The following is a 124696-nucleotide window of genomic DNA, read 5'->3' as shown; positions in this document are numbered from 1 at the left end:
CCCCAGGTCCTGAATTATCTGATGACACTTAGGTACAGAGAGATGCACCAGTAGGGAGCATGATGGGGGAACAGGAACTTTGATGTCTAAGAGATTCTCAGGTATTTATTTAGAAATAGACTTTTCCCAGCAAATCTATCAGTTTCTCTAAGTAGAAGAAAATGTTTGCTGCACTATCAGTTGTGTAGTATAATTTACAGGCCTCTGTCAGCAGCTTCTTTGCAAGTGCAGCAGAGGAATGGAGCATGACTTTTCCCACCCCTTTCTTGGGAGCCCTCAGCGAGAATGTGTGATGCGCATGAAGACATCCATATTGCCAAGCAGGGCCTCAGAGCACTTTCAAGTAGCTGGCACGGTGTAGGGACTAAGATGGTCTAAATGCCATTTAAATCTCTTAGATGAAGTTTGTTCGACACAAGGAGCAGTAGAACAGAGATGGATGTGGAAGCATGCTTCATACAAACTAGACATTTGTTTCTGTAACTTCCTTGCAAAAACAGTACTTTTTTATTTATTTCCATCTACATGGAATAAGATAGAGGGCTTGCCCATTAAGTCGACAAGTCAATAACCTGGGCTGGGTCCTAATGCTGTGGACGCGTCTCCATAAAACATAAACACCAGAAGACAGCAATCAGAATCCAGCCCTAGATAAAGCTCCATTAATGAATGTCACATATCATGACATGTCAGCAAAAAGTAAGGATATATTCCCAACAGTTCTAGCACATACAAAGTTTTACCATGGGTCATTCTGATTATGAAAGGGTGTCACTAAATGAGACACCATTTCAGCTGTTGTCATGGTAGCTTGTGCATCGTTACTGCTTTTGATACAATTCAGTCAAAGTATTCATAGGATTTATGGGTGGCATTATAGAATGCAAGTTCAGCAGCAGAGGGTGGGACAGATATCTTTTATTAATCAAATATAAGACAAATGACCTACTAAAAAGTGTGTTTTAATTCATTAACTTCTTTTAAAAATGAAGAAAGACAAAGACACACTGCATTATTTATTTTGTATATTAAAGCACCAGAGACCCAAAAAAGCATTGCACACCACTCTGTTCTTAAGGTTTTGAATCTGGAAACCCTGCAATCAAGGATTTTAAAATGGCAACTTCAACATATTTTCAATCACCCACAAATAAACTCATTCCAAGAACTTATTTTATTCCTTTCTTTTCTTAGTCATTCTTTACCTAATCCTTAGTCTTCCATTTATCATCTTAAATCTTCAACCAGAAGAAGTAATGGCACTTATCCCCGTCATAGTACATGACTAATGCAACTGAAGTTGCTTAAAAAACTCATATCTCAGACACGCCACATTCATGTTCCTGGAAGAAAATCAGACTAAGCACAGCAAAGTACTTGTGATATGCCAAAATAATTTTTAAAACAGAAGTTCTTTGGCTGGAGATGGCAGAAGACCTGCAATTCAGGCATCCAGCTATTCTAACAGTCCAGGCATTCAGCAGTACAAGTGACCATGAATTTGAAAAATCTGTAATTAAGTTAGAAATTAACAGATGAAAATGGAGTTGGATGTATGTGGAAGTATGCCAACAGTTCATGGATTGATTTAGCCCAGTTCTGTGACTAATGGGGCAGGGGGACACATGGACCCATGCCCTGGAAAAGGGCAAAAGGGTAGGGAGATGGTCTTATAAAAAATAATAGCAGCAATGATCTGAGGAGGAAAGCTAATATGCCAAATAAGGTATCAGAATGCCAAGTAACACAATATAATATAACTTGAATTTAAGTTAATAAACCAAATAAAATGAGAGAGAGAGAGAGAATCCAAATACCAAAGGCCTTACTCTAATGCTGAAGTTGACACAACTAGGGAATGCATGCATGCTGCTGGGTCAAGCAGAAAAGGGAAAAGAGAAGGATCTTGTGAGCTACCAATAGTTTTATCTTTGTACAGAAAACAGAAAAATGTAAAGTAACACAATGTCCACTGGGGTACGTGGTTCTTCTCTTCTGAAACAGGTATACCCAGAAATATCAACGATCCATGGAACTGGAACATTAACTCTTGAAATCCCAGTGCCCATCTCCATGATGTCATGATGTGGAATACCGATAAAAATCATCAAATGGTGACATTCTACCCCTTACTGCACATCACTACATCATGCTTATACATACATATATATATACAAATAATGATTAACAAGTATTAAACACACATACATATATACATAAGCACACAAACATATATACATATGCATACATGTAATTCACAGAATTGTAGGGGTTGAAAGGGACCTCTCAAGAGATCATGGAGTCCAACCCCCTGCCAAAGCAGCTCCCTAGCCCAGGTTGCACAGGTAGGTGTCCAGGCGGGTCATGAACATCTCCAGAGGAGACTCCACCACCTATCTGGGCAGCTGTGCCACTGCTCTGTCACCCTCACTGTGAAGAAGTTCCCACACACATTTGTGTGGAACTTCCTATGCCTTAGTTTGTGAATTACTGACTGCATTCCCACGACATCAAGTTCCCTTGTGTTACACATTGAACATCCCATTCTTATCATTCACTCACCATGTGGAGTCAGATCCCTCAGCAAAAACAGTTCAATGGAGAGGTTTGCCCTTGTGGAAAGACCCAAACTACTTTTCCCAACATACATTTTACATGTACTACAGGGACCTTGTCTCCCTCTACAGTATGTAGGGAGCTGGATTGGGCAGGACCATCTTGATTGATAGATCCCTGAGGGTTGACCAACAAGGTGGCTTCTGAGAAATACTTCTCCCAGTTCCACCATCCTTTGCTTTCAACATAGTTTTTAACAATGTATTGTTTGTATTGTTCAGTTTTACCAAAAGTTGGTGCACGATAGGGAACATGACAAATTCACTCAATGCCATGATCTTTGGCCCAAGTATTTATGACTTGACTCAATCCTTTCTGGAGTGCCATATCACCACAGGACTTGTTTCTCAAGACCCAACATGGTGTTTCAGACAGTAGCATGGGGCCATTTTCTCTCTCCAGTCTGGTGCTCCCCTCCTCTGCATTCTCCAAGTGTTGAATTTTGTACTTCCTCTTTCCACCAGGTTTTTCACTTTTCGTTCTGTCTGTCTCTCCAGAAGGGCTCCTTGATGTGGTACTTGATTGACTCCTTCATCTGCATCATTCATAACAGTAGTCCTGTCTCACATGGATTCCTGGCTGGCTATGCAGATCTGTCCTTTTTGGTGAAGGACTGGATCCTGAATTCTGGGCCAGCAGTCTTCCTTGAATAGTGAGCTTGAGACTAAGTCCTCTTCCTGCAGGAGATACCTTTCTCCAACTGCCTTATGACTATGTAAAAGGTATTTGCTTTGGTAACAGGCTCTTCTATTAATAACAATCACTGCCTCAGCTGCCTGGCCTCCTTTGGACATGGCCTTTAGTCTACTACTACTGTGTTTGCTCTCTATAACTACCTGAAGGGAGGTTGTAGTGAGCTGGGGGTTGGCCTCTTCTCTCTTGTAACTAGCAATAGGATGAGAAGGAATGGCTTCCTGTCAAGCTAAACAAAGAATATAAAAGAAAGCAGAGAACTTTATTCACTTACAGACAGGCACCAGGAAGAAGGAAAAAAAAAAAACTTTCTTACCCATGCAAGGAATAATTGTGATATTTCACTGTTGTATGTCAGTGTTTAAACTGACTACAACAGATCTCTCCATATGTATAAATAATCTGATTGAATTGTTTAAAAACAAATTTGAGTTAAAGCCAATAGGATACAGAATGATTAACAATTTATACCCCCAAAAAAATTCTGATATTAAATAAAAAAATAAATACCAACACTATAATCATGTTTGCTAAAGAGACAAAACTATATGTAAAAACTCAAGATTACTAAAAGAAAGGAAGCATAGAGAGATGATATTTAAGCAAACTATTACATAGTGATTGCCAATAGAAGATCTCTGAAGTTTCCAGGAGATGAGGGGAAGAATCTTAAATGTCTCCAAAGCTTGACTTTTCTTGTAGCATTTATAAAACACAGTCAGAGAATAAAGAAGTCAATATGAATTCTGTGGCTGGTTTTAGTTGCCCTTGAAAGCAACTGCCATAAACCTTGGATGAAACCAAATAAGACTGATGATTTTGATCTTTAATTCATTATTACCTATGCTTCAAAGATAAATGATCCTGATGTAACTGGAAATAAGCAGAATGGCTTTCATTTGTAATCTGAATATCTAAATATCTATACATCAACTTTAGTGAAGTCAGGCCATTTCCTTCCCTGTACTTCTGAAGAGACAGTTTTGTTCTGTGTGTATATACACGTTGGTACATACCTACTTTCATGTGTGAACAGCTGAAAACTAGAGTCTGATAGGAAGGAAAAAATCAAATGAAAAACACTTTTGGTACCTTTACTTCTTTCCTCTGTATCAGTAATGTTGAATGAACCAATGACTGAAAATGAAAAGGGTATCAAAACAACAGATTTTAGGAAAAATAGCACAAGCTTCATACTTATTCGTAATATTTTTCACTGATGTCCCACAGAGTTTTCAAACTCCAGGGATGGAAAAACAAATGTTACTCCTCCTTCCCTGTGAAGACAGTCCTGAGCAGTGGGCCCCAGGAGAACCTCCTCAGGTTCAGCAAATCTAAGTTCAACATCTCACATTTATTTCATAAGTTTCAGAAACTATTTCTGCTTCCTTGTTGCAGGGATGTTTGGGAAGTGAATATTTAACATCATGTCACAAGCAAGTAACACAGCAGTGATACAGATTTTGTTTCACACTCTTCTAGCCTTATTCAAAGTCATGAGTGGTTTGTAAATTTATGCTGTACTGTATATGCATCCTGACCTTGTTAATATCTTATGTTTTCAAAGAAATCTGTTTGCCACTAGCTCTACAGAACTGTTTTCTTCACCCTAAATGTGAAATTAAGCCTTGTCCTTACAATGCTGTTCTTGGGCAACACTGATACATTAATAGGATTCAATTCTTATGGAGGAAGGAGGAGGCATGAGGGCGAGGGAGGTGATCCTGCCCCTCTGCTCTGCACTGGTGAGGCCTCACCTGGAGTAGTGTCCAGATGGGGAGCCCTCAGTACAGGAGAGATGAAGAGCTGCTGGACTATGTCCAGAGGAGAGCCACAAAAATGATCCAAGGGATGGAACATCTTCCTTACATGGACAGGCTGAAAGAGCTGGGGCTGTTCTGTATGGAGAGGAAAAGGCTCTGGGAAGACCTCAGAGCACTCTTTCAGTATCTAAAGTGGGAGATGGGGGTGGGGAGAGAATAATAATAAAAAAAAATAGAATCTTTAGCATGGCCTGTTGTGACAGAACAAGGGAAAAGACAAACTGAAAAAGAGGAAATTCAAATTGGATATACAGAAAAATTTTATAAGGGTGGTGAGGCACTGGGACAGATTGCCCAGAGAGTTTGTGGATGCTCCATCCCTGGAGATATTCAAGGGAAGGCTAGACAGAGCTCTATGCACCTGATGAAGCCACTAGTGTCCCTGTTCATTGCAGAGGAGTAGGACTACTAGATTGCCCTTGAAGGTCCTTTCCAACTCAAATGATTCCATAAAAAATTCTCTTCCTGTAGGTTTCCAGTAGAAGCATACAGTTTTTACCATAAAAACACTGCCTCTTTTCAGAGGCCTGGTATTGTTCTCAAAAAGCTCATGTAAGGAAGCCATGCACTGCCATTGAGAGGCTGCAGTAAGTGAAGTATTGTGAATGAGCAACTTTACATCGACTGCACAAGACAAATCCTGTTGCATGACAACATTTCTATCTATCACATACCAGGTATCTATCTATCAGCTACTTTGACTATTAAGAAGCAACTCCAGAGCTTTTCAACATGTGATAACAGAAAACCTGAAGGATTTTGGCTCAGCGAACATCAACATTGCAACACTCTGCCTGACTAAAAATGTTCTTCAAATAATAGAGGTAATATATTATGACCTAAGGCACAGATCTGCAAGAAGCTGAAAGGGAACAGCAAGAATGAGGAAAGAAAAGGAGAGTCCTGAGAATGCATGGCACAGTCATTCATTGTATCTGGGAGGAATTACTGAAGAAAATTTGTAAGTGACTGGTCTCAGAAAAGGGCTTCTGTGGGTTCTTCTGTTACACTGCGAAGAAAAATAGAGGAAAAAAAAGAAAGTCTGATAGCGTTATACCCAAAAAACTTTACTTCAGAAAAAAAACAAACTTTACTTCAAAATCATTACTTCTTGATGAATGCAAACACAGCACCACATCACACCACCACTCAAATCACACATGCCTGCCCCACTGATGACTCAATCCCAGAAAACTCTAACAAATGAACAACACACAAGAGCTGCTGAGCTAATTTGAGCAAGCAGACACTGCATTTACTAGCTGGTTACCTACTTTGTCAGGGGAAAAATAAATTCACTGGAGAGCATTCAAAGCCACGTCTGTCCAACGGAAAAAATATTCTCTCTAGCCATTACTTTGTCACTGATGCATGTTGTTATCATAAAAATAAAATAAAATAAAAATTAAATGACTTCAAAACACAGCACATTGCAGTTTATTTATCATGAAATTTATCTTTCCTATTTTTTCCCGTGTTCTACTTTATTAAACACCATCAGAAATATTTCATATTAAAGTGACTTAATGTAATGAAAAAAAAAGTATGAATTATATCACAGAAATCATGCATATTCCAATACTCTTGTAGCTTTTGTCCTGTTCACTTATCTTTATTTGGCTTTTAGACCAAAGAGATAATGATAACCATTTCTGAAATGCTAGAATTTACCACAGGGGTGAAGCTTGATTTCCACACCAGTTTTAGCAAGGAAAGACTTTTAAAAATGGATTAATTCAATAACCCTGTAACTACTTTCTAGCAATTATTGCTGCCCAGAAGGGTTTCTCACCTCCCAGAACCTCCAGACTTATGATTTATGATTTATTTATTTATTTATTTTTGAGGAAGGGGTTGCGGGACTAACAGGTCCTCCTTCCTTGGAAATTCGCTTGCTTGATTAAATTTAAACAATAAAATCTGGACTGGAGATAAACTAACAGTTCTTGCAGGTCATTTCCAGATTTAATATAATTCCAGATTCTAGGTCTGTGATTCTAGAAGTATAGCAATTCACAGGTTAGAAAAAAAATGACCTTTTAAACTATAAGTAATGTGCTCTGTACTATTGCAAACTCAGTAGTTTCACAATAGCTTCAGCTATGCTAAAACTCACTTTCCACCAAGATTAGGCTGTGTTCCTTCTCAACCTTTTCTTGGAAATTGGCCTTAAATATTCCATACCTAATAAATAACATGTTCCTGCAAATTGTGTCATTACACAGAATTTCTGTCTCTTCTGACATGTTTTGTGACTCAGACCAACATTATTTCATAGCCAAACATAGGTTTCTTTAGAAGCATTTATAGCCAGAAACAAAATAACAATTAAACTTAATGCAATCCAAGTCTGATACCAACCCTTAGGTCCTCATGTTATTTACTCTATGAATGCTTATAAAATATCTCAGCTATGCTATGCTTCCATCAGTTTTCTCGTTGTTCTCTTTTTTTGGTAAAAGGAATGATTGACTCTTTAACTGAAAATTAGTATTTACTCTGTTCCTTTGGTACCAATGTGCTAAAGGGAACTGTACATGTGCAGTAAGATCAGAAATACATCTTACTAGGATGCATCATACAATCACCTGCATTGCTCATTGTAGAGGCAAGAGCCACTGATCCTTTCAGGTGTGCAGTAAGACACAAGGATAGAAGTTTTTGCAACTCTTAAGCAGGTTAGAAGTATATTATCTGCTCAAGCCAACCAGTTGACAAGAGAGTAAATGGTTTAGTCTCAAGTAAAGTAAGCAAAAGTATTTCATGGGTCAGGAAGTTCTGAAATCAAGCAGATTTAATCCAGTTTATTTTCAGTGTTCCAACTTTTGACTTTATAGCAGCATGGATAATTCTGAAAATAAATACATTTTGAATAAAACACATTTTTCAATTCATAAAAATAGTATTGGGGAAGATAATCAAAATATGGCATAGATTACAGAAGTAAAAGGAAAGATGGTTCAAAGGGGAAAAAAAAGTCTTCACGTAGGGGAAAGCACTCTTTTGTTTATTTCTGGTCTTTGCTTCATCAGAGAACACTTGGAGCACTTGTGAGCTGTTTCTTTGTCTCTTTACACATCCAAAAATAAACATAGGAAGTACTGATGGCACTCTGACTAAACTTTTGACAGCAGGCCAACCAACACATCTGTTTATCCAGTCTGAAACTTCTGTCTGTCAAAACAGGGAAAAGAGAAGTTAGACAATTAATTCTTTCCAAGTGGTCAACACAACACCACCTCAGGTCTTCCTTAGGCTCTCCCCAACAAGAAACTGCTCAATCCTTCCCAAGGGCTGATTGGGAAGAACAGGAAAAAGCTGGCTTCAAAGCTGCTCTACAGGAGTGACACTCCAGGAAACAAGAAATCACATCTCTTGGGCTAAGTGAACACTCACGCTCTTTTTTTCCTCAGCCCCGTGAAAAGACAGGTGCCCATACATGTGGCAAATGTTGCCAAAGACCACTGGAAAAAGGCTCACCCTAAAGAAGGGAGGACTCAGACCCTTTGTAGGGCATGGCTTTATGATGTTCAGGAAATGAAACTTGTTTGCTCATCAGCCAGCCAACTGCAGCTTCTGTGTGGATGCAGCACCCTGAAGTGCTTACTGCTGTTGGAAGACCTCAAGGTGACACTGCCAGGTCTTCTCCTAACCTGGATGGCTAACCTGTCATCTGATGGCTGTGAGAAATGAACCATCTCCCAGTGAATCTGTATCTAATTTTCAGCTTTTCAAATTATATCACTTGCTATTCTAAGCTCTCCTCTTCTCAGTTTTTTTTCCAGTCCCCAGCAATATTCACACACTTGCTGAGGCCATTGGAGAGCGCTGCTTTTAAGTCAGAAAAAAAGATTCTTTTCAAAACCTCTCTTCATAGCAAAATCTCTTGCAACCTAGGTGCACACCTATATGCTTCCTTCACACTCCCTTCAACTTGAACCCACCTTCCCACTGATTAGATAGCTTGAGCTTCATACAGCACACAAGGTTAGGTCTAGTTATTCTGGTAGCATGGGGACAGAATACTAAAAAGCCTGAAAATGTATGCAGTCCTGAGGCATTAAAAAGTGTCTGCAACAAAACCAGTGGTGATACAAAACTCAGGAGGTTTGAGGTTTTGTCACAAGCACTGAACACTCATAAAAGAGAGCTCTGATCTTTCAAAAAGCTTGCTGAAGTAAAAGCAACTCCCGAGCCACCTCTGGCTCCATCTCAGCAGAAAAAATCCAAGCTCTATTTTGAAACTAGCTGAAGTTCATTTACACAAACAGCAGGTTTAACTGCTTTTATGTCTGAAGTGCAAAGCTGATAGTTTAGGCATTATTTGAGTAGCTGGAGCTAAGGAGAATACTCACACTAAGAAGTAAAGCATTCAACCTAGCATCAATGCATTGAAAAATTTCCAGAGACATACAGCCACTGGCGCAGGGCAAAATATTTGAGGCTGGGTTTTTATTGTACTGGCATGGAAATCAACTCTGTTATGAACCAGAAGTCTGTTCTAAAAAGTTTAAGAAAAAACTTTTAGGAGTTTCTTCCTTTTTAACATAAACAAAAATAAAAAAAGTTCAAAAATGTTTTCATTTAAGGAATTAGTGTTCTCTGGGTCAACAATAGTAGCTGAAGGGAAGGTGGAAGGAGACAAACAAAACAAAACAAAAAATATGCATTGACTGCACCACTCAGCTTGGTGTCATCTGCAAACTTGATGAAGTTGATTGATCCCATCATCTACGTCACTGATAACAATGTTAAGGAGTACCAGTTCCAAGACAGAACCCTGAGGGACACCACACATTAAATCACTCCTCTTGAACCAAGACCTGAAATTGCATTCATGTATATTGCTATCATTGTCAGGTCAGGAAGGTGAAAATCAAACCCTACCTAGAGTCCTTACAGGCACAGATAGTTCCTCAAAGTATCCTTATTTTCTCACATAGAGCAAAGGTATAATACATAACTGGTTAACAAATGCATTATAACTCTCAGGCAATTCCTCTATTCTTGTTATATGTGTACAAGATACTCACATTTTCCAAACACTTTTCTTCTTCACTGGTCACAAAGGAATTTTAGATAGTCTTTTCCAGTCACCTGTACATACCTGGACTACAAACATTTGATAAAATATTGTAAATTGTATCTGTTTTATTGAAACTCACTGAACCAAACCACCTTCTAGCAATATCCACCACACACAGAAAAGCAACAAACTGATTTGTTGCAACACACATTTTTTGGATGCACTCTCCCTCAATGGGAAAAGAGCACAAAAGTGGAAAATAGCACAGTAACACAAAGAAAACAATGGAAAAGCACTGTTCAAATTGGGTCAAGTCATTTATCCTCCCATTTTACCTCCGCACATGCTTTCAAGTAAAGGAAAAAGGCTTAAATAAATCATAATTCTAATTTCCCACCTGATTCCTTCTGTCAGCAGTGTCCATAAACTCCCCTTACCCCAATTCTTCTGCTTCATTAGTCATATTCCTGCATGGAAGAATGTTATTATAATCAATCATCTCTTCCACAGTTACATATTTTATCTTTACGTTTTTGTTTTTTTTTTATGTTGGGTTTTCTCTGAATTGTTGGCTGACAAGTCTGTAAGTATTAAATGTCATGCAGTTTGGATACAGAAATTATTTAACATGAAGATAACAATTATATTACCAATTCCATTGTCTCTTGAATGCTTAGTCGTGTAGTTGAGTGAGAACTCTTCACAAAAGTCTGTCCACTACCTCTTTACCATAGGTAAATGGACATCAGGAAATTAGTATTTGACCTTTATAACCTCCTTTCAAGCTGCTCACTATCATTCATAAATCATGAGCCAAATAGAAAGAAACTTCATCAGCTTACAGGGCTAGATTAAGTTTTACCCTTACAGGGTTAGCAGACAAGTTGGATAAACTTGATCAATACTGCAGGGTCTTTCCACTTATTCCCTCTGGAGATAATCTGTTTCCTCATCTCAAGTACACGAAATTAGAGCAACCTTCTGTCTAGCTCACCACATCAAATCTTGGCCAACTGATCCTTGACAGCCTGCTTAGCACAATGCAGTTTGCTTAAGGTAAAGTACTCCATGCAAGTAGTATATACTAAATTCGCCACTAGCACGGGTGGGCATGGCCCTATGATTTGAGCTTAGTGAGTTCTATCAAGAGCAGTTTGATACTGGTCTGTTCCAGTATAGTCCAGTGCCTGGCAAATTCCCCCCTAGCCTAAAGCGTGTGTGCAGAGGAACTCAGATGATGTAGTGCCTGCCTGTCTGGAAGTACCAGGACAGAGCAAAGGGCAGAGCAGGTCCTGCAGAAAGCATGCATGAACTGAGCTCAGGGCCAAATGAAAGTGGATAACAATTTTCTTCTTAACCGTTTTGCTAGTGACCAGAAGAATAAACAGAATGTTCACTCTCTAACAAACTGTCTCTCTCCAGCACTTCATTCAAACTAGTCTTTTTGGGCTATCCAGCAGAAAGCAAGAGCAAAAATGGATTGGAGCTAGAATTAAGTTTGGAGTACTAGTAATAAAAACACAAATACATTTTTTTCACAGATACGAGGAATTCACATCATCCACACTGCGCTGTAACACTGTTTTTAAAAGCGATAGCAAACATAAGGAGCTAACTGAGAAAGTAGCAAAAATTTTAATTTAAATTTATTACCTGATAATTGATGTAAGAATGTACTTCTAGAAAACAACAACAAAAAATGCATCTATTATAAGTAAGCTATTTTATCTAAAACTTACTGCTAATTGAAGTATCTCAAAGCATGAGAAATTTACCCCATTTGTTCAAGAAATGGAATGCTGCACTCCCACAACGACATAGCTTGTTCACAAGTTGGCCACGCAGATGCAACAATTAACCCAGTGAATAGTTCAGTAATTAAATCCTACCAGTTGAAGGTGATGCCATTTCATTGGGCTTTTTTTTTTTTTTTATTTTGTGACAACTTCTGCTAATAAGGTCACTTTGTCAGAAATGTCTGAGATAATTTTTAGGAGACAGGATTTCTGGTGAAGAAACTTTTAATTTGTGATTGCAATGTTGGGCATCCTGCCTACAGGATCACATCTGTGGGAACACTATCAAGCACTACTAAAGTTTTTGACCTTGCCTTCCCTATCCACGCCCCTTGCCCTGTTTCCCAATTGGCTGGGTACTCCAGGTTCACAATCTCACCAGGTTTACATGCATTAATTACATTCTGACACTTGTTAATATTTATTCTATCTTACCACCAGCCAGTCGCCATCCTCCTGTTTCCAAGATGTCTCAGAACTCTTCTTACTGTATTGACACGGTGATTCTCTCCAAAACACATACAGAAACCTGGTTTTGAAAGTTTCCTCTTGCCTGGAACTGAATGCTAGGGGTTGCCACAAATTTTAAATCGATTCATTAATGCAAGACAGAGAAACTTCACATAAACTACTCAGGGAATTTGGATTATTTCAATAACAGATATTTTCAGGTTTTGGAAGACTAAACTAAGAGTTGACCTTTCTTTTTCATTTTGAGAGACTTTAGCGAAACTTGTGTGGGCTTATCAGAAGTGAGCTGAAGGTGGCACTAGTTTGACCAAATACTGCTGCCTTTCCTTCTGCTTTGAGGTGGAGAGAAATGGTGGACTCCAGCACAACTGGAAGGCAGCAGCCCTCTGGGCCCCACAGCACTGATTCTAGAAGGAGCGGGGGAAGGTATACTGATCAAGAAGACTGGATTGAGCAGGAAGACGTGCTGCGAAGACATTGCTTGTTAGCTGCCAGCTATTCTGGCTGTGGGCATTTCTTACAGCATGCACAATTTTACCATGCAGACAGGCTCTGTTTAAATGGTCCCAGACAGACTCAAGATGCAGCATGTAATTCTGCTAAGTGAACAACTGATTCAAACACTGGATATTCCATCTTAATGGAATGGACACTGGATTCTCCATCTTAAAGTAGATAGACAGACATATTGATAGATAGATAGGTAGGTAGACCGATAGATAAAATAACCCTCCCCCATTCCCCCACCCCCCCCCAAAAAAAAAAAAAAAAAAAAAGACCAGAACTGCAATAAAATTGAAGAAGAACAGCTGTTACATTTTGTCAGCACATCAAAAAGATTTATATTCTAGAAAGGCAGGAAGGCTGGGAGTGGAAGTGTCTTCCTGTCATGGAACAAGGAGGGAAGAACCTGGGGTCTCCTAAAGTATGTTCATGAATTTGCAGCCAGCCTGATATATCCTTAGAGTCAAGATGGAATTCAGAGCAGGTGTGGTTTTATTTTCTTTCAACAGTGATGAAAAAAAAACACCTTGAAAGATTTGCAGATGGATAAGACTGCCTTTCAAGGTATCCCTTACTTTGTGCTGTGACAGTGACTGAGCGCTGGAATCAGTCACTCAGAAAGGATGTGGAGCCTTCCTCCTTGGAGATCTTCAGTCATTTTTCTTGTTCATCTCCTGTACCACTCCCAGATCACATCCAATGTCTTTTCTTTTTTTTTCAGCATACACATGACCTCAGTTACATGGGTTTCGGTTTCTTTCCTAGACAGCATGTACAGAAACTGTTCCTTGCTCTTTGATGAGTACCACGTTCCAGTTCACTGCCCTTGTACACTGAATGGCTTTAAAAATTTTCCCTTTCTTAAGAACTCCTCTTGGCTCTAGACAGTGTCTCTATCCTAGAATCATAAATATTGGAAAAGACCACTAAGATCATGTAGTCCAACCATCAAATCCATCACCATCACGTCCACTAAGCCATCTCACTGCCACATCTACATATTTCTTGAACACCTCCAGGGATGGTGACTTCACAACTTCCCTGGGCAGCCTGTGTCAATGCCTCACCACCCTTTCTGACAAGAAATTCTTCCTAATATTCAACCTGAATGTCTTCTGGCACAACTTGAGCACATTACCTCTGGTCCTTTTGCTACATACATAGGAGAAGAGGATGACTCCCACCTCACCACAGCTTCCTTTCAGGGAGTTGTAGAGGGTGATAAAGTCTTCCCTGAGCCTCCTTTTTCTCCAGCCTAAAAAATCCCAGCTCCCTCAACCACTCCCTATAGACTTTTGCTCTTGACACTTCCCCAGCTTTGGAGCCCTTCTCTGGACACACTCCAGGCTCCAATGTCCTTCCTGTAGTGAGAGGCCCAATACTGAACACAATATCCAAGGTGCAGACTCACTAGTGCTGAAAGCAGTGGGAAGCCCACTTCCCTACATTGATTACACAAGCCAGGATGCTGTTAGCATTCTTGACTACCTGGGCACACTGCTGGCTCATGTTCAGCTGGCTGTTGACTAACATCCTAAGATCCTTTGTGCAGTTTTCCAACCTCTCTGCCCCAAACCTGTAGTGCTGTGTGGGATTGTTGTGACTGTAGCGCAGGACTTGGTAGCTAATCTTGTTGAAACACAACCTATCTTTCAGCATTTACCATTTCTTCTTTATGGCTCTTACAAGTATCTATACTCTCCAGATCCTTGAAAATGCTCCAGGACAAACTCAGGGAAAAGGAGATTAATTTTGCAGTCTCAGGCAGGAGCACTTTGAAATGGTTCCTTAATCTGATGCCTCCTTCCCTTTTGTCTCTGAGTGTTACTTCATGAGTTCAACTCTACCTGCTCTAACTGCAAGCTTGCAATTTAACTGATTTAAGTGAGAATTTTTATCATGCAAAACACTAACAATAATTAATTAACTAATGATCTAAGTAAGAAATACAACAGTGATACAGATATATAACTTTATCCTTTTGCACACTTACTACATAGAATTACAAACCTGTTAATTTTCTCAATGTGTACTTGGTACACAACTATTTTAACTGTCCTTCCCTTTCACACACAAATATTACTAGCATACACTGCTGTCCTTTCATCTTGGACATGACTTGAAGGAGAATCCTATGGTTCCTGAAGATAATTCACTCTTTAGCCTATCCCAACTTGCAGACCTCCTTTCTTCTTCTCCCCAGCTCCTTCCTCTGTATCCTAAATAACCTTTTAACTAACTTTTCCCTCATTGGTCCCAGTTTGGCTATATTCCCTCGTAAACAGCATCCTGAAAACAAGGCTTTAGGAAGATTTGATAGCAGCCTTCAATAACTAAAGGGGGCCTATTAGAAAGAAGGGGACAGACTCTTAACAGGGTCTGTTGTGAATAGGACAAGAGAAAACAGTTTCAAACTAAAATAGGAGTGATTCAGATTGGATATAAGGAAGAAGCTGTTTACAAGGAGAGTGATAAGGTTGTGGCACAGATTGACCAGAGAGGTGGTGGAAGACCCTTCCCTGGAGGTCAGGCTGGATGGGGCTCTGAGCAGCCTGTTCTAACTGTGGGTATCCCTGCTCATTACAGGGCAGCTAGACTAAATGCCCTTCCAAGCTCAAATGATTCTACAGGTCTGTGTCTTAAAAGATGCAGCCATAGTATTTGTGGAGTATTACAGGTGTGACTGCTGAGCCTCAGGCGGCCTCACAGCATCGGCACGCCAATCCTCCCCAGCACATCCTGGTTCATACAGCTGACACGTTGCTTCCTTTTAAAAGTTCTGACAAGCCACTGCATCCACAGGCCAGCTGCCAGTACCACGAGTACAAGCATCTCGCAGCACTCACCCGCGCTCCCCAGCCCGGCTCCCCAAGCAACGAGGCACACGGAAAGAGTAACAAACCTCAGAGGTGCCCCTTTAAGGAGCGCGACACTTCCCCCTCGGCCTGGCTCTCTTATCCCCCAGCCAATGGGCAACAGCCTGATGTGGCGCGGACCAATCGAAAGCCTCTCCGCAGCTGAGCCTGCCAATGAGCGATCGTCTCGCCTCAGAGTGAGCGTCCTGCTTGCCTCCCGCCAACGGGAGCGCTTTGCGGGGCGCGCACTGGCGGGAGGGTAGTGTGTTAGGGAAAATGGCGGTGCAGGCGCGGTTGCGTGTGGACGGGTCTCAGCTCCGCCTCTGTGAGGCTGGGCACGCCGCGAAGCCGCGCTTCGTGGAGGGCTCCATCGTCAGGATCTACATGGAGAACTTCCTGTGAGTCCGCGAACGGGCGGCGGGGCTTCCTTGCGCCGGGCGGTAGCTCAGAAGCTGGCCGCGGGTCGCTGGGGACGAAGGTCGGCGGCTGGAGCGGGGCGCAGGGCAGCCCCCAATGGCTGGCGGATGAGCGCGGCCTTTGCGGGTCGGGCTGTCGGCCGCTCTCGGCGCGATGTGGCTTCCGCGGCCTTGGTTGCGCGTTCCCGTTGTTAGGATCGGTTCCAGTATCGCTGTTTTTGCAAGCCGCGGTGGGGGTGGTGGTGGTGGTGGTTGTGGGGCGGGTGAGCGGGGGAAAGGAGCGCTGAACGGGTCCGGATCGGCGAGGATGAGGTTTGAGAGCGCCTGGAGTAGAGCGTCTGTGGCGTTGCGCATTGTGCGTGGCTTCTGTGAGTTGTGCGTGCTGGGAGCGTGGTTGTGTTTGGAGCCAGCTGTCGGGAAAGCTTTCAGCTGCGTTTCTGCGGTGTGTCGTGTGTTCTGATGAGCCTTGAGAAGCTCTGTGCTGAGCGTAAGTCGTGGGTACACGATGGCTGGCAGAGCATAAAGTGTCTTCAGGTCTTAGGACTAAGTATGTTCTTATCCAGAAGTATTACAGGGCGTTACTGTCGTGTTGTTAGATTTCTGTTACTTTTTTGGAGCTACCACCTTGTTTCCTTTCTGCATCTGGTTCACGGTATGAACAGGACTACAAATGCTACCGCTTACTATAGATGTAGGATGTTACTGATCGCATTATCCTACCTTGAATTTGCATGTTGGGGCCTGGTCTTCTGTTCTTGCAGTAAGTGAAAGCCACTGGGTGATGTCCATCCTTCAGGGTGAAGTACCACAGAACCCAAAGACTCGAAGAACTGAAAAGCCATGATGTGTTGTGCAGCTTAGGCTTTCATTGCCTTGTGTGACTGCAATGAGAGGCAGCTGGGTGGATGATGTGAACACCTAGTAAAGTTAATGTTGTCACTTTTTTGGGCTGGATTTCATTCATTACAGGCATTTGAAGGATGTTATAAATGCTCCAACAGGTAGGAATTCCTTCTACTGTGTTTTAATGGAGCATCAGTGTTCACTCTGAGGTTTAATTACACAATAACATTTGAACAATGAGTCTATCTGATAAAGTCATGATCTGCCATGTGCAATATAATCAAAATGGTTTTGAGCAAGTAATTCTTTTAAGCTGTCATATTGTTTATGTGGAAAATGTTGTGCTTTCCAGAACATATGACACCTGTGAAGTACATCCAGGACCCAACTTGAACATGATTATAGGCGCTAATGGAACAGGAAAGTCAAGCATTGTTTGTGCCATCTGTCTGGGGTTGGCTGGAAAACCTTCTTTCTTAGGGCGAGCTGAAAAGGTGACTATGAATGTTTTTAATTTTCATGTTTAATATGAACTTCATCAAGAGCATTGTCCAGCAGTGAGGGGAAAGCATTGAATGAAATGTTTTGCTTTGTTTTTGTAAAAAATAAAAATATTTTGGTTAAATGAAATGTATTTCAGTAGTTCTTTGACTCAATTTGGTCACTTAAATGATTGTGCCTATTACGTGATAACAGCTCTATCTTGATCTAAGGTAAATATGGAATTGCCTATATGGCAGTGCTGTGCTGACGTTTTTATGATTATATACTTTTATACTACTAGTATTAACATGTGCCAGTGTTTTTGGTTTGAATTGCTTTTGTTCACAGAAATTGTTCATCTCTGTGGATTTGCTGGCTGTGATTTGTTCAGTTCTGTAGGTTGAAATTTATCAATTTCATATTGATATGAATATAACCTGTGGAACAATTTCTAAAGCTGTTATTTGAAGAGGAAGTTAATAACAACTTCCTTTATTTTTGGGTAATAACCAGCCAGAAGAAAAGTAAGGTTTTCTATAATGTACACCATTGCAGCAATTCTCTAGTACAAACATTTTTGTAAGGTACTACAATTTAAAAGTGTTAATTTGCAATAGTAATTTTTGTAATTCATTTTGTAGGTTGGTCTCTTTGTAAAGCAGGGGTGCTTGAAAGGTCTAGTGGAGATTGAGCTGTAAGTAGTAAAATAATATTTTCTCATACACTTTCTTAAAAATCTGTGGAAAAAAAATGTACAGAGACCTTTAAGCTGATGTAGGCTTCCATTTATTTGTTTGTTTGTTTGTTTTTCCCCTTAAGCCTTAACATTTTAAGCTTGAAAACATGTAACTCAAAAGTAGGCAGTGATGGCTGGGCTTAATTTTGCTTTCTGAAGCATTTTACCTTGTCTTAGTGTACAAAGAGTACGTAGAAAAAGAACTGATGTATATAGTGTATTCAGTTTTTGGTGGTATTGAAAGCTGAAGTGATTCACAGTACTATTGTCATGATGTAGTGATTGAGAGTGATTTAAGTATGAAAGAAAAAAAAATAATGTGGTCTATATTGTAAAATGAAGTATTTTGCCTTGTACTGATAATACTGACATGAGGGGTTCTTCTTACTGGAAATGTTACTTTCTGAAACAAAACAGAAGGCAAAAATTAGGTTGTGGTAATACAGTCTTCTAGGTGACCTTACGCAAGATAAAGGAAATACAATCAAGAGTTAAATTAGGTCATTAACCAATGTTTATTGACAATTACAGGGTCATAGCACATGCTGCCTGTATTTAGTGGCGAGCTAAAAGTAAACAAAGAGAATCTATCCTAACAGTTCCTCAGTGGCTGCTCTGTGGTGATTAACTTGAATCACCAATTGCAACGTTTTTTGTTGGTTTTTTTTTTTTTTAATCCTTTGGTCAATATGTTTGTCTCGCTGAATTTAGAACTAATCAACTGATTCCAATCCATAGTTAATTTGTATAAGAAATTGGCTGTCCTGATTAAATTGTATAAAATGTGAATTATGTTAAAAAAAAAAAAAAGACATGCTGGAACAGGTCAGAAAAATATCCATTGACTTTTTTTTCTTGTGGGAGTTGTCAAACTGATCTTTCTTTGGAGACATAGTGATGGGTCAGGAGGTAAGATATCTTCTCTGTTAGTGTATGACTTCTTTCAGCATAAGTACTAGATTGTTATATGTAGTATGTTAAGACATAACAAGGATATTGGACATGCTGAAATCAAGGTACCCAACGTCCACTGCTCTCCCCACCTCTACCCAGCCAGTGATGACATCTCAGAAAGGTAACAAATTGGTCAAATGTGATTTCCCCTTGGTGAATCCACATTGGCTACTCCTGATAACCTTCTTCACTTCCAATTGCTTGGAGTTGTCATCCAGAACAAGTTGTTTCATCACCTTTCCAGGGAACAAGGTAATGCTGACTGGCCTGTAGTTCCCCAGATCTCCTTCTTGCCCTTTTTTGAAAACTGTAGCTTCATTGGCTAACTCTTGAGGGACTTCTCCCATTCTCCAAGATCTTTCAAAGATTATAGAGAGGGGTTCAACAGTCACCTCTGCAAGCTCCTTCAGCATGCATGTGTGAATGCCACATAGGCCCATGTGTTTGTGTGCATTGATTTTGGCTAGGTGCTCTCTGATCATCTCCTATTCAACCCTAGGGAAGCCCTCAATTTCTGTCTCTGTGTCTCAGATTCCCAAGGGACAGTCTCTGTAGCAAAGAAGGCATTCAGTATCGCCACCTTTTCATTGTCCCATTACCAGGGTACCCACCTCATTTAGTAGGGCACCCATATTTTCTCTAGTCTTCTTTTTACTGTTGGCATACTTGAACAACCCTTTCTTGTTGTCCTTTACCTTTTTTGCAAGGCTTAATTCCAAGACAGCTTTAGCCTTCCTTCTTTCATCCCTACAGATCCTGACAACTTTGCCATATTCTTCCCAAGTGGACGGGTCCTCTTTCCACATTTCATGAACCTTCTTTCCTTTTAGTTTATCCACGAGTTCATTGCTTATCCATCTTTCTTCTGTTTCTTATTCTTAGGGTTGCACCAATCTTAAGCTCAGAAGAGATTGTGCTTAATGTCAGCCAGCTCTCACAGACCCCTTTACCTTATAAAATTCTGGGATACCTCTGTGTACCTCTTGGAACAGGTCAGAGTCGGCTCTCCTGAAGTCTGGGGCAGCAGTCCTACTTACTGCTTTGGTTCTTCTGCACAAGATCTTGAACTCCACCATCTTGTGATAAGCTGCGCAATCAACCTTCACATCCACAACCAACCGTTTCATGTTAGTAAGAACAGGTTGACATGGCACTCCCCTCCTCATCTGCTCTTTCACTACCTGTTTCAGAAAGTTATCTTCAGCACATCATAGGAATGTGTGTGCCTGGCTGTGTTGCTTATCCAACTAATATTAGGGTAATTAATAGTCTCTTCGACTTCTTCCTTCTGATTACGCCATCTGTAATACGCACCCACAGCAGTGTCACCTATATGGTCCTGCCCCTTAATTCTTACCCACTCACTCATCATTCACCCCTGGGTGAATGTTTTGGCAGGAATTCTAAAATTCGAGTTCAAAATATTAGTTAAATTTAGTTTTTGAATGGTAACTGAAGTCAGGAGCTCTCTTAGACTTTTCATTTGATAAAAGGAGGGAGCATGGATCTGTAGACTTCTTGAAGAAGACTGGTATATTAAAATGTGGAAAAAAATAGTTTTGAGGAAATAACTATTCATATAATTCTCAAAAAGTAGATTCCTGTTGTTACTGCACTTAACTTTGCTTGTTAAATTACTCACTTTGTCATCTCTATTCCTAAAATCTCCAGAAGTGTTTATTCTTAAGAGTATATGGACTGAATGGGTACTGGGTCATTTCCAAACTTGAAATGTTGACCAAGATTTTGGAGTATTGACTGTTTTGTTGCTCTTTTGTTTCTGATGTTAACCTGACTAAATTTTTTTAAGTGTGGAAGTAGAGAATTAAATGGGCGATTGGTGCCTGCCAAATGAGCAATTGGTGCATCGTTGCAGTTCTTTAAAAGCAAAAAAATGAAAATGGATTGGTATTTTCAGTATTATGTGATTTTTATTTCCAGATGGAATGCATATATGCACAGCTTATTGATGGAGTTCTGTACACAAATATTTTTAACTAAAGACATAGTGATTTTACACCTCCTGACTACCAATTTTAATGCTTACCCTTTCAAATAAAAATTGTTTTTATATAAACCATTCCATATGTAACAGTTTTTAAATTGTTCATACATTCAACAAGAATATGTCATTTATGTAAGTAACTATTTCTGAGCTGAGATTTGCATATATTTGTGCTGTTTTCCATACTGGAAATGAGATGGGATTAATTCATCATTAAAAATATTGGGTGTTATCTGAACGAAATCTTGTCTACCACTGCTGTTCAGTTACTAAGTATTTAAGTATCAGATAAGTTTTTAATGTGCTAACTGGCATACTTCATTAGCTTTGCATACTCTCAAAAGTATAAATTCTTTCTTCTAATGATCAGATTTAAGGTACCTGAGAATATCGTTATCACACGTGAGATTCAAGTAGTGACCAACACATCAACATGGCATATCAACAAGAAACTAACAACCCTGAAATCAGTAGAGGAACAGGTTGCAGCTTTAAATATCCAGGTGGACAATTTGTGCCAGTTTCTTCCTCAGGTATGCAATACACTGAAATATGGAGGGTGCCTGGAGTGTTATCAGAGTGTTTTGTAGCTTCTTATTTATTCTTCTTAGAGCATTTCAGCAATTTAATAAGACCATACTAGAAGGGAGAATGGGGAGATACTAATATACGTGGTGGTGACAGAAAGGCGATATGTGACATTTAACGCTCACTAACTGAGCAGTCTTTACCTTCTGTCTTTGTCTTTTGAGACCTAAGGGAAAGCAGCTGACATTTCCCATGCACTTGATTTTTTCTTTTTGTGTTCCATTTTTGTTTTATTTGTTGTTTTGTGTGTGTGTGTGTGTGTAACAGTACTAGTAGCATTGTTGCCTCCTTGTCCTCTAACTATAAAACATTTAGCAAAGCTGTAGAGAAGGGTTGTGTAAAAGTCGAGGTCTAGCACTGCCTCTGTGCCCTTACCCTTATGATTCCAGCAGTCTCTGCCTTATCGTGACAACCTCTGTGTGTTTTCTCTCTTTATAACTAGTCACCACCTCAGTATTAGATTCTATAGTTGGTAAGTGAAGGGGGGAAGAGTTGTCTGGATTTTTTTTTCTCCAAAATCAAGAAAGCATCCCTGTTAAGTGACCTTGTAGTTGCAACAGAAACTGCTAATACAGCCTTTTTGTAAATATCTGTGTCTCAGCAGTTTCTTGAGCATAGGGTAGGTCTTAAGGGTATTCAGAATCAATGTTTATAAGAATAAAATTTTCCTGATGGAAGATTGTCTTCCTTTCTTAGAAGCTACAGACCGCTTTGGTATGCAAATCCATGAAGATCAAAGTTTCTTTATAGACAGCTATGTTGTTCAGAGTTTCTGTGCAGATAGTTCTTTCCCTTCCCGATTTATGAGAGTCTTTATGGATGGTAGTAAAAGGGAGCCTTGTCAGAACCTAGGCAGTCTTGCTTATTTATCTCTTTAAGGAGGCGTGTATTCAAGACAGACTGTCAAACATAAATTTTCTGTAGGGAACTCTTCCATTCATCCATGAGCCGAGCATTGTCCTCACTAGCCATCTTCAACTGCAGAATAACAGCCAGGAGGTTAAGGTTTAAACTTAAATGATACCAGAACAGCTTAGAGAAAATCATGTATGAAATCTCAGAAGTATAAAGGAGGTTTAGGTTGCCTTTCAATCACATAGTTGTTCTATACTTAACTTTACCTGGACTGTAAGTTAGTTGATGTTCATGTGAAGTAGGTTGCTGTATTTAAATAATGTATTACTGTACTATTTCAACCGTTGCTGTACTTGTATTATTTTTTTGGTTTTATTTTGTAGGACAAAGTTGGAGAATTTGCAAGAATGAGTAAGATTGAATTGCTTGAAGCCACTGAAAAATCCATTGGTCCTCCAGAAATGTATCAATTTCACTGTGAACTGAAAAACTTAAAAGAAAAGGAAAGAGAACTAGAGGTAAACGTGCTTGTTGTACAGACAGAGATGAATGACTGTAGGGAAGATCACATAATAAAATTTAATGTGAGATCTGACAGATCTTTTGCAGGTTGTTTGTAGTAAGTTGATTTTAACCAGCAGTGTTAACCAGCATGTTTTTTCACGTCTCATTCACTCTTAAGCTTGCAAGCACTAAGACACATGAACAGAAGTCACATGGAAACACAGACAGAGAACTGGGGATACCTGCTTTCATGTCCTCATGATTTTTGGGGGGGTCCTTGACTGAGAGTAACTGATATCTGGACATAGCTTTTATGCTGTTCAAGAGCCAGGGGCTGTCAAGAAGTGTTCATTTGCTTTAAGCTTGGTTTCCATAGATGACGGGTGAGATTGTTGCCTGTTACCCCTTTTTTTCCTTGTTCAAAATTGTAACAAACTAAAGGAAAAGATCAGCATATGTGATGTCCTGCAACCTTGTTGTCCTTTTGTTAGCATGTAGGGTCTTTCCCTGACACTCATCTGTGCTGTGAATTTCCCACAGCTCAGGTTTTATAATCTTTACAGAAGTAATGTGTTTTCTAGTGCTGGGAATGGCATCTTGGGAGCCATGTTCTAGAAACAGTGGCTGTTGACATCAGTACAGGTGATTCTCTTAATCCTTGTTCCACTCCTAATATATATATATGCACATATATGCACACACATATGCACTTCCATTCGTACATAGTACTTTAAAATACCAATCTTAGTATTCTGTTACAGATCTCTGCAAGATCTTTCCTAAGTATTTTTGCTACTTTTGTTTATTGGAATCAGCCTGAGCTGCAGGGATGAAATCCATCAAGAAACTTCAAAACCTGTAGAAGGTTTTCTTCAGATTTAACTTAAATTTGTTTTCACAGGAAGCGTATGATTAATTAAGCTGAAAAAGCTGGACTACTATTCCAGTTGTATTGTTCCCCTATAATTACTGCTGTACAGAATTGTCCTCTGATGTTAAATTTTAGCATAGTTAATGTTTGGGTGAGGTTTAGATGACTTCTGAACTGTGTTTTCATGAGTAGATACTACAAAATATGAAAATGTCTATTCATACAGAATGTGTGCAAAGACAAAGTTAACTCTCTGGAAAAAATGAAACAGAGGGCTGAACGATACAAACAAGATGTTGATAGATATCATGAATGCAAGCGACATCTAGACCTAATTGATATGCTTCAGAGAAAAAGACCTTGGGTGGTAAGTTCTAATTTTCTACTCAGTGGTAGAAACTCTCTCTTACCTAACCTAATTTTCCTAATATGGCAGTACCAGAACTATGCTGTGTTAAAGGAATTAGTGTTAGATTTGGATGTAGCAACTTTCTTCAAATATTTTTCAATACTATAGAAACAGGTATTGTGAAGAAGATATTTTGACTGAATAGCACAAATACATTTTTATTCTATTAAAACATTAGATTTTAATGTTTACAGGTAGATTAATTAAATAACTAAGAAAAAGTGATGGCTGTGGTATTTTCACACTGATGGGCAGCTAAGCTTGATCATGTGGTTCTCTCATTTCTCCTCAGAAAAGTTGAGATAAGGACAGAGGTCACTCAGCAGTTACTGGCAAAAAAAAAATCAGCATAAGGGAGTTTCACATAATGTACTGCCTTTTGCTAACAGACTACAGCAGTGAAAAGCCAAAAGCAAGCCAAAATTGCCTTTTCTTCCCTTCCCCTAAGCAGCACAGAGGACTGGGGAGTAGGGGCTCATAACTCTTCATCTCTGCTGTTCCTCGTCTGTCACTCCCTTCCCCTATTCCATGTGGGATCCATTCCACAGAGTGGCATCCTTCTCAAACTCATCCTTTGTGGGTTTTCCACAGGATGCAGCTCTCCAAGCACTGCTCCAACATGGCACCCTACCATGGGGCCCAAACTTCAGGACTGCACTTCTACACCACGAGTCACCATGGGCACCAGCTCCCCCTATACCTCCTGCTCTACTATGTTTTCCTTTCCAGGGGCTGTAGCTCCATCCCCCTGAAGGCCAGCTTCTATTGGGTCTCTCCATGTGCTGCAGCCTCCTTCAGGCCACATTCACTGCTGCACTGTGGGCTCTTTCACAGGTTGCACGTGGAGGTCTGCATCACCCTGCAGAGGGGACAGCCTGCTGCTCCTCCATGGACCTCTCCTGAACTGCAGGAAACTCCCTGCCCTCCTTGTGCATTGACCTTGGAGGTTGCATGGCTGTTTCTCTCCTAGTTCATTCCACCAGTGGTGGATGATGTTGGTTCATATAGATGGAGCTTGTATCTATTTTTTGTTTTGTTTCAAAGCTTAGAATAATACGGGCTTACGCAGTTGACCAGAGGTTTTCTTCCATGCCTCTCAAATCCAACACACTTTTTTCCTCCTCTGTACTCCCCCGTGTATGTATCTCTTCCTTCTCCTTTTGCTCCTCTGAGTAGCTCTTTTTTTTTCTTGTGAATGTATAACAATCATTGGACCTCATTTTTTTTTTCCTTTCTTTTCTCCAGATGATATAACATGAAAAAATAAACTGTTTACAGTAATGATTCAAGCTTAACTTCTTTCCCAGAATTTGCAGCTTCTTGGTAGTAGCATTTTTTGATAGCTGGACTGCTTTTCATTTCTTCTCTGGAATGCTTCTCCAGTTGGACACCCCATATGTTCATTTCTTTTGATATTTGTAATTGATGGTGGATGTTTTCTTTGTGGATTTTTTTTTCCGTGTCTGTTTTGTGAAGTTCTCTCTCTCCCTAACTCTCTTTCCCCCTGCCTTACTTCAAGTTACTGCAGTGTTACATGATACTAGTTCTGACCTGTCTAGCTAGCCCCATCCTTTTCTTTCTCCAAAAGTTTTCTATGGTTATTTGCTTCTTTGGTAATTAATGAAAATACAGATGGGCTAAGTAATTATTTCTTCTGTGTTTATCTTGGATGGATTTAGAGGAAGCGTTGCTTCAGACAGATTGGTCATTTCTTCTGCTATTGTCACCTGAGAGTCATTAAAGATGCATGTTATTCATAGAAGGCTAAATGATCTCTGTATCTTTTGGTCATAGTGACCAATAACAAGGAGGATTACTAACATAGTCACTCTAATTGTAGCTTTGGAATGAGATTGTACTCTTAAAACTTTTTTTCAATTAAATAAAATGTTCTGTGAAATAAAGTGGTGTGAGGCATCATTGGAATGGAAGACGAAAGTCTTTAATTATGTTACTTGTAACTCCTCCAAGGAATATGAAACTGTTCGTCAGCAGCATGAGGATGTAAAACAAAGGAGAGACCAGGCCAAGGAAGAACTGAAGGTTCTGAAGGAAATGCACTCTCCTCTGCCAAAGAAAATGGAAGAATGTGAAGAATTTTATAATAGTCTGAATATGAAGATCAGAAGTATTGTAAGTATTTCAAGCTCTCAGTTGAAGTATTCAGATGTTCTTTGTTATGCTTTGTAAAGTGCAAGACAGTAGCGTCTTTCTTCCTAATGTGCCATAATACGTTTTAGAATAATTTTTTGAAGTATTCTTGTCATTGGTTCTGTCTCCTGCACTTCTTTGTTCCACTAGAGCAGGAAAGATTAAGGGATGCATTTTGTGATACACCTTAAGCATCCTCTCTGAAAGTCCACTCCTAGCATTGTAAGAATAGACACGCTTTTTATTTTTCTGTCAGAATCTTCAGGGATATTGTGTTAGCAGCTTCCTTAAGTTAGATAACTAAATTTGTTGTATGTTTTCATCTTATCTGTACTTTGCTTGTGAGTGCTCTTTATATCTTCTAAAAATTTGGCCAATTTGGTGGGTAATTTAGGTTACATTGCAACTTTCCTGGTCTTCCAGCTTTTCTCCAATGTTTAGCTTTTATTGCTTAAGTAAGGTATAATATTTGTAGTAGACAATAATCCTTTATCATTTGTGGAAATTATTATGTAAAGAATTTAAACAATTAGCCTGCCTATGCTTTACAGTTTTTACTAGCTTTTGGATAGCTTTTCTTTCTAGGGATGTGAAAAATTATATTTTTTGTATGACAAGTAGTAAGGTACTGTAATTTGTAGCAGGACTTAACTATCAAGTACCCAGTCAGTGCAGAAGTGATTATATGTGTAGGCTGTAAAAATCTTTAATGGATGACCAGAGTTAACTAATAGTATGAGACTGTTTGCTGTTAGTTATATTTGAAGATCACTGGTCTAATTAAAGAACTTGGTGTGAGGACGTCTGTGGCATCTGCTGTCATGAGACAGCACATAGAATAAGAATCTGAAATTCAGTGTCATTTTACAAAGATACAGAATTGTAGGAGTTGGAAGGGACCTCTGCAGATAATCTGTTCCAACTGCCTGGTAAAGCAGATTTCCTACAATAGGTTGGCAATACAATATTTCCCAAATACAATAGTTCCTACAACAGGTTTCCTGCAACCAGGGCAGAGTAGAGAGTGAGGATCATCACCATCAACTTGCTGACCACAGTCTTTGTAATGCATCCTAGAGTACTGTTGGCCCCTTCTTGGCCACAGTGGCATGCTGTTAACTCATGGCTGACCTGTTGTCCAACAGGACTACTAAGTCCTTCTCTACTGAGCTCCTTTCTAGCAGGTCAGGTCAGCCCTTAACCTGGTCTCATGCATGCGGCTGTTCCTCCTCAGGTGTCACAGTCTATACCTGCTCTTGTTGTCAGTATTTTTTTTAATTGGTTTGTGTGTTTGTTGTCTTTGTTACTGGACTTCATTATTTTTATTTATTTTTAAAGAGTAAGTGCTTTTTTTTTTAGAGGAAATGGAACTGCTGAAAGTCAAGATTCTTTTCATAACACTGTAAGGACTTTCATTCCTGTGAAGTGATAAGCTTTGCTTGCATGACCTGCTTTTATCTTACTATGTTTTAGTCATATCTGTATTAATATTTTTAATTAATGTTATGCTGATCCTTAAGAGTCTGTTTTAAACAAGATCTATGTAGAGATGATACTCTGTATATCATTATGATACAGCATTTCCAAAACAGAAATTTTTATCTGATAATAAGTGGTGCACCCAGGTCTATCTTGATGATTAGTTTGCTGTCTTCTAACTTGAAGATTACTGTGCCACCTTCAGAACCTCTGTAGTGTCCATTATTGTGCAGAGAGGCTTCAGGGAATCTGCTGTATGTCTGGTTGTGACTTCAGCTGTATGGCAACAGGCAGGTTAACAGGAGGTTTTGTTTAGCTGTGCGTCCTTATATGATACTGTTCAGTTAAGAGATGCCTTTAAGATAAATAGCTGCCCATTAATCTAGGTAGACATGGTTTTTGATGTTATTAGAAGTTGTGTTAAAATTATGTAGTGATACTTCTTGGACTTATGCACCAGTCTTTCTTGTCTGCTGAAACTCCCACATATCTTTTTTGTTTGTTTGTGGAAATGAACTTTGAAAGTATGGTCTTTGCTCTCTGCACTGTTAGGAGTTAATTTCAGTATTTCAGAGATAGTCATGCTGTAGGTCTGAATGGATTGATTAGTGATTGATTTTTATTATAGAAGTAGTTTAATTTTGCCTAAAAATCTTTCAGATGGGCATTAAAGGAAGATTTAAAAAGTTTAACATTTGAAGTTTCTTCTATTTCAGACACAGAACTGTAGGTAACATGATGGTTTTTAGGCCCTTTGGTCCTGGCTTTTATCTCTTATCAAATACCTTTAATCCTGACTGCTTGTGGAGAGCTTATTCTTGATTTGAGAATATATAACCAAGATAAACTGCCTCTTCATTATGTTGCTTGCATTTTGTTGGCAAAAAGCCAGACCCAGTGTTATGAATTTTTGCCCGGAAGAAGGGATATGAAAGTGAAGGTGGAGCTAAATCTTGAAATAAATTACTGTACATGAATAGCATGGCTATTTCTGTTGTCTGCGTGTTAAAACCTTTGCAGTAATTTGGTTAGATTGTAAAATGTGTCACGTTTTCTGCTTTGGTCTTGTTAGTTGGCTAGGTTCTGAAGAAACATTCATTTTTCCATTTTGGAGGAAGAGGATGATAAAACTGAGAGAATAATCGACTAGTATTGGCACCAAGCTTTCCAACTTTTGAAAAGAATGGATTATGCTCTGCAGTTTTTGACAGTACTTGGCAGTATAAGCCAGAGTATTATGCTTGTACCATAAAAATCATAAACATGATTACAGTTGTTAATCTATTCTATCAAGTTGGTCTATATAAGTATATAATAACTGAAACTATAATGATAATCTAAAAAAGTTAATTCTGTCGTTCCTTGAATAGTGCACTGACTTCTAGAGGCTTCAGAATTGGTGTAAGAATGTTTTCTATCAGTTTCCTGAAAGGGGCTTTCATCTTCAGAGTGCTGCTTGAGATCTTTAGACTAGAGAGCACTGTGAAATCAATACTGTACCTTAGTGAATCGCAAGTCCAAAGTGTGTTCTATCTTGTGTCCATGCAGACAGTGGCAGAGTGCAGGCCTGTAAGTTATATGCATCTTCTAGCATGTGAGAGGGAAAAGATTCTGCACAATTTTTGCTATTTGCATTGAAACTTTCCAGTATGACTTGATCTGTAGGAAAAAATTCCTTCCAGGGGGAATACTGTGTTCATTTCTATGCCTGCGCTGGGATTTACTCAGGCTTTCCATTGTGCCTTTCTGGTTCAGGAAAGAAGTTAAATTTGTAGAGAAAGCGTAGCATGTGTGATTATAATTGTTTGGGTTTTTTGTTGTTGTTTCTTTTTTAATACAACCTGCAATTAGTAGCTTTTTCTAGACACTTTTTCCAAGTGATAATGTTTTAAACCTGTTAATTTAAGTGACAACTGAAGTCTTGTTACGACACTGAACTACTGTGTCTGAAGGTTTCCAAGTCCCTTCCTTGCCCTCTTGTATGCTTCTGAGGTAGCATTTTGAGACAAAAGGCTTATGGGCTTTCTCCTACTCTTCTTGCTACAAGTAACAGACCCATTGTGGGATGCAAGAAGTTCTGTTTAGGTGTTGAGAAAGGTGGAATTGCCATGTGGGTTTTTTAATGCTGAAATAAATCTATAAATATATATAAATGTAAATGTATTATGAATGTAATCTCGTACTGGAGACTTTCAGGACTCAGCTAGGCAAGTGTCATAATAACCTGACCAAATGAGATATCTTGGAGCAAGAGCTGAGACTAGTTGACTCCCAGAAGTTCCCACCAACCTGTATTGTTCCACAGCTCTTTGCAGTGGTTCTACCTCAGATGAATGTTCCTAAGTCTGTGGAACCTAACAGGATTTGCTCCAGACTACTGGTGGAGTTTGTGAAAGTTACAGCTGGACCTCTCTGAACTATTTACCAGAGGTCTTAGGAATCTGGGGAGGTCCTCAATGGCTGGAAGCTATCCCATTTTGACCCATTTACTATGTAAATAGATCTGGGAAACTGTTCACCTGCTTGTTTAATTTTGGTACCTGGCAAAGTTCCAGAGATTATCCTGGATGCCATTAAAAGGCACTTAAATAACAAAGCACTTACCAGACATAGTCAACATAGGCTCATGAAGGGGAAGTCCAGGCTTAAAAATTTGATTCCCTTCTACAATAAGGTCACCTGACTAGTGGATGAAAGGATAGAAGTGACTGTAATCTTCCAGTATTTTAGTAAGGTCTGTGATATTGTCATTTATGGCATCCTTCTGGGCAGATTGTTGAACTGAGTTGAACAGATTCATGTTAGATGAATGGTAACTGGTTGAACAGTAGAACTCACAAGTCCTTGGTGAACGAAGCTACATTGTACTGGCAGCCAGTCATTTAGCTGTTTTCCCTGGGGCTTAATTCTAGGGCCAGTCCTCTTCCAACAGTTTTATCAATGGTCTGGATGCAGAAGTAGAATGCATCTTTGGGAAGTTTGCTGTTGATCCTAAACTGAGTGGTGCTTTTGACTTTCTGGAGGTACAAGAGACCTTGCAAAGGAACATTGGAGCTCTGGGTAATCAGCAGGGGCATTAAAATATAACAAAGGAAAATCCCAGGTTTTGCACCTGGTATGGACTGTGCCAGGCAGAGGTACAGAAGGTGGCTGGAGAGCAGCCCACTAGAAAGGCATCCATGCATATTGGTGACAGCAGGCTCAGCATGAGCCAGCAGCATAGCCTAACAGTCCAGAGGGCAAACCTCACTTTGGGGTGCCTTAAATACAGCATGGCCAGCTGGTTAAAAGAGGTGATTCCTCTGCATAGGTGTGGCCTCACTTTGAGGTACTTTGTGCAGTTCTGGGCTCCACAATATAAAAAAAGAGGTCCTTAAAAGCCTTCAGAGGACATCAAAGCTGGTAACAGATCTAGAAGGCTTGGCCTTTAAGGACAGGCTGAAGGCACTTAGATTTCTTTACTGGTCAGATGTTAAAACAGGCTTCTTAAATAAGTGATTATGTCTCAGGCCTGTCAGTGTTCAATGAGGGCATTTAAATAATTATTAATTTGTTTTAACTTCTGTTTATCTCTGAACTTGACAGTATTTTCTGGTCCCTGTAACTGTCTTGTCTTGTTCTGTCCATTAGTCATCAATTTGTAATGCTCAGCTTTATAGAATATAGCATTAGCACAGTGCGCTTCAGAGTCAGGATGATTTTGACAAACTGTTTAGGCTGTCCTGAGCTTATATCTGTCTTTCCAACTCTTCTCTGATTTGGTTCAAAGTATGAACTTTCCTTGATAAAGTTGACTTGGAAAAAGAGTCTAGTTCTTGCAGTTTAAGGTTATGAATGTTAATTTCTTTTTGTTTAAGTCGAAGATGGAATTCTTTAGGTTAAGAGGCTTATTCTGTCATGCTTGAATTTGAAGATTGTAGCTGATTCTGCATAGTTATGAGCAGATTGTATGCCAGTGCTCAGTTCTGTACGAATTGCAGAAAGTACAGATATAGGTACAAGTAAGAATGAGAAACTGATGAGTTTGCCCTTCTCAGTCATAAAAATTCATATGCAGTTTTGTTTTCAAAAGTGAATCAAATTTAAACAAACATTATATATATAGACAACTAAGCATTTATTCTTCATTTTACTACTGTCTTATTTAAATATCTTGTGTACAGGCTGATGAAATCAGAGATGTTTCTCAAAAATGTAAGGAAAAGCAAGATGCGTTGGAGATGAAAGATAAGCAAGTAAGAGTCTCGATGTTTGTTGCCTTAAATTTGGTGCTTTTTGCTTATTTATTAATTCAATATTGGCTATGATGCTTGCTGTATTCAGGTAGAATGTTAGTCCTTAAATATAGCAGTAAGACATGTATTTTGTCTGATCTCCTGTCAGCAGTAAGAGAAATTTATCTGAAAACTCTGCAAGTGGCTGTATGCTTTTCCCCTTTCCCCTCATTCCCCCACAGTGAATCGTTGCTGCTTCTAAGCAGAGCAAAAATCTCCTGAGTATTGGACACCTATTAATCAAGTAGTTATAAATATGAAACAGGCGTATACGAAATAAAATCAGTTACTTTGAGCTAAGAACTGTCAGAATGGATGGTATGCATATACTTCACGCATTACAGGTTTTTTCTTGAAAATCTAGAGCCTCTGTAATGTGGTAATGCATACAGCATTAAATAGTCCCTCAAATATTCATTGCTGAGAATCTAGTTAGTCCTTCTGTTAAGTGCATCCAGTATTTTCAAAAAATAGGAATTAAAAATCTTTTGCAAAGAAGAACTATTGTTCTTCATCTAAGCACTCAGGTAGCAACTGTGTAAGATACACTTGAGGAGTTCAAGCTGCACGTTGTATTTTGTGCTGTAGGCTTTAGGTTCGTAGGTTCATCTAGTCCAACCATCCTCCTATCACTATCCCTACCCAACTACTAAATCAAATCCCTTTGCACCTCATCTAAACGCTTCTTGAACAGCGCTAGGGATGGTGCCTCAACCACCTCCCTAGGCAGGCCATTCCAGTGCCTGACCACTCTTTCAGAGAAAAAATGTTTCCTCAGGTCTAATCTAAATCTTCCCTGGCACAGCTCGTGGCCATTCCCTCTCGTCCTGTCATTATTTATCAGGGAGAAGAGGCCTACCCCCTCCTCACCACAACCCCCCTTCAGGAAGTGGTAGAGTGCAATAAGGTCTCCTCTGAGCCTCCTCTTCTCCAGACTAAACAATCCCAGCTCCCTCAGCCGCTCCTCATAAGACTTGTGCTCCAGACCCCTCACCAGTTTTGTTGCCCTTCTCTGAACACGCTCCAGGGCCTCAATGTCCTTCTTGTAGTGAGGGGCCCAAAACTGAACACAGTACTCGAGGTGCAGCCGCATCAGAGCTGAGTACAGGGGGATGATCACCTCCCTGCTCCTGCTGGCTACACTATTTCTAATACAGGCCAGGATGCTGTTGGCCTTCTTGGCCACCTGGGCACACTGCCGGCTCATGTTGAGCCGAGCATCAACCAACACCCCCAGGTCCTTTTCCTCTCTACATTCTTCAAGCCATTCTGCCCCAAGCCTATAGCATTGCATGGGGTTATTGTGGCCAAAGTGCAGGACCCGGCACTTGGCCTTATTGACCTATATATAACCTTGTATAACCTCATCCCTCAATGGGATGAGGTTCAACTCATCCCATTGAGCTCAACCCAGCTATTCAGCCTATCCAGATACCTCTGAAGGGCCTCCCTGCCCTCAGGCAGATTGACACATCCTCCCAATTTGGTGTCATCTGCAAACTTACTGAGGGTACACTCAATCCCCTCGTCTAGGTCATCAATAAAGATATTAAACAAGATGGGCCCCAATACCGACCCTTGTGGGACACCACTCATAATGGGACAACAGCTGGACTTAACTCCATTAACCACTACCCTCTGGGCACGGCCCTCCAGCCAGTTCTCCACCCAGAGAAGAGTGAACCTGTCCACACCACAGGCTGCCAGTTTCCCCAGGAGAATACTGTGGGATTTTTTTTTATGCAAATTTTTTTTTTACTTTATGCAATCTAGGCTAACTTTCAAATACATTAAGGAAGGTGTTATGCTTTAATCTTCCACTTTTGTACAATTGAAGGGACTTAAATTATTAAAAGTTCTTACTTTGTTTTTGCTCAAGCATTGCCATATACTAGCAAAATCTCATCAGCTTTTAAACTGCCATAGGGCTATTGGAACTAGAATGTATTCTTACAGTTTTAATGTGTGGTTACAGCTGCATTTAATAACTATCTCACTGGTAGATGAGTTGTCATACTGTTTGTCATATTTGTACACTGAGTTCTCTCAATGTTGAAAATATGTTAAATTCTTAGATTTCAGAAATTAATCAAGCTCTCAGAATGAAGAAAGATGAAGAAATGGACAGAAAAAAGAAAATATCAAGTGCTTATAAGATGATAGATGAATGGAACAATGAGCTTAATACAGTGACAGACTGTGAGAATCTTCAGCCACAAATTGATGCTGTTAATAATGAGCTGAAACATGTACAAGAAGAAAGGGCAAATATTGACAGTGATATTGGTGATGTAACAACAGAAAAAATAAACCAAGAGAGAGAGAATGAAAGTAAGTTATATGCTGTTATTTTTCTGTTGATGTATTTTAATTGTTTTAAAAACTCAAATCTGCTTGTTCTGCTGTAGTAATTTGAGACATTAAACTAAGCCTTCATTGTTGTTGATCAGCTTATGTGAGTAGTCCTCTTGTCTCTTATTTTAAAAATGCTTCTGTGGCTTTTAAAAACTGGAAGAACTAATGGATTCAAAAGTGGCAGTTGTTCTTAGAACTATACTCTTATACAAAGTTAGTTTTCCTTGATTTCTGAGAAAGGAAATTGGTTTGCCAGGTACATTTGTTTGTAAGTGAAAGTGAGTACTTATGAGATGAAAAAAATAACAGTTTGCTTTGAGGATGTGATCCTTAAAATTATATACTTGATAGTGTCTATTAGCACTTGATGCTGGTTTGTCCTTTTTAGATAAATTTGAACTAATCTTAATTATAGTAAACTTATAAATTGGCTAGCGAAGGAGAGACAGTATATTTTACTTCTAGGGGCAGAGACAGCATTTAATCTCATTGTCCTCAATAGCAAATGCTTTTTTAGTCTACTGTGACACGTTCATTTCTCTGCGAATATGAAATAATACTCAGAAATTTCATGTTGTTAGTCCCATTACCTCTTTCCTCTTGGGTATTACTGTTGCTAAATATAAGAGTAAAACATTAAGGACATAAAATTATTAGCGTCCAAATAAATGTTACACAGATGATGAAGGATCTAGAAGGCAAGATGTATGAAGAGTCACTTGCTTTGTGCAGCCCATAGAAGACGAGACTGAGAGAAGACCTTACCTCAGCCTACAGCTTCCTCACAAGGAGAGCTGAGGAGCACACACTGACTTCTCTCTGGTGTCAGTGACAGGACCCAAGGGAATGGCCCAGGGAAGGGTCATAGCTGGGTATTAGGAGGAGGTTCTTCACTGTAGAGTGATCAGGCACTGGAAAAGGCTCTTCGGGGAAATCGTTGTGGCACTGAACTTACTGGAGATTGAGAAAAAATTGGACAGTGCATTCAGACATAAGGTTTAAATTTTGAGTGGTCCTTTGGGAGACTGGAACTGAAATCCTGTGTTCTTGAAGTAAAAATAGTGTTCTGCCACACCTATGGATAAGTCATTTTATTTTGGAATTTAAGGTTGATTAGTTCTTCAGATTCCTTTAGAATAAATGGGAAGTTAAACTATTAATTCTTACGATCTCCTAACGCCCTTATTGCTGTAGTAATGTGGTCAAGAAATATTGGATAATTGTAATTGTAATGTCTGCTAGCTATGGACTCCATTTAAGAACTGTTTTACGTTACAGGAATAATTGATCGCATTGGACAACTAAATAATATAATGAAAATGAAGGAAGAGGCTCTTCAAGGAAGATTCCGAGACACGCACTCTGCTCTTATCTGGCTAAGAAAGAACAAAGACAAGTTCAAAAAAGATGTTTGTGAACCTATGATGCTTACAGTAAGAAAATTTGTGTATATCACCGAACGATGTTTAATTTCTATAATATCTGTTTCTTTATGTTGTCAAGGCTTTAAGAATGACTTCAGAACTTTCAAAATGCCTTCAAGTTAGCGCCAGTTACATGCAGTGTACATTAGTACTGTGAAGTACTTTAATGCTGATTCTATAATGTAATAATTGTCAAGTTTTGAGTAGAGTAAGTCGATTCCTTCCCCTCCCCCACTCCTCTCCTCATAAGAAGTCCTCTCCTAATATGCCCATTGTGGATTTCTTTTAATGTATGTCCAAATACTTAGGTTTTAGTGTCTTCTTAAAAGGGTAGTAGTAGTCTTCTTATGGGACATCCTGCTCAGCAAATGTTAAAAGATGTAATTACACTGCTCAGCTATTTTGTCTTGCTAAACCAGCTACAGGCAGAGGAAATACTTGATCTTATTCCTAGTTTAGTGTTTTGTTCTGACAGATCTTGTATTAGTTAAGAATGGAAGGACTAAGTTATGAAATACCCTAGTGGTTTTCTTGTACATTCCCTTACCTGTTTACTAGCAAACTTGAATTTCTTGAAATGTCAAGAAGAGGAACTCAGTGCATTCTTCCTCTCTGTATTTTAATTCCAAACTTATTCTAATAGTTTATTGTGACAGTTCGAACTGATTGAATGTTGAATATTTGTATGCCTGTAGTAGAGCTGTTCAAAATGATTTTTACTTAGTAGAAAAAGAAATCCACAATCATTGATACAAGATCTTCTAACTCTTTCTTTAAGATCATGTCAAATTAATTTTGTAGATAACTTTATTACATAGCCCTTGCTTTTACTTAAAGGCCTCATCAACCTGTTTAATATCCAGTAATGTCTGAACATGTGTTCTGTGATGCAATGTAGTCTCATTTGCTTATATATTCTAGTTTTTGAATTGCTGGTAAGTTTGCCTAGCCTTTGGCCATATTGAAATCATTAAGTTGTGTGGGTCTGTGTAGTTTTGACTCAGCCTTACTTAGTTATGTAAGTCTGTGTAATTTTGTCTTAATTTATCACAGATTTAAAACCTAAATACTCATGAGTTACTGCAGAATTGCAGTATTAACATTTAGATATAAAATGCTTTGCAGCCTGCCCTTGAGCACCTACAGGGATGGGATGTCCATGGGGTTACCTGTGGGCAACCTGTTCAGTGCCTCTTCACTCTGAGTTAAAAACTTCCTCCTAACATCTAACCTGAAGTTTCCCTTCTTTAAAAACTGTTCCCTTTTGGTCTCTTGCTATCAGACCATAAAAAGTGTCATTCTCTATTTTATAACCTCACTTTTAGTGATGGAAGGTCTCTGTGAGGTACCTCTGGAGGCTTGTCTTCTCCTGGTTAAACAAGGCCGGATACCTCAGCCTTTCTTAGTAGGGAAGGTGCTTATGCTGATCATGTTCATGGCCCTCCTCTGGACCTGTTCCACCAGCTCCACATCTGCATTGTGCCAGGGCCCCACACCTGAATATGCTGCTCTGGGTGTGGAGCCTCAGGAGAGCAGAAGAGATGAGGTAATCACCTCTCTTGCATTGCTGGCCACCCCTCCTTTGATTCGGGCAAGGGTTCAGTTGATCTTAGGGGCTTCAAGTGCATACTACTAGCTCATGTCCAGCTTTTTGTCCACCAGAACCACCAAGTCCTTCTCTGCAGGGCTGCTTACAGTTTATTTTCCCAGTCTGTACACATACCTGGGATGACTGTGACTCAGTTGAAGCACCTTGTACTTGGCTTGGTTGAACCATGTTAGATTCACATAAGCCCACTTCTCAAGCTTGTCAAGCTCCTCCCTGAGGATGGCATCACTTCATTCTGTTGCAGCAGCTCCACCAGTCAGCTTAGTGTTGTCTGCAAACTTTCTGAGAGTGCACTTGATTCCATTGTGTCAATCAATCCACACTAATTAAGGTGTTTAGGACCACTGGTCTCAAGAGAGACCCCTGAGGGACACCGCTTGTGATCAGCTTCCATCTAGTCTTAGAGCCATTTGGCAACAACATTATGACTTTAACCATTTAACTAATTCCTTATCCACGTAAAAGTCAAGCCTTAAAATCCATATCTCTCTGATTTAGAAATAAGAATATGAGGTGGAACTGTGTCATAGGCATTGCAGAAGTCTGGGAAGGTGGCATCAGTTGGCTTCATCGATGCCATAATCCCTCTATAGAAAGCTGCCATCAGATTGATGAGGCATGTGGTGAAGACATGCTGCTTGTCCCATATCGCCTCAGTTTCTTCAATATATCTTAGTATAGCTTCCAGGATTATCCTCTCCGCGATCTTCCCCAGCACAGAAGTGAAGCTAACAGGTTGAAAGTTCTTTGGATGATTCTTTCTACCCTTTTTAAAAATGGATGTGATACTGCCTTTTTCCAGTCACCCGGAGCTTCCTCTGGCTGCCATGACATTTTCAGATATCATTAAGAATGGCTTGGTGGCTGTATCAACCAATTTGCTCAGAACTCTGCTATGCATCTCATCAGAACCCATAGATTTATGGATATTCAGGTTCCCCAAATGGCCAAGAACATGATCATTGCTTGCAGTGGGAGGGGCTTGTTGTCACTAGCCTCCCTGTATTATGCATGAGGGTGGTATGCTCTCCTGCACTTTCCAGTTGAATTACCTATAGAAGCCTTTCTTATACTTCTTTGATCTCCTTGCCAAGTTCATTTCCAGTTGGGCCTTGGCTTTCCTGACCATGCCTAGCAGCATCCTTATAATCTTCCCAGATTACCTGTTCCTGCGTCCATTGCTTGTACATTTGTTACAGTGTAAATTCCCTCCAGAGAGATCTGGCTGCATGAAGATTTGGAATAGGCCTTTGACTTTATTTTTGTTAACAATCATATCATTGAATATGATCTGATTGTGGGGTACAGGGAAAGTAAGTTTAATTGTACTAAATCAGTGTCATTATTACTTTTCTTTTTTTTCACATGAGCAGATAAATATGAAAGACAGTAAGCATGCCAAATATGTTGAAAACCACATTTCGACCAATGACATGAAGGCTTTCGTTTTTGAGAGTCAAGAAGATATGGAACTATTTCTTGTGGAGGCAAGTAGGCATTAATTTTAAAAATTGATGAAATATTGGTTTAGGAGCCATATACGTTAGAGTCTGCTGCCATTTTAGTTAATAGCTGTATAAAAGAACAGTCTGTATTTTTTGCACTGGAAGCACCCTTGATGGCATCTGGACACTTCATCTGGTTTGGAATGTGATGAAAAGAGAGGCATGAGACTGCACTTGCATTTCCCAGCATGATTAAACTCAGGATCTGGAGCCTTTTGCTGAAAATACGTCATCTTTCCTCTGTGTTCGTACCATGCTGGCTAGTAAAATCCACCTCTTTTGCTTCTTTGATTAGCATCCTTCAACAAACTTCTGTCTGGATGCTGTCAAAGTATAACGTAGATTTATTTGATTAGACTCTTCTCAAATTGATAGAGCGATGTAAGACTGCAGGGATGTACTGATAAGGCTGTATTTATTTATTTTTGTTTGGTTAGATCAGCAGAATAGCTTAAACAGAGTACTCAGAAGCTTCTGCGTAGAATAAGTACTATTTTTTTCAAAGCCTAGACCAGCTGTAGGGTTCCAGGAATATTAAAAAAATATTTCTTGTTAGAAGAAGCTTTTGTCTTCTTCTGGAGTACAAGGAAATGGCAAGAGCAGAAAACTGCTAATATGCAGTACCAAGGATTTCCAGTCTCTCCTGACTGTAAGCGTGGGAGTGTATCTTTCTTGAGAAGGTGGTGGTCCCAGGTAACATATCAGGCTTGTTTTTCTAATGCTGGTCATTCCTGGACCCATGGGGAAATTGCTCCTGTTGAGAGCCAGACAAAATAGAAAAAAGCCAGAAGACAGAATGTTAATTATCATACTACTTCCCAGCTGCTTCTCCACAGGGTAATTTGATTAATGATAAACGATTTAACAGTTTTGAAGACCTGTATGTCCTTCTCAGAAGGTAGTCATTTTTCTGTAAGTGAGCTGTTGTTTGAGGTTCTGGGTTGCTTTAACCAGCTGAGCTGGTCTTTCTTGTGTGTACTCAATCTTTTCTGCCCCATTAAGATCAACCTTTAAACAGCTTCAAGCCAGTGATCTGCCGTTGTCTGTGCAAAATGGATGTACAGCCTGAAAGAGAGGGCTTCCTTATTACATTTATACAGACTAGCACCCAGCTTAGCTATTAAGATTGAGCACCTGACTCTAAATTTGTATACTTCCATTATTACTCATGCATAGTGTATTTATGTGTAGAAAGATAAGCTTTTGGTGATCTCAATCCTGCCTGACCTAAAGTAGATTTCTGTGAGTCATTCCAGAAGGTAAGTCAATTTAAAATAATTCAGTTAGTTAAAATAAGTCAGTTAATAAAGTCCTTCTTCAGAATAATTTGTATTCTTCATATAGTAATTTTTTCTACTCTTTTTAACCAAATAATATAATCTGTATTTAGTTGCGTGATCGTCAGAAACTAAGAGTGAATGCTGTGTGTGCACCTGATAAATCGTCTGCTGAAACCTTACCGTCAAGACCTATTGAAGAATTACAGTATGTATCAGATTGTATCAGTGGGAAAGGTTTTAAATATAATGTTTCCACATCATTGCTATGCATTATCCTCTCCTATGAAGAAAGGCTGAGGAAGCTTGGTGTTATTGCAGCCTTTATTCAGCCTTTATTGCAGCCTTCATGCAGTATCTGAAGAGAGCCTATAAAGAGATGGAGAATTACTTCTTACACTGTCTGATAGTAATAGGACAAAGGGTACCAGTTTCAAACTAAAAGAAAGGAGATTTAGGTTTAGGTGTTATGAGGAAAATCTTTACTGAAGGTTGTGGAGCAGGTTGCCCAGAAAACCTGTGGGTGACCCCATTCCTGGAGGTATTCAAGGCCAGGTTTGTTGAGGCCCTAGGAAACCAAATACAGCAGATGGCGGTCCTGCCCAGGATAATGTGATTGGGTATTTGTTAGGGGCCCTTCCAGCCAAAGCCATTCTATAATTCTTTGATATTGGTATTTTCCATACAAAACAAATCCTTACCAATTCAATTCAGGATTAGTGAGACTTTTCTGACCCTTCTCTAACTTTATCCTACCTGTCTTCTAGATTTTGTGATGCTTTTTCTTTTTCTATCTTCAGCAAATACGGATTTTTCTCATATTTACGAGAGTTGTTTGATGCTCCTCTTCCTGTGATGAGTTATCTTTGCTCCCAGTATCACGTTCATGAAGTCCCTGTGGGAACAGAGAAGACCAGAAACATGATTGAAAGGGTGAGATGCACTGCATAGCACAAAAACCCTTGCCAGCTGCAGACTTACTTCTAACATTCTTTGGCCAGATGATGTGGAGAGAACAATAAAAATGGAATTTCCTTCCATTTGGTGTTCCGAAGTGAGAACTGTTTGTGATAAACGTACTGCAGGACCTTGTAACAAATCAAGACAGTACTTTACAGAAAGTTAAATGAATTTCAGCCGAGTCCTGTTCCACGTCACCTTGCCCCTTGAAATGTTGAAAGTAATGATTAGGAAGCTGCTGCTTAATTTTTCTATGTCAGATGTTCAGATTATGGCCACTGCTGTTTTATAATTTGCATTACAATTGACATGATGAATATCATAAAAAGCTTTTGGATTCTTAGATACAGGCTGAGAGTTCCTACTGAGAGTCCTTTCCCTACCTTACTCTTTCATATAGTATTCCAAGCTCATCATTAATGGATTATAATGGGTAACATATGTGACTATTTTCAGTTTTAGTCCTTATTCACTTACCTGTTCATACTTAATGTCTGTTTTACAACCTTTACAAAGAATTAACTTTCTAAGTAGAATAGAGCTTCTTTGATATTCTGAGAACAGCGAGAGTTGCATTTTTGAGAATCTCAAGGAATAAACTTTCTAAATGAGTAACAAATATTTTTATTGTTGAGATAGCTGTGGGTCCTACTTTTTTCTGTTTCTCGTGCTCTGAGAATGAGGAAGAAGGTAAACCTGTGGAAAGTCTTAAGTGAAAACCTTTCCACTTAATGTTTTTTCTGAGCATTGTGTTTTTTTTCTAAGATCACCAATTCTTCCGTCTTTCTGTTTATTACCTGATGAAGCAGATACCTGTGTTATGTCAGTGAATTACATTTTATAGACCACTCAGATTTACTCTGTAGATTCTCTGTCCTTTGTAGAGCTCTCAGGACAGCAAGTAAGAAAATCACAGGGGAAAGATAAGCCAGTATTCGTGATGTGTCGCACTTGGCATTTTCTGTCAAGCTGTGGGGAGTCCCTCTTTCTGCTTTTATTAATTTTAATTTTGTTTCACGTGTCTTGGATAAAGTTTTAGTTTAAAAGCAGACTATTTTAAATAGAGCTAAGCACATAGAAAAAGTGTAGGAAGAGAAATACTGTAAACTGTGTTGTAAATGTAAAGCAAAAAAACAGTTTTCTGCATCTAGGAACCAAATAAGCAATGTTACAGGTGCTTTCTCATATAGTCAGAATAAAAACAGTGGAGGTCAAATTTATCTTGTCTCATGGAGTCTTTGCTGTTCCTGATTTTCTAAATACTTCATGCTATTTAAGCACTGCATTACTTTGCATTATGATAAATATTTGTTTATTTGTAATATCCTGTTCGATGTGACTAATTTAAGATCAATAATTCAAATACTTTAATACTTCTCACTTTTTCATGCAGATACTTTCTTAAGTTTATGCTTTACAGCTCACCTTTTCCTCTGTTTCTTAAATGCTTTTGGTTTTCATGTATACCAGCTAAATTTTCATGCATTTACACTCAGAACAAGCCTTGTTTATGATGCAATGAACAGATATACGAGTACACAAATTTTAACAGGCTTTACCAAAGTTTCTTATATACTATCACTAGAGAAATCCATAAAAACATGTAATGTGGTTAGATGTAATCTATGGATCAGAATGATTAGATACTGTTTAGTTTTTAATGGTAACATAGGCTATGCAATGGTATCTTATCACTTTGCTGACTGTTTCAAAATTGTAATTATGATGATGACTTGTTTACAAACTTGCTAACAAATCAGAATTTTGCATGAGTTGATCTTTATATTTTAGTGAGTTCATTCCTTGCTCTGAAACGCATTGCCTTAGATAACACTTTTGTATGATTAAAGTTTGGTTTTTTTTTAGGTCATAGAAGAAACCAAACTTAAACAAGTTTACACAGGAGAAGAAAAATATACCATTAAAGTATCCGCGTATACAAAATTAACCTTCTCTACTAGTGCATGTCTGAGGCCAGCCCGGTTTCTCAATTATTCTGTGGATACAGGTGAAAGAAGGCAGCTAGTAAACCAGCAGCAGGTAGGAATTTAATGTTCTGCGTGATATCGTCTACCATTGTGCAATATATGTAGCCAACTTGCATGTATCTCTTTATTAGGTTTATAGTGAGAATGCTAATGTGTTTTCTCTTATTTCAGAGTATCAAGTATATTTTACAGTCATTAGATAAGCATTTGATGAGATTGTGTGAGAGACAGAAGCATCTGGAATGCAGAGACAATGAGCTAAGGCAACAGAAGAAGGAGCTTTTGGAGCGAGGAAGCAGAAGGAAGCAGCTGGAATCAAAAATTGCTGTGAAGTATGATAGGTAGGAAACAATCCTATATGTGAAATGGGAACAGTTTTAATAAGAAAGCATTATGCACTTGTTACTGTTTTAATGTTCTTTTAACCTAAAAAAGTAATCAGTACTTGAGTATCAGATACAGTTGTAGACCAAGAGGATGTTGAGAAAGGGAGATTAAAATGATAGCAGTTAAGATGCCATTATAACAATATCCTACATACTTTCCTTTGATGATGTCACAGGATTCCAGTGAGAATTCATTGTGCTCATTTACTTAGACATTACCAAAGCCTTCTATCTTGGTAACACTCATCTTGGCACATAAGGAGTCTTGGTGGTGGCATGAAGGTCAAAGGCAGCTTGGATTACAGTAACCGTAAAGTGGTAGAGTTCAAAATCCTTAATGGAGCAAAGATAGCAAATAGCAAGTTCACAATGATGTACTTCAAAAGCTCAGACTTTGGCCTCTTCAAGGATCTGTTTGATAGTGTCCTGAAGAATAAGGCACTGAAGGGAGGAAAAGGGGACCAGGAAAGCTGACTAATACTCAGGGATCACCTCCTGCAAGGAATGTGCGTCCCAACAAAAAGGAAGTCAGGACATGAGATCTTCATCTTTCGTGTCACTGTTGCTACTGCTGGAACACACCATTCACTGCCTCCCTGTGCCAACATCCACTGCATCAGTGAATGTTACTGGGTGCATTTTTTTCAGTATGGAGGAATTGAATTTCACCTCTCTGCTTCATTTGCAAGTCCATATCAGAAACCATTCTGTCAGAATACTGCTCTGCTGCCATCTGTCACACCACAACAAAATGTTGGGAGGGGTTTCAGCCTCTACTGCCATGCCAACAATATCTGCCTTTGATGTCACTGTACAACATAGTAAAACAGGAAATATTCTTTTTGTCGCAATCCAAGCATGCAGAGAGTGGAAGTAAGGATGGATAACCTAGGAAGAATGCAGAGATACTTTCTAAGCGTGTGGGGAAGCAATTAGGAAAGCTGTAGCTCACGTAGAATGATTTTGACTGGAGATCGGAAGTGCAAAGTAAATGCTTCTAAAAGTACATCAGAACAAGATGAGCAGGGAACGTATGGCCCCACTGCTGAATGAAATGGGGGACCTTGGTACCTGATGGAATGTTAATGCTGAGGTACCGAATGCCTTCTTTTGCCTCAGTCATTACTAACACAACTGGCATTCAGGAATCTCAGGTGTCAGAGACCAGAGTGAAATTCTGGAGCAAGGAAAGGCACACTTGGTGAAAGAGAATCATGTCAGAGAACACATGAGCTCTAATGTGGTACTCTGTGCCCTTGAGTGATGAGGGAGCTGACAGATACGTGTCTGTTCTAAGAGCCTGAATCCTTGCTGTCGGGGACTTCCTGGGGAGGGAAGCCCTTGTTCTCACAGGACTTCTGCTGTAGCCAGAACTGAATGCAGTGCTTATTTGTGATCTAATGAGTGCTGAACACTGTGCAAAAATCTGCAGTCTGGAATGCTGTGTGGCGTTGTTACTGCCAGGCACACTGCTGGCTTATGCTCAGCCTAATGTGCACTAATGTCTTGGCTCTTTTCTCTACAGTGTATTTTCAGTCAGTCTTTATCAAGCATGTACAGCTGCTGTGGTCACTTTTTTCGCAGGGAGAGAACTTAGAACTTGACACTGCAGAATCTGATCAGCTTTCTGTCTGCTCTTCCTCCAGCCTTAGCAGGTCCCTCAGAGCAAATGAACCGGCTGCTTCCCTGCAACTTAATGTTTTCTGAAAACTTCACAGAAGTGTCCTCTGTCTGTTCTTCCAGGTTTCTGGCAGAGATGTCAAACAGGACAGCTCTTGTGACCAACTCCTGTCATAGCCAACTTGATGTTGGCTTCTGGGCAGAAAATGGCACAATAATCTTGACCCTGCGGATCTGATCACTCTGCCACTTTTTTATTTTTTAATTTTTTTGCCATTGTGGTCTTCCACCCATCCAGACTTTTGTCTCCAAACTTGAGTACAACAGCACTGTGAGAGACAGCACTGAAAAAAACTAGGGGGGAATCAGTCCAGAGCCAGCAGGCCAAGACTAAGTGTGAAGCTTATGCAACTTAATGCTCCAACATCCACCTTCTAGTGAAGTTCAGAATGTATTTGCTGTAGGTAGACACACGTATGTGCTTATTTACACATGGTGAACCTCATAGCTCATGCAGACAGATAACAGCATTCACATAAACACAGACAGCACCAGTGTTGTGTTCCATACAGGCAAAGCAGAGGTTTCCTAATGAGGGAATGGATGCATTTGTGCAGAATGGATCCCATCAGCAGCTGGACTCACACTCAGTCTACCTAGTAGCTACCCCTGGATTCCACTGTCCCCAGTTGCTGGCATCTGAACACAGAAACCCATCAGGCTGCTTGAAGTTGTTACTCAGCTTTATACTTCTTGCTGAACTTCAAGATGTTCTTATCAGTCCTGTCTGATATCCAGCTCCTGTGGTTTCCTTTTGAGTCAGGGGTGTATCCTTGGCTCCCAGGCCACTTCATCTAGTTGCCAGCTAGTCTGGCTTGGTCTTTGCTATGGAATAAACACTTGCTTTATACCTCTGAATATGCTCCAGGTGCTGGCACTGAAGTAAATGACATTCCTTTCATCTCTTATCATCCACAAATCCATTTTGTCAGAGGGAGAGTCAAGTTGGTCAGCTGTGTACCCTTGGTAAAGGCTTGCTGACATTTTCTCATCACCATCTTCCTCGTGATTCCAGAAATGTTTTCAGAGGGTACTTGTTCCAACATTTTTCCAGGGATGGTTTTAAATTTTTTTTGAATTGTCCTTTTGGCTGGCTTGGTGTTTTTTTTTAAAGATCTCAAAATGTTTTGCAGCTATGCTTATTTCTTTTGAAGTTCTTCATAGTTATGTGGTTTGGGGCATTTAAAATGAATGAAAATTCTGTTTTTCTACAGTAAATGCAATAAGTCGGGGACACAGATTTTTCTTAGTAGAATGTGTAGTCAGAATTATGTAATTCTTCTTAACTCTCCTATGCTCTATTGTTGCAAGAAAGCATCAGCAGTAAAAAAAAAAAAAAAGTAATCTTTGCACTTAAATTTAAGTCTGAAATTTATAGAAGGCATGTGATTGTTTTTTAAATATCTATGATACTGTTGTTAACAACCAAAATTAGAGTTTCTCTAATTTTGATTTTTTTATCATTTCAGCTTTCTTAGGATGCTTGAATGGAGAATGCCTCTGATAAGTTTGGAATGTATAGAAATTATTATTCTTGCTAGCTGTTTGTTCATGTCATGTGAGATCAAGAATTTGAAATATTTCTGCAATTTATTATAATTACAATTAATTGTATATTGGTTTCTTCTGTAGTATAAGACAGCTGGAACAAAATCCTATCAACCTAGAGAAGGAATCTCAACAGGCAAAAGTAAACATCAGAGCAATAAATAGTCAAAAAGCAAGACTTGTTAGAGAATTAATGTGTCACATAAAGGTATGTATTTTCTCTTGGTATTTGTTCCAGCATTGTGAAAAGTTTAGGTCTTGTAAACAAGAGTTATACAACATTTGAATGTGTTATTGCAAATAGTTTCAAGCTATCTTGCTTGAATTTAGGCTTCTTTTAAAGCTTTTATGAACTTGCACTTTCTTATCTGTTGTTGACTCAATTTGTAGATCATTTGCTAGCTTCAGTTTAGACTTTCACTGATGAAAATCTTTTGTGGGCTAGCTCAGTAAATACAGGAGTTAACTGTGTAATCATTTCTTTGCATTTTTTCAGAGTATTACATGTTTATGCAAATTGTTTCTTCTCAGTTTATAATCTGCTTTCTGTTAGTTTTTTCACTTAAAAAATATTTATTGGCCCTTTGAATGTCCACTGTACTGCTTCAAGTAGGGAAGATGTTCCTTACACAAGAACATTAAAAAATATTTATTGTAACTTAACTGTTTTGTACTGTTAGGAACTGTATTGTTTCTTTTTTTAACCAATTTGCATTTGATATTTCTGTTTCTTTTGTTTAATGAGTTTCTCACAATTGAATTCTGTCCTGATTTCAGCTGTGACAGAGTTGATTTTCTTCACAGTGTGTGGTGTGTTTTGGCTTCAGCAGAAAAAGTGTTGATGCTTTGGTTTTTGCTGAGCAGTGCCACACAGAGCCAAGGGCATTTCAGCTTCTAGTACTGCCCTGCCACTGAGGGAACTGGGGTAGGTTAAAAGGAGCTGGAAGGATGCAGAACCAGTATGGCTGACCCCAACTGGTATTCCATACTATGCAGAAAACTATAAAGCTTATGATGATATAAGTATTATTCTTTCTTCTTTTTCTGTCTTAGTAAATCATTCTTGTCTCAGCATGAGTTCTGCTTCTTACTTTTTTTTTTCCCCCAATTCTCCTCATTGCACTGAGAAGGGAATGTGGAGGGCTGTGTGATGCTGAGCTGCCTGCTGAATTAAACCACAATAGGCTCACGAGGACCAATGTGAAAAAACTTGACCTGAAATTGTAAGGGTCCATGATCATGGCCCAACAGGAAACAGTTACTTGCAAAGTAATCTGGCTGTGCCTCTGCGCTCAGAATAAAGTGGTGCAATTCTTGCAGCCACTTAGAGCCTGTGTGCCTCTTTGGCATGCCTTACTAATGTCAGTCTGATTCAAGAAATACGTTTTAATGTATGTTTTATCAGAATAATTGAAACCCAGGCATTTCTGTTTATTCCCAAACTAGACTTCATGTATGCTCTTAAGTCTGTGGTAGTCTCTCCGTTTTGTACTTTGGCATTGTAGTTAGGCTGTTGAAGTGACAAAAGGACAAAAGACTTTTTAATTTGTATATTTAGAACACTGTTCTACCACAGAAGGAAATTTAAAATGTGTGGAATTTTTGAGTTGGCATGTTAATGATGTGATTGATTTGTGAGGTTCTGGGTGTTGGATGGATCAGAGTAATAAAACACATACGTTTTTTCAGAAATGTCTAAGGCATAGTGTATCTGGCATAAACCTGGTATAAATCAATTATCTACATTCAGTTGACAGTAAGAGAAGTGTTCCACTGTTGCAGATACTGGCTTATCTTTTGCATCTAGCACTCTTTGTGTTGCTCTCTTTGAACGTCTTCTATTTTTAATGAATTTTCTTTAGAACTTTTTAGTCAGCTTCTCTGATGATAGTTTTTAAACAGTCAGACAATAAAACTTGCATTTATGTCTAGGTTCACACTGTAGAATCTTTTAGTTGAAATGACAAATAGGGAGGATCTCAGACATTGGCTCACTATTGTGATCAGAAGCTCACACTAAACCTTCATCCTGCATTTCCCTTATAGTGGCAACTTAGTGCTCCCATTCTTGGAGAGAGGAGATTCCTTTCTACTTAGATACTGATTATAAACAAAAAACAGCGAACATGTATTTTCAGTGCATTTTACTTTTAGAATCAAGCTACTCATCACATGGTCAAGAATACAGCGATGATTTTTGAAGTCTTCCCGACTATTTCTGAGGCTGACTTGTTTTAAAAAAATGACCACTTTAATGTCAAAGCAGTCTAACCAGTTTGTGGGTCACACTAAAGTGAGTTGCAAGTGTTACCTGTATGTGTCAGAAGAAACGTGCAAAACATTGCCCCTGACTGTGGTTGTGCACTGTTCGTGTTACAACACTTCAGGACCTGTGCCGATTTATTACTAACAGAGAGGCATCCAGAGCTTTTGTTATGCTTAGCAGTTGTTGTTTGTATGAAAACTTTGCTTCTGCGTTTATGGGTAAGGGCGTGCTAGGAGCATCACAGCTTCTGCTTTGCATGTACTTCACATTTACTCACTCATGTTGCATTATTAATTTGAAGCGTATATGTTATGTGATTATTTCTTGAGTTTTCTCCATTTCTCTGACTTGTGAAAACCAACAAATTCTACCTGTAGGATTTTATCTCAGAAAGAATTGAGATGACTTTCTTACATTTCACATGTAAGTATGTGGTGTAGGGACAGAGAATGTACTTTTCTGGTGCAAAATTCGTTAGCTGCAAGTGAACTCTGCATCTTGAAGAGCTCAAGTCAACAATAAGTCACCTTTCTTCTGTGTTAAAAAATGATTGTGTTGGAAAACTTGGAATTGTATGCCATGACTGTAAAAAATAAAAAAAAAAATAAAAAAAGCACAGTTTCTAAAGTTTAATAGTGATGATACCAGTTTTGAGTGTCTCCTGAAAAATACATCATCTGTTTTCCTGTGCAGCATTATGTATCACTGAACATCCACAAAGCAGATTTGGTCCTTCAGAGCACTGAAGTGGATGCTGAGAGGAACAGACTAGAAGCACAGTACAAAGCAAGAAGTGTAGAGCTACAGGCTTCAGAGGTAACTATTTCTGTGGATAATGTGATATCTGCAATGAAACTATCTTCTGTAGTGTAGCCTTTATAGTGTAGAAGAGGACGCTTATGTAACATTCCTTAGGAATGGGTATCAATAACAGCTAATTTAGCCTTGATTTCTGTGGTTTAATAATTGATTTCTTCATTTAAAGTTGATTATCAATTAAGATGTCTAAACTTCTGTGAAAATTTGTTGATCAGTTTTCATGTCCTTGATAGTCTGAGTAGAAAGGTTTGCTCTGTTTTGGAAATGTTCTGAATTTGTCATAGACAAGCAGACCCAACCTACTTGGTCAGTGCAGAGTCAAGATGAACCAGATCACATTTCATTAGAATACAGCAGAGCTGCTGTGTCCTTTCTTTCATAGTTGATATTCTCATAGTGTGATTGTGTCTTTCTTGATGGAGAGAAAAGGTGTTTACTAGTTCTACCTTTAATCTTGTTAGGAATTTTGATACACAGGCTGTTTCTGAGGAATCAGGATAGTTGTTCTTCCTGGTGTATTGGTTTGCTGTTTGCAGTTCAGTTTGCATATTTGTTTAGTACAAGCGGTTTTTCAACATACAGCTCTGGAATGGTAGGTTTGTTCCTTATTTGGGAGAGTAAGGTTAACGGTAACTTAATGCTGATTTTATGTGATAGAGAAAATAATTCTGTTAAATTGGAAAGCAGTTGAAAAGTGTTTTTTATTTTGGGTGGTTATACATTCTGAGTAGTAATGACCTGAGCATATATTCAGAAAAACTACTGGAAAGTACAGTTATTATCACTAGCAGGAGAACTAGGAAAATTAGAACTTGACCAAGTAGTAACTTACAGGTAGAGACAAGTCCAGGATGTTGTCTGGGAAGGCAGTGTTGGATCAAATATCTTATGTGATATGGCTGTTATTCAGACTGTCAAAATCCCATCTGAATTGCTATATTGCTGAGCTTGTTAAGGAGTAAGAATGTTTTGTAAAGCTATCAACTTCCTGGAATAGTCTGTATTGTCACTGATAAATGTATTTAATACTTTTTGCTCTCTGTTCCCATGGTCTTCACCCTTTAGAGATTAGCTTTGTATAAGTAGATGCCTAGTCAGATAAATAAGTGTGTGTAAGGTAAAATTCTGACAATTCTTGGTTAGAGAAAAATTGCTTCATTTCTTAAGTAAACGGGTTTTTAGTTCAACTGAGGTCCTGCTAGTCACTGATGCTGCATTCAGCTACTTAAATAGAGGAAATAAGATCAGAGCTTATATTTGTGATGGTTGCTTCACTTGATTTTAGGAACATTAAAAACCCTAATCCTGTGATTAGTAATCCTAGTGATCAGTCTTTCAAGAAATTTAACTGCTCTGAAGGAAAACTTTTGAGTATTCTCACAGAGTTAACTCTAGATCTGTCTGTGTGTGTGACAGGGGGACAGCAAGTCCACATGCCCACCAGCCTGAAGAAAAATAAAAGGAAAAAAAGAGGGGGAGGATGAGCAGCAGTTCATGGCCTGTTTGTGACTAATGGGGCAGGGGGACCCATGGACCCACACCTCAGGGAAGGGCAGGGAGATGGGAGATGGGCCTAACAACAAAACAGTGGCAGTGATCTGAAGAGGAAAGCTAATTTACTAAAGAAGAATGCAAGATAACAGAGTATAATACAGTATAATTGAATCTGAGGTTAATAAATAAAATGAGGGAGACTGTTGAAAACTGAAGGACTTACTCTAGTACTGAAGGCGAAACGGCTAGGGAGCTCACACTGCCAAGATGAGCAGCAAAAAAAGTGGCAGTCTTGGGTCTCATGCAGTTTTATCTTTCTCTCTGGGCGGAAAATGGGAATGCAAAGTCCACTGGGATATGGAGTGTGTAGTTCTTCTCTTCTCAGAGCCAGGTACGCATATATTCGGCAGTCCATGGAACTGGAGCATTAACTCTTTAACTCCCAGTGCCTCACATGATGTTATGATGCGGAACACTGATAACAAAAATCATAAAACTGTGACAATTATTCAAGTGTTTGAAGTTTTCCCTTACATAGAAGTTCAAAGCCAAGCTTCCCCAGATGTTGCATGTTAAGTCTTTGAATTAAGTCTTTTGGCTTTTTAAGATATTCTCTTTCCTTTGTTGCACTGTGGGTGTACGTTGTACACTCTGGTGTCTCATTTTCTGCTTTAACATGTGCTTCCACCAGGGAAGTCTCTGTACTCTTAGCTAAATTATATACTATCTCAAATTAAGTATTGTTTGCAATAATACTGTATTTAGATTGCCCTCTGACTTCTTAGATTGTCTGTGAGATCTTTTTTCTGCAGCACTTTTGCCTTAAGGTAGTCTTGCTCCAAAGCTGTTCTTGAGGATGCCATCAGAGTGCTTTGTGTAAAATTGCTGCATGGTTTTATAAAAATAAACCTGCAAAAAGGAGAAAACCATACAGAAATAAGAATGTGAAAGATAAGCTATTTAAGGAAACTAAATTAAAACCTAAGTGTTAAGATTCTTAAGAGGCTATTAATTCCTCTGATCATGAAACACTTTGGTAGTACAGATCATGCACTGTTTTGGTGCATTGTTGAAACTGGTATGGTAGGAATCAGCCGAAGAAGCTGTGAAGCTTAGCACTTCTTCATGATATTTATCTCCTAAGAAATTTTGAGGCTCAATAATATCTAAGTAAACATCTGATTAAGATTGGAAGCAAACACATACTCTATTTATTACACTTAGGAGAAGTTCCCTTACATTCCTTTTGTCAGGGCTTGGCGCTGAGTACAGTAGGGAGGGCGGTATGTGTGTAGCCTTATGGGTGGCTTTTTATTTTATTTTATTTATTAAGAACTGGTAAGTTGTAAAGTCCAAAATAGTGCATGTTTCTGAACAAGTCAAGTTAGCAACAACAGATATTTGGAGTTTGTGTTTATTGTTGAAGTACATGTCAGAACTGTGGTGTTATTTTAATAACATCATGTGTTTAATTTATATAGTGAGCTGAAGATGTAAATCTGTGTTTCTTACATATGTTGAACTGTGTAAACTCTAAATGAACTTTTTTCTTTTTGTCACTGGAGGGCTCCTATATTTAAGTAAAACATGAAACAATAAAAGATGGGGAGATAAAGCACTCTGAAGTGTAGGAGTATATTAGACTTTGCAAACTGCTAGAAGGAAATTCTGAAACAAGATAGCATACAGATGGATTTTGAATTGGCGTTTTGTGAATGCCTGTGTTGTAACTGTCCATTAAAAAGATGAATTGCATGTGTAGTCAGTCACTGAATAACAGTAGAGTAAAATAACTTGAATTGAAAACTTAGTCTTTATATGGCCAGTTATCATCTTTTCACTTCTAAATTGGCAGCTTTCAGCTCTCTGCAGCTGTGCACACCTGAACTGGGAGACAGTAAGAAGCAGTTATTCCACACTTGTCCTCACGTGTGTCTCAGATCAACACGTGTTAGGCCAGTGCTATGTGCAGAGAGAAGTGAGTGAGATTTCTGAGGCCAGAAGCACTCTCTGAGTTTTTTTCTTGGATGCCAATTTTACAGATAATGTTTAGTTTAGAGTTTTATGTAGGTGTTGTAATTTCTAAACTGTATTTTTGACTGCTGTTGTGGTAAGTCGCATTATGAAAATCATAGGTCTGTTCTGCTTTGCACTTACTTTTCAGTGTTGGATTAAAAATTGTGAGTATTTCTGTCTTCTATTTTGCTAGCTGCATGGCCGAAGTAGAATATAGGACAGCAAGTGGAGGATTTCTAATGACATAATTATGAGATTTACCCTGTGCAATTTCAAATAATATCCCCCATTTAGATAAATGCAATTAAATAGAGGCTAATAAAACATAAAGATCACAAGTAGTTATGTTGTGGTTGTTTTTAGTTTGGTTTATTTGGTTTATTTTTAAATTTAGTGTAAAATTGTCAATGATCAGAGATGTTGAAGGTACAAAAAAGTATTTAGAGAATGCTTTTTATCAATTTACCTTGATGTGTGTTGACTTAACAGAAGAGCAGACTGAATTCTATCTGTTGAAATGAAGGTTCTTTAAATTTTATTTTGAGCCATCTGATTTCACCTACTTTCATTGATTTCAGTAGCATTTGTTGCTGGTAAGCTGTTGTCACCTCAGGTTAGAACAGAAGTTCACCTAATTGGCAGTAACCTGTGGAGGTTAGATGTTCAGCATAGTTTTCAGGAGTCAGTGAAATATAATGAATGTTCAGAGGCAATAATGGCCAGAAATATAAAATCTAAAGTAAAACAGATATTAAAATATATATCTTTTCTAACAGCAACGTTTTCGTGAACTGGATGAGAGAAAACAAATTCTTAGAGAGAACTGCAAGGAACTGCTGAAAAAAGCTCAACAGATGTGCAATATAAATCTGGGTCAGCAGCTTCCAAAAGAGTTTAAAACGGTATGTACAAAAATAAAATTTGTATTTCTCTTAAATTTTGGTTAACATATGCCATTCTTATTTTTAGTACTTTGTATTTAATACTGGGAAGGTACCAGCAACAGATCATTTATGTTACTGTTAGTATTGACTCATATTTTATCTTGAAACGGTTTACTAAAGAGAGCCTACCAGGGCAGGTGCCCCCTGAGACCTGCTGTTTTTGAGCAGAGGAGAACTCATGGGAGATGTGATCAGAAGCTATCTTTGAATAGCTACCTCAAAATGATGGAGTTCTCCATTCATGGTGAAGTCAGCAAAGCTGCTGCCTTGGAGTTCTGAAGGGGAGACTTCGGACTGTTTAGGATGCTGATTGGGAGCATCCCCTGGGAGACTGTTCTGAAAGCTAACGGGATCCAGAGTGGCAAGGCATTCCTCAAGGACTTCAGAGGTGCTGGAACAGATTGTTACTGTGTGCCAGAAAGTGAACTGGCAGGGGAGACCATCATGGCTGAACTGGGAGCTTTTGCTAAGTCTTGGGTTAAAAAAGAGATCACCACCTTTGGAAGGGATGGGCAATTTGAGAAGGGTATGTTGAGTATATTGCTTTGATGCACTGAGAGAAAATTAGAAAGGTGAAAGTTCAGCTAGAACTTAATTTGGACACTGTATTAAAAAGGTAACAAATATTTTTCAAATACGTATTAATGACAAAAGGAGGGCCAAGGAGAATTTCCATTCTTTATGAGATACATCAGGGAACATTTCCACCAAGGATGAGGGAAAGGATGAGGTACTCATTGCCTTCTGTCTTTAATAGTCAGGCCAGTTATCATCAGGGTACTCAGTCTCCTGAGCTGCAAGACAGGCATGAGGAGCAGAATAAAATCCTCTCAGAATTCAGGAGGAATCCGTGACCTGCTACTCCACCTGGACCATGTCAAGTCTACGGGGCCAGGTAGAATCCACCCAGTGGTACTGAGATGGCAGAAGTGCTCTCCAAGTCATTTTCCATTATTTATTTGCAGCCGTGGTCAACTGGGGAGGTTCCAGATGATTGGAGACTTGGTGGTGTGTTGCCCATCTACAGGAAAGGTTGGAGGGAGGATCAGTGGAGCTACAGGCCTATCAGTCTAACCTCTGTATGGAGGAAGGTCATCGAACACATCATTTTGAGTGTGGTCATACACCATGTGTGGAACAACCAGGAGATCGAGCCTAGCCAGCATAGGTTTGTGAAACCTCATGGTCTTCTATGGCCAGGCAACCTGCTCATAGGATGAGAGAAAGGCTGTTTATGTAGTCTGCAAAAACTTCAGCAAATCGTTTGACACTGTCTTCCCTAGCATTCTTCTGGAGAAGCTGGCAATTCATGGCTGAGATGCATAGTCTTCACTGGATAAAAAACTGGTTAGGTGGCCAGGCCCAGACAGTGGTGGGGAATGGAGATAAATCTAACTGGTGACTGCTTTTGAGGGATGTTCCCCAGGGGTCAGTGCTGGGGCCAGTCCCGTTTGGTATCCTTAATGGTCTGGATGAGAGAACGGAGTGCACCCTCAGTTTGCAGATGACACCGTGCTGGGGAGAAGTGTCAATCTGCCTGTGGGTAGAAAGGTCTGCAGAGGGAAATGGCTGGATCACTGGGCTGAGACCAATTGTATGAACTTCGAAAAGACCAAATGTTGGGTCCTGTGCTTTGGTCACAACAGCCCCATGCAACACTACAAGCTTGGGGCAACGTGGCTGGAAAGCTGCACAGAGGAGAAAAATCTGGGGATGTTAGTCAGTGAATGGCTGAACATGAGCCAGGTGGCCAAGAAAGCCAGCAGCATCCTGGCTTGTGTGAGAAAAGTATAGTCAGTGTAGGAAAGTACATTGCAAGAAAGACATTGAGACCCTGGAATGTGTACAAAGAAGGCCTATGAATCTGATGACAGATCTGGAGCACAGATTTAATGAGGTCTGGATAAAGGAACAGATTGTTTAGTCCTTCTTCCTTCTCTCTAAATTTGAGAGGTATGGATTTGAAAAATGGAAAGAAATGTGTAGATGAGGTATTTAAAGGACATGTTTTAGTTGGCATGGTGGTGATGGATTTACAGTCAGACTAGGTGGTGATCTTAGTGGTCTTTTCCCACTTTATTGATCCTTTAATCCCTTAATGATCCTTTAATGATCCATTCTATTTGGTCTTCTAAAACATCTTCCAATAGTGAGATTGTAAAAGCTGGGTTACTTTGTCTTTGTTATGTGCACAGAGAAGAGAAAAATTTGTCTGAAATCTCAATAAGTCTATGAGTTTGTATTCACAGAAATAGTCTAAGACGATATTATTCTAGCTTCTTGCTTAAGTGGAGTAACATCAGAGTGCTTAAATCTGGGCTGTCTAGCTACCTGCCTGTAGTTCTTTGCAGCCTTTGGGAGCATTTGTATAACTTAGCTAGCATCGCCCTGGCTTATGCCACATCTGAGCATCTGTACCTACGTAAGTTAGGCAAGTATGGAGCAATTAATTGTGTGTCTTTGATAGACACTGTGGAAATAATTCTCTTGAGACCTCACTGTGGCCTTCCAGTACTTGAAGGAAGCGTATAAACAGGAGAGGGAACAACTGTTTACACAGGTTGATAATGATAGGACAAGGGGAATAGTTTTAAACTAAGACAGGGAGATTTAGGTTAGATGTTAGGAGGATGTTTTTCCACTCAGAAGGTGGTGATGCACTGGAACAGGTAGCCTGGAGAGACTGTGGATGTCCCATCACTGGAAGTATTCAAGACGAAGCTGGATGTGGCTCTGGGCAGCCTGCTCTAGTGGTTGGCAATCCTGCCTACGGCCAGTTGGTTGAAACTGGATGATCTTCGAGGTCCTTTTCAACTAAGTCAATTCTGTGATAATGAAAATGAGTAATTGAATGTTTTGTGGCTTATTGGTGTCACCGGTTTGCGGGACAGTTTGACCCGGTGCCGTGACAATTGAGGCAGGGACCCACGGGCCCACACCTTGGGGAAGGGGAAGGGGGAAAAGGGAAAAAGGAGAAGGAAGATGGGCCTAGGAACAAAACAGCAGCAACGATCTGAGGAGGAAAGCTAATTTACTAAATAAGATATCAGAAAGCAAAATAACACAATATAATACAATATCATTGGAATTGACGCTAATGAATCAAATAAAATGAGCAAGAGAGAGTGTCCGATAAACCGAAGGCCTTACGCTAACGCTGAAGGCGGACGGCAGCGAGCACCCACTGCTGAGTCCATCCCAAAGGAAAGAGCGTGTCCCGTGACTGCAGACAGTTTTTATCTTTCCCTCTGGGTGGAAATATGTAAAAATGCAAAGCATTGCACAGTTCTCTGGAGAATGTAGTCCTCTTCTGAGACAGGTACACCAGAATTATTGATGATCCACGGAGCTGGAGCATTAACTCCTTAACTTCCAATACACCACATGATGTTATGATGTGGTATATCAATAATACAACAAAAATCATAAAACCATAACAACTGGATTTCTTTTTTAGCAAACAGGCTCTTCATTACCACTGCTGAAAAACACATGCGTCTTTTCTCTTCTAGGCTTTTCAGACTCTTCCAAACACATTAGAGGAAATAGATGCTTTTCTGAATGAAGAGAAATCAAGGGTCTCCTGTTTCACAGGCCTGAGTGCTTCCGTATGTTGACTTCTTTCTCTCTACCATCCTTTCTTTTTATTTCACCCCTATTATACTTAGTTTCCACTCTGTACTGGTTTTCTTGGTCTAAGAGCTAGACAGCAGAAACAGTGTCTGTAAATTCCAGATTCTGCACCTATTAGAATTTTGAGTAGGTCCTTCCTAAAGAACAGTGTGTTCTGTGCCTGTTTTATTTTTAAGTTGTAGTAACCTGAAATAAGTAATATAATTTAAAGCTAGAAATGTCTTGTTCATTGTACAGTATTACAGTTATATTATTGTATTTGAACAGAATTGTATTTTTACAGTTGCTTTTAGAATTGGTAAATATGTACTTCTCCTTTTTATTCTAAAAGGTTGTTGAAGAATGCAGTAAGCAAATAGAAGAAATACAAAAGCTGACAGAAGATATAGAGGAAAATAAAAAGGAGTTGGATAACTACAAGCAAACTATTTCAAAGGTAATAGTTGAAATTAGCAATTTGGTATGAGTGTGCCTTCATCTTAATAGAATGCAAGTACAAAAAAAGCATAAAATGAGATGTGAGCTTCTGTAATTATGATATTTTTATTATTTTGATATCTTTAATTATCTTTAATTGATATTTTACATGGATGTTTTCACTTATAGATCAAAGAAAGATGGTTAAACCCCTTGAAAATGATGATTGAGAGCATTAATGAGAAATTCAGTGGCTTCTTTAGTTCTATGGAAAGTGTTGGTGAAGTTGATCTTCATGTAGAAAATGAGGTATGACTTTTTTTTCACCTAGAAGAATATTACATTCACATTTTAATACGTCTTTCACTTAAGTATTGGCAAAATAACAAATTGTCATTTGGATTGTAGGGAAGATGTTGTTTTGAAGTTCTTTTTTTTTTTTTTTTGATCGATGAACGCTTTATGTGCTAGAACTGATTGATAAAATGTAACTGAAACTTTGTTCGGTTGCATAGAAGTTCAGCTCGTTGACTTCTGGGTGCTTCCTACAGCTGAATAAACCACTCAGCATTCTCAAACACAAAATTGTTGTCTTTTCACAAAAGATTGATTTTTAGAATGCTCTTTTAGATCTTAAATTTTGGGAAGCACTTCTGCCTTCTGCAAAAACATACCCTTCAAGGAAATCAGTGACTGAGCAGTACATGATCTGAAATTTCAGAACATTGTCTGTTTCCTTCTTTTTACTGTATTAGGTGTAAATGTGTGTTTTAGTTCTGACTTTTTTCCTTTCCATTCTGCTACAAGTCTCAGTTAGAAGCATTACATTTATTTTACCTGTAAGTCTGTTAATTTACTAATGTGTGCTTTTACTATTTAGTGGCTGAAAGCTGGTATAGTTTTAATGATTTAATTTTATCTATGGTTTTCATCAGCTGTTGGCTGTTTTGGAGCAGTAACAATCAGCATGTTACATCATTACTAATACTTACCCCTGATATAAAGTTTTATGCTCCAGTGGTACCCTGGGGGAATCAGTGATACTCATTGGAGTGGGTTGAAGAGAAATGGCTTGTTTTGTTTTAAATTAACCACTGTAACGATTGTCTTAAAGTTTTTTGTTTTTTTTAATGTACTGCATACATTTCACAGTATTTATAGTTGGTGCATTTTTTTTTTTGCTGTTTTGTTTTGTTGCAAATTACTCAAACAGCTCTTAAAATACTTAAAGTGAGACTCACTGTTCGGGACAGAACAGTAACTGGAAACGCTCTGTACATGAACAGTGCTTAAAAATATATAAAAAACAGTATGAAATGGTTGGGCAGAAAAAAATGGGCTTTTCATTTCTTCTAGAAGTTATTTACAAAGTCAGTTCTGTATTACACAGATACTATCCTTTATCTAAAAATAAAAGTGGGAGAGAATGCACAGAAAAACAGTAAGGCAGTTAAAAAGCAAAGTGAACTGAGACTGTTTAAGTCTGTAGGTTGCACTGAAAGTAATGCCTGCTATTTATTTCCATGGAAACTACAATAGATACAAAGCGCATGATAACACCATTTGATAGAGCAAATTCTTAGCTACAAAACACTATTTTTAGCATAGTCAGCACCATTAGGTATTCATTTTCACTACTGAAGGGCAAGAGCCTACATCCCACACTTGAGAAAGTTTGTACCAGCTGAGGTGACCCACCACCTCACTCTGCTAGCATCCATAAATGTTTAGTGGATGCCAGTGAATGTCAGTAAGTGCAATTTTTTTCTGCATGGGGGAATTCAGTGAGAACCTTTGGTGGTTGGAGCTTGATGGTCTTTAAAGAATCCTTTCCAACCTCAGCTATTCCGTGATTCATATGCACTGCCTTGACGAACACCATTTGGTCAGACTGCATCTCTGCTGCTTGCTGTTGCACAGCAACAACATGTAATGGAATATCACTGAGAAGATTCAAACTCTTAATTCCATGGCACCAACATCTATCCCTAACATCGTGGCACAACATAATGAAATTTGAGGGCTGCTTCAGAAGTAATGCCTCCTATTTCCTTTGGAAGGTGTTGGCCTTTTTCCTGGAAGATGCCAAATACAATTTAAGAGGTTAACTAGTGTTACTGTACCAATACGTAAAGGTTTTTCAGCATGGGAACAACATGTATAATACAAAAAACAGAAAATGTATTCTAGTTCTTGAGTTTCTTATCTTTTTATTTTACAGGAGTCTCTTTTGCATTAACCTGTGAACATGAGCGGAGAGACCCTCTAGACAGTATTGTTATTGATACAAATATTCTTGTGACACTGCAGTTCTAGACTCATCAAGCTTACGCTGTAAGAGCCTTGAGTTCGCCTTATGAGCTCCTTGGTGACAGTACCTAAAGTGTAAAAAACATCATTAGATTCTTCTTTGACATCCTAAAGAAAACCAATCTAAAATTATTGACTTTCACTGAGTAGCACCTAATAGCCAGAATTCATAGTGGTAGAAGTGATAATCCTCACCTTTCTCCATTTTGCACAGGAATTTTTCAGCATCATTCTTGATAGACACTAGAAAACATATGTATTGTAAGAACTGATGTTATCAATAAGCAACAAAGGTCCAATTTTCTGATAATGCTGCAGCCATACTGAAAGATTGATTTTTCCTTTTGGAGGTTTTGCCAGCCTGGACCTTGCATACTTCTCTCAAACCCCTTTAAGCTTGTGCAGGTGCATTTAGAGTGGGAATTGGAGGGCCGAGGTCTTGTAATTATTTCTCCTTACATGAATTTGTTGTGTTCCTGATGTCTCACATGAGGCTTTGTCAATTTCCAGTGAGTACAGTAAAAACTCTTAAGTATGTGTTGCAAAACAAACAGGAACAATCAAATACCTTTTGAGATGGTCTGTCTTATCCTTAGTGCTGTTTGTTATTTCCATGGATTAGTATGGATAAGAGGGGGCTGAGGGGAGACCTTGCTATTCTCTACAACTCCTTGAAAGGAGCTGGGCTTCTTCTAGGTAATTAGTGATGGAACGAGAGGTAGTGGCCTCGTGTTGTGGTGAGGAGGTTTGGGTTGGATATTAGGAGAAGTTTCTTCTCTGAAAGAGTGATCAGGCTTTGGAACAAGTTGCCCGGCGAAGTGATCTGCTATCCCTAGGGGTTTTCAAGAAGAGGGTATTTGTTCCACCGAATGATAAGGTCTGGAGCAGTCAGAGGTGTAAATTTATGATTGGACTAGGTGATATTACTGGTCTTTCCAACCTTTATTGTTCTATGAAACTGTAGTACGTAGAAGCTGAGTTTAACTGATACTTACTTTTATAGGAGGAGTACGATAAGTACGGGATTCGCATAAGAGTGAAATTCCATAACTTCACTGATCTTCATGAATTAACTCCGTATCATCAGAGTGGAGGTGAGAAGAGTGTTTCAACTGTTTTGTACCTGATGGCTCTGCAGGAACTCAACAGATGTCCTTTCAGGGTTGTGGATGAAATAAATCAGGTGAGTATAGATAGTATATAATATACAATTATTTACTGCACTTTCTTATAAAATAGTGGAGAGAACAACCTATATGTATTTTTTTTCTTTAAGGGTATGGATCCAGTGAATGAACGAAGAGTGTTTGAAATGTTTGTGAAAACTGCTTGTAAAGAAGGCACATCACAGTACTTTTTAATTACACCGAAGGTATGTGGCTGAGAGGGAAAGTTTTGTGTGTAGCTGAGTTCATTTTTTGTGTGATAGACTCTGTAAGCACTGAGTAGCTTAACTTTGGTTTGTATTACCAAAGGAATTACTATTAAATGGCTAACTGAAACAGAATTTATCAATTTTAAGGCCGGTTTTGCCAGGAATTCACACAACCTATATGTATCAAGACTCATGCCATCATAAAGACATTCAATTTTTCTAGGTTGAGTGGAAGCAGACCAAGGTAAGTGCTGGTGGATAGGGTACATTGTCACAAGACTGTCAAATGTAAAGCCTCAACCTAAAACAGAAATGTAATTGTAGCAGACTGACTTCCAAAGATGATTGTGGAAAAGGCTAGTGCTACTGGCTAGTGCTGCTGGCCTCAGAACATCTAGAGAAGTTTCACATTACTGGAGTAAACCCAGTTGGTGAATAGGGGCTTAGAAGCACAGAAAAGGTCATTGTTACGCTCCATGGAGAATGGCTTGGTAAGGTCGTTTTAGTCAGGAACAGACAGTGCTTAATCAGTTATATCTGTTAAAACAGAAAGTCAGCAGTTGACTTTCTGAGTTGGATGGTATAACTTGAAAAGGTTGTCAAATAGAGTGGCAGTTCAGCTGTGCTTTGAACAGAGGCTGATATTACATTCAACTAACACAAGGCAGCTGGAAACACTGAAAATTACTTGTATGCCAGGGAGGAAAGAGTGGGCCTTATACTTATTATTAAGATATCAGATTTACTACATCCCTATCTTCACTGCATTTTAGAAAATCTGGGTTATTATGTGATTTTCTTTTGTTGAAAGAACAACTGAAAGACCTAGGAAAGGCCAGCTGTAGCATTAACCTAAAATAAATAAATAAAAATAGAAGGAAGGTGATGCTTGTTATTCCTTCTGATATTGCAATTTACTTATCTCCACACAGTCAATCATTTCTTTTTTGTGCTATTTTTGTCGGTCTTGTTCCATATATCTGTCTCATTTTGTCTTTTTGTGATTTCTGTCCTTATCGTTGGTTCTGCTTTTCTCTTTCTTTGAGGATCAGCAGTCATTTGAATGGATACTGAAAGTATAGCTCTACCATTAGAAGTGATTCTAACATGTGGGGGCTTTAGAAGATGACTGGGAGATTCAGAGTCTGTTTTAAAAAGTTGAGCTCATTGCCAAATTAGAATAGATAAGGGAAAAAATTGAATGTGCAGAGCTAACCAGAAAGATCAAAGGAAAAATGAGAAGCAAGGAGAAACTTCAGAGTTTAAAAGAGTCTATGGTAAGAGGAAGATAAAGGAGTATGTAGGACCAGTATTCAGCAGCAGCATCATGCCATTATGAAGAGAAAATATTGAGATCTTTGTTTTGACTATATTTCTTTTGTTTGTTTGTGGATTTCTGTTTTTGTTTTCTTGTTCTATTTTGCATAATCAGATTTTTTTTCAGTAAAATCATCAGTAAAGAGATAATAAGTACATGCTGAAGTTGTAATGGTCTACTACAAGGAATTGTACTGAGATACCACTTCATGTAAATAAAGATAAGGAAAGTTGTATTCTGAATAAATGTAATTCAGTGTCAGAATGAGTGATTCCTCAGGAGTGACTCCTAGGTTTGAAAATCAGCATTTGTAGTATCAAACTATGAAACAAATAACCATCATATTGGGAGTGAATATTTTCTGTAGAGCAAGATTAGAGGTCAAAGCAATCTAAAATTAGGTAATTATGGATAGGGCAAGTAAATAAAGATTTCATTTACTGCATGAATGTACAGATAGAAACATTTTTTCATAGTAAAGAAACAAGTGAAATGTAATTGTGTGAATTGTGTGTACAGTCTCTTTGGGGGTTTCTGGGAAAAAATTATACATCATCTATCAGAAAAAAATTAGGAAATTCATCCTGTAATGTTCACCTTTTAAGGTCAAAGCTTTGCATTAACCTTATTCACATTTTTTAGATAATGGGAAACATAGTATTTTCTAGCTGTTTTGACTTTGAGTTTTTTTCCTCAGCTCTTGCAGAATCTCACTTACAATGAAAAGATGACATTGCTGTTTGTCTACAATGGACCTTTTATGTTGGAGACAAACAAATGGAACTTAAAATCTTTCTGTAGGCGGCGGCGGCGACTTGGAAAGATGGATCAACAGTGATACACATATAGTATATATGCATATATGCACACATGTATATAAAATTTAATGTTTTTATAGAACATGTTATACCATGAAATCTTCAGAAACTGTAAAATATGAGAACCTGCAAAGGTGCAGTGATTAAGAGCTTTGATTCTTAAAATGTTGTGAAAATACATCAGATTTGAAATGTGTGGGTTTTTTTTTTTTTTTTACATCTTCCATAGTTGCTTAAATAGTTGTTTAAATAATAATATAAAAAGGAAGATTCCTTGTTACTTTCAGTAATATTGAAAATACATTTAATTGTCTAGGTTATATTGTACTAAACTGATGGGGTTTTTTTGTAAAGATTTGGAATTTACTGTAATATTCCCCTAGCACAGTTAAGTATGTTTTCCAACTTTTCAAACCAAAATGGAAAGTTTTTAAATGAATAAATGATTGAAACAGAAGATGTGTGAGAAGAGAGTGGTGTGTAAATAGCTGTGCATCGTTTTCTGCTTTCATAGAATTGTAGAATTGATCAGATTGGTAAAGACCTTCAAGATAATCAAGTCCAACCACAACCTAAGCATACTACCCTAACTCTAACCACTCATCAATAAATCATGTTCCTAAGTGCTGCCAAATGGATTTTAAACGCATTCACAGGTTGTGACCCAGTCAGCTCCCTGGGGAGCTTATTCCAGTGCTTAACAACCCTTTCTGTAAAGAATTTCTTCCTTTCATCCAAACTAAACCTCCCCTGGTGCAACATGAGGCCATTTTCCCTTGTCCTGTCACCTGACACCAGTGAGAAGAGACCAACCTCCTGTCACTGCAATCACCTTTCAGGTATTTGAAGAGAGCAATAAGGTCTTCCTTCAGCCTCCTCTGGACTAAACAGCCCCAGTTCCTTCAGTTGCTCCTCATAGGGCATATTCTTCATGCCCTTCACAGCCTTGTTGCCCTTCCTTGAAGCTGCTCCAGCACCTCAATATCCTTTCTGAATTGAGGTGCCAAAAACTGAACAGAGTGCTCAAGGTGGGGCCTCACCAATGCTGAGTACGGGGGGAGGATTAGTTCCCTCGTGCTGCTCACCACACCATTCCTGATACAAGCCAGGATGCCGTTGGCCTTCTTGGCCACCTGTGCACACTGCTGGCTCATATTCAGCCAACTGTCCATCAGCACAGAGAGGTCCCGTTCCATCAGGCAGCTTTCCAGCCACTCCTCTCCAAGCCTGTGGGGTTGTCTGCTGTGACCAAAATGCAGGACCTGATACTTGGCCCTATTGAAACTCATACAGTTTACCTTGGGCCATCAGTCTAGTCTATCCAGGTCCCTCTGTAGTGCCTTTCTACCCTCTGGCAGATCAACATCCCAACTTGGTGTTGCCTGCAAACTTAGTGAGAGTGCACTCAATCCTCTCAAGATCATTGATCGAGATGTTGAATAGGAGTGGCCCCAGTACTGAGCCCTAGGGGGCATCACTCTTGACTAGCTGCCTACTGCGCTGACCACAACCCTTAAGGCCCAGACATCCAGTCAGTGTTACACCCAGCCCATCAAAACTGTGGGCAGCCAGCTTTTCCATGAGGATGCTGCTGGGGACAGTGTCAAAAGCTTTACTGAAGTCCATGTAGACCACAGTGACAGCCTTGCCTTCATCCACTAAGCAAGTCACCTTGTCATAGAATGAAATCAAGTTTGTCAGATGGGATCCACCATTCATGAACGCATGTTGACTGTGCCTGATCCCCTGGTTGACCTTTAGTTGATCCACGATGGCTCCTGAGGTTAACCATTCCAACACCTTCCCTGGCACCGAGGTGAGACTGATAGGTCTGTAGCTCCTGGGACCATCTTTACAGCTCTTTTTGAAGATGGGCATCACGTTTGTCAGTCTCCAGTCCAGCTTCACTATGTATTTGTAACCCTCTTAAGTTATTTGCCCCCTCTTCCAAAGACTATAAACATTCCTTTTGTTCCTGAGTTCCAGCCAAAAGACCTTTGCCTGTTCAGCCAGACCAGTCTCCTGACTCCTCTCTCTTCCTCAACAAGGACTGAAAAATCTATCATTTTGTGATTCACCTTTCCACAGAACATATTCCAGCCTTTACATCCCCCACAAGACCTCTATTAACAAACAGCAGGTCCAGGATTTTGCTTCCCCTTGTTTCCTTCAGCAACTTATCAGGAAGTTATCTCTCACACCATCCAGGAACCTCTGGGAAAATAGGTATATGGGTACCAAATTCTCAGTGACTGTTGAAGTTCATAGCTTAACTTTGATCTTGAGTTAAGCCATTTTGCAATGCCTATCTACCTATATTTACCTAATCTAGATTGTTAGTTCCATTATCTTTAATCTGCATTGCACTATTATCGTTTATGTTAAAAATAAAAATGATAATTGACTAGTCTTCTCATCTTTGAAGTTTTTCTTTGCTACCCTAGTAATATAAGCAGTTTATATATAGAAATATTTGTATTTTCTGTTCTACATTCTTTCAGTTTTTCCATTACTTTGCATTGGTGAGTTTGCATTAATGTATCTGTAGAATAGCAGTCTATAAGTGACCATCTCATTTGTGTTTTTAAAAATCAAGCAAAAATATTTATTGGTTCCATAAACGATTTCTTTTATCCTCTCCTTAGATTGAAATGGAAAGCTAACCCATAGCTTCTGAAATTGAATATTACCTTTCTTTTATTTCCACTATAAAACCGCTGATTCTTTGGAATGCTTTTCCTGCCAAGCTAAAGGAACATCTTGCTGTTAACTGGGGCCTTTCTATTGGAAAACAGCTGTTTTGTGTCACCAACTGTCTGTTGTTTCAAATATTCGCTACTACTTCGTAAGAGGAAAATTTACCTTCACAGAAAAGAAAATGTGGAGCACAAAATAATTCTGGAATTACTCAAGACATTGTTGGCTTCTGTTTAGAACTCTTAGTATGGTCTATGTGGTCCACTTGTTTCAGTTAATTAATTAAATCATGATTGCTTTTGAATTGTTCTACCTTAAAAAAAGTATGAGTAAGAATTTCTTAATTGTAAAACCTTCTGGGTAAATTATGCAAGAACATAAAGAGATTGAATAATGCTGATCTAAATTTAAGTGATGACATAAGGTGGAATGTGTCGTAAATGAAAACCAGAAAGGGTGGTTATAGCGAAACTGTTGTCCCAGAATTGATTGGGGAAAATGCAGATGAGACAGTTTTCTGCCTGAACACAGTTCAACTGGAGAGAAAGTACCGAAAGGAACTGATGGATGCAATTCTAATAAACAGATAATGCAATTACCCACAAGGCTATGATGTTCTGATAGACACTGATAAGCAATATTCTTATTAAATTAAATTAAGTGTAAGGAAGGACTGTTTGGGGGGTTTATTTATAGAGAAATTGCTAATTAACATCAGACTTTTTTCACTCTTGTGTTTAGAGCTGAGTAACTTTGGGCTAATTAGTCTATTTATATTCTGTGTCGATTTTAAAAAAGATGCACCATACTTGAATTCTGGCTCACACTGTGTAATTAAGCGAAGCTACTGTTTGGAACAGTGACTGTAGACACTTCAGTGTCATCTTTTCACTGGTCTTCAACTCTGTTGTCCGTGAGCCCATGGGTGGTGTCTAAGTGGAAAGGTGTAACAGCTTTGAAGAATAGTGGGTTAAATGGAATGAGAAATAGGTCCCAGCAAGATAGGAAAGTGTAGGTTATGTGGTGGGGAAGCGTTCCTGTAAACCACAGCTTTGAGAGCACTTTTTGAAGGAGGATTGGCAAGAGATTTGGTTAGCTCTGGGGCACTTGAATTCATGAGAAAAAAAAGATATTGATCAAACAGAATCCATTGAGCTCTTTAGAGCCTGTAGCTCTCTCTGTCCAGGAGAGTATGGATACAGATACTAGAGACAGCAATAAATACTGCCATATTTAGTATTATTGGGTAAAAAATTGCTTCACTGGTGTTGTTTAAATCAGATGATAATTGTTTATTGATCTATTAACAACATGTAATTATCTGGTAAACTGTGAACTACATGCTCAGGGTCAGTATCAAGCGTACAGCAGATCAGTCACAACAATAGGAACATAGAAAATGTTTGCCCAAATACGCTTTGCTAACCCTCAAAACCAGTAATTTTCCAAAATATTAATCTTACCATCACGGCACCACAAGCTCACTCCAGCCTACTCCAGATAGGCAAATTCCTCTTTGGGAAAAGATGCAGTTTCTCCAACTCCTTTTGCATCCCCTAGATGCTGGTGACAGATCCCTCCCACAGAGTCACACAGGCCTACCTGGGGTGTGAGGGCATGCTTGCTGCACATTGTACCATCAGCTAAGTGGTGCATGCTACATCTCCAATAGGGCAGCTGCTTGGATCAATCTAATGAGAAGCCAACAAGGAAGCACATTCTGCTGCTTCCAAACCGACTTTAATTGCTAGTGTATTACTAAGATTTTTTTATCAATTGCTTTTTTTGGTACATCTCTTCAAGCTGACTGCTCTATCTCAGTGTTTCTCCATTGTTAGAGGATGATGTAAGGCACATAGGGTGTCCCATTCCTACTTTTTGAGAAAACTGGGTAAAAGAAATACATTAAGTAATATGCTAGATCAAATTATGCATCTTGAAAAATTAGGCAATTTTTAGATGCATTATTTTGCAATTTTATTTATTATTTTTTTCTTTAATATAGTTCTGCATCCTATAAAGACTGCTTTTCTTGCCTGCAACAACAAACAATGTAAATAAAATCCAAAGGACAGTTAGGCAGCTTATATTAGGAAGGAATATTTTCAAGGTCACAGAAGGGGTGTGATTGATTGGAATTGGTCTTTTTGAGGCTTGTCAAGACTGACACAGAAACTTTTCAGCCTCACAGAGGTGCAGAGAACTGTTCATTTTGCTTCAGATGCCAAAGGAAGAGCAATATTACAGGCTACTGAAAGTAGAGAAAGAAGTACACTACCTGAAAAAACAAAGTGCTCCAGAAGCCTAGGTAGTCTTGCTGATGCTAAGGCATATATTGCTCTGTATGTAATGCCAGTATGTTAAGAAATTAAACAAATATTTCTAACTTTTTTCTTGCAATTTAATCTTCTCTACACATATGTTCTATGACATAATACCATTTTCACCTTGAGAGCACATAAGGATCTAATTAATAACTGTTTTCAATGCTTCTATTGTTCTGATGCTTCCTATTTATTTATTTATTAATAGACAACTATGACTATTCAAACCTATTTAAATCCAAATAAGGATAGATTGTTTAACAGGTAAATGTTACATATTTTCTAGAATTTATTTTCCTTTTTCCTTGAAAATGATGATTTCTTAAATAATAAATGTTCAGTGTTGAAGTTTTTAAACTAAATTTTAGGTTTGTTGATAAGGTTCATAGGAGAAAGATTATAATAATGTCATCTGGACTCTGATTACACGTTCTAATGGATGATGCGTGGTCTGTGGAGGAGCAAATAACAGGACACATTTAAAGTCAAAATGCAATAATTTGTTCTAAACAAAAGTACTATTCCTTACCTGGTGAACTCTCCTCCATTGTGATGTGCATAACTTTTTGGTAGCACTTTTTAAAATCTGAAGTATTTAGATCTACATAGTACATGAACTTTGTAGTTATGGCCCACCTCATACTTGTACAGTTTTCTTTCCAAAGTAGTGTGGTACATCACCTGACCCTGGCTGCATGACTGCAGCTTCTGACACTTGTGCAATTATTACTGAAAGGGGTAGTATTTTCTTTAAACTTCTCACCTTAGGATCAGAATCTAACTGTTGAGTAAAAATGGAGAAGAATACAACCAAATAGAACAAATTGCTGTCATTGACAATTTTTTTTGTTAATATATTTTTGAATACATCTAATTTCTCTCAAAAGATGTCTTCCAAAGTTTGTTTCAGTAACACAAAGTAATTTAAGTTTCTAATGATATCAGAAAATCTGTATAGAATTCATATGTGGTATGCCAATTAGATGACATTGATGAAGGTTCTTAATATATATTGGACACAAATTGATTAATCCTGAAAAATATATATTTTCTTGCTTTAATAGGATATTTCTTGTTAAATGCCTGTCAACTTTCAGAAAATATGAAGCACTTTAGTTAATATCATACAAATTATATTTACTACTAAAAAATTCAAATAATTTTTTAAACTAGAAGTCTTGTGTGAATCTTATCCTTTCCCATGAAAGTGGTAAACTCTAACTGAATACACACTAGCTGTATAATCTCTGTCTATACAGAATTTGATATATTCCATAGAGATTGCCTGTAGGAACACCAGAGATTTAAAGCATAGCATACTGACACCGATAAGGATAAACTGTGTATCTAACAATACCTTTCTTTAACTTCTCTACATTTTTTGGGGAGATATTATAAAAAGTACAATAAAAACTCTGAAGTTATGCGGATAGTCTGGTTTCAAAAGAGGAATAATCTGTTAGTTAAGAACATCAACGTCACCATTTGTTGAAATAAAATCATAAGCTAAAATGTACTGCCTGTGACTTGCTTCCAGTTGGGCTTCTGTGATGTTTCATGGATATGCAATTGCATTGGCCTGTTTTGAGAGATGTATTCTGGATTTTATTTAAGAGAGAAACAATAGAGCATAGGATATATTCTATAAATAGTGTTGCTAGCAGGAGCAGGGAAGTAATTGTCCCTCTGTACTCAGCTCTGGTGAGTCTGCACCTTGAGTGCTGTGTTCAGTTTTGAGCCCCTCAGTACAAGAAAGATGTCAAGGTTACGGAACATGTTCAGAGAGGGCAGCAAAGGGGTCTGGAGCACAGGCCTTCTGAGGAACGGCTGAGAGAGCTGAGGTTGTTCAGCCTGCAGAAGAGGAGGTTGAGGTGAGACCTCATGGCTCTCTACAGCTACCTGAAGGGAGGTTGTAGTGAGGTGGAGATCGGCCTCTTCCCTCATGTAACTAGTGATAGGACTAGAGGGAATGGCTTCAAGTTGCACCAGGGGAGATTCAGGCTGGATGCTAGGAAATACTGCTTTTCCAAAAGAGTGGTCAGGCACTGGAATGGGCTGCCCAGGGAGGACATAGTGTCACTGACCCTGAAGGTATTTAAGCAATGTTTAAGACCGTATGTTGAGGTACATGGTTTAGTGAGAACTACTGGTGATAGGTGGACAGTTGGACTGGATGATCTTGTAGGCCTTTTCCAACCTTGGTGATTCTGTGATTCTGACTCCATGATAAAAAGACAGCCTGGGTATAGCTTGAAGGTTCATAGGAGGAGTGTTGATGCAGACAGCTACTCAGTATACTCTGAGGTATTTGTCATATCTGTAGGCTTTCTCTGTTGCTGATGTCTGTTTACATCATGACATTAAGACTGAACTTACTACCCATACAGACAATGAACCTGAAAATACAGCATGGAGAATAGTCAGAGGGCATTCTACAGAGTGTGTGGAGCTCTGTGTGTGCACTAGTGGTGTAGTGTATGGGAAACGCTTCAAAGTGGGTTGCTACATGGACTGGAGGCACACTGTGATTGCAACTGCTGAGAAGACTGCTTAATAGAGGTACAGGCATCACCAATAAGAGTTGGTGCTGCTCTGATGTATAGCAACTTTTTTTCCCTTTGGGTTATGTCTCCTTCCTGGTGTCTTTTCCCATAGCAAGGAATAATTAGAGGCATTTGCAAATATTTTAAAATTTGATCTTAAAATATCAAGGAGGAAAGTTTCCAAACTTCCCATTCAGCTGGAACTGAATCTTTAGACATCTGAAAGCCTCTAAAAATCTGTCTGTTGGGCACTTCTAATAGAAAGTTGGTTATTATTTTGTGTGTGTATGTATATATGTGTATATATATATGTGTATATATTGCACAGCAGAGCTCTTGGGTAATAATCCCTTATGCTTGTTGACAAAAGGTAGTTTCCTGAATTAATGTAGCGTATGTGGACATTATTCCAATGAAAATGCTGGCTAGTTGCTACTATGTCTAAAGATACTAAGAATTAATATCTTCAGGGAGGTAGTACTGAGTAGAGCTACTCCTCTGCCCAAGGAACTGCTTTGTGCATATTTTGACGGGGAAGGAAACATTAAAATCAGCAACTACTCCCAGATTGTGAAAAAGAAAATAATAAACAGAGGGGAAAAACCACTGTTTATACAAATTGTAGTTTAAGTTGCATATATGCATAATAGGATTTTTCAAAATTTTTTATCTTGCACTGGACATAATTTCAATTAGAAAGGCACTAAGAAAACATATTTAAATAAAAAAAATGAATTACTACAGTAGCAACAGTGATCAGGTAATTTTTTGTAATAACTGGAATCGACACTTCTTAAGGAACTTGAATATATTTTAAAATATGTAAGTTTAAGATGTACCTTAAGGTCTGCCAATGCAAGTCCTTTCTCATTACTGATAGAGAAGACCTTTTTGCTGCTCATAGAACATTCTTTCTAGGCAAGAGGAGATAGAAATAATCTATGGTTGCAAAATGAATGAAAAACTAGATCACAGAATAACAGTATGGCTTAGATCGGAAGGGACCTTAAAAAAATCAAGTTCTAAAGCCCTTCCTTGGGCAGGGTTATCATCCATCAGGCCAGGACCCAACCTGGCCTGAGCACCTCTAGGGATGAAGCAACCTTCTCTGGGTAATCTCTTCCAGTGTCTCACCACTCTCTGAGTAATGACTTTCCTCGTAACTTCCCAACTAAATCTCCCTTAATTTAGTTTAAATCACTCCCTGTTGTTCTAGCATGATTTGACTGTTAAAAGTCAGTCCACTTCGTCACAGCTTTATGATTTTTCCGTACTGGTATTCCACATCATAACATTATGTAATGCATTGGGATTTAAAGAGTTAATGCTCAAGTTCCATGGATCAGGTATACCTGTCTCAGAAGAGAAGAACTACATATCCCAGAGGACTTTTTGTTGCTTTGCATTTTTCTGTTTTCTGCTCAGAGGGAAGGATAAAAACTGTTCACATGTCACAAGACACAGGATTTTTCCCTTTCAGATTGACCCAGCAGTGAGTGCTCCCTAGCTGCCTCACCTTCAGCATTAGTGTAGGGCCTCTAGTTTTCAGACACTCTCTCTCTCATTTTATTTGATTATTAGCTTCAATTCCAATTATATTGTATTATATTGTGTTATTTTGGATTCCAGTATCTTTTTGTAGTAAATTAGCTTTCCTTTTACGATCGTTGTTGCTGTTTTGTTTTCAGGCCCATGTCCCTTTTCTTTTTTCCCCTTTCTCCTTCCCCTTTCCTGGAAACATGGGTCTGTGGGTCCCCCTACCCCACTCTTCATGGAACTTTCCCTGCTTATCTCTTTGAAAAAGCTTGTAGTCTTCAATCATTGTATTGCAGTTGTGAGACTCTTTCCACCATGTTTCCTTGATGGTAATTGAGTCATAGCTTTCTAATTGCATTGTTGTTTCCTATTTATCTTGCTTATTTACCATCTTTTGTGCATTATTGTAGAAGCACTTCAGCTGGTCTATTGGCAGGATTGCCCTCTTAGAGGAGATATTCCTAATTCAACTAGCACAAATATGAGGTTTTTGCCTTCTGCTTACTAAAATAGCTCTTATCTGTTGCTTCAAAGTCCATCTTCTCTTCTCCTATACAAATATTTAGAGATTAAATGGAGAAACATAATAATTTAATGTGGAAAGTGCATATGTGTGTGTATATATATATATAATCTTATACATATACATACATGGTGTGATACTTATGGCTTCATTTACCCTAGAAAGCTAAGTGGGGATATATCCTTTTTAGTATTGCAGCTACCTGGTACAGAGAAATCTGTGTACATGTTCTTTTAAAATACTGACATCTGAAACACAAAGGTTGTTCCCAAACTGAAAATTAATGTGGTGGAGAAATTCCTGGCTCTTGTGCAGAGGCTGCAATTTGTTTAGGACAGCAACAGGGACAAGTATGGAAACTCCTTACTAGAAATGAATAGAATTCATTGTCTAGGAAGGCTTTCTGGCACATTTGTTAAACTTCTGCCCATTTTGACAGAGAAATTGTTGAAACAGTTGAAGTGCTCTGCTTGAATGTGCTTACAGCCATGTTGGAATTATATGAACATATACCTAACTCTGTGCTGTACAATATAGGCTGTAGGCAATTCATTCTTTCCATTAGCTAACAATTAGCATTTGGCATTTCTGGTGCTAGAAAATGTATCTTCCTTCTCTGTATGTAAATGAACACGCATAAAATATAAAAAGGGAGGAAGTCATTAAGAAAATTTTTTGTTGTCTGTGATGCATATCTTATTTTAGCTTGTTTGGCAGTGGATAGGTTAAAAGGTCTTCACCTCCCCGCATAAGCATTCCTATTAGAAAATTAAGAGGAAGAAATAGGTAAGTGATGAAAAAAAGCGCTGTTGGAAATGTTCAGAATGAAGTCCAGTAACACTTCTAACAGCATGAGGTGGTCATAGGTTTATGGGACATACTGATTAACTAATGGCAATAAAATGAAAAGGTCAGGGTGCTGTGGACAGTCTGATATCTGAGCCAGAATGGCTGTGATTCATCACTGATTTGTGAGAACCTGAGAAGAACGTGGTAGACTAATAAATCCACAGAGGAGAAAAATCTCTAATCTGCTGACACTCATTTTATCACGCTGTTTATGGAAATATATGCTGGAGAAAACTTTTGGAGCAGGAAGTCTGGCTGAGGATGAGTCTAAATAATGTTTTTTTTTGTTTGTTTGTTTTTAACATTAGAACTTCTGGAATAATATTTCTACACCTTCAAATTTTAGAAACAATAAACAGTAACTATTAATAAAAAATAATTTATGGCTTTTGGGTACCCCAGCAGATTGGAATATTTCATGAAAATCTTTTATCTTACAGAAAACATATGCATCCATGGCATTGGAAATTCTTACTTCCTGGGCTAGCTGTTTAATTATGATTACGAGAATCATTCAGTTCATGATTTCTTTGTCTTGGTCTTTTTGGGTAGAACACACAGAATACATCTGAGGCTTACACTACATCATCACAAAGGCATTCAGGGTCTTTTATTCAGGGTTATTAGGGAATTAACTGAAATAGTGGCAGCAGACCTTCATGACTTTGCAGACTGCCCATCGGAAGCTTTGTATGCTTGGGAGTTCTGATATTCATGTGATATCTTGGACTAATAAGGAAAAATGGGACTTTAGGGGTACTTTGGATGTTGGAAGCTGCTAGATTCTAGATTCATGTGTCCCCCTGGAACACTGCAGCTGTTAGACTAAACCTTTAATTGCCTATCCTAGCTTGGTCTCACTAGCAAGGCCTGTTGCCACTGTACAGAAACATCACAGCCTGAGAATATGGTGAGAGTCAAAGGATGACTGAAGTGTAACAGCTTCCTGATCTCATATGTGAACCATGAGGTAGAATTCCACTGTTTTTGTTGTATTTTTCCAGTTCACAATTTTATTCACTAATGTATATTATACACTTAAAAATCCAAAGATACCAGCTTCTCTGATCTCTGACTGCTAATGTTAAACATACAATGGACAACTTTTTCCGTTGGCTTCGTAAAATAAAAACACAAAATGCAGACTCAAAGGCTGGTTTCTTTGGATTTGAATAATTTCCATGTTAGATATGAATGCAGGGAAAAGCTGAATTTGTATTTTTTCTTTTTACCTACAGAAAAAGAAGTGACAGTATTTGTGATTTGAAAAAGCTGCAGCCCTGCTCTGGAAATAATACATAAAGGCATAGATAAGCAATTTTTAAGCATGGTTTACATAGGGAATTTTTATTTCCTCTTATATTTAACATCTTTATCAATAAACTGGACTATCTGTGTACCCATCCTCTTGAAAGTGGACCCTGTTTTCATTATCCAAACCATCAGTCCACAGACAAAGAGGAGAAGCAAGAAGCACTGACACCCAGATCTTCCCCATTTTATCTTGACAGTGCTTCATTTATACAATGGTGCATTTTTTCCCTTGCAGCTATTGCCTCTTGTTCCTCTTTATGGTAATTGAAGCTGGGCTCAAAAGACCTTAGAGGCTTGTATCTTCTTCTCACATGAGTGACACTTCAGTGATAAACTTGAACTTAAAGTTACTGAAGCGTAATGGAGGGTTCATTTGATAGCTAGTGGTTTTCAGCTGCACTGCAGGGCTTCAGGGGCTCAGCATGAGCAAGATTGTTAATGTCCTGTGAGGGAAAACAATAACACATTTCATTAATGCGTTCATGTGTGAAGCATCCATTAGTGCACTGGAGGTATTAATGACGTTATGCTTTAAACTGACATGTGGGGCATGACAGGAATTGCAAGGTCTGATGAGAACAGATGACTTGATAAGCAAATATTTGACTGGCTTCATTTGCCTGCAGGTCAAACAGTGGTGTAGGGAAAATGAGAAAGCTAAAACCTGGGAGAGATTAGTGTTTTCCTAGCATGGATTGAACCACAGGAAAGCTGAAGTGAGATTGCTTACTAAGTCAACAAAGTGGTCAGTAAGGGCAATAAATATGTAAAAGGCAAAAGCTTAGTTATTACTGAACCACAGTCAGTATTATAATTTAATTTGAGTTAAACAGCTAAAGCCACTGCACAATTCAAGTGTATAGATATATAAATACTTTGCTTGTATGATTATTCTTTTTACTTTTCAGTTAATTACCCTCTTTCTGCCTGATGGAAAAGTTTAAAATACACAGCCAGATTTGCTGCTGACTAAATCAACAAAACTGTTGTAATTTGTGCCAGAGCTGAATTGTGTCATGGGATTTTAATGAACTAGATTGTCTGCAGGTCAGCAGAAGGTGTAAGAGTTGATTAAATTTTTCCTTCTTGGAAGGTGTAATTGTCATGTGTGTTATTTATTTTGTCAGGTTTGAACTAGCCATGAATTCCCAGACAAAGGATTATTTCTTTGGTTTGGACCACTGTTGGATTGCTACAGGAGACTCACAGTGCATAGTATTTGACAGCTGCAACTCAGCCATTAGCTGACTGCTGTGCACATCTTGATGACATCCAGCATAATTTAACATGAATGATCTGACATGCTTGGCAGCTCCTTGAAGCAGGGTTTGGAAAAGGCCACTCTTTGGCTTGCTATGATTCAGAATTATTTTGCACAAGCAGACTTTCTCTTTTCCAGAAGCTGTGATGCTCACTAGTTGGCTAACACAATGAGACTGTGCACTATGAATACTGTGCTGCTGTGTGGCTGCGCACAACCAAAGCCAACAATTTCTGCATTGTCAATCCTCTAGGATTCATGAATAAAACAACAACACTGTTTATATACATATCTTACTTTCAACAAATACATGAACACTTATCCGATCTTTACTGTTTTCTAATGTTCATCTTTCAGACCAGTGTGGTGATTTTCTGTCCAGATTTTGACCCATTACATTAGTCAGTCTTGCAATCATTGTAAACTTCAGTAATATCACAGTGGCACTTTTTCACTATGTGATTCTGAGAATTTGCTGAGAAGTTTTCATTCTGTCATCACAAATATTCTGTATTTCAGAAGAATTGTCCATTCAGTTTTTCTAAAGACACATTTTCAGTGGAGAAGATGAAACTCAGTCCCTTCACTGAATCAACTGAATCACAGGGAACTCTGGAGTTCATCTAGTCCATAGGTTTCTAATCTTCAGGCTTGCCTGGGCTGCACTGAGTGAAGACCTGTTGTCTTGAACTGCATATATGCAGGTTGCTCCAAAAGTAATGTCTCATTTTATATCCAAGGCAACTACAACCAATGCAGAGAACACAATAACATCATTTAACAGAGCAAATTTTCAGCACCAAACACTATTTTTCAGCATAGTCACCACCATTAGCTATGTATTTTCACTAGAGATAAACAAGAACTTGAATGTCATGCTTGTAAAAATTTGCACAAGTGGAGGTGACCAGCTATCTTAACAGCTGAAATGCACCACCCACCTCCTCACTGGGTCTGCATCTGTTGCTTGGTCTCTATAACTGTTCAGCAAGTGTCAATTAAAGTCAAATAGTGCCATTTTTCCTGTGTGGAGGAATTCAGTGACACATCTTTGCTTCATATGCACTTCCATGTCAGACATCATTATGACAGACTGCCTACCTGTTCCATGGCAACAAGATGGAATAGAATATTGGTCAGAAGGTTCAAAATATACTACCATAGTTCCAACACCTGCCTCTGACATAGTGGGCCAGCATAATAACATACATTTTATCTTGTTTGTGTGTAACTAATGCAGCAGTCTGTTTCAGTATAAGTGGTTGCAATTCTTTGTGAGCTCTCAAGGTGTTTGTCAGAGTTTTTGATGAATTTTTATTCTCCCTTTACTTCATTCTTGAAAACAGTTGTTCAGAAATGTGCATATTGACAAAAAACAATGACATGAATATGGCTTGAATGTGAAGCAAGGTGTATTTTCCTCTGGTAAGACAGGGCTTAGGAAAGTCTAGGATAGAGACACAATCTGACGTTTTATTTGAATGTGTGATTGCAATTCTATACTTTCCATTTGAAACTTTGCAGGTCATGTGTTTATGTCAACTGAAAATGGAGTTGCAAATATATCAAAAGTTAATGATGAGGTAGTGTATTTTTGCTGTTCATAGAACTGTGTCTAGAAAATGTATCAAAATGCATACTTTTATTTGCCATAAATTGAGCTGGCACTGCATTGCACACTCTCTGTCCCCTGGTCTCAGCCCAGACAGTGCACATCACTGATTGTCTTGAGCAATGGTTGCACAGCTGGGTTTCGTGTGGGCCACTTGTTGGGGGCAGTGACAGCACCATGATTGTGCAGGACAGGGAATGGCTGCAGACTGGCCTGTACCAGGCAGCATGCAGCCTGTGGGTTGCCTATTGGACAGGCCTGAACATGTCCAAAACAATCCCCCACGCCCTGCTAAAGCAGGTTCTCTACAGTGGGCTACACAGCAAAAGCATGCAGGTAGATTCTGAATGTATCCAAAGGAGGCTCCATGACAATTTTGGGCAATCTGTGCCAGCACTCTGTCATCTTCACAGCACAGAAGTTTTTCTTCGTGTTCAGATGGAGTTTCCTATGTTCCAATCTGTACTCCTTGCTATTTGGTTGCTGAGCGCTGTTGAAAAGAGCCTGACCTCATCCACTTGACACCCATTCTTTAGTTACATTTTAGCATATTAAAATTCCCATAGGATCCTCCCTTCCCTAGGCTAAAGGCTTCAAGTCTCCTCAACCTTTAAGCTGCAGTCACAACTCTTTTCAATCATTTGGAGTTATCAGGAGCTGGAAAAAAGTCCTTTTTGACTGCTTAGTTGCCAACATGTAAATATATTGCCATTATCAATGTGTTTTCTTCTCAGTAAGCTGCAGAATGGTGTAATTTTTTGCTGTTTTTTACACAAGTCTGCATAAACAGATGCATATGAGTGGCCATGCTAAAGGACTATATGACAATTTTCACCCCAGTAAGAGAAGTTTGTGTCCCTTTTTGTTTGTTGGCCATCCATCCTAATTAACTTATATTTTGCTTTTCTACTCGAAACAGACACCTGATTTGGAAGGCATGGCTCCCTAGTGTAGTAGATGGGGAAGAAGGTAAGGTTTCAGCTGCAGGGAGCTGATGTTCTATGTTTAGATTACTCCTAAGGCAGTCCACATGTGGGGATGAGTTCTCAGTATGATCTCTACTGAAATGTCCTCTGTGTTCTTTTGAGCAGCACTTCAATTCAGTCTTTGAAAAACAAAACAAAACAAAACAAAAACAACAGTCTTAAAGGACAGCTGAGAATATTAATGTATTCATTCTCCTTTTCAGGGTCATCTGCATGCCATGGCCTAAGCTCATCACAAAGATTATTTTTAAATCATTTTCAGTTTGTTTTAGGAGTGGAAATGATTTTGATAAATAGTTGAACTTTTGGATGATTATTTGAACTGAGCCTCCAAGCCTGTAGTGACTTTCCTCTTGCTAATGCTAAACAAGCATCTCTGATGTTGATGATGATTAAAGGTGGTGTATGATGTTGAACATGAAATGGTGAAGACAAGAGCTTAAGATAAAAAGAGGCCTTTGAGTACATTTTATCCCATGGCAATAAAGTGACACTATCATGTTTTCTACAGAAAAATTGACCTTTTGACAAGGATATATTTGGAGGTAAATAACAAAATGCCACATCTGTCCTTTGCCTTTCATGTAGAAAATGGCTGGCCATTATTCCTTCCCATAGCAGACCTTACATAACAGAAACTAGTGAAGGGTAAGCTGAAAATACAAATGGAAGTAAATATGTGTGTTAACAAAGACTAATATATTGCGTAAATATGTGAACTATGACTTTCAGTGCAAAACTAGTTATGGTAGATTATTAGAACTGTAGAGTCATAGAATTGGTTGAGTTGGAAAAGACCCTTAAAAGTTTTCTAATCCAACTCTCCTTCAATAATAGGAGCATCTACAGCTAGATAGGTTTCTCAGGGCTCTGACCAGCCTGACTTTGAATATCTTCAGGGGTGGGATTTCCACCACCTCTCCAGACAACCTGTTCCAATGCCTCACTCACCATCCTCATTGTCAAAAACTTCTTCCTTATGTCTGATCTAAATCTTCCCTCTTTTAGTTTGAAACCATTTCCCCTTGTCCTGTCAGCACAGACCCTGCTGAAGATTCTGTCCCTTTCCTTCTTATAGCCCCCCTTCAGATAATGAATGGCTGATATCAAATCCCTTCAGAACCTTCTCTTCTCCAGGCTGAACAACCCCAACTCTCTCAGCCTGTCCTTGTAGGAGAGCTGTTCCATCCCATGGATCATTTCTGTGGCTGGATGCAATCCAGCAGGTCTATACTTCTCCTGTGCTGAGGACTCCACATCTGGATGCAGTACTCCAAGTGAGACCTCACCAGCGCTGAGCAGAGGGGCAGACCACCTCCCTTAGCCTGCTGGCCACCCTTCTTTTTATGCAGTTGTATGATTAGCTTTCTGGGCTGTGAGGACATATTGCTGGCTCATGTCTAGCTTGCCATCCACCAGTACCCACAAGTCTTTTTCAGCAGGGCTTTACCTATTTTTCCTAGCTTGTACTGCGGGGGTAACCATGACTCCTTGGCACTCTGCTTGAGTGAAATGTGCCAATAGTGAAAGATTTCTGCTTACTCACTTTCTAAACACTCTTCTGCATTCAGAAAGGTATTTTTTAAACTGTAAGAAAGTTTGTAACAGTTTCCAGCCTGCCTTTCCTTTTTGCTACGTACTGTTAGAACCAAAAGTAAATGTTCCTGGAATGATTCTCAAAATATGAAATACCATGGTTTCTTGGACTGAACAACTCTTCTGGCACTATATACTTGTTACTGTAAGTGCTAAGCATGACCAAACATCCTGCTGATCACCCAGGCCACCTGCTGCTCTTTTTATTGTCCTTTAAGCCAACTGCTAGGGAGAACAAGTATATTTTACCAGCCTAGCCCTAAGTTTACTGCAGCCCAAGTAGATACCAGGCAACTGTAAATGCACTGCCTGTCTGACAGATACTGATAGTGGGAAAATCTTTGTTCTTCTTCAGAGATTTTACTGTGTGACCAATGCTTTCTGCTATCCAAGATTACTTTATAGATCCTCCTCAAAGAAGTGTGAGATACACTGCTAATCTATGTTATTTATTTTTCTTCTGTATTATTTTATTATTTTAATTTTATAGAAGGAAGGATCTGGGAAAGTTTCCTATTTAGTGGGTGACAGTTGCTTTCAAACATTTTGTAAAATTTATACTGTGTATTGTAAAACTTCAGATGGGAAACTGCTCACAGAAAGAGCTGAGTTCTATATGTACAACCATTCCATGCAGCAGATCTTATAGCTTTTCTGTCACTTTTCCTGTTTTGATTGTCATTTCTGTTAGAGCAAGCCTGTTTGCTTTATTCTCTGTCTGCATTCACCTTCTAAGAGAACTTCTGGAAACTAATAAGGGAATACTAAGGGGAGCCTAACTGAGTAGCAGGCTGTGTACAGTGTACATTTCTTTTACACACTGAATACTAGGAATCGTGCTGTTTTAATTAAAAAAAAAAAAGTAAAGGACTGCTAATTTGTCATTAATAACTAGAGAGAAGTAGTCACAATTTGGCTTTTTTCTAATTTATTTTTATCTTTTAATTTCAATAGTTTTCATCTGTTCATGTTAGTCTTTCTGACCAAAGATTTAAATTATAATGTCACATCCTAATCTGTGGGTGTACTTTGAAATTGTTATAATGGATGTCAACTAAACTAGCATTATTTATTTATTTTTAATAACAGTCAATATTTCCAGATACTGTAAACTTACTGGGTGTTCCTCATATTTTATATAATAATGTGTATACAGAGATAAGAACATAATAAAAATAACTTATTTATTATGAATATTACATGTAATAACACTGATAATATAATTTAATGTAATACATATATAATAATATAGTAAACCTATTTAATATGGTCTATATCCCAAAAGGGCAAGAGAGCAGTTCAGAAAAGAGAGAATTTGTTGAAACGCATGCTGAAGTAACCTGTGGTTTGACCTTTACAAATTTTCCAGATCAGCTTGATAATTCCTTGTGTAATAAAAAGTCTGAGAGGTATGAATGGTAGAAATTGAATCAATACAAGTCAGGATTACAATGACTTTTTATTCAGTACAGGCAGCGTATCACTGTGAGATCTGTATTCCTATGAGTCCATTATGACATACATGAATAATGTATAGGGATCTAACCTAGCTTTTGGGCTAGAATCTTCCACTGATTTAGGAAAATAAACAGAAGAAAGAGAGGCAATTAGTGGGTTAGGAATGCAGTCTGGCTGTCTTATTTGGGCCAGTATGGTCAAGAGAGAGTTTCTGAAATGTAGTCCAAAAGTTTGAAAATAAAGTTTGGAGATGGTGAGAGGAGAATGACCTGAATGAGTGAGGAAGAAGGCAAGTGGCTCATAAGAGCAAATAACTGTTTAATGGAACACATCTGCTGTTTTACTGCACTCAAGTTTGCTGGATTTTCTTGTTGTATTGTGTACTGTGTCTTTCATACAACATGTTTAGCATAAAATAGCTGCATTTATTGTTTCTTAATGTTCTCACTTACCTTCTAGGAAAAGTGAGCAATTTTGAAATCTCTGGAATAAATTTCTGGTTTTATGCCTGCTGTGCTATAGTGTATTTTTACTGATAAACACAACAATAAATCAGTAATTCATGACATATTTCATTTTAGATTCTAATTGCAATTCTAGCTCATTATTAATATTAATGATCCAGCAACTCTAACTGTTAAGGGATGAATGGTGCTGAAATCACGGTCCATAAGCTTGCAACTTTTTTAATAGATTCAGATGAGAATTAGAATATGTATGTAAATTTGTGGGTCAGAAGGAGTGGGAATCTTTCAATACTATTGAGTCTGTTAATTTTACTGTTAACCAACTTTACATTAACACGGGTGAATTTGAGTAGTAGTGGAGCAGTACCCCTTTGGTACCAGGCCTTGGCACTAGGTGTCAGTGTCGGAGCTGATAGTGCACGTAAGCAAAGCAGCGAGGGAAGCTTTTCAAAGCTTCTGAGTCATGAGTGGTTGAACACTGAATTACGGTTTTGTCGTTGTTGTTGTTGTTTGTTGTTGGGGTTTTTTTTGCATATGCCAGCCAGATACACTGATTTTTAAAGCACACACAGACTTGAGATAAAATATGAATGATATGTCTGAAGAGAATCAGTAATTCTTTCCCCAGAAGATCCTACAGTATTGAGTGCTGCACTGAAAAAAAGGAGAAGGTATCTTACATACTGGTCATGATCCCATAAAGGAACAAGCAGAACTGTGACATTACCTTAGGAAAATTCCTGCAAAATTCCTGCAGCGTCCTTCTGTACTTTTTGTTCCCTGCAATGGGTGAAGTGGGTATAGGAATTACAGGAATCTCTCAGCAGCTTGGTTCTCTGTTCAAGAAATGTTGTAATGTCTAAAATTGTTGTATTTTGGGGGGAATTTCTCTTGTATCAAAGTTGGTCAAATATTTAAGAAAGTAACTTTTCTGACAATGCGAGAGAAAGCCAAAGGGTTATAATCAGATCAACATCTATCACAACCTTTTGGAAGAAATGAGGCTTTATTTACGTTCAGTAAAGATGATATTGACATTGTTGGGTGAAAGTAAATATATTGAAGGGTAGGTAGGAAAAATAACATATTAGACATATTGTGAACTTTAATTAAGTTTCATTAAATTAATTTAATTAATTTGATTAACTTTAATAACGTTTAACTTTAAAACTGGACAAGCAAAAGAATGTGTTTATAGGTCAGTTGCTAATTGGACAGAATGAATAAAACTTGCTCCATGGATAGTGGATAAATGTTTGTGAACTTAGAAAGTATAAAAATGGTTAGGTATAATGATTTAATCCAGCATTCATGAATGGGCCTGAATCCAACAGATGATAAGTTCACACTACAAAATACATAGCAGGATTCCAGTTTGATATTTTCCCTTATTTAAAAGTAGTAAATCCAGAAACTCAACTAAAACCACATCTTATTTTCAAAAAATAGATGTCCTTTTTGCTGGGTCTGACAATTATTATGGCTATCGTCTGACTGATGTGTGTTTATCAGTGTTCTTCCCTTCACTGTGATCCATAGTTGTAATTCAGACACACACTTAAGTCTGATTTATTCACTGACAAAATCTGTACATGACTAAATTTTATATGATGTTTGAAAATCTACAGAGAGGTTATTATACTCTACTAAATTCTACAGGATATTATAAATTCAATAGAGACTTTACTCTGTTCTTTTTAAATTTATGTAGATATTTCATTGTTCCTGAATTAAATACTATGCCCCTAAATGATAAAAAAGCATTCAAAATTTGAGCGCACCATGATATTCACAATAGGCCTGAAGTAGGTTTGAATGGAAATTCCACTATTTACAACTCTAAATATTATACAAATTGTGTATTATTTTGAAAAACTATTATTTAAAGGAGGAATTTTTATACCTCACAGTAAATTCACATGCAAACAGCCATGTTGATAGAGGTCCTTTTCAGAGCATTTTAGTGTCTATTTTGTGTAACATACATATAATTGACATGATGCTTTACTTGACGCTAAATAAAAAGAGAGTTGATTAGTCATCATAACTGATTTATAATTCTTGGATCAAAGTTTTTGGAAGGAAACTGTACAACAAAGACTGTAAAAATACAAAATTTCAAAACACACATAGCTAACAGAGGGCACTTGAACTACTGCTTTGGAACCCAAGGGAATGCACTGTTCTTTTTTGCTATTTGAGAGAGCACAATGTCCTCCTGCTATGGTTTTATGATTTTTGTTATATTATTGATATTCCACATCATAATATCATGTAGTGTATTGGGAGTTAATGGAGGGGGCATCTGGATATGAACCATGGACCTCTTGATAAAAAGAGAGTTGATTAGTCATCATAACTGATTTAAAGAGTTAAAAGAGGTGAAGTTAAAGAGCTTATGCTCTTGGGCTATTGGTTAGGATTTGCCATTCTCACCACTGCGGACTGGGTTCGATTCCCGGACAGGAATACCCAAAATGCAGCTGGAGCATTAAGTCCTTAACTCCCAGTACACTACATGATGTTATGATGTGGAATATCAATAATATAATTAGAACCATAACACCTCCATAACTTCTCTTGACTTTAAAGAGGAAAGTCAGACAACAATTAGCAGTTCTGGAGCTCTCATATCTTGCATGAGAACCTTACTCTCTTAGTTCATGGAAGTGATACCATATCAATTCTTTTTAAATACACATCTTATAAGGTACTTTCTACTTTTTATGCATTGTGTGCATATAATGATTGTAAAACTTTGAAATGCATATAATTAGAGTTCAATTTATGGGTAGAATTTCCTCTTTTGAAGACTTGTCTGACAATTATTATCCTGCTCCTGAAACATTAGCAAATAAACACACTGAACAACTTTACTTGGTGGCTCAAATCTGCCAGTTTGGTAATACATTTAGATAAAAGATTGAAGATAATGTCCTGTTCCAGAGACAGAATAACATCAATTTAAAGAGTCTGAATACTTTCCTAAGACCTCTATTTTTTGATTCTGTGCTTTAATTCTGTTAGATTATTTGTTTAAAGTAGCAATAAAATCATCTGAGAAGACAGCAAGTCTTGAAGAGGTGCTTGAAGCGCACATACTTTTTGACAACATGAATCCTTGTTGCCTATATGTTTACCTGCTGAAATTGCAGTGCCTTGGGAAAAAAAGGTCTTTAAAACCAAATTCATTGTAAATACTACTGGGATGTAATCAAAACTTTCAGCTAATATGTTCTATTTTGAACCATGTTTGTTTCTAATTACTGTGCAGTGTATACTGCCTTGTTATGTATTAACTAAATAGAGTAAAAAAAATCAAACCCAAACTTTTGCAGTCAAGAATAGTTTTTTCTTGTGAAACCTGAGCCATAAAACTTATTTTATAATTAAGGTTTAGTAGTCTTAAATTAGCTCAGACTGTTTAAGGTATGAATTTTTCTTACAAGATTTAAAAACATAACCGTAATTAAATCTTATTAAAAATGCTATTAAATTTTCTAGGCATCTTGTGTATTTTAAGTTTGATATGTCCTGGATAGAAGAGAAATATATGATTTCATTCTAATAGTGACAGTGGACCTTCCTGAAACAGGAAGATATGAATTAGTCTTCCGAAGTTTTCTGCATGGAAACTCCCAGGGTGAAAAGGGAGATCTCAGACTTACTCATGTTCTTAAATTTATTCAAGATGTTGCCATCTTCATTCTGTTTACTGCCCATGCTAAAGCACAGGCAACAGGAAACTTGGGCTCTGCAAACCTTGGGTACTTGAACAGAAGCTGATGTGTTGAATTTTGAACATTCAATGAAATAATTAATTTCTAATACCATTAGCATTCACCATTCATTAAAACTTCTTGCTTACCTCTGAAGAAGTACACTTAAACCTCTTTCTCTATCAGGGACTGCTGACAGAAATATTTTTGCATGTATCCAGCCTGTGATCTTTCTTGCTTGAACTTTTTGGTCTTTCCATTCATCATCACAAGGACTCCTCATTTAGCAGCTGCTCAGCCCAGTTCTGCTCCATTACTATCAACTTAACACTCATTCCATACCAAAATGCATGAAAACATGGATCTGGAAAGTGTGTAAATATTTTGGAAACGTTTGTGATGATCCACTGTTAAACACTGTACAGAAATATACAGCGTATTGTTGGCTATCTGAGATTACAACAATTTCTGTGTATATTTAGCAAATATACTAAGGTATTTATATAAACCTGGAAAGGCTTAAACTGATTTTCTGGGAAACATAAACTCTGTCTTAACAAGAACAAAAGTCCATTCAGGAAAAGACATGGTAGTGACAGTATTGTACTGGTGGGATGTCAGACTTCTGCTCATAATCTAGAGAAAGCCACATCTTGTTTTCCATATCACCAAGAGAAATGTGTGAAAATGTTTGGTGAACTTTAAGTAATAGAGTTTTATGAACTGTTCTGAAGGGAAGGAAGGAAACTAACATGTCTAATATTCAAGGCAAATTAAGCAGTGACAATGCATGGTCACAAAGGTGGAAAAAATATTCCCCTAGGTGTACATTTTTGGCTTACTGAAGCTGTCCTATGTAATTTGCAACAACTTTAACCATGCAAAAGGAACCTGCCCTGCATTTGGAGTCATAGCAGAGAACACTTGGCCTTTCTTAATGTGCCTGAGTCTGAGATTCACCTTTCCTGTTAAAAAAAAAAGGCACTGCTTTTGTATTCTGCTGAAAGTGAGAAATTTATATTTCTGAGCACATCAGAAGGACAAAGATGTAGGTGACAAACGCTAAGCAGATGTCAATTCTTCCATTCACTGGAATTTTTCCTACTAAATGGGAACTAGGTTGTGAGTTTGTTAATAATCAATTTAATACAGAAATTTGCCTGAGTTGATAGATCAGGGTTAGAGCTTTTACTCTGAGGAAAGACACAACAGAATAAAACTGTAAGTGTATAGGAGAGAGAAAATTACTTAACTGGAATCTATAGGAAAACAGTAGAGAATATGGATATGATAAATGAAATTGTATAACTGGTATCAGCAGATGAGTATATACCAAGAGTGAATTGGACTGAAGTGGAAAAGCAAAGATTGCATGATTATTACAGAATCATGTGATGTATTTTCTTAATGATGGTCTATGAATTGAGGTAGTATTCTGATTCTAGCAAAATGGGAGAATGACTGGTGAATAGGTTTTTAAAATGCAACAAGATTTGATGTTTTTACGGTGATTTAGGCAAAAGAAGAAGAAAGAATCCAAGATGACCACCAGGTTTTTGCATCTGCATAATTTGGGTGGGTGAAAATATTGTCATCTGTTCTTCCGCATTTAAATACATGTCTCTTCCCATACTGGCACATGACCTAATCATTGTGAGGCATTTTCTCCCATGTCTGCATTCTATATAACTTTCTATATAACTTTTCTATATAACTTTACATAGTCATATACCTATACAGATCTGTATCTACACTGACATCTAAAAGAGTTTAATCTAGTTAACAAAACAGAATTTGTACTACTTTTATAAGAAAATATTGTTGGAACTGAGTTTTAATTATTCTCTCACACACTCTTTAGTGGCCTATTTTATATTAGACTGTTAGATAGGCTCATGCTGAAAGATGGCAGAGTGCTACCCTAATTAATTTGGTATATTTGGGAGACATATGATGGGATACACAAGCTGAATAGTTTAGTTAGTGAGAAATGTTACTGAACACAAGGTCCTGAATGCATTTTTCTGCCTAGGGCTGTACTGGACTGCAGTTGAGATTTGCAGGTAGGAAGAGAGGATGTCTAGTGAGTGGAGCGATAGAGGACATGAGTGCAGTGACAGGAGAAAGGCACAGAGTGCAGTATGAGTATGGTGAAGGTGAAAACTGCTTGAAGGAGGCTAGACAAATCACCTATGACAGACTGGTTACTTGTAGTAGTACAAATAGTTGGATATTCTTACATGCTCCTATTATACGCTGTGGATGTATTCAGAGAATGCAAGAGAAGACATAAAGAGGAATCCTTCACTAACAGTTTCCCAAGAAGGTAAGTTTTTCCCTCTATTTCAAGAAATTTAGTTGACCTGCTATCCAGCTTATCTTTTGGGGAAAACTTGTTGTCTCTACAGGAAAGTTTCAAGAAATTAGTGAAGTTTAAAACCAGTAAGATTCTGAAGGGGTATTTAAAAAAAATAATGGTAGTGGCTTTTATAAACATCTTCTTATGGTGAAACATCAGTTTTTGAAGCTCATTGGAAAAAACAAACAAACAAACAAACAAACAAACAAAACCCAACAGTGACTGAATTCTATTAAGACCTATAATGGGAATAATGAATCCTTAGTGTGAAAGGTGAAATGCCGACAAAACTTACTGAAAACAGATGCAAATTAACTTTCCTACTTAGTACAGTTTGGGAGAGTTTTCTGTGGTGGGGTAATGTTTATAATGGAAATACTACTATGTCTTTGAGAACTTCAAGTAGGTAGCCTTTCAGTATCAATAAAAACCCATGAAAGATGTAGGCAGATCCATTTATTATAGAACCATGCATTTCTTGTGAAAAATAGAACTGGGTTGTTTCTATAATATGAAATAATCACTCTAAGAGATAATCAATGAAACACCCATTAGAGGAGGATCTGGACCTGCTCTTGTCTGTCTCTTGTTTTGCAGGGATACTGGCTGTTGCATGGCTACATGTGATGCTACAAGTGAATTAAGTATGGATTTTGAAATGAACCTAGGTAATGGCTGAGAAGTTTCTGACCATAAAACCTAAAAATGGTAGCAGAAGGTGAACAATGCAACTGACAGTGTCCTTCCTCTGCCAGATAAATTATATGCATCTGTATGATAGATATATGCAGTGAGTAAAGATGATGTCTTTCTGTTCTGCATTGCTCAGTTCTTTAGTTGTCTTTAGAAAAACTGCAGATATTTGTTTGAGATATAAAGACAATTGGAAAGTAATTTACTGAAGTTCTTTATTCCAGATGGCTGCTTTTCAGTAATGATTATATATCTGTTAATTATTGAGAGGATAAATATATATTCAAGTGCTCATGATACTGTTTTTCTTCTTGAATTTAAATTGTGTGATTCTAAAATTAGTTCTAAGGGTTTATTGTATTTTATGGTTGCTAATTGATCAGGGGAATATATGGAATGAATGCTGCTGCAAAGTTTTCATAGATCTTCTGTAAAAAGGTCCATTGAACATTCAGTGGCAAACTGCTATAGAACATTGAACTTTTGAATCCAGATGGTGTTTGTGTTGCTTCGTTTTCTGTTTATGGACTCTTCCTGGTGGAGGTCTATTCAGTTTTACAACTATAATGAACAGTGCTATAAAAATGTATGGAGTGACTTAATGTAAGAAATGGAAAATCATGTCAGTAGTATTCTGATAAACTATTCTTGTGATGTGTTATACGTTTCAAAATCTAGATTATTTTTTTCCAGAAAGTAGGAGAACAGACGGTGAAAGGGATAGAACTTTAAGAATTTCATCTATCTTGTTTTGCTGTTTGAGTTCTTGAAGAGTTCAGGTGTAATCACAGCCTTCTGTTGCAACAGGAATCACCATCTGCTGAGGCATTCTGTAAGCAATATAATGTCTCTCCAGAGATAGTTTAGCATTCAGTTCACAGAGAAGGATGGCAGGGACTTGTAAACAAAAGGAGACAACTGAAGCAGTGAAGAATGGGTTGTGCTCTAAAGATTCAATATGTTTCCTTATAGCTGAAAAAATCCTGTAATGCTATAAAATCCTGGCAGAGATTTCTGTTGTATTAATTGTGGCTTTTTTTTGTCTCTCAGCCTTGCTATTGAAAGCCAAAAAGTAATGCCAAACATTGCTTTGTTTGTTTGTTTATTTGTTTGTTTGTTTTTTAAAGTGAAACCTTTAAGTTGGCACATATTATGTAGCAAATAAGGTTTGTTTATGGAACAGGAGAGAAAGCTTCTACTTGCAGTTTAAGTAATTAACTAGGCAAGGTGTATTGGCTGTTGGCTCATAATCAGTTATGAAGTTACTCAGAATGAATAGTCACGTTGCTAGATGACAAATGGCTACTTAAACGCTTTTCACCTTTATATCTTCTCATAAAATATTTAAAGGAGACCATAATAGTTGTTGAGATAAAGGGGAGATTGTATTGACTGGAGGCTATTTCCCATATTGTTTTGAATTAAATCAAAATATCGGAATTGTAAAATACATATTTTAGGCTATGAATTTAATAGTATTATATTTAAATGAAAAAAAATCCTAAGATACCTTCAGACTAGGACAAGAGGTTAAAGAGTACGTGGGTTCTTCTTAATCAAGAGGAAGAGCTAAGTCTATAGCAACTGTAGGATCTCTTCTATAAAGTATTTTATAATAAGAAAACCCTGCTTGTCTATTTTGTCATGCAAAGCAGATATTCTGTATTCAGGAAATTTCAGTGTCTTCCATAACACAGCAGCTCCCCTTAATAACATCCATACAGGAAGATATTGCTGGGTCATGTCCAGTTGTGATCATGAAAGCATTTATGTTTTGTGTTTTGAGCTGCATGTATTTCATTTGCTTTTCTACATTAAGCATTCAGATTATGTCAGACTTGTGTGCATAAGAACTTTAGTGAGAAAAAGAGAGGAATAAAAGGAATACATATGTTAATTAATTTCAGTTTAAAGATAGTTTTGTTGTAACAGGTGGGATAATATCTTCATAGCTCAGGTGCAAAGTAGAGAAATCTAAGAAGAATATTTATTTACCTGAGTATATACTTTTGAAGACAGTGTTGAAGCTGATGTGTCCTTTAGCTAAGTGATCATCCAGTCAGGAGCAGTTATATATGATATGGGTGGCTTTCAGCTAAATTGAAATACTTCAGTTATGACATAAACTAATGGCTATTGGCATAAAGTATTGAAGAATCTCACCCTTATTTTTAAACAGTGCAATTTACAGTGACTCTTTGAAGGTTTGGGATAGCTATGTATCAGCTCTGTACTCATGAATGAAATTCTGTTAATGAGTGTTCATGTTTTGGCAAATGTAAAAGAGATGAGATGCCTTTGTTTTGCCTCTGTGCTATGATTCATTATATGTTATTCAATTTATATGAGCTGTACCATCCCCTGGGCTGCAAAAAGTCTCACCTAGTGCAAAGGAAATTGTCACCTCCCTTACAATATGAAGACAGCAGTGACTTCTAGGGGCACAGAATGAATGTGAATTATTAAACAGGATATGATGGGACCCAGTTATCTTCTTCACATAAATATTTCAAAAAGCTAGAAGAAAGCAAATTATTAAAATCTACCTTCCATCTACACAGACCTACTGACAGTTCAGTGATTTCTAAGTTTTCTTTCACAACCAAGATCTATACTTACAAATAACTTTCTAAAAAATGATGCTGTTCTGTGTGAAGAATATAAAACAGTCCTGGAGAATCACAGTTGGATGACAAAGGTTTTTGAGTCCAAATCATGGAAGAATGAGATCAGTGAAATCAGCCTGTTAGTTTTTTTAACGTGTTATTTCTTTTATTACCATTATTATTATTTTTCATCCACATTGCTGCCTTTGATAGATTAGTAAGCCCTGTGAGCTATAAACTGGAAGAACTATAAAAATATATATATTTATTTTAACAAACATGGAATGACTGGAGGACTTCTCATAAAACTAGTGATTGCTGGAGTGCTATTCAACACTACCCAAAATGTCCACTGTCAAATGCATACTGACCACATTTAAGATTGGGGGACTAATTTGTGAAAGAGACAGTAACCTCTTGTCCAGATTTATTCTGAAGTGTATTTTTCTTCTCTAAGAATCACTTTGTGATGAATAGTAACAAATAAAGATAACAGTATACTTTACTAGATTTGATATTGACTTCCAAAAAAATGAAAATAAAATGTTTGAGTAGTTGTAGAAAGGCTTATTTTATATGTCTGAGTTTCAGACTGTTAATGCGCTGCAGAAATTGTTTAGTATTGCTCAGGATCAGTTTCCTTGTCATAAGTTAACCCTGTTACCTGCTTACAGACCCTGAACTCCTACTGTGATCTGCAGTGAACTAGCTAAGACTAAAATGGCTTTGGGGAATTATATATTGCATCCTCTTAATCCCTTTCTTACTTGGTTTAGATATCATCCATAGAGAGACCTTGTTCACTGCCTCAAAATAGTTCTGTTGATGGGTTTAGGATTTATATTGATTTAGGTGTTTTAGGCTTGAGATTTCTAATGTTCATTCTACACTGCTCTCATTAATCCAGCAATGTCTGGCCTGCCATCTGGAGTGGCATCCTGGCTCATATTAAGTAAGAGGAACTTGTCCTTTGTTGGATTTTCCACCACAGGTCTGTATAATCAAGGAGCCTGATGATTGTTGGTGAAATGTTCTTTCTCTCTAGTCATATACCTCTTGCTTTCATAGCTTCAAATCTTTTTTTTTTTCCTGTTGAGAAATGATTTTGATATAAAAAGGACACTTAAAAAAAAAAACAACTGTCAAATCCAATATTACCTGAAAGCGTCACCTACTATTCTTTCAAATAACAAATTGAATTGATATAGCTTAAGTAGACTTGAGAGCATTATTACTTTTACCTAACTTGTCTGCTTTGTGTTGCTTTAGTGACACTTAGTGACTGAGGCATTTTTCTGGCACAAAGTTATTTTTGTGAAGATTTACAGTTAATAATTACTTCATCTAAAAGGAGGGTGTAGAATTAATTTTTTTCTTTTAAATAAAAAGCTCAAAAGTAAGCAATAAACTAGACAAGAATAACAAACAAAAATCACCAGCACCACTACAATAAATAAACCAAACCAAAACAAGACAGAACAACAACAACAAAACAACAACAACAACAACAACAAAGCCAGCAGTTTTTTGTACTGTTTCTTGATGACAGAAATGACTTAATGATCTCTGCCACAGCACTCTACATCTCCCTGCTTCCCATCATTTTATGATGGGCTTCTTGCTCCTAGCACTAAAATCAATAAAGTGAGAGCATTTCAGAGGAGTTATATTAAGCAATTCCTATGGAACAAAGAGGAGCGGAAAGCATGTCCTTAGTGTTGTATATATTACTAATCAACACTCAGCTACATTAACAGGAGCCTCTTATGGTTGTTCATGAATGTGCTAAGGGACTTTTCAGGAAACTGCAAAACTTCTGTAAGAAGTCACTGATTTCTTAACATCTGGCCAGAGAAAAACATATCTTAATAATAATAGGGATCAAATATCCACAGCAGACTTGCACAGTAATGCTTGCATAGATGTATGCACCTGTCTCAAAAGTCTTATTACTGGAGAAAGGAAGTACAACACACTGCAGATCCTGTTGGGATCAGCTGTGTCTTCATATGTCCTTGATATTTTTTCTGGACTTTGTCATGCAATAATCTCATGTACTAGTAGATGTATAGCATGGGAACACATAGCCCTGTCATTAATGGTAGAAAGGCAACACATAAGGTGGAATAAATTCTTCTTGTAGCTAGATCTATAAAAATATCAGAAGGTGAAGTGGTGACAGCAGTACCTTATCTTCTGAGGATATGAAAGGAAAAACCTTTTGAGTCAAGGCAATGTTGCACATTTAAAGTGAATCACCACTTATTAAAGATTCTTGCATGTCACTTAGTTTTATTTGTATTTTCAGCTTGCCCCTGAAGATGAATCTTGTCAGACCTATGCCTTTTTTGTCATGCTTACTTAATTAATGATAATATTGAAAAATTGTAAGGATTACTTTGAATTTTATCTTTTAACAGTTCTGCAAGCAGAAGACCAGAAATATGACTTTGCAGATAGTGAACAGAAATCCCTTGTGTACCAACAATTGGAAGTGCATGTTAGTTTCTCTATTACTTGATCAGTGCTGTCACTAATGCAAATCTATTCCCACAATGCACGGAGTGTCATTAATTTTATGTTGTTTACGTACTCTTGCCATAAGGTTAAACAATTCCTACTATTAAGCTAGATGAAATTGCATTACCTTAATGAAATGCACTTTACTGATAAAGAAGAATGTCACTTTCACAAGTGGAAGTGCTGTTAGCAAATTTTTACGAGAGAATTCCCAAAATCATATCATAATTGCTTGGACAGCTGTGTAGTTTACATAATGAGCAAACAATGCCAAGGTTTTTTATTTTCTTTGTCAGCTGTATTGGATGTTAGTATGCATGGTGGACCTTTTTTAGGCCTTTTATTACTTGATTGCAAATCATTCTTCATTGCTGCCCAAATTTATGGAAGGACATTGCTCCCTGAGGTGCCGTATCCTTTCAGGTCTGTAACTGAACATGACTGATGGCTCCAGTGTAACAGTTGCTTATTATGGCGCTCACTGAGCTATGATTGCTCCAATACTTTATGTTGGCAGATGTGTTTCCCTTGGAACAGCATCTCTGAGACAGAGGTCATTGATCAAACCCCCCTCTGGCTGTTCCATTATGTGCAAATTATTGCTAAAAGCAGAGAGAGTAAGAGGGGGGGTAATGTGTGCATGTGTGTGTGCAGGCGGTCTGCTCACTGCAGAATTTAGAGAAGGGAAAAAACTGATGTAATGAAGCAAAAAAAATCTGTCTAAACTGGAAGAATGTTTTTATAATATTATCAAATGGAGGAGAAAGAAAGAAATTAAGATTTCAGAGGGGGAAGGATTGCATAATATGGTAGCATTTTCTTTTTAACTGAGCAATACAGTGTGTGCCTCATCTGTGTGTGATTTTAGTTTTGAAGTTAACAGAAAAAGGGGCAGTCAATTCCTAGGACATTTCTATTAATAAATATGAGAGAGCTGTTATCTATTGGAAAGGGCATTACTATATCGTAGTGGTCAGTGACTGAACAGTGCACCAGTTTCAAGAAGAACAGAACCAGAGATAGGAGCTGCTGAATTAAGGAAGAGGCTGTCTTGAGTGCCCCCTAGGTTGTTCATGTGAGACACGGACTCTCACTACCACAAACACTCTTCACAGAGAGTAAAGAGTGCCTCAGTGTGCCACAAGCAGTTTCACAGAAACCGAATTATATCAAGTAACCTATGAACAATTTATAATGCATATATGAGATATCAAAATTTTGATGATGAAGTTTGTTTTTCAATAATGGAGGTGAGGATCCTTTTTCTCAGGGGGGGTTGCATTTTATTTATTTATTTATTTATTTTTAGTATGAGCACAAGAGATCAGAGAGAAATTGGAAAAGATTTCTGGAAATTCATGTATCCTTTCTCTCTCTCCCCAGAATAAATAAAATAGAATATCAAAGCCTTACAATCTATCCTGAGTCTAATGGCTTGCTGCAAATTATAAAATAAATGGAGTTTTCTGGTCAATTTACTGAAATTAAGAAAGACTGTTGAATTAAACCTTAGACAGATGGTATGTTTTGGCTTTTCTCTAATTTTATTTGCTTTTTTTTTTTTTTTTTGTATATCCCCTGGTTTTGTTTTAAAATTTTCTGAAGGTAGTGCATTCCAACAGATTTGTGTATGCATAAAAATACAAGTCTTCAGTGTGATACCAAACAAAATTATTTATTTTTGGTAAAAGTTAACAACTCATTTATTATGCAATTTTTTCTAGCTTTGTATCTTTAAGCACTGTGATTTACATGATGCAAAAATTACTAATGAAGAAAAAAATCAGTTAACATTATTATTGACAAACTTAAGTTCAGTTTTCAGGGTATCTCATATGAATCCCATCCATGGAGACAACCGGAATTTAACTGAACAGAGTCCCAAGAAAACTACTGCAAATCAAACTGCTGTTTTCCAAGGATTTTACCACTGAAACTGGACAATTGTGATATTGGACTATCTAATGTAAGCAAGTCCAATAAATTCTTAATGAAACATCTGCACTGTATTTCTTGATAAAAAGTAAATCTCCCATAAACTTGCTCAGAAATAACATTCTCTCTTGGGAGTCCTACTTTCCTTCACAAACAGTTCAACAATTATCATACTGGATATCAAGCCATTACCACATATAGGCTTTAATTATTGTAACTACGTGCTTCATATTATTTATATATGAAGATATATATATTGGCTCTAGCTTGTTTTTTATAATATCAAAAAAGTGTTCTTTCCCCTGTTTAAAGAAACTAATCCTAATCTGGTCTTTTGTAGGAAGTAAATATTCTTGAGATTAATAGGTATTTCCTATTTACCTTCTTATTTTTTTTTCTCCCCTCTGGACTTCATTTCTGATAAACGATCCAATTTTTAATTTAAAAGTAAATTAAAATGAATCTAAGAGTCATTCAAGTTTTTTAATTGAAATTCTGAAAGAAGATATTTTCTTACCATAGTGAATGTTTTTCCTTCATCTATTGCTTTTGTAATCTCCCTTGTGCGTGAATTCAGGAACCTTCAGTAAATAACTCATATATTTATCTTTAAGGGAACTAAAAATTGAGTTTTGTTAAACTTCTATTTTTTTTAAACTTTATGACCTTTGCAAACAGAAAAAAACATTCATCATCCTTGTTTTACTCTTGATGATATAGCAAAATGAACATCCAGATGAGATGATATATTTTGGAAATATCTGGCTTATAAATACGTTTAATTTCTGTATAGGGCCTTCAAACATAAGCAAAGTGATGAATTAGTTAATATTTTAATTAAAATTTTAATAAAATAAGAAAAACAAGAGAGTAGAGAGCTTTGAAAGCATCTTTCCCTCATATGATTCTTGCTTTAGTTACAACACTTGCTCAGTGTGTGGAGACCTGGTTTGTCTTTCATGGGTCCAGGAAGAATTGCTGAACCAGGACAGGTTTTTGCTTGCTTGAAATGTGTCATCACCTGATTGCCCAGTAATATTTCCCTTTTTTCTCTGGAGTGATATTGCTTATATTCACATTTTTCTCATCACAGAATATGATTAAAAAAAAATCCCATAATGGGTGCATTTCTATGAGTACAAGAAATCACAGATCTGTCGGGTAAAAAAAAAAATAAAAATTGAGCATAAACTGTTGAAGTTAAAATGAAGTTGTTCACATAGAGATAAAATCCTATTTCTTCTCTCTCTTTTGACCCCAAATAAGACAAAATTATTTCTTCAGAAACAGGGCATATATATGGACTGATTATGTAATACTCTGAACTGTGCTTATTAGTCACTTGTGTTTTTTGTGCAAGTGGTTTCGTTTGTTACCCACCAAGAAATATATACAGGCCATGACCCTGAAGTCATGACATGAAACCACCTTTCCTCCCTGAAAATGATTAATTTTCTCCTAGTATTACACTTATATATTTTGAATAGGCACATGATGACTGTGTGAAAACTATTTTTGCAGAACATTCTGCTGTGATATATATACTCACAAATGAAAATTGCAACTACAGAATGCCTGTAGGACTTGGATGCTTTTTGCCATTGTGCATAATCAGTTCACTGTCTGATTCTGCCATAAACAAGGTTTAGTAGGAACTATCTTGCTAATGTCAGGGTGGAATTAGTATCCCATATAGTTTTGAGGGGATAAAATATCTGGAATAGTCATAGTAAAGGATGCAGATTTTTTTAATTTTAATAATCTCTGGGCTGTGATTCTTGAAAAATTTTCTTTGGTATCTTCAAATTCCATTCCGCTTACTCTTCTGACTTTAAGGAAGTTACACTGTTATTTAAATCTCTTGTCTTACGAGAATGAATTAAATCTGTTCTTGAATGTAAGTAAATTTTAAGCAAGGAGTACCTTATTTAGCAATGAAACTGAAGATTGGCAAGAGAGCTTTTCAGAAATGTAAGTCACATACTGGTCATTTGCTATAAAACAAAAACATTTAGGATTCAAGCTGAGGATTTATAACAGCAAGGCAGTCATTGCCATTTGATTCTTTTCTGCTGACGTATTTTCAGCTCTCTTGTGACTGTGCTCAACTATGAGAAACATAGATCCCAAATCCTTTATCTTTTGCCACAACTGATTGCATTCACCAATATCATTTTAAATCAAGAAACCTTTTGGGACAATGGTTTTCTGGAACATTCTAATAAATTTTAGTTTTGCTGAACTAGTCTCCTCTGGCAAGGGATACATAGCTCACTGAAAAGTCCTAGCACTTAGCAAAAGGGATTCAGATAACAGATTGCATCTGAGTAACAGAGAGTGAAAAAAACTTTATTAAAATACTGGAAAAATTACACACCAGATAATTCATTCTTTAGCAGTTGTGCATATACTGACATATTCTCTTAATTGAGGCCAGGTCCCTTGAAGACCATTCAGAAACCAAGGCAATATGGTTAACTGCCACTTCATTCAGCAAAATAGAATATCTGTTAGTGAGAGCGAAGTCACTAAAAGTCTTCTTACAATCATCTGTTAGAAAGGTGGGCTGAAGTAGCAATATTTCTAGGTCAGTGGGTATCTTGTCTGATCTCTGCTGACTTTTCCTAGATTAGCAAAAATATATATCCAGACCCCTTCCCTGTCAGTTAATAATATTCCAAGTCTTTGACTTTCCTTAAGATGCTGAAGAGTCAGATAGGGACAGTTTAAACTAAACAGAGTCATGATCTATTTATTCCATGTAAATTATTTTTAAGTTTTTTTAATGGTGAAAACCAAGACTAGTAAAATAATATCTCTCATATAAAGGTGAGAAAAAAAAGAAAGAAAGAAAGAAAAAGTGTATCACAGGCTTACAAATCAATATAAAAAGTTCTATACTTAGAATAAACTATTCAACTTTGTTATTTTTAATATTTATAATCAATTTGGAAAGTTTTTCACATTGTTCCTACGGGGAAAAAAACAAAACAAAAAAAAAAAACCCAAAACAAACAAAAAAAACTGTATTACTGATGATTTCCAAACTGCTCAAAGTTGTTGTCATTTTAAAAAATTTTAAGCTGTGAAAATGAGGGGACATTTCAAAGAAATGTTCATTAACTTAGCAATCAAACACAGCAATATCATGTGCATGCTTAACTTGAAAGACTTTCCCCCACAGCTTAATATCACTAATTAAAGGTTCATTATTATTAAAATTGCAATTTGCTCAGCCTGATTCATTTAACCAAATAGTTTTCAATTCAAATGTATGAAGTGACGTTTCACTTTATAAGGGCTTACTCAAATGTGGTTTTATTCAGTTCAATAGAATGTATGTAGTCCAAGCACAGAAACACAAATCCTTATAGTAGATTTCCGTACGAGACTGTATGGAACAAATAATTTTCACAAATTTCCATTGTACATTTATCACATTCTGTTCAGTGGAGTCTATGTTGCTTTGCAATCAGGGGTATACTGCTCTGGTTGTGAGTATATTTCATCAAGAAACTGCTGGCATAGGCTGGTGGCACTGAGAAATATAGTCTTATTATATTTTTCAATAACTTGAACAAGGAAGACAAACATAGCTACATATCTCATTTCCTTACAAGGTTGTTAGCTTTTGCTAGGTTATAGTGAGGGAGGAAAACATGATACTTATCTGGAATATAGAGGAGAACAATGGTACATCAGACCACAGAAAATCTTGACAACTATAGACATAAGTGGACACCTGTACTCTGCTCTTAACAGCTACTTAAATTTCATCCTTCTCAACATTCTCCTCTTCTAAAATGAGAATATCTTTTTATTCCTTTAGAGTAAGTTGAAACAAAATAGTTTGAATTCATTTTGAGATAAATAACATGTCTCAGGACTTTGTTGAGACAACTAAATTACTTATTTAGAATGATAATTAAAAAAAAAAAAAAGAAAAAGCAGCAAGACTTTGCAGTTTGACATGGGACTCTATTGTAACATGAACTTCAAAACTTCGGAAATGAAAGTCTAATTTACTTCAGCTGAACAAATACCACCACTCCTGTGTGAACACATTATATTAATCCACAATTAATTTGACTGTTTGAATAAAAGTGGAGTTAATTGGCAGTGTATTATGATATCAAGGGCAGGACAATTCAGGAACAAAGGAGTAAGTGAACACTAAACTAAACATAGAATTCTTTAAAGGCTGAACATTTATTTGTACTGCTGTCTTAGAATAAGGTGTATCCCACATTAACAAAGCTGTTCGTGCTTTTAGCTCTAGGTTAGTTCTTTATTCCTCTTCTCTTTTCTATATTTTTGCATTTAATATCATTATCTGAAGGTGGCTGTATGCTCACAAAGATCCTTAAGAATGCTTGTGATCTTGTGATACCAAGTGGACATCATGTAAATCTGAAAATGGGTACTGTCAAATTGGTGCAGTCTCAAATTGGTGTAGCCTTTGTTACAATGCTTGCATGAGATTTCACAAAACTTTTTCTCTGAATGGACTTCTTTTTTTTTTGTGGGAAAGGCAATAGAAATATTAATTATGCAGTTCTAGAATGTTACAGGTAGAACCTAATCTGTTCAAGAGATACAAGGTGAAGTCTAGAGGGAGGGTAAGAACCCAAGAAAGAATTGGGGATATCAGGCTTAGCTAGAGACCTTGATGCATACAGTTATAGTTACAGTTACACTAAATAGGGTTATACTGGGCTGGCAGCCAGTCACTAGCGAGGCTCTCTAGGACTCTGTTTAGAGCCAGTTCTCTTCAGTGTTTTTATTAATGATCTGGATGTAGAACTCAAATGTATATTAAGTGAGTTTGTAGATGACACATTAGGAAGAGCTGTTGAATCTCTTGAGGGTAGAGGGTAGAGAAGTGTTGCAGAGAGATCTTGCAAGTCTTCACAGCTGGGCAATCTTCAACTGCATGAATTTTAACAAGAATAACAGCAAGATTCTGCATCTGAGATGGGGGCAGCTTTGGATATATGTACAGGCTGGGGATGAGAGGCTGGAGAGCAGCCCTCAGCAAAATGACCTGCAGGTTCTAGTTGGTGGCAAATTGAATGTGAGTCAGCAGTGTGCCTTGACAGTCAAAAAGAACAGCTGTAGACTGAGATGCACCAGGCCCAGTACCACCAGTGTGTGAGGGAAGGGGTTGTCCTGCTCTATTCTGCACTGTGCAGCCTCACTTTGAGAAATGGCTACAGCACTGGGTGCCACAGTATAAGAAGGACATCATAAAACTGTTAGCATGACCAAGTTCAGTTCCATCTGTGCCTTTCCTTTCCTAATCCAATCTCTACATGTCCAGATAGCACATTTCCTTCTACATCTCAGTTTGATGAGTAGGTCCTTGCTCAGCCACTCTGTTTTCCTGCCTCCTCTGTGGGATTTCATGCATTGGGGTATGGAGAGCTCTTGTGCTCTCAAAAAGGAATCCATAAAGAGTTTCCAGTTTGATACTGGAATGCATTTTGACTGAGAATCAAAATCATTGCCAAATCAATGTCATATGAATCAGCTAAATAAAATTATTAAACAAAAGGTTCTTTAGAAGAAACAATTGTAAAAGTAGACCTTGATAAACAGATGTTTCTCTGGCTAAGTTCTGCATGCCCATAGGTGTTTAAGTTTTTAACCTAGGGCATAAAATAATTATTGATCAATTCACTAATGAATGAAAACTAGAGAATCAATAAAAGAAGGTATCAGAACACTGATATAAACAGCCTGGAGCCATAATCTGTGTGAAATCAGGGATAAATATGTAATATAGAAAGAAAGAAATACATCAGACTGCTTTTGCATATCTAGGACCCTTCTGAAGTGGTGTGGTTCTGTTGCCTTCTGTATATCACAGCTTTCTCTTACAGAAAACTGAAGCTGTGTTAAAGACTTGCAATTTGTGGATCATCAGCAGAATGTGAAGAGATACCATCAATAATAGCTTGCAGATATTTGTGTTTGATTGACATTTGTGTTATTTTTAGGGTAATACATCAAGGCCAGGTACCAACAATTCAAAAAGGATAATGAAAGCATTAAGAGGCTTTAAAGAAAAGATATTCACTGGCTAAGTAGTATAAAAGAAGTCTCAGCTATCCCAATACATATGGCATAGTGGATAACAGGCCTGCAAATTGAAGTGTGTGCAGTTTTCTTTTACCTCAGCAAGGGAGAAGTGAAGCTGGGAATTAAAACTGAAAAAGTTTCTGCTATTGTAGAAAGGTGCCAGTCTCCAAGGAATCTTATAAATATCTGTGGATATAGAATTTAAACCTGAGAGCTTTCATGCTGGAAGAGAAACAAGTGAGAGTGGATAGAGAAGATGATACAAGAACATATAAGGGGACTACAAGTAATGACTGTTGGATTTTTACTCTCATTGCAAACCTGCAGAATTTCAATTGAAAGCAACAAATGCCTACTTAAAAACAGTTGCAGTTTCTTTACAGTATACAAAATGAACTGCATTTATAGAGTTACCCAGAATTGAAAATCAAATGAATAGATTTATGGAAAAAATGAAAATCATATTGAAAACTCAAGCTAAAATAAAGCAAAACAAAGTAACCTCCAAATCAGGAAAGTCTCAAGTGGTGAACTACTGATGGCTTCAAGAGAAAGCAGTACTTACTGTCTTCCCAAACTACCTGCTGTAGGGACAATGTTAGAGACAATGGAATCAAGTAGACCTTTTGTTTTTTTTTCTGTATAGCCATTCTACAGTTTTGATGTAGAAGAATACGTGTGAATGAAATATATCTAACAGTGTTTTCTGACCTCATTCTATGGCTTAATGAGATCCAGTAACTGATGGAATAAAAATCAGACTTGGAACACAAACCACATGGGTGGTAAAACTCATGTATAAGCATATTTTTCAGATGAATCTGATGGCATCTTATTTTTCTTGCTGGTAAGACCAAAAAAGGTGTAATTGTCCCTTCTACTGGTCTTGTGGTAAATAAGTAACACGTAAAGTACGTTGTAGTTTTGATTTCATAATGAAGTCAGTCTTTCTGTGCATGGAAAAAAGAAGTCTAGGCAGAAACATAATCAAATCTTGCATCTGGCATCTCTAGGTACAAACCTGAGCGTCTCATCTCTTCTACAGCTATGTAGATATGCATTTACTTCATAAATAATATGATGCCTCATAGCTTTGATTCATACTGTTGGAAAACCTTTGAAAAATATCTCTCTAGCCCCTGTGAATTGATTCTGTGTTTTAGCAGTAGGGTACTTCTGTAAAATAGTTTGAAGTGTGTTTTTGTTGGAAATAGGGAATTGTTTTCAGCTTTTTTTATCTTTTTTTTTTTTGATGAAATTCACACAGGAAACAATAAATAGATACATTTAAATATAATAAAAGTTAATCACATGTACTGTGATGTATCAAAATAGATACATTAAGCCTTTTTAGTTTCCATCAGAAATCATTAATGTCCAAACTTTTAAAACTGAGCAACTAACCTATATTATGAGTGATGTCAAATAAATAGCAAAACTTTGTTGTGATTTATGAATTTAGTTGTTGGTATTCCACATCATAACATCATACAGTACACTGGAAGTTAAAGAGTCAGTGCTGCAAATGTGGTCTCGGAAGAGAAGAGTGTACTGCTGATCCCAGAAGACTTCATTATTCCATTTCTATTTTCTGTTCATAGGGAAAGATAAAACTGACTAGGAGTCATAAGACTGTTCTCTTTTTCTGCTCATCTCTTCAGTGTATACTCCCCAGCCATCTCACCTACAGCATTAGAGTAAGGCCTTCCGCCCTCTCTGTCTCATTTATTTTATATATTAGCTTCAATACCAATTATATTGTATTATATTGTGTTATCTCACATTCTGATACCGTATTTAATAAATTAGTTTTCTCCCTTATCTTGCTGACATTTTTTTATTTTTAGGTACATATCCATACCTTTTCTCTATCTCCTTCCTCCTTTCCCAGACTGTGAGTCCATGGGTCCCTCTGCCCCATTAGTCACAGAATTAGGCTGAACTGAGCCAGAACCTTTGACAAACTTTTGTATTAGATAATACATAGTACTTGTAAAGTAGATGGTGGCAATGTAAGTATGCAAAAAGGAAGCTCTTCCTCTTGAAAGTCAACAGAAATTTATATATAGGTGCATACATGTGTATATGCACCAAACACAAATGTAATGGAAAATTTATTTCTTAGCTTGAGTTAATTACTATTTATGAATCTGAAAATTAATAGCTGATGGAAAATTCAATTTAAATTCAAACACATGTCTGAGAATAAAATCATTTTGCAGATCTGAAATTAGACTACTGACATCTTTGCTTTACATTTCGAAAACTTTTGTACAGAAGAAATAACAAGCCAAGAGCTAACTTGTTTGCTTAGCACAGCATCTAACTTTAGTGAATTATAAATAGTAGTCTAGCATTTTGAAATGTATAGCAGAAAATCACAGTTTTTTTTCCTCTGTACATTCCATATTGTTCAGTTTCGTGTCAATTATTGCATTAGTAATTCATACACATGATGTAAAATGCAGTAACGAAATAATATGACCCTTTTGAAAAATTGAGGGACTGACTCAAAAGTCATGTTAACTATCCAAATGTACTAAAGCAGAACTCTTGGCAAGAGAGTTGGTCCGTCACTTTACTTAGAATTATTTTAGTGGTATAAAGTGAAGACAATCTGGTTTTGTATATGTGAACTGTGAAAAGGCTGCAGAACAAAAATTTTACTCATATGGTAAGTACGAATGTCTTCTATTCATTCTACACATTTTGAGCTCTGGATCTTGGAATATTATAATGATTTGATTATGAAGATCATTAGTTTGAAGGTAGACAAGGTAGGTTAGGTGTAAGTGGTGTAACTGTCATTTGTAAGTTCTTAGACTTTTTATTTGAAAATGAACAGTGATTACAGATTTTAGCTGCCCTGTACTGTGAGCCTGTTTAGTTCAAATTTTATTTCATAATTCCTGGGTTACATGCTTTGTTATTAATGTATAAGCCATGTTAGAATGATCTACTTTTTCTATTGTTTACTTTCAGAGAAAATAAGGAAGCTGGAATTTGGGTTGTATTTTCAAACAGCATAAAGAAGCTCTGAATAATAGTATGATAGATTGTTTTATAATGATTTAACATGATTTACCAAATAGAATGATTTACCATGATTTTAGGAATAAGTGCAAATGATTTTTTTTATATATTTAAAAAGTCTAACAAAAAATTAGGGACAAACAAGACGTGAAACACATTGTAGATTGCAGAAATGAAAATTAATCTATATAACACAGAAATTCTTAAAAGATAAGGGAAAAAAATAAAGAAATACCCACAACAATATAGAAGAGCATGAGATTATGATGGTGAGTAAAAATAAGATGCCTAGGTTCTTTTAAGTCTTCCTCCAGTTATTAAAATAAAGTGAATATATAGCCAGACAGTACTCTGCACATGCATGATTAAGATCTGCTTTGAGGGTAAAAGCAGGTGTTCACTTCTGTTGAGAATAACGTCATTAAATCTCTTAGATGGAAGTTGCAGTAGTCTGAGCCAGAGACTCAACAGACACATATTAAGAATAGAAACTAGGCAATACTTTTGATCTTAGGGACAAGTGGTTGTGTATATAAGAGAGGAAAAATACTGCCGCAGTTACTGTTGGTGGAAATGATTCAGAAAAAGAGATACAAAAGAATTTTTCAAAACAACAACATCAAAAACAACAACACAAAATCTGTGGGTAAAATCAGAATATTTAGTTTCAATATAGAATTGAAAAGGTTGCCCTGGCTTAGAGAAGTTTTAAGTGTGAATACAGTCTATGTGATGTGTGGATTGAGAGCAGCCCTGCCGTGAAAGGGTAACTGGTAGATGTCAGTCTCACAAGAGTGAACAGTGTTTACGTGCAGTCCAGAAAGCCAACTATATCCTAGGCTGTATCAAAAGAAATGTAGCTATCAGGCAAAGAGAGAGGATATTCTCCCTCTATTCTGTTTTCATGGGACCCTATTTAGAGTAATGCATTCAACTCTTGATGCCTTCAGCACAACAAAGACACGGATCTGTTAGAGTAAGACCGTAAGAGGGCCATGAAGAATGAGGATAATCACAGAATCACAGAATCACCAAGGTTGGAAAAGTCCTCCAAGATCATCCAGTCCAACCATCGACCTGCCATTAATGCTTCCACTGAGACTCCTTTTCTCTAGACTAAACAATCCCAGTTCCCTAAGCTGTTCTTGATAAAACCTGTGCTCCAGACCCTTCACCAGCTTCATTGGCTTTCTCTGGACATCCGCCAGGGCCTCAGCGTCTATTTGCAGTTAATAGGGCCCAAGTCTGAGCAGTTCTAAAGATGTGGTCTCATGAGAGCCTTGTACAGGGGGATGATCACTCTCCTGCTCCAGCTGGCAACACCGTTTCTGATGCAAAACAGAATGCAGTTGGCCTTCTTGTCTACCTGAGCACATTGCTTACTCATGTTTAATCAATTCCCCCAGGTTCATTTCTTCCACACAGTTTTCCAGCCACTCTGCCCCAGGCCTGTCACGTTGCCTGAGGTTGCTCTGGCCAAAGTGCAGGACCTGTCACCTGGTCTTGTTTAACTTCATTCCATTGGGTTCAGCCCAGTTATTCAACCTGTCCAGATCCAGTCTGTCCAGATTCTAATAATCAGATATCTGCATTATCTCTCCAGAGTTAGAGAGTTAAGGGTGAATTAGCTTGAAGAGGTGAAGGCTCCAGAGAGACCTTATAGTGGTCTTCTACTACATAAAGCTTACAGAAAAGCTGGAGATGGATTCTTAAGGAGTGCAGAGATAAGCAATCAGTAGCTTTAGTTTTAGGCTAGAGGAAAGGAGATTTAAATTAAATGTTCAGAAAAAATTCTTTACTGTGAAGGCAGTGAGGCACTGGAACGTGTTGCTCAGAGAAGTTGTGTATGCCCCATCCCCAGAAGTGTTCAAGGCCAGGCTGGATAAGTTAGTGGGAAAGCTGATCTAGTGGAAAGTATCCCCGTCCATAGGATCTTTGAGGTCCATTCCAACCCAAACCTTTCTATGATTCTATAAGTAAAGATGGAATTTACAGGAGAAGAAAGATCAATTAGACTTGTTCCAATGTATATTTTTTAAACTCAGGGAATATCAAGTTCTTGAGAAGATCATACAAGATGAAAAACACGAGTGCAAAGATTTAAGAGTCACTTTGGAAACAGTCGGCTATCAGAAAAGAAAGTGAAGCAATTGAATAGATGCTTATCACCGGTGTTTAAAACATCATGAAGCATACCGAGGTGCTTGTTGTGTGAGTGTTGTAACAGCTGTGTTTCATCCCTTTAGGCCATTAAAATATCATGTGACCAACAAGAATAAGAATCTGTGTATGACGGGAGCTCCTGGATCTAAACTATGATTCATTTCTTGGTGCATTTCAAACAAGTCAGTAAACGATGGTTTTACTGCTCCACCAGATTTCTGTAATTGTTGGTGGAAGATGCCATTCACTTTCTCAGTAGAGGCTGCTATTCTGAGCTGGTATTTCAAGAAAAGATAAAAGAAGAATTGATTGAAACTCGGCTGAACACGAGCCAGCAGTGTGCTCAGTTAGTCAAGAAGCCAATGGCATTCTGGCCTGTATCAGAAATAGTGTTGCCAGCTGGAGCTGGGGAGTGATGTCCCCCTGTACTTGGCTCTGAATATTTTTAAATACACTGTATCTCTGACCTGTCGTGGTTGGTAATTGCCATGCTGAAAACATGGAAAAAGAATACAATTGCTGAGTAGTATGGAGCTGTTGCTTATATCTAATGAGATTGTCAAGATGGATGAAATTTGCAGGAAAATTTAACAGCTAATTTTAGCTATTCAGCTTCTGGTAGGCTAGAACATAGACAGCAGCTTGAATTACCTTGAGTGAACACAGTAGGGAATAAGTAAAATGAACTTCAAATATTATCTGCTGTGGTACAATTAGTGAAAATAGATAGAGATCAGGCAGGTTAAATAATCAGAAAATAACAAGAAGGAATTCTACAGGTACATTCATTTAAGGAGACACACCAAGGAGATTGTAGCCCCTCTGATAAATGACAAGGGAAAACTGGTTTCAACAAACGTGGAGAGGGCTGAGGTTCTCAGTGAGTTCTTCACCTTAGTTTACACTGGCAGTCATGATTCTCAAATGGCTCACATCCCTGAAACTCTAGGTAAGTCTTGGGAAAGCAAAATATTTCTAACTGTAAACAAATAGCAGGTTTAAGATCATCTTAAGAGACTGAATGTATACAAGTCCTGGTGCCTGGAAAGATTACGGAATAGATCCTCCTAGAAGATGTGTTAGAACACATGCAAGATGAGGAGGTGATCTGGGACAGCCAATAACAATTCACCAAGGACAGGTCATGACTGCTGTAGTAGATTTAAATACAAAGAGACCTGAAGAACCTTTAGAAGTGGGCCCATGCTAATGAGATTCTACAAAGCCAAGTGCACAGACACAGGAAAGAACTCATTGATAGCAGCCCTGTGGAAGAGTACTTGGAGTTTCTGGTGGATGAGAGGCTTGTCATGAACCAGCAGTGTAATCCTTCTGTGCTGGAGGCCAACAGTATCTTGGATTGCATCAAATAAAGGTGACCAGCATGGTGAGAGAGCTGATTGTTTCCCTCTACTCTGCCCTTCTGATGACCTGCTTGAAATACTGCACCCAGGTCTGGGGCTCTCAGAAGAAAAAAATGCGGAACTGTTAGGGTGAGTCCAGAGAAGGCCACACAAATGTTCAGAGGGCTGGAGAGTCTCTGTGATAAAGAAGAGTTGAGGAAGCTAGGCTTGTTATATCTGGAGGAAAGAAGGTTCCGTGGAGATCTCATTGTGATTTTCCAGTACTTAAAGGAAGCTTATAAACAGAAGGAAGACCAAGTTTGTATACACTCTGAAAGCTACAGGACAAGGAGAAATGGTTTTAAACTTAAAGAAGGGAGAATTAAGACACTAGAAGGAAGTTTTTCACTCAGAGAGTGGTGAGGCACTGGAGCAAGTTACCTGGAGCAGCTGTGGATGCTCCAAGGTTGGATGGGGCCCTGAGTAGCCATAGTGGGTAGTAACTCTGCCTCTAGCAGGGGTGTGAAACTAGGTGATCATTATGGTCCTTTCTAACACAAGACATTCTATGATTCTATGAATAATCTCTTTACTGAGTTATGTTTGATATCATTTGAGCAAACTAGTTTCCAGTTCGAGTACCTAAATTTATAGAGAATCTCGTTCATGGCTGTTAATATTATAGAATCATATAATAGATCCATAGGAGAGGTGCTTGAGGCTGGTGATCATCTTTATGTCTCTTCTCTTGACCCACTCCAACAGCTCCACAGAGAATACTAGGAATGATACCTGTTTCAAGAGCCTGCTTGGATTACATTTTTCTGTTACTAAGTGTGATGCACAACACTGTGTAAAATCATTCTAAGGTTTCTAATTCAGCACTGAATAATTTCACCAGTATGATCCTACTCAGCTCTCTCTTTTGCTGATATCTGTTTTTATTTTGTGCATCAAGGATGCTTTGTTTTGGGAGCAAGAAAATTAGGAAAAAATCCTTTTCTGTTTTTCCAAGGTTTCTGAAATGATTTTAGAGACTATCTCCATAAAATTCATAGAATCTGCCCGATGCTTACATCACATGGAGTACAAACAGATATGTGCATTCTAATTATGAGTCTTTAAACATTTTATATCTTAAAGATTTTATATATCTCCTTGTATATTTTCACTCGTCTTACCTTTAGGTGATAAATGTTAGTCACAAAGACAACCAGAAAGAACTTAGTATAACTCATGTCCCCACTACTTTGGAATTTTGAATTCCACTCCATGTGGAATTCACCTCTCTCACCATGCTGGTCACCCTTTTGTGATGCAATCCAAGATACTGTTGGCCTCTAGCTCAGCAGGATTATAATGATGATTTATTTATATTTCATGTTATAGCGCTACTTAGAGCATTCAAAACACTCAAATGCTCTCTCTGGAAAAGATGAGCACAGAAATATTAGCCACTACCTTGACCAGCACCAATGCAAAATATTTAACTATGACTGATGAATGAAATAAACTTTGTAAGATTATATGATATAAGCTCCTCTCCACACTCACTAAGAAGTATATTTGGCAGACCGAATAACACAGTACTGGACAATCCCCAGTCCCATTCCAGGAGCCATCAGACCACCAAATGCTCATCTCTACTCCAGAAAATCACAGAAAATGATTCAATTGTAGATGGGAACCCAAAGTCCATACTCCAGAGGAACAAATAACCTTTCCTAGCCCCTCTCACGTCTGTCCCAGGTGAGCTTCAACCATTATGTCCAGGTGTGAAACCCTCTGAGGTGAGTCACCAGGAGAAGCTCTTGGGGTTACCCTTCACAGTTTGAGGAGTTGTCCTGTACTGTGGGGGTGAGGTAAGGGGCTCAGCTCAAGTATCTCTACACCAACCAATGCATTCAGCATGGGCAACAAACAGGAGTAACTGGAAACCATTGTGTGGCAAACTATGACTTATCTGCCCTTACAGGGAAATGGTGGGATTGCTCTCATGACTGGAGTGCTGCAGTGGGTGGTTCTTCAGAAGGGACAGGCAAGGAAGGAAGCGTGGTGACATGTCTCTCTATGTGCTTTGATGTTGTGCTTGGGACTGGGAATGATAAGATTGAGTCTCTATGGGTAAATATCGGGGGGGGGGGGGGGGGAGGGGGGAGCCACCAAGGCAGACATTGTGGTGGGAATCTGTTATAGACTGTCTAACCAGCATGAGACAGATGAGGTGTTCTGTGAACACTTGGCAGAAGTTGCACGATTGCCAGCCCTTGTTCTCCTTGGAGACTTCAATTTCCCTCATGTATGCTGGAAACAGCACAGAACAAACAGTCTAAGAGGTCTGTAGAGTGTATAGAAGATAACTTCCTGGTGCAGCTAGTAAGAGAGGCTACAAGGGGAAGTACCCTGTTAGCCCTGCTGTTCACAGACAGAAATGGTTTGGTGGGAGATGTGAACCTTGGACTTCCAGAGGGCAGATTTTGAACTGCTCATGACACTGGCAGGGAGAGTCCCTTGAGATTCAGTTTTGAAGGGTATCCTGGGAGGCTGGTTGCTCCTCGGGAGACATGTCTTAAAGGTGTAGAAGCAGGCTATCTCCCTGTGCTGCAACATGAGCTGGCAGGGAAGAAGACCAGTGTGGATGAACAGGGAGCTCTTCCTGAGGCTCCAGGAGAAAAAGGGAATCTGTCTCTTGTGGAAGAAGGGATAGGCAACTCAGAGAGAGTACAAAGACATTTTACAGGGAGAAAATGAGAAAGGCAAAAGCCCAGCTTGAACTTAACTGTTGGGGTAAAAGAGAAAAAAAAACAACTTTTTTTATAAATATATTAACACTATAAGGAGGAGTAAGGAGAATCTCCATCCTCTACTGTATGTAACAGGGAACATGACCACTGAGGAAAAGGAAAAGGCTGAGGTTCTCAGTGCCTTCTTTATATCTGTCTTTAAAAAAGTCAGACCAGTTATCTTTGGGGTACTCTACCCCTTGACTTGGAAGTCTTGGATGGGGAGCAGAATAAACCTGCCATGATTCAAGTGGGAACCACAAGTTCATAGGACTGGATGGGATCTTCACAAGGGTGCTGAGGGAGCTGGTGGAGGTGACAGCTAGCCACTTTCCACCATCTGTCACCATTCCAAGTCAACCAGAGTGGACCCAGAGAATTGAAGGCTTGCCAGTGTGACGCCCATCATCAAAAAGGATCATAAAGAGGATCTGGGGAGCTACAGGCCAGTCAACCTGACCTTGCTACCAGAAAAGGTTATGGAGCAGACTGTCTTGAAAGAGATCATATGGCATGGTGGGACAACCAGGGAATCAGGCTCAACCAGCATGGGTTCATGAAAAGCAGGTTCTACTTGACCAACCTGATCTCCTTCTATGATCAAGTGACCTGTGTGGTGGATGAAAGCAAGGCTGCTGGCACAGTCTACCTGAACTTCAGAAAAGCTTTTGACACTGTCTCCCACATTATTCTCCTGGAGAAGCTGGCAGCCTGTGGCTTGAACAGATACACTCTTCACTTCGTAAAGGTGTATGGCCAGGCCTGGAAAGTGGTGGTAAAGGGAATCACATCCAGATGATAACTGGTCACATCTAGGGGTCAGTACTGGGGCCTGTCCTGTTCAATATCTTTATTGATGACCTAGATGAGAGCATTGAGTGCACCCTGAGTAAGTTTGCAGATTACACCAAGTTGGGAGGAAGTTCTTGAACTACTTGGGGCTAGGAAGGCTCAGTTCACACTCTCCCATCTTATAAGTCTTTCCAAGGTGAGGGACACTATATTCAGAGCGCATGTGTGATGAAAGGTGTAGGGTATGCATAGCAGTTGGAGGCAGGAAGGGGGAGGAGGGCTCTGAGACCATATGCGAGTTTGTGATCACTAGCAAAACTCAAGCCAGACCAGCTGGTGAGCAATTGAAGTGGCTTACAAGAAAGTTGTGAGTGGGCCTTTTAACAGTTAGCTCTGAGTGTTAAGAGTGTCTACCTGTTAGGGGTAGACTGTCTGCTGAATCCTGGCCAGCTGTGTGCAAGTGCATGCTCATGTGTGTGTCATTACCAGTAACTGTAGTGAATCTGTGTCTACTAAGTCCTGGCACTGCCATCTGGGGAGAGTGGGATCAAGAAGCAGCTGCTGGGCAGATTGGTGCTCATTACACATTTGTATGCATCTATTCTCACTAGCAGACCTCAATCCTGCTCAGCCAGGCTGTAAGTGCTGTTAATGTTTGAGTGAGTGCTTCCTGTGTCTGCTGGATCACATGCTCACTGTAAAAACATACGTATGTATGTGATATTTACATGTGCACTGTGTGCATGTGCATCCTGGGAATGCAGTTTTGACCTCTCTGCTTGTTGGACCTGGGAGCATGGTGCTGCACCAGCCTCATCTCTCAGACTGTGGGATTGGCATGTTTTATTTGTTTTCTGATGAATTTTAAGATACTTTGACTTGTTTTCCTCTCGTCACATGCTTTGTTTGTGTTGCTCATTCATACTGTTGTGATATTATAAACTGATTTCCAGAAATAAAGTTATACTAGAGTGAAAGTTTGAAGAGTAGACACATTCTAGATTGTCCTTTATTATTATATATATTGTTATATATTGTTATACATATAAATGAAAACAATTCTAATAGGCATTCTTCCAATATTTAGCAGATCATTTTAAGATCTAGATGCATTTTCCCATAATTCAAATGATAACTTTTTAACAAAGAAATTAATTCATTTTCTCAAGCTTCAGGCATATGTAGCGATGAATTTGTAAACACATTTATTGATTAATGGTAGAGTCATGTTTAATTCTATAAATCACAGTAGGATTGCTCATCTGGTATAATGTTACAAATAAACAACCACAGGCTCATTGGCTGCTTGATAGCTGGCTGTTGGGTGTTTAGTTGTATTAAGTGCCTGTAAGACAATTACTCCAAAACTGCTAGTGCTTGTGAATACTGCTGACTTGGGCTTCTGGGTGTAGCAGTTGCAACACTGTAGAAGAGAATTAATTTGTCTTTTTTACTCACTTTTTAATAATTTAAGCTCTGTGTTTCTTGCTAGCCATCCACAATAATCCTTTTATTTGAACTTACTGTGTTTCCAAAAGGTTTCTTTTACAGTGCTTGCTTCTGGCTGGAGTATTTATCAGTCCATCTATATTTCTACGTGTGACAGTAGATTGAGAACTGGCAGAACTCAGAGGGTTATGGCCAGCAGCAGAGTCTAGTTGGTGACATGTAGCTAGAGTTGTTTACCATGGGTCAGTTCTGGGTCTGGACTTTTTTAACATCTTCATTGATAAACTGACAGAAGGAACATAATGCATTCTCAGCAAGCTGGCTGATGATACAAAGCTGAGAGGAGTGGTTGACACATGAGAAGGCTGGACTGCCATTCAGTGAGACTTGGACAGGCTGAAGAGTTCAGTAGAGAGAAATGTTATGAGGTTCAGTGATGCCAAGCGCAGAGTTCTACACCTAGGCAGGAATAACTGTACACATTAATAAAGGCTAGGGGCTGATTTGCTGGAAAGAAGCTCTGCAGAGCACAGCCTGAGTGTCCTGGTGGACAGTAGGTTAACCATGAACCATCAGTATTCCCTTGTATTCAAGAAGGCCAGTGTTACCCTGGGATGAACTAAGAAGGCCATGGCCAGCAGGTTGAGGGAGATACTCCTTCCCCTCTACTCTGTCCTGGTGAGGCCACATCTGGACTAGTGTATCCAGTTCTGGGCTACCCAAACACAGAACTATTGAACACACCAGTGAAGGGCTGCAAAGGTGATGAGGGACCTGGAACATCTCCCTTATGAGGGAAGTTGGAGAGACCTGGGAATATTTAGTTTGGTGAAGAGAAGGCTTATAAAGGAAGTTCCATCTGAACAGGCCACCTTGAGGGGTTGTACAGTCTCCTTCTCTGGAGATATTCAAAATCCACATGGATGTTTTTAACTTCAACCTACAGTCAGGAACCTACTTTAGCAGTGAGAATGGACTAGATGATCTCCTGAAGTTCCTTCCAACTCCTGTGATTCCATGATTCTGTAATGCTCTAGGCCAGGTTTGGCAAATTCAACATACAATAGTTAGCTTGTTTACTAAATGCACAGTTCTTAGGAATGTATATCACTGCAAGATTTTCATTTTTCCCCCCTTTTATCTCAGTGTTTATAGTCATTCAATTTTAATCAATTTATACTGCTTTGTACAGCTCTTCAATTATACCAATACTCTTGTGTACTTCACATTATCTGTTTTTTGTTTTTGTTTTCCTTTCCTTGATTAATAGTTTAGTTCATATCTTTACAGAGTTTCATACTATTTCTCTTAATAAAATGCCACATTATAGCATCTTCCAATATTGACTTTTATGAAACTTGTCTGTTTACCAACCTTTGGACTTCTTTCTCAGAAATGCCACTGCTGTTTACCAATTCCATACGCCTCACTGCTGATGAAAATACGGAAAAGTACTGAATGTTGAACATCTTATTGCCATGACACAACTCTTCTCTTACCACCACTTCTGAGTTTATTAGTTATTCATGTAACACTGCTAAGTTAAAAGTACTTTTCAGATAATCTCTCTCCTGCAATATAGACTGATTCTTGTATGTTTAATATTTCATGCAAGTTTTTCACAGCTGTTGTCCTTTGGAGCTTTTTCAAGTAAGAGTGATCCTACTACATGGATATGGAAAAGGCATCCATGCAGAATATTAAATGAATTTTCTAAAACACATGGATTCATTTCATGTGCCTGAAAGATCTCAATTTTCTTTCACTTTCATTAAGTATTATATACACATATATACACATTATATACATATATACACATTATATACACATTGTGAATGGTGAACATTCCTTCTTCCCTTGCCCAGTATCTCTTTTTATTGCTTAAATTATGTAACAGAAATCTGTGAAGATTTGCTTTCATTCATAGTATATAATTTATAATATGGAGTTACTCAGAATTCAAAGTTCTTAATTCCATTAAACCATCTGCCCTTTTCAAAGGATAGAGCAAAAAGATAGGCCTTGTAATAAATACAAAAAAGTAAACATACTTTAATTTCTCTGAAAATAGTGCCTCCTATTTTATGATGTTGATCCGAAATGTCAGAAGCTGGTGTTGGTGGTATGGCAGTAGAGGCTGATCCTTCCTGCCAATATTCTGCTACATGTTGTTACCGTGTAACAGAGAGCAGCAGAGGGGCAGTCCGACAGAATGGTGTCTAACATGGAAGTGTGTATGAAGCAAAAAGGTATCGCTGAATTCCTCCATGTGAAAAAAAATGACACCCATAGACATTCACTGATGCTTGCTGAACACTTATGGAGACCAAACAGTAGATGTGAGTACAGGGAGGTGATGGGTGGTGTGTTACAACAGCGGTGAGAGAGACAACTGGTGGAGATAGTGTAGATTTTTATGAGCACAGCATGCAGGCTTTTGTTCATTGCTGATGAAAATGTATGACTAATGGTAGTGGCAATGTTGAAAATTAGTGCTTTGTAGCTAAAAATTCTGTGATCATAGAAATCATAGAATGGCTTGGGTTGGATGGGACCTTAAAGATCATCTAGTTCCAAAACTTGTGCTGAAGGCAGAGTTGCCAGCCACTAGATATGGCTACCCAGTATCCCATCAAATCTGGTCTTGAACACTTTCAGGGAGGGGCATTCACAACTCCTTTGAGCAAAATGTTCTGGTGCCTCACCCCACTCTGAGTAAAAAAATTCATTCTAACATCTAAGCTAAATCTCGCCTCTTTCATCTTAAAGCTGTTCTCCCTTGTTGTGTCTGCCTGTATAAAAAGTCAGTCCTTTTCCTTCTTATAAGCTTTCTTCAAGTACTGGAAAGTCACTATCTAGTTTCCACAGAGCATTTTCATCTCTAAGTTAAACAAATCCAGCTCCCTCACCCATTCTTCATAGGAGAGGTTCAACCCTTTGATAATCTTTGTGGCCCACCTCTGGACCCTCTCCAATAACTCTTCATTCTTTTTGTCCTGGGAGCTCAAGGGTTGGGTGCAGTACTTCAGATGGGTCCTTATGAGGGGAAAGTAGAGGGGAACAATGTCCTCCTCCTCCCTGCCGATTGCTGTCTTTAGATGCAGCCCAGGAGACAATTGGCCTTCTGTGCTGCAAGTGCACACTGCTGGTTCATGTCCAGCTTTTCATCCATCAGGACTCCCAAGTCCTTCTCTGCCAGGCTGCTCTCAGTGAGCTCTTATCCCAGCCTGTATTTGTATCTGGGTTTGCTTTCACCCAAGTGCAACACCTTGCATTTGGCTTAGTAAAACCTCATTAAATTCTCATGAACCTACCTTTGAAGTTTGTCCAGATCCCTCTGGATGACTTCTCTTCCTGCTGTTGTGTCAACTGTACCACTCAGCTTGGTATCATCAGTAAATTTGCTTTGGGTACCCTGATCTCACTATGTCTTTGTCTTTACTGAAGAACACTAGTCCCAGAACATATCCATGGGGGACACCAGTGGCCTCCATCTGGACATGAAGCCCTTTACAATAGCTCTCTGGTTATGGCCATCCAACCAGTTCTTTATTCGCCAAATACTTCAATCTTCAAATCCCTATCTCTCCAGTTTAGAGAGGGATGTGGTATGGGATGATGTTAAAGGCCTTGCAGAAGTCTAGGTAGACAACTCTTGCCCTTTCTTTGTCCACCTATACCAACGCTCCATCATAGAAGGCCAGCAGATTGGTCAGAATTTGGTGAAGCCATGGTTGCTGTCTCGTCATCTCCTCATCTCAAATGTGTCTTAATTTCTGTATCAGGAGGATCTACTCTACGATCTTTCCAGGCACAGAGTAGAGGCTCACTGGCCTGTAGCTCCCCAGGGTTTTCTTTCTCCCTTTCTTGAATGAGGGAGTGTTTTTTTCCTTTTTCTAGTCAATGAGGACTTCATTTGACAGCTATGACTTTTCAAATATGAGGGAAAGTTGCTTGGCAACTGCATCAGCCAGTTCCTTCAAAATCCTGGGATGTGTGTCATCTGGCCCTGTAGACTTGTGCCTATCTGCTTCATCTGATGGTACTGGACTTGCTCTGTTCTTAAACTGGGAGGGATTTTGCTTTCCCTGTCCTCACTTAGATGTTCAGGGATGCAAGAGGTGTGGGAAGCCTGATCAACAATCAAGACTGAGGCCAAGAACTCATTAAGTTCCTCAGCCTTCTCCATGCCTGAGGAGATCAGCTCTCCCTTTTCATTTTTCAGAAGGGATGCACTCTTCCAGTCTCTTTTGCCCAAGGTATCTAAAGAATCCCTTCTTATTTCTCACATTCTTTGCCATGTTCACTTCCATCCGTACCTTGGTTTTCCAGACTCCATCCCTGTACGTCTGGACAGCATCTCTATATTCTTCCCAGGTCACTCATCTCTGTTTCTGCTGCCTGCAGAGCAGTCCTTCTTAAACTTCAGTTTGTCCTGCAAGCCATATTGGTCTTCTGCCTCATCTGCTCAATTTCTTATTCAGGGGGATGGAGAACAGTTTACCAGGGAATCTCATCCAACAATTCTTTAAACAATCTGAAGATAGCTATCCTGAAATTCAGATTCCTGACTCTTTGCCAGGTCCATGTTCTTCAAGATCATGAACTTGATAGAGACATGGCTGCTGCAGACCAGACTGCCTCTGAATTTAACCTCTTTAGTGATCTTCCCCATGTTGGTGAGCACAAGGTCCAGAATTGCTTCACCTGTGGTGGCTCTGTCCAAAACCTGAACCAGAAAATTGTCGTCAGTGAACCCCAGGAGTCTCCTGGATTACTTGCAACTTGCTGAGTTGTTTTCCCAGCAGTTGTCCAGATGGTTGAAACCTCCCACCAGGATGAGAGCCTGTGAGCATGATGCCTCTTTCAGTTGAAGTAAGAAGGTCTTGTGAACAGGCTCCTGTGATTATGTGGCTTGTAGTAAATCCCAGCCACCTGATGCCCTTTTTGGTCCAGTCCCTCAAAGGCTCTCAGTTATTTCATGTCTGTTTCTCAGGGACAGATTTTCACAAACTATCCACTTCTTAACATAGAGGATATAGTTTTGGCCTTGTCAAAATACAGACTGTTCACTCTTGGTTTTTGCAGCAGACACTTGTTTAAGGGAATTACTATCCTTCAGAAAAATATTCACATACATATGCATATAAAAATGATATTTTCTTGAGAATATCATGCAAAAATTATATGTACTCTCTATTCTGAGGGTTTTCTTCAGACATGGAATTGGCAAAGAGAAACAATGCTAAGAATAATAAGTAATAACAATAAGAAATATTCAAAGACATAAAGTAATCAAAGTGAATAGTATGCAATAAACATGCAGATATCTTGACATGAAAAAATTATTTAAATAATGAATACTCGCAGAAAATGGATTGTTCACAGGTCATTTAACAGAAAAAAAGTAATATCTAAGTTCGTCAAAATAATACAATGGGATAGCAATATAATGAGAATAAAACATAGTGTTTCCCCTTCAATCAGGTTTATCTAGAGAGCTTGGACGAGAAAATCAAAGGAATGTCCATTGGTTCTAATCATGTAGATCCTTATCTTTCTTTTTCCCTGTCTATGAAATAGTTGGGTTCTAAGAATATACAAATTCTGAAGTCTTAGAGGGATCAGGCATTCTTTTAGTACACTATTTATGATTTGTCTAGGAGTGCCTGTTATTCCTGAATCTATGTGATATAATTTCAGTAAAAAGAAATAGTAATAGCATATATTTCCAAATTGAAATATAATCAGTTTCTACAAGACTGTTTCCTATTCACCTTCAGCATAACATGAGAATAAGCTACAGATAGATAGTCAGTAAAGTGGTAGATTTACATATTTTATATTCACTCTTTATTTCCTTCTTTCCAATTACAACATCACTTGGCCTATCATGCTTATAAGAGTCGATGAATGTAGTAACCATTGAGAGACTAATGATATTAAATGTAAATTAAAATTAAAAGTATTAAATGCTTATAGCTGAACAGGTAACCAAAATACAAGTCAGGACATCTAGAACCTGGTGGGTATAAATTATAGAAAATAAATGCTTTCATGTTAATGGTGCACTTCTTACGTTTTTGTTATCTTCATTTCTTGTCAAGATTCGGACTTGAAATTGAATATTTTGATGTAATTTTGTGTAGGTAGAGCATATTTCTGTTCAGTTTGAATGGAAATAAAATTTCTTCTGAATATCAGAACCTTGTCCTCACTGTGTGTGTGTGGGGGGGTGCATGTGCAGGATTTGAATTATATTCTACCACATACTTTCGACCGAGTTGGCAGGTGTTAAAGAAATTTTTCCCACATGAGGGCATCAGAGTTGTTCCAATGCAATATATAGAAAATGCCTTGTTATACTATTTACTTCATTTTTTCAGAACAATGGGAAATGAAAGGGAACATAGAATTCCTTTACCGATATCTTTATTTCCACAGAACAAGTGAAGTAATCTATTTCATGTATTTCAGAATGAGTCCTGTCATTTTAAAAAATGGTGTCAAAAACAAGATCTCCCTGGGTCAAATTCTGTTGACAGAACTCACAGGAGTATATTATACTCACGAGAGTATAATAATTACAGTGTAAGCAACCGTTTGAGTTGGTTAAGAACAAATAATAAGAACAAGCCATAACCAGAACAAATCAGTAGTTATGTAAATAGTCTCACAACTAATAAGAGGTAGGAGAAGGACATAGAGTGACAAGATAAGGTTAATTTTCTTGGTTTTGTCAGCTTCCTCTCTAAAGAAGTGAAAAGTTAGCTGTACCTCAGAGAAGGACAAATGGAGGTGAAAGGTGAAAACTTTTTTTTAAGCCATTACTTATTGCTAATTATTAAGAGCTGTGTGTGCTTCTGAATGCTATAACGCATGCCACTTTCCCCACTGTGAGAATGGTGGAAATTAGTTGTAATGGCTTGTATGTACTGTATCTTTGTGCAAGTATGATAACCTCTGTTTTAGCACATATATTACATCTGTTGCACGAATGTTATTGTCATGGTTCTCTTCACATTTATAATTCCCGTGTTCCTGTATTGTTTAATTTCACTGACTTCTTTGACAGCTCAGCATTTCCTTCCCTCCTTCCTTCCAAATTTCCTTCCTTCCAAACTTCCTTCCTTCCATATAGAATGCTACCTGTCTATATGTCTCAGAAACAATAAGCAGAAACTCTTCCATAATACCTAGGAAAGCAAGTAACAGAAGCAGAATGCCCACATTACATCTGGCCTTGGATCTGTGTATCCTGTGGGCTTGGACCTGTTCAGAGTTCATTTCTAATTTAAGTTGGCAGCAGATTTATAAAATTTTGCTTGAAGTACAATACCCTGTCATTAATTAACAGCATTTTCCCATAGAAGCTAATAATTGAACCTCTGCTTAAAACCCAGCAGTGTTAGTTCTCTGGTACACTGAATCAAAGGAACTGAAATAAATGATACTGTTCAATTTCTCTGCTGACTTTAGGCTACTAGTTTATAAGAAAGTATTGTCATGCTGGAAAAACATTCACTCGAGGGTGGTATTTTCTTCTCAGTGATCTATATGTATAACAGTTTATTTTGAGCTGCACAGTACTTATAAATAAAAAAGAAAGAAGTCAAGAATAAAAATTGGAATATGTGATAACGAATGCCAAGAGTGAAAACTGACAGACAAATAGTTTGGCAAAGACTTTCAATTGTGTCTCAGTTTTCATTCATTTTCTTCCTCAAATGCTTTGTAAATTAATGTGTCCAGCCTATTTGCAGATGAGCTGTACTTAGAAGTGTGCTCAAGCCTGTGCGGGTGTGGGGAGTATGTATTTGTATAGAGGAATTATGTATTCCAGCTTCCTTGATAAATAGGAATGATTAAGTTGGTCTCCAGTGTATTCTCTTTGCTGTAAATGCAGATTTTTTTACTATTATTTTTTTATGATTCTACAAGCAGAATCAAAAATAATCCACTCAAATTCAGTAAAATTAAGGGAGAATGTAATAGCTCCTTAGGTAGCACAATAGGCACCTCCTGCTGACACACTTACAAATCCCCTCAGGTTCCCACTGAGGCAGACACCTATTGATTTCTTTGTTTTCCACCTTCACAAGTAATAGATTTCCCTGTCTATCTCTAAGGAAAGAATATAGTCAAACTAATTATATATTTAATTTGAAAAAGAAAAAGGGCAACAGGTAGTGAAAAATGTTTGTAATGTGTTAGATGAATAGAAAGTTGCCTCCATATTTTTCATTTTTATCCAACTTATCAAATGTATTCTGACAAAGAGAAAATGAACCTTCTACTCAGATTAGTCAAGTTAAAATTACAGAGCTCAGAGTGTGAATACACAAACTTTGCCCTTTCCTTGTTGAAAACAAAATTGGATACCAGTATTTCCAATTTTCTTCATTTAATTTTCAGAAGGAAGCAAGGGATTTGGATATAATGAAAAGCTTAGAACAGAGACTGAAGATTTTATTTTCAGGTTGTTAGAATTCACAGGCTTGACAAAATTGCCTCCTCTCAGAGTATCCAAGCAGTAGATAAAAAAAATCAATCTGCAAATGACATTGACACTAATACAGGAGTACTGTCCACTTAATCCTGAAAAAACATCAGCCTGGGGAAATAGGAGATAGATGGAGAATAATATCTTTAATGTGCATCATCATTATACAACGTGCCTAAAATAAGAATGATAAAAAGGGTATAATGAAGGCAATATGGGAAAGGCATAGGATAGGAGACAGAGAAATAGCAAATGAAATACAGGTGTTAGACTGAAGTTTCTTTTATGCTGAGATCATAAACTTACTCTGTGAAAACTGGCAAATTGAAAGAAAAATCTTCTATTTAGCATAACATTCATAGGGTGTTCCAAAAGCAATGCCTCTTGTTTATATTCAGGGAAACTATAACAGAAACAAAAAGCACAGTAATACTATTTGATAGAGAAAATTCTCAGCTACAAAGTACTAATTTTTGACATAGTCATAGACTCATAGTATCATAGAATCATGGAATCATTTGAGTTGGAAGGTACACTTAAAGCTCATCTAGTCCAAAGCACCTACAGTGAACAGGGACATCTACACCAGGACCAGGTTACTCAGTGCTTGGTCCAGCCTGACCTTGGATGTCTCCAAGGATGTAGCTTTCACCACCTTTCTGGGCAACCTGTCTCAATGCCTCACCAACCTTGCTGTAAAAAAAATGTCTTCTTTTGGTCCAATCTAAACTTTCCCTCTTTTAGTTTGAAGCCATTTCCCCTTGTCCTGTCACCACAGACCCTGCTGAAGATTCTGTCCCCTTCCTTCTTATAGCACCCCTTCAGATACTGAAAGGCTGCTATGAGATTCCTTCAGAACCTTCTCTTCTCCAGGTTGAACAGCCCCAGCTCTCTCAGCCTGTCCTTGAAGGAGAGCTGTTCCATCCCATGGATCATTTTTGTGTTCCTTTCTGGATGTGCTCCAACAGGTCTATACCTGTGCTGGACTGAGGACTCCACATCTGGATGCAGTACTTTAGGTGGGACCTCACCAGTCCAGAGCAGAGGGACAGATCAC

The 124696-nt window shown here is 38.1% G+C and overlaps 1 protein-coding gene across 1 annotated transcript; it reads left to right on the top strand.

Moving 5' to 3' along the window:
* The first annotated feature begins 16020 nt into the window (after positions 1-16020).
* On the top strand, positions 16021-64549 carry LOC136054334 (structural maintenance of chromosomes protein 5). Its single transcript, XM_065745558.1, has 24 exons — positions 16021-16182; positions 17396-17537; positions 18168-18220; positions 21592-21754; positions 23048-23182; positions 24266-24406; positions 26420-26581; positions 32242-32313; positions 34428-34683; positions 35986-36140; positions 39114-39227; positions 40636-40730; positions 41323-41455; positions 43349-43522; positions 43642-43811; positions 47169-47292; positions 50044-50166; positions 54456-54581; positions 58136-58231; positions 58588-58692; positions 58863-58982; positions 61987-62166; positions 62260-62355; positions 64374-64549. Exons 1-24 carry the CDS (start codon positions 16061-16063, stop codon positions 64512-64514), a joined length of 3198 nt encoding a protein of 1065 aa, XP_065601630.1. The 5' UTR covers positions 16021-16060; the 3' UTR covers positions 64515-64549.
* Positions 64550-124696: the final 60147 nt, after the last annotated feature.

Source organism: Cyrtonyx montezumae, unplaced genomic scaffold, assembly GCF_038088225.1.
Source record: "Cyrtonyx montezumae isolate F1298 unplaced genomic scaffold, pur_monq_1.0 scaffold_36, whole genome shotgun sequence".
Taxonomy (NCBI): Eukaryota; Metazoa; Chordata; class Aves; order Galliformes; family Odontophoridae; genus Cyrtonyx; species Cyrtonyx montezumae.
Note: the sequence above shows the minus strand (reverse complement) of the source record. Positions and strands in the feature narration are given on the sequence as shown.

What these genes read in the sequence shown, in the direction of transcription:
- LOC136054334 (XM_065745558.1), top strand. Translation starts at nt 16,061, where the DNA reads ATGGCGGTGCAGGCGCGGTTGCGTGTGGACGGGTCTCAGCTCCGCCTC. An exon ending in ATTGCTGTGAAGTATGATAG is followed by an intron (nt 43,812 to 47,168) that starts GTAGGAAACAAT and finishes TTTCTTCTGTAG; the next exon opens with TATAAGACAGCTGGAACAAA. An exon ending in TAGAGCTACAGGCTTCAGAG is followed by an intron (nt 50,167 to 54,455) that starts GTAACTATTTCT and finishes CTTTTCTAACAG; the next exon opens with CAACGTTTTCGTGAACTGGA.